This window comes from Triticum urartu, chromosome 5A (genome assembly GCF_056163025.1).
Source record: "Triticum urartu cultivar PI428250 chromosome 5A, HENAU_Tu73, whole genome shotgun sequence".
Taxonomy (NCBI): Eukaryota; Viridiplantae; Streptophyta; class Magnoliopsida; order Poales; family Poaceae; genus Triticum; species Triticum urartu.
The window spans coordinates 169,373,782-169,517,960 of record NC_141877.1 but is presented as its reverse complement, the minus strand read 5'-3'; the positions used below and the strand labels follow the sequence as shown (position 1 = coordinate 169,517,960).

Genomic DNA, 144,179 nt, shown 5'->3' with positions numbered 1-144,179 from the left:
TTTAAATAGAGGTAGAGGGAGGTAGGAGTGTCCAAATGAGGTGCGGTTTTCGGCCACGCGATCGTGATCGAACGCTCTAGATGATGGAGATTGTTTTGGTGGGTTTTGGGCCAAAATGGAGGGGTGTTGGGCTGCAACACACACGAGGCCTTTTCGGTCCCTCGGTTAACCGTTGGAGCATCAAACGAAGTTCAAATGATACGAAACTTGACAGTGGGTCTACCGGTAGTAAACCAAGGCCGCTTGGCAAGTCTCGGTCCAATCCGGAAATGTTTAATCCCCACACACGAAAAAAGGTAGAAATGACCACCGAAGGAGAACGGAGCGCCGGATTGCAAAACGGACAACGGGAAAATGCTCGAATGCATGAGATGAACACGTATGCAAATGCAATGCACATGATGACATGATATGAGATGCATGACAACGATAACAACACACGGAGACAAAAACCCGAACCCGAGAAAATAAAATAACTTAACGCCGGAAACGGCAAGAGTTGGATTACATATTGGGCAAATCATATCCGGGGTGTTACATTTATATAGACACCAGAGAGGGTTAGGGTTACACAAGGTCGGTTACAAAGGAGGAGATATCCATATACGTATTGCCTAGCTTGCCTTCCACACCAAGTAGCACTACAGGAATCAACTACTTTGCCATCCGCCGTGGCGGACGGCAAAGGCATGAACGGCGGACGGCAAAGGCCTTTGCCGTCAGCCGCGGACGGCAAAAGGCTCCGGCAAAGTAGGCTTCGGTAAACAGCTACTTTGCCGTCTGCTACTGATGGCAAAGTCTTTGCCGTCCGCCGCAGACGGCAAAGAGAGCTCGGCAGACGGCAAAGAAGGCGGACGGCAATAATTGCGCTGTCAATCCGTTAAGTGGCTAACGGCAGGCCTTTGCCGTCCGCCGCTGACGGCAAACTTTCTAGTGTCTTTGCCGTCCGCCGTGTGATGTCATCTACACGTCACTACATGGCATGTTCTTTGCCGTCTGCCACTGATGGCAAAGTCTTTGCTGTCTGCCACTGTAGGCAAACTGGCCAAATGGGTCAGCTCCCAGGAAGCACAGCTGGATGCCACGTGTCTTCTTTGCCGTCCGCGGCAGACGGCAAAGAGCTCGTTGCCGTCGGTGGCAGACGGCAAAGAGCCTGCATATTGGCTCTTTTATCTGTTTTTTATTAAATCCAACAATTTTCATCACAAATATAGATGACATATATAGATATATTTCAAAAGGCCATTCAAGAGCAAACATATAAGATATCCAACCATATATATTACATGCATCCAACACATAACTTCATCATAGTTCCATCATACATAACAAGTTCAACATAGAGGCATCCAACCATATATATTACAATAGTTTCATCCAACGATACATGCATAGTTCAACGATACAGAAAGAAACAGAGAAAGGGATAAGGAGCACTCCATCTATGCAAGCTTTCGTCAAGTGAATGAACTCTGCAAAATGAAAAATAAGAAAGTTAGAACAAGAAGAAGACTAGAACAAGAAGAGTAGAACAAGAAGAAGACTAGAACAAGAAGAGTATGTCATTTATGAGCTAACTTACGTGAAATGGATCATATATGAGCTAACTAAGTTGAAATGGGTCGTTTATGAGCTAGCTAAGGTGAAATGGATCATTTATGAGCTAACTTAGTTGAAATGGGTCGTTTATGAGCTAGCTAAGGTGAAATGGATCATTTTGAGGTAACTAAGGTGAAATGGATCGTTTTTAGCTAACTTAGGTGAAATGGATCATTTATGAGCTAACTTTGTTGAAATGGATCGTTTTTGAGCTAACTTAGGTGAAATGGATCATTTATGAGCTAATTTAGTTGAAATGGATCTTTTTGAGCTAACTTAGGTGAAATGGATAATTTAAGAGCTAATTTAGGTGAAATGGATCGTTTTTTAGGTAACCTAGGTGAAATGGATCGTTTATGAGCTAAATTAGTTGAAATGGGTCGTTTATGAGATAACCTAGGTAAGATTGGTCATTTTGGAGTTAACCTAGGTGAAATGGGTCATTTTAAAGCTAACGTAGGTAAAATGGATCATTTAGGAGCTAATCTAGGTAAAATGGGTCATTTTTGAGCTAACTTGGATGAACTGGATCATTTATAAGCTAACCTAGGTAAAATGGGTCATTTTAGAGCTAACTTAGGTAAAATGGATCGTCTATAAGCTAACTAAGCTAATTATACAATTTTTGACATAAGTAAGCTAAGTACAGATCGTTTTAGAGCTAACTTAGGTAAAATGGATGGTTTTGGAGGTCAGTAAGCTTATTAAGTCATTTTGGAGGTGAAGAAGCTAAGTCTAGGTCATTATGGTAAGCATTGGAGGAAATAAAGCTAAGTCTAGGTCTTTATGCATGTGTTAAGCAAAACACTAGATAAACTTACCAGGATGTAGGAGGTGTAGGAGCGGGGTGGCTCGTGTCGGTAGCTGGAGAAGGATCGTGCGATGCTTGTCTGGAGTTACGCTGCACCAAAGATCATTTCCAATGTCTTGTTAGCATGATGACACTCAAATGTTAAGACTAGCAAGTAATGTCCATTCAATAAAACTCACCGTGGTCCCAGGAGCAATCACTGGCATCGGCGGAGCGGTCTGACCTGTCTTCTCGCACACAGACTGCACATTTGGTTTTGACGACTCAGTCATACTAGTTAGTAATGAGACAAACACTACATGAATGTTTTGGCTAATCTGCAGAAGAAACTTACCACAAGGAGCTCGTACATGGCCCTTGCCTGCATGTCATTCCGTTCCCTCTCCTCCTCCATCATCTTTGTCGTCCTCTCCTCCAACTCCCGCTGCCTCTCCGCCGCCTCTGCCAGAAGTTTCTCCGTTCTATCTCTCTCACTCTGTATAGCAGCCTGCAACACCACTCACATGACCATTTGTAATCATTGATGGAAGCGCACAGAATGTAATGGAGAAAGATAACTGAGTACGTATCACTAACCTTGATGGCGAGTTGCACTGGCCGTTCACGAGGCCTTATCTCAGGAGCGGAGCTCGACTGGCGCGCCTTGATCTCCGGGAGAGTGCTAGGACAACGGATAAGTCCATCTCCAATGGCTATGGAGCCATGGGACCTCTCGCCACCAGATATCATCAACAGCTCTGGATCAATGGGACCCTGGCTCGGGTTAAAGTCCTCCCCTTTCCTCGCCTTCCCCTCATCTCTATATCTCACGAGCTTGTTGTGGGAGGAGATGTTGGTGAAGTTGTTTGCATCATCGAGGTCAGACTGAGAGAAAGCCTTGACTTTCTTGAAAGAGGCAGTGTGGGCCATGGCATACAGGTCGTACACCTCTGGCACCTTATCCACCTTATTGTAGCATGCCTGAAAGAGAGAAACAATGAAAATTAGTAATTAAAGGGCTCAAGCTAGCATGATGAATGAATTGCATGAATCATGAAGCAAACCACATACCCAGTTGCGCCCGAACTGATATAAGTTGGAGCTGCCTTGATGGTGTGGCACACCTTCCATTTGGGCACGTTTGTCCTTGGCCTCGTTGTGGAGGGCTAGCCATTGTGGAGAGCACCACTCATCGACCAACACCTCCCAACAATCCATCCGATCCGCACACCATCTCGGAGGCGCCTAAGTTAGAAAATAGAAACTTGAGCGCTACGGCTAAGAATTACTAAATGAAGGAACTTAAGTAGAGAAGGCCTTAAGAATTACCTTCATGTACTGCTCCTTACTCAGGAACTTATCGCGGCACGCCGGCTTGGTCTTCTTGATACCACGCAAGGCGTAGTAGTCTCGAACAGCCTGCACCCGAGCCTCGTGCCGTAAGTTCTGGAGTAGGCGCTTGCAGACGTTCTCGATAACATGTGCCGCGTCCTCCTCGTATCCCTCCTCACACCTGTAGAATGTCTGCAATCAAATGAGACAATATTGATTAGTACAATTAATAACTAGCTAGTTGAAGATTTTTAAATGTGTAAAGGAGAAATTACCCAAAACTTTCTGATCACCATGTCTGCCCTCGTGTCGCACACGACACCGTCGATAATCTCATCCGGCGGGGCCGGGGCAGCCACGTAGTGCTCCCAGCTCAATCCAAGCTCTGGAAGCCGACCCTCACCAGGCAACGTGACAAACCCCGGGAAGTTTTGCCGGCAAAGAACTCCAAGGACGGAGTTGGGCCGGCGGACACTATGATGGTGGTCCCAACCCCTGCAGCATGACAAGGCCAACGCATTAGTTATTTGAAAAAACGTGAATGCACAAGGTACAAAAATATTAAATGCACTTACGTACCTCTCCCCATCAGGGAAAATCAACCACCTCTGCTCGTGGGTCACCGGCACGGACGGGAGCGGTGTAGCACCACGCTGGTAGACGGTGCCCCCTCCTCCTCAAGATCAGTCGGCTCCCCACCATCATCAGCATGGCCACTCGGCTCCTCGGGCTGATCCGGCCAGGTACCCCATCCGGACGTGTGCTCCTCCGGGGTCACGTGGGCCGAACTCTCATGGGCCGAAGGCCAGTCGACCTGAGGTTCATGGGCCCAAGACCCGTGGACCGGAGGCTCGTGGACCGGAGTTCGTGTAGCCTCCTCCTCGAACGAGTCCACCCTAGCAGTCACGTGCTCGGGTGAAACAGCCGGGGGTGGCGGCGAGGAAGGCGCCGTAGCCCTACCTCCTCTCCCACGAACACGTGCCCCACCTCCTCTCTTCCTACCTCGAGCTCGTCCCCTGCTGGGCACCGCGGTCGACGAAGAAGGGCCCGGCGGTGTGGCCATACTGTCCAGCAACGCTCGGCGGAGAGGTGCGTCTGGAATGGAAGACCTCAGACCACGCTCCTGACCAGCACCCACCATCTTTCAACACCTGCCATGACAAACAGTAAACGAAATTAGTACAACATAGAAAAAGACCGACATGAATAATAATATGTGTATCACTTAAGTGTATCATCATGAAGTACAACATAAAAAAATGTAATACCTGACACTACTAATAATCTCGATCAGTATCATCAATAAATGCATAATCATCATCATCACTATAATCAATGACGGGCTCATAGGGTTCATTGGCATCAACATGTGCAAGGCCACCTTGACGTAATCGGTCAAGCATTGACAGGTCATCCGCAGCAGTAACCTCTTCTTGTTCCGGCTCTTCTTGTTCCTCCTCTGGGGTGATGTCGGATTCATTGTCGCTGTCTACTTCAATGTTTTGGGGTGAAGTATAGCGGTTCTTGAAACGCTTTTTGGAAAGACATGTCTCTTGGAAGAATTCTCCTTCATATGTGTCTGGGTTAATGTGAGGTTCATAATCCTCTTCCTTTGGGGGAGAAAGTCTAGCACGTGGCGGCACTTCATAAACGACATCCCAACCTTTCAGATTTGGATTAGTTTGGCAGGCCCACGGTAGATAGAATACTTGGGTCGCCTGTTGAGCCATAATATAGACATCAGGAACATCTAAATGAGTGCTTTGGTTGATTTCAACTAGCCCTACATGTTCATGAGTCCTTCTAGTCTCCTTCGGCTGAAACCAATAACATTTGAAGACTACGACATTCGGTGGATTTTCACCATAGAACAGAAGTTCATAAATTGCTTCAACTCTCCCATAATACTCGGTACCTCCTTCGCCGATAGCAGATACACAACAATTTGTTGACTTTCGGTCGGCCATAGATAGCTCTTTGCCATAGGTACGAAAGCGATACCCGTTGATGTCGTACTTGTCAAATGAACGGACCTTATAGTCAAAACCATTAGCGACTTGTCTCAATTCGGTGTCCATAGACTCTGAATTAGCCTACAAGTTTAATATGAAAGGATCGTTGCATTATGCAAAAATTAGCGAATGATATGAAATTGTCTAATAGAAATTACCGTTTGTTTGAACCAAGAGATGAAACCGGGATAGCCACCTCCTTGCTTTGCGAGAAGCTCATACTCTTCGACGAAATCCTTTTGGATCTCCGCTCCATACGAGAATATGGTGACGTATCGACTGTATGACATATCCAGGAATAAGAGTAGTTCAAAGGAAATAGAAGTTGCGAAACAATGTACCGAGAACTTACTCGATGTACGGCCGCACTTCTATCAGGTTGTTGAAGATATACAACGAAATGGTCCGCCATTCTTCGTTATCCAAAGATACTGGATGTGAAACACTAGCTGGTGCGAGATTCCCTTTGAATAGGCTGAGGTTTTATCCACCCTTTTTAGGCTCGTCAGCATTGTACCGAGGCTTCGGATTATGCAAATGACGATTTTTGGCTTCGTAGTGCGCTGTTACGAAGTTTGCCGCCTCCTCTGTGATGAATGCCTCAGCCATCGATGCTTCAATTCTACGTTTTTTTTACATTTTTCTCGAAGCGTCTTCTGCATCCTCTCAGTTGGGTAGCACCAACGATTTTGCACGGGCCCCCCCAATCTTGCCTCGGCCGGGAGATGCAAAATCAAATGCTGCATTGGATTAAAGAAGCCCGGTGGAAAGATCTTCTCTAACTTGTAGATCAACTCCGGTGCCAACTCTTCCATTTCTTCTAGCACGCCAGGCGATAGTTCTTTCGCACAAAGAACACGGAAGAAATAGCTGAGTTCTGCCAGTACTAGCCATTCATCCTCAGGGATGAAGCCACGCAACATCACCGGCATTACCCGCTCAATCCATATGTGCCAATCATGACTCTTGAGACCAAATATCTTCAGTTTATCAAGATTCGCTCCCCTCTTTAGATTCGCTGCATACCCATCGGGGAACATCAACTGCTGTTGCACCCACAAGAGAATTTCCCTCATAGCTGGCCTTCCAAGATTGAACCATGCCTTTGGCTTCGTCCAGTTCTGCTTTCCTTTCGGTTCTTTCATGTTTTGTAACGGCCTATCACATAGCGCCTCCAGATCGACTCTAGCCTTAGTATTATCCTTTGACTTCCCATCTATGCCGAACAATGTACCAAAAAGTGCCTCGGCGATATTCTTCTCAGTGTGCATCACGTCGATGTTGTGTGGGCAAAGGAGGTCTTTGAAGTAAGGCAGATCCCATAAGCATGTTTTGTGAGTCCACGCATGCTTAGTATTATACCCCTTGAAGTACCCTGGACGTTGTGGATCTGGCTCGAGAGCGTTTAACTGATCCAGGGTCTGTTGGCCTGTCAATGCAGGTGGTGCAGAGTTTTTGACAACTCTACCCCTGATGAAGTTCTTCTTGTCTTTCCTGAACTTATGGCGAGGATCCAGGAACTGTCTATGCATGTCGAAGCAAGAAAACTTGCGACCGGCCTGAAGCCAACGAAACTCAAGAGCTCCCTTGCATGTGGGGCACGGGAACCTTCCATGCACACACCAGCCAATGAATAGCGCATACGCCGGCAAGTCATGCGTCGAGTACATGTACCAGACACGCATTATGAAGTTCCGTTTGCTAAAGGCGTCGTATGTCTTGAACCCATTATCCCAGGCTTCTTGCAATTCGTCCTTAAGCGGCTGCATGTACACATTCATATTTTTGCCCGGATAGTTGGGTCCTAGAATTATCAACGTCAGGAAAATGTTCTTTCTTTGCATAATCTGTCCGGGGGGGAGATTGAGTGGAAAGACAAATACGGGCCAACAACTGTATTGGGCTACCGTCATACCAAACACACTGAACCCATCCGTGCCGATGCCGACTCGAGGATGCCTCGGATCTGCCGCTTTGTCAGCATGTAATTCATCAAACTTTTTCCACGCAACACCATCCGATGTGTGTACCATCATCAGATTCCCATCTGCATCTAGTTCGGTTCTTTTGCCTATTTTGTGCCATGTCATCTGTCTGGCCGTCTCTTTGACCATGAAAAGACGTTGAAGTCTTGGTACGATTGGCATATACCGAAGAACAGTAACGGGGATTTTGGTCTGTGTCTTCTCACCCATACCGTTGTCTACCACAATATACCTGGAAGACTTGCAAATGGGACAATAGTTCAAGTCCGCATAGTCAAGCCTAAATAAGGCACATCCTTTCTCACAGGCATGTATCTTCTCATAGGGCATCTTCAGTGCACGGAGGATTTTGTCCGACTGGTACAGGTTTGCAGGCATTACATGGCCTTTGGGTAGAAAGCATCCAAATACTGTCATAATTGCGTCATAGCATTCTCTGCCCAAGTTGAAGTGAGCCTTCAGAGCCATTACTTGTGAGATGGCATCCAACTGACAAAGCTCAGTGTGCTCGTGGAGAGGACGTTTCGAAGACTCCAACATTTCATTGAAGGCCTTTGCAGATTCCTCCATCTCCTCGTCCGAATCCCGAGCATCATCATAGCCTTGCACCATGTTTTCCATCCCGGTACCATGCTCGTCGGTGCGACGACGATCCACCTCAGCTCGGTCACGTTGGGCAGACTCACCATGAAATGTCCACACCGTATAATCGGGCGTAAAACCACTCTTCTGCAGGTGTTTGCCCATTTCAGCCTCTGTCTTCTTTTCCCAATTGCTGCACCGGAAACAGGGGCACCAGGTTTTCTTTTGGCCATTTGCAAATGCGGCTTGCACAAACCCCTTAGTTTTTGTGAACCATTCAGCGCTCCATTTGTTCTGACCAGTGTGACCGGTATACATCCAAGCACGGTCACTCATCTTGACTTTCAGAGCTACTGGACACACAACAATTATATATGTAATTCACCATGTATATATTCATCAGTTGATCTACTTTGTCAATTTTATTACGTCCATGCAACCTACACTCTAATAGGTAATGATAGGTCCTAATCCCACCCGTGTATGTGTAGATTGGGTTTATTTTCCCATGCTATGCTCCGGATCCGACGCAAAATTTCGGCAGCACCTCCCCGCTGTTCTCCTGATACACGTCTTTGCAATAAACAGAGAGGATGTGTACCCGGAGAACAACAGGGGAGGCACTGACGAAATATATGCGTCGGATCCAGAGCAAAGCATATGGGAAAACAAACCCAATCTACACATACTCGGGCTGTCCATGGATAGCGTTGGACAATTCGAAAGAATCAAGGTTATATATATGCAAATGCATGCATATTTATAACTGTGATGCTTTCAAACGGGAGACACATATTGGTTACGCATACTGATGATTCAAGACACATACATAGCTAGCTATCAAGTTTCATCGGAATAGATCAAATAATTAATGGGGGAGGAGGACTTGTCATTTGTGCTCACCCACGAACGAAGGGGCAGAGCTCGTCAAACGCATGGCGAGGTCGTCGAACACCAAACCTCGCAGCGATGAAACAACTGCACATTTAAAACTACACGATCAACACAATTATATATGATGTTTTTCATAACAAAATCGAAAAATATATGACCTAACTAATAATTCACAAATATATGACCCCGTCGGCCTCTGGAAGGCCAAAGAACACCTTTACGGGAGGTGTCGGTGGTCGGGGTGTCCTGTCGGTGTCGGGGTGCCGTGTCGGGGTCGGGGTGCTGTTTCGGGGTCGGGGGGTCGGGGTGTCGTGTCGATGTCGGGGTAGTGCCGTGTCGGTGTCGGGGTGTTGTTTCAGGGTCGGGGTGTGGTGTCGGGGTCAGGGTGTCGGGTCAGGCTCGGGGTCGGGGTGTCGGGTCAGGCTCGGGGGGTCGGGGTGTCGGGGTCGGGGTGTCGGGTCAGGCTTGGGGTGTCGGGGTCAGGGTCGGGGTGTCGGGGTCGGGGTCGGGGTCGGGGTCGGGGTCGGGGTCGGGGTGTCGGGGTCGGGGTCTCGGGGTCGGGGTCGGGGTCTCGGGGTCGGGGTGTCGTGTTGGGGTGCCGGGTCGGGGTCTGGGTACCGTGTCGGGTCGGGGTCGGGGTGTCGGGGTCGGGGTCGGGGTGTCGGGTCAGGCTTGGAGTGTCGGGGTCGGGGTCTTCTTCTTCTTCTTCTTCTTCTTCTTCTTCCTCCTTTCCTTTTTCCTCTTCTTCTTCTCCTCCTCTCCTCTTTTTTCTTCTTCTTCCTCCTTTCCTTTTTCCTCTTCTTCTTCTCCTCCTCTCCTCTTTTTTCTTCTTCTTCTTCCTCCTTTCCTTTTTCCTCTTCTTCTTCTCCTCCTCTCCTCTTTTTTCTTCTTCTTCTTCCTCTTCTTCTTTTTTCTTCTCCTCCTCCTCTTCTTCTTCTTCTTCTCCTGATCTCCTCTTTTTCTCTTTTTCTTCTTTCCTAAAACTAAACTAAACCTAAAACTAAAACTAAAAAAACAAAAAAAGAAAAAAACTAAATCTAAACCTAAAACTAAACTAAAACTAAACCTATAAATCTAAAACTAATCCTAAAACTAAAACTAAATCTAAACTAAACATAAACCTAAAACTAACAAAATAGAAAAAAGGAAAAAGAAAAAAAGGAAGAAGAAGGCCTCACCTGCAGGGTGGAGGAGGGGGGCGGTGCGGCCTGGGGCGACGGAGGAGCGGGGCGGGGCGGCCTGGGGCGGCGGCGGGGGGCGCTGGGGCGGGGGGGGGGGGGGGGGCGCCGGGGCGGCGGCGGGGGGCGCTGGGGCGGCGGTGGGGCGTGGTGCGACGGGGCGGTGGAGGTGGGAGAGAGAGAGGAGGGTGTGGGGCGCGGCCCCGTTAACGTTACGTGGGGCCTCCCTCTTTGCCGTCCGCCAACCTTTGCCGTCCGCCTCCTTGCTCTTTGCCGTCCGCTAGCGGACGGCAAAGAGGGGGGCCCGTCAGGTTTTTTTTTGCAGGTCGTTAGTGGGGCCCCTCCCTCTTTGCCGTCCGCTAGCCGATGGCAAAGAATCTTTGCCGTCCGCTAGCAGACGGCAAAGAACTGGCTGATGGCAAACTTTGTCTTTGCCATCAGCCAGTTCTTTGCCGTCTGCTTTTTGGAAGCTGATGGCAAAGAACTAGCAGATGGCAAACTAGCTGATTCCAGTAGTGTAGAGTCCCATCCGGACACGAGACGAAGTCTTCAATCTTGTATCTTCATAGTCTAACAGTCCGGCCAATGGAGATAGTCCGGCTGTCCGGAGACCCCCTAATCCAGGACTCCCTCAGGAACCAAGGCCATGGCAACAATCAGAATCAATTTGCTACACTCAACCAGTTCCTCGCAAACCAGCCAAAGACCTTCAATAACTGTGTCGAGGCAACAAACGCTGATGATTGGCTCGTGGATATCTGCAAGCATTTCGAGTGCAGCAATGTCAGGCCTGAGGACTTTGTCAAGTTTGCTTCATTCCAACTCAAAGACCAAGCTGTAGAGTGGTATCAGCAGTACAAAGATTCCAGAGGAGGTCGTGTGATTACCTGGGATGAATTCCGTCAAGACTTCAAAGCTCACCACATTGCTCAGAGTGTTGTTGAGAGCAAGCGTGAGGAGTTCCGCAATCTGAAGCAAGGCAGCTTGTCTGTTTACCAGTACAACATCATGTTCCAGAAGCTCGCTCGTTTCGCTAAGCAAGACGTCCCTGACGAGAAGAGCATAATTTATCAGTTTAGAGGTGGCCTCAGAGAAGATCTTCAACTAGCTCTCGTGCTTTTTGAGCTGCAGAAGTACGATGAATTTTACAACATGTCACTAAAACAAGAGACTACTCAGCTCAAGTGTGATGCTTCCAAGAAGCGAGTCAGGGATGCAACTCCTTCTTCCTCAACTCAAGTGGTAACTAAGCAGCAAAAGTATTGGTTGCCTCCTCCTCCGTTCTGTCAGCCAAGGTGGCAATGGATCTTCCCACCCACCCAACCCAGGCTTTCAGAACAAGACTTCGTCTCATGTTCCAAGATCAAGTGCTCCGTATCACCGTCCGCTCTCGGAGGTCACGTGCAACAAGTGTTAGCAGAAGGGTCACTATGCCAACAAATGCTTCAATCAAAGGCGTCTTCCTCCTCCTCCTCCTATGAGGTCTGCCAGTACCGTAGTGGTCAAGCATAATCCCAAGCACGCCAAGGTCAACTTGTTGAATGCATCTCAGGCAGAGGACTCGTCAGATGTGATTATGGGTAACCTTCCTGTTAACGATGTTCCTGCAAAAGTTCTTTTTGACACTGGTGCATCGCATTCTTTTATTTCAAGACCATTTGTTGCCAAGCATGAATTTGTGAACGAAAAGATTCCTTTCCCGTTGAAGATTGTGTCCCCGGGCAAGCAAATGACTTCTAACAATTGCGTCCCGGATGTTACTATCACGTTGGGTGACTATAAGTTTCTTTCTTCTCTAGTGGTCCTTGGTAACTCGGATATTGATCTTATTCTCAGAATGGATTGGCTTTCTAAGCACAAGGCTTAGCTTGATTATGCTGCCAGGTAGATTCAATTAACACATTCGTCTGAGGATGTTATCATCTTTGCTGCTCGGGATGATACCATTCGACCGTTTTCTCTCAACGAGAAGGGCGAGCTGGATGCCATCTCTCAGATCCCAGTCGTTTGCGAATATCAAGACGTCTTTCCAGAAGAGGTTCCAGGAATTCCTCCGCACCGACCAGTTGAATTTGTCATCGATCTTGAGCCTGGCACGGAACCTGTTTGCAAACATCCTTACAAGCTTGGACCTGAAGAGTTGAAGGAGCCGAAGAAGCAACTCGATATTCAAGAGCGTATGGGTCTCATCCGACCAAGTTCTTCTCCATGGGGTTGTGGTGTTCTTTTTGTCAAGAAGAAGGACGGAACGGACCGACTTCGTGTCGACTACCGTCCATTGAACAAGAAGACCATAAAGAACAAGTACCCACTTCCCAATATCAATGAGCTTTTTGAACAACTCAAAGGTGCTCAAGTATTCTCCAAGCTTGATCTCCGTATGGGCTATCATCAAATTCGCATTCGTGAAGATGATATCCCCAAGACAGCATTCAGAACAAGCTATGGTTCATATGAATACACTGTCATGTCTTTTGGCCTTGTCAATGCTCCTCCAACTTTCTCTCGCATGATGAACTTCATCTTCAACGCCTACACAAATGACTTCGTCTTGGTCTACCTCGATGACATTTTGGTCTTTTCCAAGAACAAGGAGGATCATGCCAAGCATTTGAGATTGGTGCTGGATAAACTCAGAGAACATCAGTTCTATGCGAAGTTTTCTAAGTGCGAGTTTTGGCTCGATGAGGTTCTCTACCTTGGGCATATCATCTCCACCAAGGGCATAGCTGTTAATCCTGAGAAGGTGTCTGCAATTGTGAATTGGGAACCACCTCAGAATGTGAAGCAACTCCGCCGCTTCCTTGGGCTCGCAAGCTATTGTCGAAGGTTCGTTGAGAACTTCTCAAAGATCGCGAAGCCTCTTTCCAACCTTCTCCAGAAGCATGTGAAGTATGTCTGGCCGACTGAATGTGACATCGCTTTCAACACCCTCAAAGAGAAGCTAGTCACAGCTCCATTTCTGACTCCTCCTGATGAATCCAAACCGTTCGAGGTCTTCTGTGATGCTTCCCTTCAAGGTCTTGGTGCAGTGTTGATGCAAGAGAAGAAAGTTGTGACCTATACCTCTTGCCAGTTGAAGCCCAACGAAAAGAACGACCCCACTCATGACCTCGAGTTGGCGGCAGTTGTCCATGCTCTTTTAACTTGGAGACATCTCTTGCTGGGAAGAAAAGTGGACATCTTCACTGATCACAAGAGTCTCAAGTACATCTTCACTCAGCCCAACCTCAACCTCAGGCAGACTCATTGGGTCGAGATGATTCAAGAGTATAATCCGAGTATCGAATATACTCCAGGCAAGGCCAATGTAATTGCTGACGCATTGAGCAGGAAGGCTTACCGCAACAGTTTGATTCTCAAGCCTTACCAAGCCGAGCTTTGTGAAGCTTTCCACAAACTCAATCTCCAAGTTGTTCCTCAAGGATTCCTTGCCAACCTCCAAGTCTCTCCTACTTTGGAAGATCAGATTCGTGAGGCTCAACTTCTTGATGCTATGGTGAAGAAGGTGAAGATTGGGATTGCCAAGAGCAAACCCAAGTACAAGTGCTATCGTCTTGATGACAAGGATACTCTCTTCTTCGAGGATCACATTGTGGTGCCTAAGGGTGACCTTCGTAAAGTCATTATGAACGAGGCTCACAATTCACTCCTCTCTATTCACCCTAGAAGTACAAAGATGTACCAGGACCTCAAGCAGTCGTATTGGTGGACTCGAATGAAGTGTGAGATTGCTCAGTTCGTGAATGAATGTGATGTCTGCAGAAGAGTGAAAGCAGAACACCAACGACCAGCTGGTCTCCTCCACCCTCTTGCCATCCCAGAATGGAAGTTTGACCATATTGAGATGGACTTCGTGACTGGATTTCCAAAGTCCAAGCGTGGCAATGATGCTATCTTCGTTGTCACCACAAGCTCACCAAAGTGGCTCATTTTCTTCCTATCAAAGAATCTATCACAGCAGCTCAGTTGGCAGAGCTATATACCTCCAGGATTGTATCTTTGCATGACATTCTGCAGTTGATATCTTCAGATCGTGGCAGCATCTTTACCTCTAAGTTCTGGGATTCTTTTCAAAAGGCTATGGGCACCAACATTCACTTCAGCACAACCTTTCATCCTCAAACTAGTGGCCAAGTCGAGCGAGTAAATCAGATTCTTGAAGATATGCTCAGGGCATGTGTCATCTCTTTCAGTATGAAGTGGGAAGATTGTCTTCCATATGCCGAGTTCTCCTACAACAACAACTCCCAAGCGAGTTCGGGCAAGGCCCCATTCGAGATTCTCTATGGTAGGAAGTGCCGTACTCCTCTTAACTGGTCAGAGACTGGTGAACGTCAACTTCTTGGAAATGACACACAGAGGCAGAAGAAATGTGCAAAGTCATTCATGATAATCTCAAAGCCGCGCAATCGTGCCAGAAGAGTTACTATGATAGCAAGCATCGTGACTTAGCTTTCGAGATCGGAGACCATGTCTACCTCCGCGTATCTCCAATGAAAGTTACTCGTCGCTTCGATATCAAAGGGAAGCTTACCCCTAGATATGTGGGTCCTTTCAAGATCATCAGCAAAAGAGGAGATCTCGCCTATCAACTTGAGCTTCCATCCAACTTTGCAAACGTGCATGACGTGTTTCACGTGTCTCAACTCCGCAAGTGTTTTAAGACTCCTGACCGCACCGTCGACTTCGAAGAGATTGATCTCCAAGAAGACCTGTCTTATCATGAGCACCCAATTGCTATTCTTGAAGAAACTGAGTGCAAGACTCGCAACAAGTCTATCAAATTCCTGAAAGTCAAGTGGTCACATCATTCCGACCGTGAAGCCACCTGGGAACGCGAGGATCTCCTCCGTTCTGAGTACCCAGAGTTTTTCCAGTCCTAGATCTCGGGACGAGATCCTTTCGTTGTGGTGGAGTGTTGTAACACCCCGCATGTAACCTGCCATATTTGTATTCCAACTCTTGCCATTTCTGGCACTAAGTTATGATTTTCCTCGTTGTCGGGTTTTTGTCTTCGTGTTGTTTTGTCTTTGTCATGCATCTCATATCATGTCATCATGTGCATCGCATTTGCATATGTGTTCGTCTCATGCATCCGAGCATTTTCCCCGTTGTCCGTTTTGCATTCCGGCGCTCCTATGCTCTCCGGTGTCCCTTTCTACCTCTTTTCGTGTGTGGGTATTAAACGTTTTTGGATTGGACCGAGACTTGTCATGCGGCCTTGCTATAGTACTGGTAGACCGCCTGTCTAGTTTCGTGCCATTTGGACTTCGTTTGATACTCCAACGGTTAACCGAGGAACCAAAAAGGCCTCGTGTGTGTTGCAGCCCAACACCCCTCCAAAGTGGCCCAAAACCCACCCAAACCCCCTCCATCATCTAGATCATTCGATCACGATCGCGTGGATGAAAACCGTGCTCAATTTGGAGCCTCCTAGCTCCTCCTACCTATAAAAAGGTCCCTCCACCGAAATTTCCGGATCCAATCCTACCCTAACCCGAGCCCCTTCATCCTCAGCGCGCCGGACACGTCCGGGCGTGCCGGACACACCGTCGCCGCAAATCAGCCGCTGCCATGTGGCGAGCGCCGCCGCCCCACGCCACCGGCCCGGCGAGCCCGCGGGAGGCCCTCCCCGGCCCGAAGCGCGCGCCGGCCGCATCTTCTCTGCGCGCCGCCTGAGCCGCCCCGCTCCGGCCGCCGCACCACCGCCGCCTCGACTCGCGCCTCCGCATCGGCGACCGCCGCTCCGGCCGCTCCACCGCGGCCACCTCGCCGCCCGACGTCGGCGACCGCCCCAGCAAGCTCCTCCACCTCGCCGCGCAAGCTCCGGCGACCTCTCTGCCTCTCCCTCGTCTCCGGCGCTGCTCCGGCGCAAGTTCGGCGATGACTCCGGCCGGCGAACCTCGATCTCCGTGCAGCTACAGGAACCCTAGATCTGAGATCCGGATCGGGTTGACTTTTGCCTCCGTTTCAATATATTTTTGCATATGTTCATTGCATCATATCTCTGCACCCGTGGCTCTGTTTCGGGCATGTAGCATATCAAAATGTTCGTCTCGACGAGTACTTCATTTCATCTCATTGCATCATGTTCATTTGAGCTCATCTTGATGCCCTAAATGCTGTTGCAAGAGTGATAGTTTCTGTTAGTTTCAGATTCATATCAGTAATTGGACTTTTGTCATTTTTGCCATGATTGATGTGTGCCTCCTATGATCTTGAGCTCTACATGAGTTTTAAAGTATGCCATGCCATCTTTACAAGGGTGTATGCCATGTATTTTTGTGATCTATGTGGTGACTAGCACAAGCATGCAAAGTATCTCTCGTAATGTTGCTGATTTCAGGGACTTAGAAATATAAGTCTTTGCCCTGTTAATATTTTTATGCCATGTATTCATGTTGCTACAGTGTGATCCATGCCTCTTTTGAGCATGATCAGTAAGGATGTTTTGTAGATATTGTGGTGCTCTATCCATCCGTGTCTTTGTTTGCAATTATGGAGCACCCTAGCTTGGCTCAATCGAGCTCTACTTTTGCTATAAAATGTTCCTGGCAGAATGTTTACGTGTTAAGCATTTTTGTCGAGCTTGTTGTAGGTGATCCATGCATGCTATGTTGATGTTCTTGCCATGTTTAGCTTCTATGCCATGTCTACTTGATGGGTGTATGCTTAGTTTATCATGCAATGCCTTGTGGTGAGTGCATTGAGCTCGTAAACATACCTACTTAATATCTGTTTTGCCATGTTCCAGTTTTCTATTAAGTCTGAATCTGTTAACGATAATTGCTATGTTCACATGGTTGTCATTGTATTTTCTGATCCCTTTTGGCTTGTGGTCAGTAAGGGACTTTTGTTGTATGCTTTGAGTAACTTCATACCATGCCTTGCTTTTCCATGATATGTTCCTGTAGCATGTTGTTTTTGTACTCTAAACATTGCTTCCCGATGTTAAATTCCTTACATGTTATTTTCACTAAGTCTGTAACCTGATATCTTTTGCTCTTTTGCCATGCTTGTTTGAACCTGCTATTGAGTGAATTAGTCGTAGCTCAGTGTTTATCTTTTGTCAAGCATCTTGAGTGGATCCCTGCCATGTATTTTGTTGCTATGTTAGAGTGTTGTAGCTTGTTGTTCTTGATGCATCTAGATGGCCTGGTGCTATTAATCGCAGATCGGTGCCATATTTGTTTTGCTTGCCATTTGCAAACCGTGCATCCGATTCCGGTGATCTTTATATCGACTTTGACCGAAATCATCTCATCTTTCCAGTGGCACTCTTGGTTTTACAAGTTGAGGTCAGGTTCAATCTTTCCTTTCCGAAACATGCATATGCATCGCATATCGCATCCCGCTTATCATACCATGTTTTGCATCATGTTGCTTGTGCATTGCACGTGGTTGATTGTGTCTCCCTTTGATTGTGTTCTTGCTTTGGGTAGAACCGGGAGACGAGTACGTGATCGAGGAGTCCATTGAGTATGTTTACGAGGATCAAGCTAACGTCAACTCGGAGAACTTTGCAGGCAAGATGACCATACCCTCGAAATCACTTCTATCTTTGCTTGCTAGATGCTCGCTCTATTGCTATGCCTATGCTACGATACCTACCATTTGCTTATCATGCCTCCCATATTGCCATGTCAAACCTCTAACCCACCTTGTCCTAGCAAACCGTTGTTTCGCTATGTTACCGCTTTTCTCAGCCCCTCTTATAGCGTTGTTAGTTGCAGGTGAAGATTGGAGTTTGTTCCTTGTTGGTACATGTTTTTTGTTGGGATATCACTATTATATCTTGTCTATTTTAATGCACCTATATACTTGGTAAAGGGTGGAAGGCTCGGCCTTATGCCTGGTGTTTTGTTCCACTCTTGCCGCCCTAGTTTCCATCATACCGGTGTTATGTTCCTTGATTTTGCGTTCCTTACACGGTTGGGTTATAATGGGAACCCCTTGACAGTTCGCCTTGAATAAAACTCCTCCAGCAAGGCCCAACCTTGGTTTTACCATTTGCCACCTAGCCTATTTTTCCCTTGGGTTCCGCAGACTCAAGGGTCATCTTTATTTGAACCCCCGGGTCAGTGCTCCTCTGAGTGTTGGTCTAAACAGAGCCACTTGCAGTGCCACCTTGGGGAAACCTGAGGGTTGGTTTTAGTTGTACGTAGTGTTCATCCGGTGTGCCCTGAGAACGAGATATGTGTAGCTCCTATCGGGATTTGTCGGCACGGCGGGTGGTCTTTCTGGACTTGTTTTACCATTGTCGAGATGTCTTGTATCCGGGATTCCAAGTCTGATCGGATTGTCTTGGGAGAAGGAATATCCTTCGTTGACCGTGAGAGCTTGTGATGGGCTAAGTTGGGACACCCCTACAGGGATTTGATCTTTCGAAAGCCGTGCCCACGGTTATGGGCAGATGGGAATTTGTTAATGTCCGGTTGTAGAAAACCTTAACCTTAACTTAATTAAAATGAATCAATAGAGTGTGTGGCCGTGATGGTCTCTTTTCGGCGGAGTCCGGGAAGAGAACACGGTCTCGAGTTATGCTTGATCGCAGGTTGTTCTAGGATCACTTCTTGATCATAGTTTATCGATCGTGCCTTTGCCTTCTCTTCTCGCTCTCTTTTGCATATGTTAGCCACCATATATGCTAGTCGCTTGCTGCAGCTCCACCTCATACCTTTTACCCTTCCTATAAGCTTAAATAGTCTTGATCGCGAGGGTGTGAGATTGCTGAGTCCCCGTGACTCACATATTACTTCCAAAACCAGATGCAAGGACCGATGATACCGCTCCAGGTGATTCGACTGAGCTCAAGTGGGGGTTCGATGAGGACTCAGGATGATACTACGTTTCCTTTCCAGACGATCAGTAGTGGTGCCCAGTTGGGGCGATCGGGAACTTTGTCGCATTTGGGGTTGTTCTTTATTTTGGTTCCGTAGTCGGACCTTGATTGTATCTGGATGAATGTAATGATATTTATGCTATTGTGTGACGTGGCGAGTGTAAGCCAACTATGTATCTCTTTTCCCTTATTCATTACATGGGTTGTTGTGAAGATCACCTCACTTGCGACATTGCTTACAATGCGGTTATGCCTCTAAGTCGTGCTTCGACACGTGGGAGATATAGCCGCATCGTGGGCGTTACAACATTGAGGATGAAGAAGAAGATGACACTTTGGGGAATTATGATTCATACTGATACACATGGCGAAGATGTTGACGCTGCTGCTGTGGATGATGATTAGATTGCTTTTGTCATATTTGCCTGTCAGAAGATGTTTTTTTATCTACTATGTGAAATTGTGTTTGCTATGACAACTGAAACCTGGTGAACGTGTTGTTTAGTATTTTGCTGTGAGAACATCACTTGTTATGTATGTTCATTTGTGTTTGATGATTGTATGACAACTAAAATATGATGACATTGTTGTTTAGTTGTACTCATATTTGGCTGTGAAGCTTGAATTTGATGACATAGTTTGCTGTTGGACTGCAATTCCCTCAACGTCTTCGAATGAGAACAAAGCTGACCCGACAGGGCCTCTGCTAATTTATTTATTTATTACCAAAAGGGCCTCTGCTATTTATTTATTGATGAGCAAAGGGGGATACCCCCGATTTCCGTTAATAGAAATCACTAGATGTTCACAACACTACGCCCAGCCTGCTACACAGTTTTAATTCATTACTAGTTTCAGAAAAGTGCTCATGTCATAGCCACTGAATACATCAAGAGTGTTACATACACTGCAAATAAAGAGACAATCATCCTATAGAGCACATCAATTTTGCCCATTATCTTCACAAGCTCTTTCATCTCCTCATTGCTGTCAAGGACGTTCAACAGCTGTTGCTTGGCCAGGATCAAAGGAACTGCATCTTTAACCTTCTGCTCTACATGTTCCTCTTCTATCGTTCCTTCAGTTACTTGTCCAACACCCCAACCTGCTGGTATTGGGATTCCTCGGCTACCAAAATAATTAGCGTAGTAGCATTCCCCCACATCAACAACTTCCCAGAAATACAAATCACATGAATCTTCCCTTTTCTGCACGAATCAAATTGGAAGATCATCAACCAAACTATTAAAAAATCAGCAACTAAAAGCAGCAGAACAACACTTAAACATATTATTACCCCATGATTCGGGCATTTGTAGAAGACTCGGCCAAGGTTGAGGATTGTGGTTGAGACGCGACGGATGACTCTGCGTGATTTGCAGCAGTGGCACCACACCAACGATAGCGGGTTGCGATTAGAAACCGGCTGTGGTGCATGTGCCGGCGGGGGTGTGATGAGACCCACGGGCGATGGTACGGGTGGCGACTTGGTGCATATCTGGTTGTTGCCTGCTGAAGAGTAGGTGGATGAGTAGCAAGCATACATGGTTGCTGCGGCCAGATATTCTGATGCTAGGCAAAGTAAGTAGAGAAGAGGAGAAGCGAACGTTGGATATGTCAGTTTCATTACTTGCAAAGTAGCATAGCACCATATATAGTCATAGTCTACGTTTGGATTCGAACCAGCTACAGGAGCATGTCTCTCTTTTTTCTAAAACTCAGCAATGTCTCTTTACTGGTACACTAGCTTGTTTTGTACACCTTCTCTAGTCTTTGGTTTTCTTTCTTCTTTTTGCGAGGAAGGAAGGAGGACAAAATTGAGAGTTCCTGGGACTCAAACCCAAGACCTCTCGGTTGGAAACCAAGGGTGCTAGTCACTTATGTGCCGAACGTTCCCTGGGAGGAGGACGGCAGATGAACACATTGTCCTTGCAGTTTTAGTTGCGACGCAAGATCGAACGGTCGCAATTTCGGGAATGTTATCAGGCGAACGAGCCCAGTTTTTATTTTCTTGCTATATATAAAAAAGTATGCTACTTGGTGTCAGCTTAGTCAACAAACGATTGTGCCAACCTTGACCGTTGAATTGACATTCAACGTCTGTCGTGTTTCTTCAGTCTCTTCTTCCTCCAGCCACCAAAGCCAAACCAGTGCCGGCGGGACCGCCTAACCCCGTATCCCACGGCTGGCTGTGCTGCCACGCATGCATTGTGGCCACATCGCACCCTAAAACTCTGTGCATCTTCCCCAGCTCCTGTTCGTTCCCATCCGAGGCCTCACCATCATCCTCTGCCTAGTTCGCTCGCCGCGGCGCCGCCCTCTGGTGTTGTCAACATGGTCAACAACCGAGAGGAATATGGAGATGACTGTACATGGTGAGGATGACAGTAGGGACCTAGCAGCGCGCGCAGTAATTTTGTTTTTTCAGGACGGAGAAGGGTATCAACTGGGTTGTTCGGGAGCTGTAGCTCATCTAGCCTAGGCTTTTTATTTCATATGTTTAGCACATGACCAGCCCAGTTTGGTTTTTTCCTTTCTGAAAATGGCTAGCCCAGCTATTTTTTTGCAGAGTAACCAACGTAGGCCTACTAGCTTTTCTATGCCCTGCTGGGCTAGAAATCTTTCAAGATGAGGAGGGATGCATTTTGCCTAGAAAATGGGCTATAAGTAATATTAAATGGGCTGTAAAATGAAAAAATACAGCAAACAGGCAATTAGTTCCAAAATACTTTTTTCTTTCGGATTTTGATATTTTAAATTTCATTGCATTTGTGCGGGTAAAATTTCATTGGATTTAAACTAAGGTATGTTTAGTTTTTAAATTAATTTGAATCTGGCTAGAAAATTTGGGTTGTATGTTGTTTGGGACAGATTTGGAGGCTGGCTTGTGGGTCTACTAGGATGACGTGTACGAAAGGCTTTGTCAACTTAGTCCACAAACGATTCTAGCAGTAGTGACCGTTGGATGTTAATCCGACGACCGTGCTGCTTCTTCAACATCTGATCTTCTTGCTCCAGCTGCCCAAACTAGCGCTGGTGGGACTGCCTGCTCCCACTTCCCGTGGCCAGCTGTGCTATCGCACAGGCCGCATCGCCCCACCCTACTCCATTGCTGGCCAGGTCATTCCTCTACTCACCCACACCTCCTGTTATTTTCCGGCGACGACAGCTGGACCAGTAAACCCTCGTACTCCCCACCGCGTGGGCAACCACTGCCGAGTCTTCCCCGGCTCCATGTCGTTCCCTTCCTAGGCCTCGCCGTCGTCCACCGCCCTGGTGCTCTCGGCGCGCCGTGGTCAACATGGTCAACGAACGACATCCATCGGACGTGGACTGTACGTGGAGATGCTGAAAGCTGGGTCCACGACCGCACACAAGGAAATGCCTCCTTATTACACGCAAAATAATGATTCCTCCACCTGACATCTGGGACCCATCGGAAGGGCCTCTGTATTTCGTGAAAAAATGTTCCTCCCACTGACAGGTCAGACCCACCAACTATATCTTCGCATGAAGGAAGTGCCTCCTTATTACGCGCAAAAAATGAATACTTCCCCTGCTAGCTGGGACCCAGCATAGTGGGAGGCTGACATGTCGGCCTACAAAGTTGACGGGGACGGAGGGCTTTGTTAACTTAGTCAATATGAACGATTCTAGCTCTAGTGACCGTACGATGTCCATCCAACGGCTGTAGTGCTTCTTCAACCTCTGGTCTTCTTGCTCCAGCCGCCCAAAGCAGCACCGGTCGTGCCGCCTGCTCCTGCCTCCCGTGGCCGGCTGTGCTGCCGCGGAGGCCTCACCGCTCCCTACTACTCCTACCGCTGGCCAGGCCCCGTGGCGTTGGCAGCCTCACCACCGCAGCCGAACCAGTGAACCCTCGTACTCCTCTCCGCGTGGGCATCCACTGCCGCGTCTTTCCCGGCTCCGCATCATCCCCTTCCTAGGCCTCGTTGTCATCCACCGCCTTGGTGCTCTCGGCGTGGCGTGGTCAATGTGGTCAACGAACGACTTCCATCGGAAGAGTACTGTACATGGAGAGGCTGCCAGCTGGGTCCACGGTCGTGCCTCCTTATTACACGGAAAATAATGATTCCTCCACCTGACAGCAGGGACCCACCGGACGGGCCATAGTATTTCACGACAAAACATTCCCCCCTAACTGCTGGGACCCACCAGCTACATCTTCGCATGCAAGGAAGTGCGTCCATATTACGGGCAAAAAAATGATTCACCCCCTGACTGCTGGGACCCACCAGCTGCATCTTCGCACGCAAGGAAGTGCCTGACAGTCGGGACCCACCTAGTCGAAGCGTACGTAGCGTTGTCATTTTGGTCGCGAACGTGTACATACATACGATCGGTCTATCTGCAGGCTGCAGTGATGAACTGTGGCCGTGTAAGGAAGGGCACATGTCATAGTAGAGGCATGTACGTACAGTGGCCATGGTGCAAGAAAGTAAATACGGCCACGTACGTACATACGGGCGGGGTCTCGAATGCCTACTCGCGCATATGTATGGCCAGGGCTCGTGTACATGGCTGGGTCAGAACGGAGAAACTACGTAGTCGTCGTGTTCATGGGGAGGCAATGGAATATGTGGTGTTCATCAGGAGCGAACCGGCTTGGACGGAACAACCGATGGAAACGAGGCCTGGTGTACTGCAGAACGGAGGAAACGGCCTTGTGTCCGACCGGCCACGGTCGAAACGGGATCCTGTTCATCGAGAGGGGTCTGGCGTACCGCAAAACGGAGGAAACAGACTTCTCTTGGACCTCCTACGGTCGAAACAGGGTCTTGTTGATCGGGAGGGGTGTGGTGTACCGCAAAACGAAGGAATGGACTTGTGTTGGAGCACCACGGTCGAAACGGGGGTCATGTTCATCGGGAGGGGTGTGGCGTACCGCAAAACGGGACTCCACTGGATACTGTTCATCTCCACCGTCGACCTCCTCCAGCCTCCACATGCTACTTTTCATCCACCGTCGACCTCCTCTAGCCTCCACCTGCGACTGTTCATCCACGGGTTCCTGTTCATCCAGCCTCCACCGCTCCTCCACCGGCTACTGTTCAACCAGCCCTCTCCACGGGGTCCTGTTCAACCACCCCTCCACAGGCTACTGTTCATCCAGCCCTCCACCGGCTATTGTTCAACCAGCCCTCCATGGGGTCCTGTTCATCCACCCCCAACCGGCTCGATCGAGGTCTTGTTCATCCAGCGCCAACGGCCTCTACTACCACGGGGTCCTGTTCATTCAACCCCCCAGTGGGAACTGTTCATCCAAACCTCCCCAACAACGCTCACTGTTCATCGAGAGGCAGCATCAATCGGCTTCAGTTAGCAGCAGTAGCGAAGGAATCACTGGGGTTCAGTTAACAACAAGGGACCGATCACTCAGGTTCAGTAACGTAGCTAGTGCAATCGCTCGGGTTCAGTTAGAGCCCAATGCCTAGCTCGGGTTCTGTTAGAGCGCAACGCCTCACACAGTGCATCGCTTGGCCCCTGAAAACCCACCGTAACAGGGAACTCCCCCGATATTTTCCTCGCCCTCACTTCTTCCATGGTTTTTTCCATCATGGACGGCCCAAAGAATGTCTTGCAGCTGCGTCTCTGGCTCGCCCAGGATGAAAAGCCCATTTTCTGTCATAATTTTTTGTCACAGAAGTAGGAGCCCACCACATCTATGATGATACCGGTTTTTGTCACAATTATCGTCATAGAAGTGTCATAAGCATGACAAAAAAATTGTTCGTCCCAAAATGTCATAGATGTGTCTTTTTTTGTAGTGTGTACCTCCTATCGAATTGGAAAGTAGCTCATCACAGAAAACCATTCCCGTGATGCCTACACCAATTAGTGAGGAAGTTAATCAAGATGATCATGAAACTTCAGATCAAGTTACTACCGAACCTCGTAGGTCAACCAGAGTACGTTCCGCACCAGAGTGGTACGGTAATCCTATTCTGGAAGTCATGTTACTAGACCATGATGAACCTACGAACTATGAGGAAGCGATGATGAGCCCAGATTCCGCGAAATGGCTTGAGGCCATGAAATCTGAGATGGGATCAATGCATGAGAACAAAGTATGGACTTTGGTTGACTTGCCCGATGATCGGCAAGCCATAGAGAATAAATTGATCTTCAAGAAGAAGACTGACGCTGATGGTAATGTTACTGTCTAGAAAGTTTGAGTTGTTGCAAAAGGTTTTCGACAAGTTCAAGGAGTTGACTACGATGAGACCTTCTCACCCGTAGCGATGCTTAAGTCTGTCCGAATCATGTTAGCAATTGCCACATTCTATGATTGTGAAATCTGGCAAATGGGCGTCAAAACTGCATTCCTTATATGATGCAACCAGAAGATTTTATCGATCCAAAAGGTGCTAAAAAGGTGTGCAAGCTCTAGCGATCCATTAATGGACTGGTGCAAGCATCTCGGAGTCGGAATATACGCTTTGATGGGGTGACCAAAGCATATGTTTTTATACAGACTTTTGGAAAAGCCCTTATTTACAAGAAAGTGAGTGGGAGCTCTATAACATTTCTAATATTAGATGTGGATGACATATTGTTGATTGGAAATGATATAGAATTTCTGGATAGCATAAAAGGATACTTGAATAATAGTTTTTCAATGAAACACCTCGGTGAAGCTGCTTATATATTAGGCATCAAGATCTATAGAGATAGATCAAGATGCTTAATTGGACTTTCAGAAAGCACGTACCTTGACAAGATTTTGAAGAAGTTCAAAATAGATCAGTTAAAGAAAGGGTTCTTGCCTGTATTGTAAGGTGTGAAGTTGAGTAAAGACTCAAAACCCAACCACGACAGAAGTAAAGAAAGAATGAAAGTCATTTCCTATGCCTCGGCCATAGGTATGCCATGTTGTGTACCATACCTATTGTGTACCTTGCCATGAGTTTGGCAAGGGGGTACAATAGTGATCCAGGAGTAGATCACTGGACAGTGGTCAAAATTATCCTTAGAGGACTAAGGAAATATTTTTCGGTAATGGAGGTGATAAAGAGTTCATCGTAAAGTGTTACGTCGATGAAAGCTTTGACACCGATCTAGATGACTTTGAGTCTCGATCTGGATACATATTGAAAGTGGGAGCAATTAGCTAAAGTAGCTCCATGCAGAGCATTGTAGACATAGAACTTTGAAAAATACATACGGATCTGAATGTGGCAGACCCGTTGACTAAACTTCTCTCACAAGAAAAACATGATCACACCTTAGTACTCTTTGGGTGTTAATCACATAGAAATATGAACTTGATTATTGACTCTAGTAAACCCTTTGGGTGTTGGTCACATGGCTATGTGACTATGGGTGTTAGTCACATAAAGATGTGAACTATTGGCGTTTAATCACATGGCGATGTGGACTAGATTATTGACTCTAGTGCAAGTGGGAGACTGAATGAAATATGCCCTAGAGGCAATAATAAAGTTGTTATTTTATATTTCCTTATATCATGATAAATATTTCTTATTCATGCTAGAATTGTATTAACCGGAAACTTGATACATGTGTTGATACATAGACAATACACAGTGTCCCTAGTAAAGCCTCTACTAGACTAGCTTGTTAATCAAAGATGGTTAAGTTTCCTAACCATAGACATGAGTTGTCATTTGATGAACGGGATCACATCATTAGGAGAATGATGTGATGGACAAGACCCATCCGTTAGCTTAGCATAATGATCATTAAGTTTTATTGCTATTGCTTTCTTCATGTCATATACATATTCCTTTGACTATGAGATTATGCAACTCCCGGATATCAGAGGAATATCTTGTGTGCTATCAAATGTCACAACTTAACTGGGTGATTATAAAGATGCTCCACAGGTATCTCCTCAGGTTTTTGTTGGGTTGGCATAGATCGAGATTAGGATTTGTCACTCTGAGTATCGGAGAGGTATCTCTGGGCCCTCTCGGTAATGCACATCATAATAAGCCATGCAAGCAATGTGACTAATGAGCTAGTTGCGGGATGATGCATTACAGAACGAATAAAGAGACTTGCCAGTAACGAGATTGAACTAGGTATGAAGATACCGACGATCGAATCTTGGGCAAGTAACATACCGATGACAAAGGGAATAACGTATGTTGTCATTACGGTTTGACCGATAAACATCTCTGTAGAATATGTAGGAAACAATATGAGCATCCAGGTTCCGCTGTTGGTTATTGACCAGAGAGGTATCTCGGTCATGTCTACATAGTTCTTGAACCCGTAGGGTCCGCACGCTTGACGTTCGATGACGATTTTGTATTATATGAGTTATATGATTTGGTGATCGGATGTTGTTTGGAGTCCCGGATGAGATCACGGACATGATGAGGAGTCTCGAAATGGTTGAGAGGTAAAGATTCATATATAGGATGATAGTATTCGGACATCGGAAGTGTTCTGGGGGTACCGGGTACGTATCGGGTCACCGAAAGGGGTTCCGGGCAACCCCCGACAAGCTATATGGGCCTAATGGGCCAAGAGGGGAAACACACCAGCCACTAAGGGGCTGGTGCCCCCCATATGGCCAAATTGGAGTAGAAAAGGGGAAGGAGGAAAGGAAAAAGGGAATAGGATTCCCTCTTCCCTTCCTACTCCGAATAGGAATAGGAAAGGGGGGAGGCCGAATTGCGAGGACCCCAAGTAGGATTCCTCCTACTTGGGGTGCCCCCTTGGCTTCCTATCCTCCCCTGCAACCTATATATATGAGGGGGGCACCGCTAGAACACACACCAACAATTGTTAGCCATGTGTGGCGCCCCCCTCCACAGTTTACTCCTCCGGTCATAGTGTCGTAGTGCTTAGGCGAAGCCCTACGCGGATCACTTCATATTGTCGTAGTGCTAGGTTGAACTTCCACTAACATTGCCCAAATGGGGCTTGTGATATACCGTTGGAAAGCTATAGACACCAGTATCATGACCCAAGTTAAATTTTTGGCAAAATGTAAGCGGTTTAAGAGCAGTTTTGAAAACCGTTTTTTATTCATACAAAAAACGTGAATCATATTTTCGATCACATTTCTATACCGTTTATCAGAATGAGGCAAATAATATGGCGTTGTAAAGCTGCCGCAAAACTGCTCCTTCCACATGTTGAAAGTTTTCTCTAATTCCCTATGGATAAAGAGTAATTTGGAAAATCATAGAATTTCACAAACTGAACAGCTGAGTTCGTATTTTTGATACCATTTCTAAATGGCTAGTCCAATTGAGGCAAATAATGTGGCCTTGGAAAGCTTATGAAAATGCGCTACTTTTTCCAATTAAAAGTTTTTTCTAGTTTTGAATGGTTTAAGAGTAATTTAGAAAATGGTCCAAGTCCTACCGAGTTCGTATTTTCAAGCTAATTATTTAATCGTGCGTCCGAATGCAACAAATGATATGGCGTTGGAAAGCTTGAGCAAATGCGAAACTTTTCTGTATATATTGTTTCTCCTAATTCCTTACGGTTTTAATTCAATTTTGAAAATGGCTAAAAATGTATTTTCCCCGTAATTTCTACAAACTTTATCAGAATGAGGCAAATAATATACCGCTGAAAAGCTACGGAAAATGCGAAACTCTTTCATGTTGATGGTTTTCTCTGATTTCTAGACGTTTTCATGTAATTTCAAAAATGCTGAGATCATTCGTTCTGCCTATCTCGCGAAACAAATTCTTCGAAAATGCACCGCGTGAAGAACCTGAACTTCTCAACGCGTTTACTTTGACTTCACTCTGTTTTTCACGTGATTGTTTTGCCCGTAGATCTCCATCCACTTGTCGGAACACTCACCAGAATTGAGCAAGTAATATACCGGTGGAAAGCTGATGTAAACATGCAACTTTCCCATGTTGATCGATTTTTCATACTCGCGACGATTTTAAAAGTTTTTCATCTCAAATTCATTCACTATAGTAGTCGAACTTCCTGTTGTTTTCACGTTGAACTTCTGTGATGTATTTTCGTTTGTAATTTTCTCATCCATTTCGTCAGTGTTACACAAGTGATATTCTTTTTGTATAAACCTCTCTCACAATATTTTTTTAACTTTCTCTGGCCAAGGACTTGAACTTACACAAATGATATTCCTGCCGTTTTGAAGTAAATTAGAAAATGACGAGATCATGATTTCTGCCTTCATCGCGAATGGAAATGCACTGCGTGAAGTAGTTGAACTTCTCGGGCATGTCTGTTTGAACTTCACTCTATTTTTGACGTGCTATTTTTTGCACGGCGTGAAGTAGTTGAACTTGTGGGGCATGTCTGTTTGAACTTCGCTCTATTTCGCTTTATTGTATTTTTCTTATATGAAATACACGCCATGTAGTACATGAACTTCCGCTTGTTATCACATTGAACTTCTCTCTGGTTTGAGAGAATTATTTTAAAACACAAAAAACAACATATTTTTACGTATTTTTGGACATCTAAATACACGGTGAAACTCTCTCACAAGAATATTTTGAACTTTTCCTCGCCAAGCACTTGAACTTCTAGCAATCATTTTTTTCGTTTATGAGTTGTTTTTAAAAGTGTAAAAAATGGCGTTATGTTTTTTATTTTTTGAACAGGTAAATCCTAGGTTTTAATAAACTCCAAACTTCTCTGTTATTTCAATTTGAACTTCACCTTTTTATATTTTGAGTAAAAAATTGTATTCGATTTTCATACGGAAAAAATCGAACATGGAAATACAAGGTGAACCCCTCTCGCAAGAATTTTTGAACTTCTCCAGACAGAGCACTTGAACTTCTTTCAACAAACCTTTTAAGCTTTTATTTTTCTACACTCTTATTCACCCTGAAATGCATTACTTGTAGTGCTTGAACTTCTCGTTGTTTTTACTATGAACTTTTTTCAACATGTAAGAATTTTTTGAATACATCAAAAACGTGTTTTAAATGGTATACATGAAAATTTTAAACCGTTCATCAAAAGGTGGCACATAATATATTCGGTGGAAAGCTTATGAATAGCAGCAAGTTTTTCATGTAGACATGTGTTACAAATTTGTTGCCGTTCGAGAGCAGTTTTTAAAATGGCAAAACAACATTGTTTTTGGCCTTTTAAAACAACAATGTAAATGAACGACAGTCATCTCATAAATATAATTTTTAAACTGTGCAGGGTAGAGCACGTGAACTTCTTGAAACAAACCTTTTTGGATTTTAGTTTTGTATTCTTTTATTCTCTTCTGAAACGCATTTCGTGTAGTAGTTGAACTTCTCGCAGTTTTCACCTTGAACTTCTGTCATGTATTTTTGTTCAACCTCTCTCACAATAATTTTTGAACTTTCTTGGGCCGAGCACTTGAACTTCTAGCAACAAAACTTTTAGCTTTTGCCTTTTCATTCTTTTTTTCATACAAATGCACACCACAAAGTACGTGAACTTTTGGGTGTTACCAATCTGAACTTCTATCGGTTACGTGAAAATATCTGAGTTTTTTTATAGACATTGAATCGCTTCACATTTTTTATTTGAACTTCATTGTGTATTTTTAGAAATGTGAAAAATTGGAGGTTTTTAGAAACATCTAACTTCATCGTTATTTGAAATTGAACTTATTGGTTTTATTCTTTATTAACTAGAAAAATATGGTTTTTAAATAAATATCAAACTGCTCCAATTTTTCAAATTGAACTTCTTGGTTTTATTCTCTATTGACGAGAGAACCTAAGTTTTTTTATATATATATTGAACTACTCCCTTTTTTCCAATTGAAATTCTTGGTTTTAATCTTTAGTATGGGGGAAACACGTTCGTCATTGTTTTTTGTTTTTGTTTTGAGCTTCTAAATCCTAGGTTTTTAATATACTTGGAACTTCTGTGCTATTTTAATTTTAACTTCACATTTTTATTTTTTGAGTAAAGAATTGTGTTCGGTCTTAAAATAAACATTGAATTTGACTTTTTTCTATTTTTGAACTTCATGGTTGATTCTTTAATAACGATGGATATTTTTAGTCTTTTAATGGTAAAATCCTAGATTGTTTCATAAACATAGAAAATTTATCTTTTTAAAACCTTTTCTTAGTTTTCCTTTATTCTTAATTTTAATTTCTCTATTATTGTAATTTGGACTTCTTGGTTTATTTTTTATAGTAATCGGAAATGCTAGTTTTGTAATAAAAATTTAATTGGCCCGTTATTTATATTTGAACTTCTAGAGCTTTTTATTTTTTCCTACAAATGGGGAAGACTTTGAGTTTTTTGTATACATCTAACTACCCGTTTAAAAAAAATTGAACTTCTTGAGTTTATTATTTTAGTAACAAGGAAAGTTTGAGAGAGAAATTATATGTGCACACACACACACACACACACTTAGTAATACACGAACCTTCATGGAAGTAATACATGAACTTCTCTGTACTTCGTTTTTCTCATGTTCACATGCACATTGGTTTTCCAAAAGAAAAGCTTAGGAGAATACAATTGGGGAAAAACTCTACAGAAATGTGTACTGAAACATCATAATAGAAAGTTGATTCTGAAATTTTTGCAACAAGTTAGAACTCTGTGTGCAGGTCTAAAGACCATCACACCAATGGTTCCTTTCCGGCCCAGCCATGCATCGGCCTAGTCAGCATCCCCACCAATGGGGATTTCACTGCAGAGTTTCAAATTGCAGAATGATAAAATCAACCAACCTAGAAGTTCCTTTGTATTGTTGTTGCATCTCCTATAGAACAAATAAAAAAGATACATAATCAAGGTTGGAAAAAGCGGTTTGTATGGTGGCAAGTTGAGAGGAGTGGAGGACAATTTTTTGCTAGGTGTAGCACAAGACATTTTGTATTATAACAAGTTAGAAGGACAATTTCATGATAAAAATAACATACATCATGTAATATGAAGAAGTAAATATAGTCTATTTAAGGGGATGTGGCAGCCCAGGAGAGGCAAACATCACGCAAGGCCTAATGACATAGCATTATAAATTACAAGTTCAGTAGTTCATACTTCAAAATAAGTTTTTTATTCCGAGAATCTTATTTGAAAGACTTCTCTCACAAGTCATAAAGGGAAAATTCCACACAGATATGCGCGCGAACAGTTCGACACATAGTGACATAAAGACATAAGATAAAAGTAAAGTACTTAAAGGGCACTCGTGCATCCGGGCCTCCACAATTGTCAATACTCATTCTGATCCTCTGATGCAAGGCTTGTTCATATCTTCTATTGATGCAAGGCTTCGGCTTGAGTTAGTTTAGGATCAATAGGACATGTCCAGTTGTCAATGGGACCTAACTTGTGTGCCTTAGCGCTTCCGATACAAGTAGCTTCGTCATCTCCAGCGCAAGAAATATTCACAGTTTGTTTGAGCTCTAGCTCATGGGCAGTCTTATGCCTCCTCTTATTAGATGACTCTTCAAGAGATTTCTTGCACCTGTCTTTAGCTTCCTGTGAGCTTTTCTTGCATTTGGCCACATCATTGCCAACATGAGCCACATGTTGCTTGTGACGATAAACACCCCCAGTGCTCACATGGTTACAGAAAATACACTTCACTTTTATCCTTCTTGGAAGCATCAGCTAGACTCCCGTACTCCCATCCCACACCATCCGACTTTCTCTTAAGGACATTCTCCTCTTGCAATGCCAATGTTGCCTTTGTCTCGGACATCCTAGAAATACTGAAATACACACCAAGCAAAAGTTTAGTAATTCGCTTCACTAATGTTAAAAAAAATGGACCAGATCTACAAAAGTCTAGACTACAAATAGGCGTAAATCCAGAAAATGATCAAAGCAACAATTCAGTATATCATGTCTGTACGTGTATGCGTAAGTCCACATCCTAGAAATACCGAAATAACACCAAGCAATAGTTCAGTAATTCGATTTGCCAATGCTAAAAAAATGGACTAGATCTACCAAAGTCCAGACTACAAGTAGGCGTAAATCCAGATAATAATCAAAGCAACAATTCAGTATATCATGTCTGTACATGTATGCGTAAGTCCACATCCTAGAAACATATAGCAGAAGATAAATCATTAAGTGCTTAGTTAGGTATAGAATTTGGTTCCTGTAGCAAATGGAAGAATCGGAGCAATATACATTATAATATCATAATTTATGCAGAGCAACATAAGATAGATAGCAAGCTGCATACCAAGAGATTCCAAGAATAAAATCAAAAATTTCTATTAAGGAAATAAAAAGAACATTCTTTTTTCTGCATTATAAACTTAAATGTGTTGCATTTGAAACTTATTTAGTATTGCAAGTTGCAATGCTCAATACAGATTTAGAAGCAATTTCCTTTTTATACCAACTGAATAACCCCTCTGGTTAAACGACAGCACACCCATATTCTAATTTGAACCACCATGTGAAAGAACTTCATGTCTCTACATTCAACATTACCAACAGCCACATCCACACGTGTATGATCCTTCTTTTAGACTAGTACTAGTACGAGTTAATGTCAGGTGTGTCACATCTTGGCATCATGCAACATAATATGATCCAACTTCTACACTAGTACTAGACTACTAGTACTGCCCAGTACCACCACTTGGCATTATGCCACATATATAACTTAGTAACTGAGAAAACCATAGAGCAAGCTTCAATAACATCAATAGTGTCCGGGATGTTTACCTTCAGACCAGTCGATGCTCCCCTGGTTCTTCAGGTGCAAATCTTCGTTGGGTATATTAATTTATGATGTTGCAGCTAGCTAGCTTCTGTGTAGTTTCTCTCGTCGGTTAATCACAAGAGGTAAGATTTGGCCAAGTGCTGACTGCTCTACTCTCAACCTAATGGATCCCATCATCATCTGTTGTCCATACTACAGATAAGCATCATAGTAGCAAGCAATACAGCAGAGTTGAACGACCTGATGTGGTGAAGCTGAATGGCTTGGACACAACGAGGTCGGAGCTGCAGTTGGAGAAGGCAGATGGGGAGGTACACGAGCTCCTTCCAGGAGGCTTTACAACATTCCACTAGGGCGGCGGCTTGGAGGTCAAGCACGGCCCCTGCGGCTGACCAAGAGTGGCTCTTCTTGTCGGATGTGATGGAGGTGGCAGGACACCGACGTGAGGTGGCAGTGCGATGCAGATTTGGTGGCAACATGTGAGCATAGGTCGCTAGGGAGGATTTGACCAGCCTCGTGGTGGTTCTATTATCCCTTGCACTGCAGTTCAATCACCCAGGCAATGGCAGCAACCAGCCATGGCTGCAGAGGAGAGATGCAGGACTTGAGGTGTTTCGCTGGACAAATCGACGCAGCGGCCTCCACTGACGGCAAGGGCAGGGCGACTGGGCGGCCGAGGGGCGGGAGCAGGGCACGCCACGACCCCAGCGCGGATTTGGAGAAGCACTCGTGAGCACTGTAGAAGGGGGCGACGCCGAGCAGTGGCCACTAGACACGGGGCGCAGGTGGCGGCGCGGGAAGCCTGGGAGGTAGGTGGTCGCGGCGCCGCATGGTGGCAACCGGACCCCGGCCTCCGGCGTCCGAGACGTGGGAGCCTGGCAGCATGCGCACCTAGTGGCGGGGAGGTGGTTGGGGCAGAGGGCGGTGGCCGTTCGGGAGGAGGTTCGCCAGCCGTGGCGGAGGAGGCACGCCGGCTGTGGTGGAGGAGGCACGCTGGCCGTGGGGGAGGAGGCGGCGGTGAGATCCAAGGAGGATGGCGGCGGCGCGATCCAGATAGGGTAGTGGCGACGTTTGTGGGAGGGGATCAGGAAAGGTCAGGGGTGGGGATCGGGGAGGTGGTGGACGAGCGGGCCTGCGCGTGGCCTTTTTTCTTTTTTTTCCTCCGTGGGTTCGGGAGTACGAGACCTAATTGGGCCTATGTAGGGTGATCGTGATCCAAATATCTATTCTAATTCTGGGATTAGAATAGTGTTGTCCTATATATATACACACACACACACACACACACAAGCACGGGATCAGAATATTATTCTGATCCATAATATTCTGATCACGGGATCAGAATATTATTCTGATCCATAATATTCTGATCACGGGATCAGAATAATATTCTGATCACAACCTGAACTGCCTGAGTAACGCGTCTGGACTTCCCTCTGTACGAATCCGACCTTCGGGCTATCTTTGCAGCCGTGGATTCCCCCGCGAATTATTCTGTTTAGTCATGTTCTATATGATGTTAGTGTAATCTTGGAACATTTTTAGCAACTAAATACTGGTTTTAAACAGGAATCTCGCTCGTTGGTGGATTTTGCTCTCGACTCGTGATGAAATTGCGTTGTTTTGCAATTTTACTGCCTGAGTTGTTCGAGATGAACTTCTCCTAGTGCTAGGTTGAACTTCCGCCAACATCACCCAAATGGGGCTTGCGATATACGGTTGGAAAGCTATGGACATCAGTATCATGACCCAAGTTAATTTTTTGGTAAAATGTAAGCGGTTTAAGAGCAGTTTTGAAAACCGTTTTTTCCTCACACAAAAAACGTGAATCGTATTTTTGATTGCATTTTAAAACTGTTTATTGGAATGAGGCAAATAATATGGCATTGGAAAGCTGCTGCAAAACCTCTCCTTCCACATGTTGAAAGTTTTCTCTAATTCCCTATGGATAAAGAGTAATTTGGAAAATCGTAGAATTTCGCAAATAGAACACCCGAGTTCGTATTTTTGATGTCATTTCTAAACGGCTAATCCAATTGAGGCAAATAATATGACGTTGGACAGCTTATGAAAATGCGCTACTTTTTCATGTTAAAAGTTTTTTCTAATTTTGAACGGTTTAAAAGTAATTTAGAAAATGATACAAGTTCCACCGACTTCGTATTTTCGAGCTAATTTTTTAACCATACGTCCGAATGCAGCAAATGATATGGCGTTGGAAATCTTGAACAAATGCGAATTTTTTTTGTATATATTGTTTCTCACAATTCCTTACGGTTTTAAGTCAATTTTGAAAATGGCTAAAAACGTATTTTCCCCATAATTTCTACAAACTTTATCGGAATGAGGTAAATAATATACCGCTGAAAAGCTATGGAAAATGTGAAACTTTTTCATGTTGATGGTTTTCTCTAATTCCTAGCCGTTTACATGTAATTTCAAAAACGGCGAGATCATTCGTTCTACCTTTATCGTGAAACAGATTCTTTGAAAATGCACCGCGTGAAGAACCTGAACTTCTCGGCGCGTGTACCTGAACTTCACTATGTTTTTCACGTGAGTTTTTTTGCTCGTAGCTCTACATCCACTGCTCGTAGCTCTCCATCCACTCACCGGAATTGAGTAAGTGATATACCGGTGGAAAGCTGCTGTAAGCACACAACTTTCCCGTGTTGATCGTTTTTTCATACTCTCGATGATTTTAAAAGTTTTTCATCTAAAATTCATTCAGCGTAGTAGTTGAACTTCGTTCTGTTTTCAAGTTGAACTTCTGTGGCGTTTTTTCGTTTGTAATTTTCTAATCCATTCGTCAGTGTTGCATAGATGATATTCCTTTTGTACAAAATTCTCTCACAATAATTTTTTTAATTTTCTTCGACCGAGGACTTGAACTTATAAAAATAGAATTTTAGTCTTTGCCTTTTTATTCCTTTTTAATACAAAATACACACCGTGTAGACGTGAACTTATGGCAGTTATCAATCTGAACTTCTCTCGGTTACGTGAAAATATCTGAGTTTTTTATAAATATTAATCTGATTTTTCTTAATCTTTTTTTCATGAATTCTGAAGTGCTCTATTTTTAAAAGTTGAACTTCTTGTTATTTTATTTTTGAACTTCTTGTTTCCAAATCTTTAATAACGAGGGAAATTTTAGTTTTCTATAATCATCGAACTTCTCCATCTTTTTAATATGGACTTCCTGGTTTTTTTCTTAAACTTTTTTATGAAATTTTGAAGCACTCTATTTTTAAAAGTTGAACTTCTTGTTATTTAATTTTTGAACTTCTTATTTCCATTCTTTAATAATGAGGAAAATCTGAGTTTTTTATAATCATTGAACTTCTCCATCTTTTTAAATTGGACTTCCTGGTTTTATTTTTTCTTAAACTTTTTTATGAAAATTTTGAAACGTTCTATTTTTAAAAAGTTTAACTTCTTGTTATTTTATTTTTTAACTTCTCATTTTCATTCTTTAATAACGAGGAAAATCTGAGTTTTCTATAATCATCGAACTTCTCCATCTATTTAATATGGACTTCCTCATTTTATTTCTTAATCTTTTTTATGAAATTTTGAAGCGCTCTATTATTAAAAGTTGAACTTCTCGTTATTTAATTTTTGAACTTCTTGTTTTCATTCTTTAATAACAAGGAAAATCTGAGTTTTCTATAATCATCGAACTTCTCCATCTTTTTAATATGGACTTCCTAGTTTTATTTCTTAATCTTTTGTTTTTCAATTTGAGTTCATGGTTGATTCTTCAATACTAAGGGATATTTGAGTATTTTAATAACGGTAAAAATCTTAGTTTCTAAATAAACATCGAACCACTGCGTTGTTTTCGTTTGAACTTCTAGTTTTTTGAGAAATGGGGGAAATCTATTTTTGAACTTTTTTGAGTTGTTCCTTTTTTTAATTTGAACTTCTTCGTTGTATACTTTAGTAACGAGAAAAATCTGAGTTTTTCATAATCTTTGGACTTCTCTTTTATTTTAATTTGAACTTCTTAGTCTTATTCTTAGAAAAAATATGTTTTTAAATAAGCATCAAATATTTTTCTAAAAGTAACTTTATACGTTTATTTTTCCAAGAAACGGAAAGAATTTGAGTTTTTCTATAAGCATCGAACTTCTCCTTTTTTAATTTGAAATTGTTCATTTTATTTTTTAGGAACAAGGAAAATCTGAGTTTTATCATAAATATGAAACTTCTCTATTTTTGTAGTTTGGACTTCTTGATTTATTTTCTTTAAGTAAAGACAATATCCTAGTTTTGTAATAAATATTGAATTTATTTTTGAACTTCTCTATTTTTAAAATTTGAACTTCTTGTTTTTTATTTTAGAAATGGTGAAATATCGGCTTCTAAGTGTCTTTTACTTTTGAACTGCTCTTCTTGATTGTCCTTAGTGATTGAAGAAATTTGAGGTTTTAGTAAATATTGAACCGCTCCGCTTCTAGGTTTTCTAAGGTGTTTTGTGAGTACAACTCCGAACTTCAGCTGTCGTTTTTTTGAACTTATGCGATATTTGTAAAAAAAACAGAGCCAATTTGTGCAATTTTTGAATCTTTTCTAAATGGTTGACCTTGAACTTCTCAACATTTTTCACTGTAGACACCTTTTTTGTATGTAATAACGTCTCTATACACACCTTGAACTTCTCGACATTTTTCACTATACACACCTTTTTTGTATGTAATAACTTCTCTATGTCAAATGTCTCCCTGAATGTATATGAGCTTACCTAAAAATATGTACATAAGCTTCTTTTTTAATATGAACTTCTTGATTTATTATTTAATGATATAGAAATTTAGTGAAAATATCTAGGTTTATTCAATTTTTTGGTTTATCATTTAGTAACGAGGAAAATCCTTGGGTATAGTGTTAGTATAGTGTTATAAACTGAATATATTTTTAAGTCTATCATAGTATCAGTACAGTGTTAGTAGTAGTCCCTGTAGACACGGTGACAACAATTATAATTAACTCATAAGTAAAGAACACTTGCATCTCCCATCCTGGTACATCTAACTCACTGAAACCCATAAGCAAATCACTCTACGTAACGCCTAACACTGGCACTTCTAGCTGACAGAGACATGACCTGCTTAGCTTGGTTAACAACCACTAGGCTATGCCAAAATCAGCGAGTGCGCAACTAGCTCCTGCCTCCGACTACTTCCCTAGAGCACTATGTGAGGCGATCGAATGCATCAAGCGCGTGCTGCAAACATATTACACATGGATCGAGTACAACTTTATTGACAGCGATGGCGACCATGGACGCTGGAAGAAAGATGATTGGCACGACCTGTAGGAGTCATCCTGCTAGTGTGGTACAATGTGGACTTCGACAACGCCATTCATATGGCCGGGAGGTACCAATGATCGGTCGAGACTTGGCAGAAGGGAAGGTCGCAGGCTGGAGGTGCGATGCTGGGAGCTTGCTTGCTGGAGTAGCAGGAGAAAGAGATATGTTGGAGGGCGTCCGTCCATGTTTATGCATCAGGGAAAGGGGCCATAGCTGCGGGTGAGAAAGCAATGTTCAGAAATGTGCTGCTCATTCACTAAAATCGATTGAACTATTCTAGTCTAATACTTCACAAATTTGAAATCTAAGCAGAGTTTTTGCTGGAACTTACCTCATGGAAAATCACTAGATCCGAGATCGCACGACTTCTTTCTTTATCATATCTGAACTTCAGATTAGTGCATTCCCATTTTTTGCTCTGGCACGCTGTACAAGCTTCAGATAGTACATTAGAGAGCAGTAGCACAATACACAACATTGGAAGAGAGTAGCAGCAAGCTTTTCATTCCATTAGGAAATTGATGAAAATAATGAAGAACACTTACTAGATAACTAAGAAACATGGTGAAAAAATTCAGCGGAAAAAGTACAACTCAAATATCAGTTTTTCACATTCTGCACGGTTAATTCTTTTTTAACAACATACGTATGAAATTAATTAACGAATCAAAACTTGAAAAGGGACTCTCTTTTATGCAGATGTAGACCCAATCATTCATGATTCTTCTTTAACATACTAAGATGACCAACAATACTAACTTGCAAACAATACTGTAGAAACAAACATCAGAGTTACCTGTTGCTTGAACGAGTAGAGCTGAGGCAACAAGTTCAGTTGTACAAATGGAACAAACAAAATTGTGTTTATAGCTCTTGCGATGCGCAAGAAAGTCTGACGACGACGATGGACAAGCTCGCCGGGAGCAATAGGCGATGCAAACAACACACTGAGATTCAGAGATAGCGACAAACTCACGTCTGTCATTAGCACATCAAGCACAGAGCAACACAACACATCAATTTCCCCTAAAGAAAATTAGAATATGAAGTCTCCAAAAGAAAGGGTGTGGCATGCCATCCAAATGGAGCATCAGAGTAGTGGTTAATTCTTCGTCTAGCAACGGCCTCTTTGTGGGAGGGAGCACCATGAAGGCATAGTGTGTCAAATCCGTCCGGCCGCTACAGTGACATTTGAACTTCTTGCAGCGGCACCAGCTTCCTGCAGGGGCATGGCGGAGGAGACCTGCATGGCACGGGTGAGGCGGGATCAGGAGTAGCTCCAGGATGGAAAGGGATGTAAAGGTGGAGAAGGTCAGGGGTGAAGGGTCACCGGGGCGACGCACTGGTGCGAGAAGGCATGGCGGCGCTCGGACGGTGCGTGGCTGCCGGAAGGAAGACGGTGTTCGGCAGCAGCGAGGCATCTGGTGACGATCACAACTTGGCGAGGGATCGTGGAGAGCCCCTCGTCGGTGGTTGATCCCGGTGGCGGCACGGCGGCGCGGGGGTCCGGGGAGGGCAGGCAGCGCCGGGGCGCCCGGGGAGGGCGCACGACGGCAGGGGCGGTGGGGGGAGACTCGTCACGGCGGGGGTTCCGGCGAGGACGCACACGGCGTGGGGTTCCTGGGAGGGCGCGCGCTGCGGCGGGTTCCAGGAAAGGCGTGCACGGCAGCGGGGCATCCAGGGAGGGCGCACGGTGGCAGGGGCGGTGGGGGGGCTCGTGGCGGCGGGGGTTCCGGTGAGGACGCGCACGGCGTGGGGTTCCGGGGAGGGAGAGCGCGACGGCGGGTTCCGGGGAGGGCGTGCGCAACAGCGGGATGAGGGGCTCGGGGGAAGAGGTTGAGGAGGTTTGGAGAAGCGGGTCAGGGAAGGGTGGTTCTTTTTTAATCCGGAGCTCGATTCAGGTTTTCAAATTCGGGAATAGCCCATCCGCTCTATATAGGGCGCGCCATGATCCAAATAACAATTATGATCTTGGGATCATAATAGTGCTATATATATGATGGACTCCTATAGGTTTTGTGTTACGGTAGGGTGAGATTTCAGACCTAGCTATTTGGGTGCATGCATTCATAGCTAGGATTCCCTTACCGCTGACACGAAGTGGGGTTCGTAGGGGGGTGGTTGACTAGCAATACTGTGCTTTTGTGCGACAGGTGCCACATCAAAGTTGTGCATTGGGTATTCAAACATCAAACCACCGTTTTCATACATATATTTGGTCCACACGCAAGTGTGTTCGTGTTCTGACCCTCTCCCGCGTTATTCTTTTTGCCAAATTTATAAACAGCACACGAGTTGGATGTAGAAACCGTCTGCGATTGGGTACACAACACACACGGTTCAGTCAGACTACCCATGTGCCACGCCCATGCCCTGCAGTCCCACACATCAGCATAGTAGATTGGGCTCCACGAGGCTTGCCTCTTGCTCTCAAAAATATCTATTGCCTCGTAATCTCGAAAATATCTACCGCATAGAAGGTTTTAATGTTTGATAGCACATGATTAGTATGTGCGGACCATGTGTGATGTCTGTTACTCCCGCTCTGCTTCAGTCCCTTGATCCAAATTTTCCGTAGCCCTGCATTGTTACTCCCGCCTAGTAAAATTTTTAGTTGACGTGGTCTTTCCTCAAACACCACCTTGCCCCCCTCCACACACACCACACACTCCCCAAACCTCCGCTCACACGGACACACACCACCCCGAAACCATTGGTAGGTCGCCGCCATCGCCGCCACCTCCATCCTGAACCTCTGCTTGTGTGTCAGGGAGCTCAAGGAGCCAATGGCCAAAAAGAGGTTTATCACGGCCTCTTCGCCCGACGCCGGCAAGGTGGTCCCCAGGTGTCCCCGTCGTCCTCCGCGGGCTCTTTATCGATCCGCCGTCGCCGGTCCCCCGATCCGCCCGTCACCGCGCCCCTACACCAGTTCGAGGACTTCCCCGCCCCCCCTCTAACCCGAAAACCGAAGAGGTCCTACCTCGGGGTCCGGCAGTGGCGGTGGGGGACATGGGTCGTCGAGATTACAGATCGGGAGACACACACCCGTCGGTGGCTCAGTAGCTTCCACACGGTCGAGCTCGCGGCCATGGAGTACGACCGCTGGCAGGTCCGCTACCACGGCGCGGTAGCTAGGCTCAATTTCCCCTTCGGCACACGTCCTGAAGGAAATATGCCCTAGAGGCAATAATAAAGTTGTTATTTATATTTCCTTGTATCATGATAAATGTTTATTATTCATGCTAGAATTGTATTAACCGGAAACTTAGTACATGTGTGAATACATAGACAAAATAGAGTGTCCCTAGTATGCCTCTACTTGACTAACTCGTTAATCAAAGATGGTTAAGTTTCCTTACCATAGACATGTGTTGTCTTTTTATGAACTGGATCACATCATTAGGGAATGATATGATGTAAAAGACCCATCCGTTAGCTTAGCATAATGATCGTTTAGTTTTATTACTATTGCTTTCTTCATGACTTATACATATTCCTCTGACTATGAGATTATGCAACTCTTGAATATCAGAGGAACACCTTGTGTGCTATCAAACGTCACAACGTAACTAGGTGATTATAAAGATGCTCTATAGGTGTCTCCGAAGGTGTTTGTTGAGTTGGCATAGATCAAGATTAGGATTTGTCACTCTGAGTATTGGAGAGGTATCTCTGGGCCCTCTCGGTAATGCACATCACTATAAGCCTTGCAAGCAATGTGACTAATGAGTTAGTTATGGGATGATGCATTATGGAACGAGTAAAGAGACTTTCCGGTAACGAGATTGAACTAGGTATGATGATACCGACAATCAAATCTCGGGTAAGTAACATACCGATGACAAAGGGAATGACGTATGTTGTTATGCAGTTTGACCGATAAAGATCTTCATAGAATATGTAGAAACCAATATGAGCATCCAGGTTCTGCTATTGGCTATTGACCGAAGATGTGCCTCGGTCATGTCTACATAGTTCTCGAACCCGTAGGGTACGCACGCTTAACGTTCGATGACAATTTGTATTATGAGTTACGTGTTTTGGTGACCGAAGTTTGTTCGGAGTCTCAGATGAGATCACGGACATGACGAGGAGTCTCAAAATGGTTGAGAGGTAAAGATTCATATATTAGAAATTAGTATTCGGGCATCGGAATGGTTCCGAGTGATTCGGGTATTTTTTCACAGTACCGAGGGGTTACCGGAACCCCACGGGGAAGGGTTGGGCCTACATGGGCCTAAGGGAGAGAGAGGGAAGCCCGTGGGGGGTTGCGCGCCCCCCTCCTAGGGAGTCCGAATAGGACAAGGAGGAGGGGGCGCGGCCCCCCTTCCCTTTCCCTCTCCCTCTCCTTCCTATTCCCTCCGGTGAAAGAAAGGAAGAAGGGGGGCCAAATCCTCCTAGCAGGACTCCCCCCATGGCGCGCGCCCCCTGGCCGACCTCCTCCTCCTCCCCTCCTTTATATACGGGGGCGGGGGGCACCCCAAAGGCACACCAATAGTTCTCTTAGCCGTGTGCAGTGCCCCCCTCCAAAGTTTACTCCTTCGGTCATAGCGTCGTAGTGCTTAGACGAAGCCCTGCGCGGATCACATTAGCATCACCATCACCACGCCGTCGTGCTGACGGAACTCTCCCTTGACCCTCTACTAGATCAAGAGTTCGAGGGACGTCATCGAGTTAAACGTGTGCTGAACACGGAGGTACCGTACGTTCGGTACTTGGATCGTGAAGGCGTTCGACTACATCAACCATGTTAACCTAACGCTTTCGCTTTCAGTCTACGAGGGTACGTGGACACACTCTCCCCCTCCCGTTCCTATGCATCTCCTAGATAGATCTTGCGTGATCGTAGGAATTTTTTTTGAAATTGCATGCTACGTTCTCCAACAGTGGTATCCGAGCCAGGTCTATGCGTAGATGATATGCACAGGTAGAAGACAAAGAGATGTGGGCGATAATAGTCATACTGATACGTCTCCATCGTATCTATAATTTTTGATTGTTCCATGCCAATATTATTCAACTTTCATATACTTTTGGCAACTTTTTCTACTATTTTTGGGACTAACATATTGATCCAGTGCCCAGTGCCAGTTCCTGTTTGTTGCATGTTTTTTGTTTCGCAGAATATCCATATCAAACAGAGTCCAAATGGAATAAAAACTGATAAAGATTTTTTTTTGGAATATATATGATTTTTGGGAAGAAGAATCCACGCGAGACGATGCTCGAGGGGCCCACAAGGTAGGGGGGCGCGCCCCAGGGTGTCAGGCGCGCCCCTGACCCTCGTGGCCACCCCGTAAAGCGGTTGGTGCCCTTCTTTCGCCGCAAGAAAGCTAATATCCGGATAGAGATCGTGTTAAAATTTCAGCCCAATCGGAGTTACGGATCTCCGGGAATATAAGAAACGGTGAAAGGGAAGAATCTGGGAACGCAGAACCAGAGAGAGACATAGAGACAGATCCAATCTCGGAGGGGCTCTCGCCCCTCCCATTCCATGGAGGCCAAGGACCAGAGGGAAAACCCTTCTCCCATCTAGGGAGGAGGTCAAGGAAGAAGAAGACGAAGGGTCCCCCTCCCCCCTTCTCTTTCGGTGGCGCCGGAACACTTCTGTGGCCATCATCATCATCATCACCACGATCTACTCCAACACCCCCGCCATCTTCACCAACATCTCCATCACCTTTCCCCCTCTACCTACAGTGGTCCACTCTCCCGCAACCCGCTGTACCCTCTACTTGAACATGGTGCTTTATGCTTCATATTATTATCCAATGATGTGTTGCCATCCTATGATGTATGAGTAGATTTTCGTCGTCCTATCGGTGGTTGATGAATTGCTATGATTGATTTAATTTGCTTGTGGTTATGTTGCTGTCCTTTGGTGCCCATTATATGATTGCGCACGTGGATCACACCCTAGGATTAGTTGTATGTTGATAGGACTATGTATTGGAGGGCAAGAGTGACAGAAGCTTCAACCTAGCATAGAAACACTACAACAAACACCCCCCTACAGCAACGCATTTGTACCAACAATATTACAGGATCTGTTGTTTCTCCCACCTCCCACCTCCCGCACTTTGTTCCGCGCTTAGAGCTAACCTCCTTTGTTCCTAAAAAAATCAAACCTCCCCGTACCCACACCTCCATCAATACCTCGTCCACCCAAACCACTCAGCCAAATTTCTATCCGCTATCTCCTCTCCCCGATTACCCTCTCTCTCACCTAACTTCCATGGCGAGCCGCCGCCACCAGATCTGGCGATGTCCCGCACCTTCGCTCATAGGCCAGTCTCTCCCTCGGTGCTCTCCTGCTATATTCCTGCATGGCAATGTCTTCCATGCCACTGCTCGCGTCCCTGCAGTAACCCTAGTTGACACGGATCACCAGCGTAGCTCGCTCACCTCTGTTTTGGAGGCCACTACCTCGCGTTGCTGCTGCCGGCTCAGGCATGGATCTGAAACAAGCTGTGATGTAGTTTGCTTCTCCCTTCTCTCAGTGGTAGCCGGCAGTGGAGACGGGCCGAGGTCAGAGGAGCATGGGGTGGAGCTCTGGTGATGCTCCAGAACTGCCAATTGGATCCCGCGCACGTGGGTGGTTCTTCCGGCTCGCAAAGCCTTCGACGGTGATGGTGCTCTTTTTGCCTTTTTATTTTGGTGCCCCGCATCGTCTTGCTCTGGTGGCCCTGCGTGCGTTTACCTGCAGATGCGTGTGTGCTTGGCTCATGTGTCTGTGTCTATGTGGTCTGTGCGTGCTGATGGAAAGTACAGCTCTTGGGGACACTGATTGTTTGCTACTGTCGCTGATTGCTATTGCCACCGCTGCTGATTTTGCTGCTCCTTAGTACCTACTCCGCTGACGCTGACGCTGATTGTTTGCCACCGCTGCTGGTTGCTATTGCTGCTGCCACTGAAAGCTATTGCCGATGCTGCTGATTTTGCTGCTCCTTATAGTACCAATACAGTAGATAGAAGATAATATGCATTCCGAAATAATAAATTTAGAAGATAAAATACATTCCCAAATAAAAATGAAGAAGATATGTATGTTTTACAATGCGTACAATAATAATCATGGAACCTTCTAGCTCCTTACTGGTTCCATGGTCCCTTTTACTTACAGTTGTTTGTATTATTTGTTCCACCTGTATCTCATCATATGTTTATTTCCCTTGCATATTTTGTGCCTGCAAGATGTCAGCTAACAATCTTTTAGTCTCTAAACACTTGCAGTAATCATGATGTTGGTATGCAACTGTCCTACAAGTCAGGTTTCAAACTGTTGATAATAGATGCGCAAATATATAGGATTGTGTTGAAATCTTTAACTTGCCTTCGATGATCGCATAAGGGATTAACTTGCTTTAATGGTGTGTAGCTTCAGGGGCAGATGGAAATATAGAGCTTACGACATCATCGCAGAAGGTGGGGCAACCCATTTGCTTACTTGATAAACCATCCCCTGGTTCAGGCCACTAAGGTCTCCATTTCCTTCATCTTCTCCTCATGATGTCGCATTCTTATTTATTCCATGTCCTTAATTTTTAAACTAACTGGTCGAACGAGTCTTTGTTAGTTAAGTGTGCCAGTATATGTCTATTTTTCCGGTCTTAACTTTTGTCCATGCCCATATTTTGTAGGTTCATATAGGTATTGATATTCAGTTATTCGATGACATGGTAAATGATACATGATTATGGAGCTGAGTTGTGACAAAGATCAGATTCTCTTGGTTATATGATATGCCACATTGTCAGCAAAGGCAAGTGGGTAGCGTTTCTTCAAACTGGGTATGTACTAATATAAAATTGTTCATCCATTACTTAGGTTTTCTTTGATTCAGATTGTTCAGCCATTACATAGGTCACCCCTGATGCATTTTCTTATATATTTATTTAGCTTTAGTGCTAGGTTGGTCTTGAAGAATTACATAGCACCACATTAAATTATTTTTATTTCCCTGTAAACAGCTTGGATTGTACCTTTTCTAGAAGCAAAACTCCACTACTTTTTCTTAGAGAAGCCAAATCAAGTAATGCGTTTCTTTTTCATGTTGTTTCTTCTAGTGGTTTTAAGAATCTTATTCTTGAATTGAGAACTTCTAATGTGGCATTGTAGTTCTTAGGTAACTACGAGTTTTGTGAGATGTAGATTAGTTACTGATTTTTGAGCTGCTGCCATTGAGTTTTTTCTCCTAATACATAATACCAAGCATGAGCAGTATGTGAGTACTGGTGACACAAAACTATTTAATGTTGAAACCTTTGGAAAACAAAAATATCAGATTTGGAATTCATATCGTTGTTTATATAATATAATCTTTAAACAAAAACATGTTGCTGGTTGTTCACAGTGAACAGGCGCATCTGATTGGTCAAAGATAATCCATGTTTTAACATGTACTCCTACTAAGTTATTTGTTAGACATAATAAGATTATGCCCCCCTCCCCAACAATCTTTTCTTGCATAGTTAGGTGGAGATAGTAGCTTGCTAATGGTGGCTTTCACGTCCAGTGCAAATACTAGTGGACGTGGACCTATTGAGGAAAGCACGTACATCTTTGTGTTTAGTGAGCAGGTGAACTTTCTATAGTTCCTTATGTTAAACATGAAATTGCTGCTATTGCACCCACACATGATAGTCCTATTATCTTTTTGAATTCTCCCGACTACACTATATCGGAGAAGTTTGCACTTATTAAGGATTATATTGATGGGTTGCCTTTTACCGTTGCACATGATGATTTTGATGAATATAATATGCATGTGCTTGCTGCTCCTACTTGCAATTATTATGAGAGAGGAACTATATCTCCACCTCTCTATGTTTCCAATATGATAAAATTGCAAGAAACTGTTTATACTATGCATTGGCCTTTACTTTGTGTGCATGAATTGTTCTTTTATGACATGCCGATGCATAGGAAGAGAGTTAGACTTCGTAATTGCTTGATATATGTTACTTTGTGCTCACTACTAAATTACAAATCATTGTTAATTAAAATTGGCTTTGATATACCTTGGGATCCGGGTGGATTCATTACTTGAGCACTATATGCCTAGCTTAATGGCTTTAAAGAAAGCGCTGCCAGGGAGATAACCCGGAAGTTTTAGAGAGTCATTTATTTCTGTTGTGTGCTTTTATAAAGTTTAGAAATAAAAATAATGTGCCAAGGTTTGCCTTTAGGATGTTTACATTTGCTTGATGGTTTGTACGGTGCAGGACAGAAACTTTGGCTGTAGTGCGCGATTTTACATTTTTAGCTGGAACGTAGAATGGTTCTGATTCTTTTTGCACTGTCTTCCTATACAAATTGTTTATTTTTACTAATTTTGGTAGAATTTTTAAAGTATCAGAAGTATGGTTAATGTTTAGATTATTACAGACTGTTCTGTTTTAGACAGATTCTGTTTTTGATGCATAGTTTGCTTGTTTTGATGAAACTATCAATTTATATCAGTGGATTAAGCCATGTGTAGGATCGAAAGTATGTCTAGAGGGGGGGTGATTAGACTACTTCACCAAATAAAAACTTAACCTTTTCCCAATTTTAGTTCTTGGCAGATTTTAGCTATTGTAGGACAAGTCAAGCAATCATCACACAATTCAAGCAAGCATGCAAAGAGTATATTGGCAGCCGATAGTAAAGCATGAAACTTGCAAGAATGTAAAGGGAAGGTTTTGGAGAATTCAAACGCAATTGGAGACACGGATGTTTTTCCCGTGGTTCGGATAGGTGGTGCTATCCTACATCCACGTTGATGGAGACTTCAACCCACGAAGGGTAACGGTCGCGCGAGTCCACGGAGGGCTCCACCCACAAAGGGTCCACGAAGTAGCAACCTTGTCTATCCCACCATGGCCATCGCCCACGAAGGACTTGCCTCACTAGCGGTAGATCTTCACGAAGTAGGCGATCTCCTTGCCCTTACAAACTCCTTGGTTCAACTCCACAATCTTGTCGGAGGCTCCCAAGTGACACCTAGCCAATCTAGGAGACACCACTCTCCAAGAAGTAACAAATGGTGTGTTGATGATGAACTCCTTGCTCTTGTGCTTCAAATGATAGTCTCCCCAACACTCAACTCTCTCTCATAGGATTTGAATTTTGTGGAAAGAAGATTTGAGTGGAAAGCAACTTGGGGAAGGCTAGAGATCAAGATTCATATGGTAGGAATGGAATATCTTGGTCTCAACACATGAGTAGGTGGTTCTCTCTCAGAACATATGAGTTGGAATTGTGTATGTGTTCTGATGGCTCTCTCCACGAATGAAGAGGAGGTGGAGGGGTATATATAGCCTCCACACAAAATCCAACCATTACACACAGTTTTCCAATCTTGGTGGGACCGAATCAACAAACTCGGTTGGACCGAAAAGGTAAACCTAGTGACCGTTAGAGATTTTTGGTGGGACTGACATGCAACTCGGTAGGACCGATATGGTTAGGGTTTGGGAATAACGTAATCTCGGTGAGACCGATTACACAAACTCGGTCAGACCGAGTTTGGTAATAAGCTAACCAGAGAGTTGGTCAGGTAAACTCGGTGGGACCAATTTGCTCTTTCGGTGAGACCGAAAAGTTACAAAAAGGAAACAGAGAGTTTACACTGCAATCTCGGTGGGACCGATTCGCTCTTTCGGTGAGACCGAAAAGTTACGAAAGGGAAACAGAGAGTTTGCAATCCCATCTCGGTGAGACCGAGATCCCTATCGGTAGAACCGAATTGCTAGGGTTTGGCAGTGGCTTATGACAAGTGAAACTCGGTGGCGCCGGATAGAAAGAATCAGTAGGACCGAGTTTGGCTTAGGGTTTAGGTCATATGTGGATATGGGAAAGTAGTTGAGGGTTTTGGAGCATATCACTCAGCACATGAAGCAAGAGGCTCATTAAGCAACACCTCATCCCTCCTTGATAGTATTGGCTTTTCCTAAAGACTCAATGTGATCTTGGATCACTAAAATATAAAATGAAGAGTCTTGAGCTTTTGATCTTGAGCCAATCCTTTTTCCTTAGCATTTTGAGGGTTCCACTTTCACATCCATGCCATGCCAATCATTGAGCTTTCCTGAAATAGTCATCTTGGAATAGCATTAGCTCAAATGAGCTATATGTTGTTATGAATTACCAAAACCACCTAGGGATAGTTGCACTTTCAATCTCCCCCTTTTTGGTAATTGATGACAACATATAGATCAAAGCTTCGACAAATGATAATAAGCATGAAATATATCGTCGCTTTGAGAAGTATGTGACAAGTAAGAGCTCCCCCTAAATTTGTGCATATTTAAAATTTGCTTTGGACTGCAAATGCACAAAGAGTTAGAGTCATGGGTTACTCTTCCATGTCACATACATCTTGGTGGAGCGCTTAAAATGATAAGAATGAAATACATGCACTCATCACCAAGAATAGTGAATGATCACATAAGATAGATAAGATGATAATATTAAGCAAACATTAAGTGTAGCTTATGATCAAACACATGATCATCAATGTCTCACGAGCAATGACAAAGTATCTCACACAAAAGCAAACAAAGTTCGAAAAACCACCAAATAAAACAAGAGAGAATAAAAGCAACACTAAAAGCAACACTCTCTCTTGAAGCCTATGATCTATACATTTTCTCCCCCTTTGGCAACAAGTTACCAAAAAGTTCCTACAAAAGGCATAGTGCTAAGTCGACACTCAGGCTTGATCTTCAGGTGGTGGTGGAGTCCGGAGCACTCCAAGGACGAAGCCTTCTGTAGACGTGGTTGGAGTCGAGGCTGAAGTGGACACTGGAGCTGGTGGAACTGAGGCTGTAGCTGGTGCAGACATGGTGGCTCTGGGGTCAGCAACTGGCACTACAGACGACCTCGGACCTCGTGGCACTCTGGCAAAGGCATCAGTTGTAGTATTGCCTCTCCTCTCCTGCATGTCATCCTGGAGCTGCTCCACTGCAGTCTGAATCTCTGTCACTTTGACATCCAAGTCATAGAACTTTTGTTCCATGATCCTCTCTAAGCTTGCCTCGTTCTGAGTTAGGGTGGCTAGTCCTTGCTCAATCCGCAGGGTGGATGCAATCAAGTAACCAAGCTGCTCTTGTTTGGTTTTTAGGAAATATTCAGATGCCTCCTCTTGAGTAGGCATCTTGACAGCTTTCTCCTTCCTCGCCTTCTCCTTCTTGGCTTGTGCTTGGGCAGATGATAGCTCATTCTCAGTCATGACCACTTGATTATCTTCAAAGTCTGGACGGATGGGCAGGTGTTCCTTGTCCAATAAGTATATGCCCGCGCCCATCTTAGAGTTGATGAGCTCCTGAATCTGTGGGGCATATCCATAGCTCCTCTTCTGGTTTGCTGCTGTCCTCTTGATTGTTTCAATCATAAGGCTCATGACTTTGAATTTCCGTGGCACGTCAAAGATATGAAGCAAGTTGATCGCGTGGCCCCTGATCATCTTGTGATCTCCAGACTTGGGCAATAGGGTGTGCCTAAGAATCCAGTTGATGGTTGGCAGCCCTGACAGAAGATAGTGTACTGAGCCAAACTTGAATGTATCAAGTGCTTCATTTGGAATCTCCTTGTACATGTTTGACATTGAGTTGTGGTCCATCTTCTTCTTGGCATAAATGTCCAAGTCATCGTCATGCTCTTCTGGGGCATTAATCAGCTGAGCCCATTCAGCAACTGTAGACTGGTACCTCGTACCCTCTGACATCCATACAATCCTGCCATCTGGATAGAAATGGGCTGTGGAGTAGAACTGCATGATGAGTTCCTCGTTCCACTTTGTGAGCTTCTGCCCAACAAAGTCCTCTACTCCACATGCCTTGAAGCTGTCCTGCACTCCAGGGTAGTACTCTTCATTGTCCTTGATGTATTGCCAATCAACCCATCTCATATCACAGACAAATGGCTTCTTGTCTAGTAGCACTGTCTCATAAAAGTCTTGCTGCTCCTTGGTGTGAAACCTGTAGTCAACTGCAGTCCTTCTCCTTGAAGCATACGGGTCTGCTTCTCTCCACTTCCGGAGCCCTGAATCTCTCCTGAGTTTCATATCCTCAGCCAAAGGATGAGCATCGTTGTGGTCTGGGATCTTGGGCTTGAGCTTTCTAAGAACATTCTCTTCTTCTTCTTCTGCAGCTTTAGGCACTGGGGCCTTGTTCTTCTCAGTAGCTGGGATGCTTCTTGTGTTCCTCTTTGGCTTTGGCTTTGGAGCTGGCTTGGCCTTGGAAGCAGCTGCCCCTGTTCTTATGGCATCACCCATCAGCTTGGGTGCCTTAGGTGCTGGTGCAGCTACCTCTTCTTCTTCCTCCTCATCTTCCATGATGGAAGCCTTGCCAAGCACTCTGGCTACAGTTTTCTTCACCCTTTCTTTCCTCTTCTTGCCTTCAGCAGCAACTGGCTCAATGGGAGTGGGCTTCTCAGTTGAAGCTCTGGCCTTTGACATAGGCTGCCTGCCTGCTGGCCTTTTGATCTTCATCCCTGGTTTTATGCCCTGTGCTGGCTCAACTCTCTTGGAAGTTGCTTCCTCTTCTGCCACATAATCCTCATCTTCTGAGTCTGAGGTTCTCTTCTTTCTCTGTCTTGTGGCAGCTTTAGGCAGATTGCTAGGGGTGCTCCTGCTGCCATCATCTGAGGAACTTGAGGGACTAGTGCCCTCACTCATCTGCACTTGCTGCTCTGACAAGTTCTGGCTATCACTTTGGTCTGACATGATGCAAACTCTGACTGCTGACCCTGTGAATAGGGTATAGATGAGATAGAGTGGATAAGCATCACAAAATGCAGAGATTTTTGCAAAAGAATAATTCAAAAACTTAGTTTTAGTTTCCCACTGAAAGCATCTCGGATCTACCGATTTCTAAACTCGGTGATACCGAAGAAGTTTTGGCACCTAAACTAGTGAACTCGGTCAGACCGAGTCACAGTTCGGTGGCACCAAGACTGCTAGGGTTTCACAGAGTTCCAAAATCGGTCACACCGATAAGTAATTCTCGGTCAGACCGAGTCTCACTTGTGCAATGGCATAAGCCAAATCGGTGGGACCGAGTTTTTCAACTCGGTGGGTCCGAGATGGTTTCGGCGGAAACCTAACCCTAAAATTTTCGAATTAAACCTAATCTACGAGTTCATTGACTGGATAGAAGTTTAACAAACGTGGCAAGAATCATGATGATCACAATGTGCTAAGAATCGGATTGGGGAATAGCACAAAGATCGAGTCCATACCCTAGTTCGGTGGAGACTCGCTACGGCGGCAACGGCGGGGTTGAATTTCCGTTGACGGCGACGGAGACCAGCGACTGGAGGCGGCTGGTGGCGAGGAGATGATCCGGAGACCAAGTTGGCAGAGCAGGCTATCGCGCGGGCGAAGGGGTTCGGAGAAATTTCCAATTTTTTTGCCCGTGACTATATATAGCCCGACCCTGTCGGTGTGACCGAGTGGAACAACTCGGTGGCACCGAGATGCAAAACTGTATACAGTTGTTGCAACTCGGTGTGACCGAATGGTTCAAATCGGTTGCACCGAGATCGAAAACCTAGATCAACTTAATGATGTTGGTAGGACCGAAAGTAGGGTATCGGTCAGACCGAGAATCATAAAGAGGTTTTGGAAGTTTAAGTCTATGACGAATCGGGGACTCCGAGCGCTCCTCACACAGAGTGGTTCGAATCTGACTTGATCAAATTTTGTGATGTAGCATGAATAGAGTTTGAGACGAGAAAAGCATAGATAGCTAGAGGAGGTTCTTAGGCATTCTTGTCCATCCACTTGGCAAAAGGAAATAAAACCAAACAATCAAAACAACAAGTGGATGTCCTCGAATGAGTAAAATATGCAACCAGCATGCTCACACAATAAGATGGCAAATGAAATATGTGACAAGGCATGCACAACCAATTCTAGCATCTATCAAGCAATTTGCGATGACAAGGTCATCTATATATGAGTATATTGACTTAGGAGTCAAGTGAGAACACTTGATTATAGGTCATACTCATCGTTTAAGCTCAAGTGGGGTTACCACTTTTACATAAAGCATTGTTGTGTTCACATCTTTAGAGTTGCTTTAGCTCAAGTCTTAGAGTAAAGCTCCCCCTAGATGTGATATCCCCCCTTAAATGGATGAACTAACCTCGGGTTTTGTCAATGATGACTTCATGTAGATGTTGAAGATGTGGATGCTCAATGTTGATGTAGATCACTTGGAGCTATCCATTTGAGTGAATTGCACTTTCAATACCTACATGGGTTAGTCCCACAAGGAACAAACAAGGATATCCATAGACATAGAGTGATGCACACACAAGATGATGTCCATGAAAACTTTTAGGTTACCTTGTCCCTTGTCTTACCAACAAGAGGGTTTGTGACTTGATTGCACTTGTTCTTGCCAAAATGATAAGAGTGAAGTATGTTGGCGGAGTCACCCTCAAGAACTCTCTAGTTCTTCTTCTTTTGGATCCACACCATCTTGATGGGAATCCTTGGAGTTGTAGTCGTACTTGATGAAGTGGAACTTGAAGTAGTCTTGGGAATCCACTTGACTAAGGTCTTAGGAGCTTCTTCAAATGCATCAATTTCCTCTTGAAGCTTGTCCTTGCCTTTTTGCTTGTAGTCTTGTGGTGGAAGATCATCTTGAGCTTGTGTCCCCTTGAAAGAAGTATCAATTTCCTCTTGGAGCGTCTTTTGCATTTAGATTTTTGTTTTTCTTTCATGCACCATGCTGGTATGAGATAGTCCTTGGCTGATTTATAGAATGCTCTTTGCACTTCACTTATATCTTTTGAGTATGGCTTTATAGAATGCTTCATGTGCTTCACTTATACCATTTGAAGCTTGGATTGCCTGTTTCTCTTTACATAGACAACCGCTATTTGTCGAATGCTCTTTTGCTTCACTTATATTTGTTAGAGCATGGGCATATATTTTGTAGAAAGAATTAAACTCTCTTGCTTCACTTATATCTATTTAGAGAGACGACAGGAATTGGTCATTCACATGGTTAGTCATAAAATCCTACATAAAACTTGTAGATCCCTGAATATGACATGTTTGATTCCTTGCAATAGTTTTGCGATATAAAGATGGTGATATTAGAGTTATGCTAGTGGGTGGTTGTGAATTCTAGAAATACTTGTGTTGAGGTTTGTGATTCCCGTAGCATGCACGTATGGTGAACCTTTATGTAACGAAGTCGGAGCATGAGGTATTTATTGATTGTCTTCCTTATGAGTGGCGGTCGGGGACGAGCGATGGTCTTTTCCTACCAATCTATCCCCCTAGGAGCATGCGCGTAGTACTTTGTTTCGATGAGATTTTTGCAATAAGTATGTGAGTTCTTTATGACTAATGTTGAGTCCATGGATTATATGCACTCTCACCCTTCCATCATTGCTAGCCTCTCTAGTACCGCGCAATTTTCGCCGGTACCATAAAACCACCATATACCTTGCTCAAAACAGCCACCATACCTACCTATTATGGCATTTCCATAGCCATTCCGAGATATATTGCCATGCAACTTCCATCATCATCATATACATGACTTGAGCATCATTTTCATATTGCTTTGCATGATCGTAAGATAGCTAGCATGATGTTTTCATGGCTTGCCCGTTTTTTGATGTCATTGCTATGCTAGATCATTGCACATCCCGGTACACCGCCGGAGGCATTCATATAGAGTCATATCTTTGTTCTAGTATCGAGTTGTAATATCGAGTTGTAAGTAAATAAAAGTGTGATGATCATCATTATTAGAGCATTGCCCCGGTGAGGAAAGGATGATGGAGACTATGATTCCCCCATAAGTCGGGATGAGACTCCGGAATTTACAAAAAAATAGGTCAAAGAAGCCCAAATAAAAAAAAGAGGCCAAAGAAGCCCACCAAAAAATAAAATAAAATAAATAAATAAATAAAACAAAAAAATGAGAGAAAAAGAGAGAAGGAGCAGTGCTACTATCCTTTTACCACACTTGTGCTTCAAATTAGCACCACGTTCTTCATATAGAGAGTCTCTTGAGTTATCACTTTCATATACTAGTGGGAATTTTCATTATAGAACTTGGCTTGTATATTCCGATGATGGGCTTCCTCAAATGCCCGAGGTCTTCATGAGCAAGCAAGTTGGATGCACACCCACTTAGTTTCAGTTTGAGATTTGATACACTTATAGCTCTAGTGCATCCGTTGCATGGCAATCCCTACTCACTCACATTGATATCTATTGATGGGCATCTCCATAGCCTGTTGATACGCCTAGTTGATGTGAGACTATCTTCTCCTTTTTGTCTTCTCCACAACCACCATCCTATTCCACCTATAGTGCTATGTCCATGGCTCACGCTCATGTATTGCGTGAAAGTTGAAAAGGTTTCAGAACGTCAAAAGTATGAAACAATTGCTTGGCTTGTCATCGGGGTTGTGCATGATGTGAATATTTTGTGTGGTGAAGATGGAGCATAGCCAGACTATATGATATTGGAGGGATAACTTTCTTTGGCCATGTTATTTTGAAAAGACATGATTGCTTTATTAGTAGGCTTGAAGTATTATTGTTTTTATGTCAAATGATAGACTATTGCTTTGAATCACTCATGTCTTAATATTCATGCCATGATTAGATATGTGATCAAGATTATGCTAGGTAGCATTCCACATCAAAAATTATCTTTTTTATCATTTACCTACTCGAGGACGAGCAGGAATTAAGCTTGGGGATGCTGATACGTCTCCGTCGTATCTATAATTTTTGATTGTTCCATGCCAATATTATTCAACTTTCATATACTTTTGGCAACTTTTTATACTATTTTTGGGACTAACATATTGATCCAGTGCCCAGTGCCAGTTCCTGTTTGTTGCATGTTTTTTGTTTCGCAGAATATCCATATCAAACGGAGTCCAAACGGAATAAAAACTGACAGAGATTTTTTTGGAATATATATGATTTTTGGGAAGAGGAATCCACGCGAGACGATGCTCGAGGGGCCCAAGAGGTAGGGGGGCGCGCCCCAGGGTGTCAGGCGCGCCCCTGATCCTCGTGGCCACCCTGTAAGGCGGTTGGTGCCCTTCTTTCGCCGGAAGAAATCTAATATCCGGATAGAGATCGTGTTAAAATTTCAGCCCAATCGGAGTTATGGATCTTTGGGAATATAAGAAACGGTGAAAGGGAAGAATCTGGGAACGCAGAACCAGAGAGAGACAGAGAGACAGATCCAATCTCGGAGGGGCTCTCACCCCTCCCATGCCATGGAGGCCAAGGACCAGAGGGGAAACCCTTCTCCCATCTTGGGAGGAGGTCAAGGAAGAATAAGACGAAGGGGCCCCCTCTCCCCTTCTCTTCCGGTGGCGCCGGAACGCTGCCGTGGCCATCATCATCATCACCACGATCTACTCCAACACCTCCGCCATCTTCACCAACATCTCCATCACCTTTCCCCCTCTACCTATAGCGGTCCACTCTCCCGCAACCCGCTGTACCCTCTACTTGAACATGGTGCTTTATGCTTCATATTATTATCCAATGATGTGTTGCCATCCTATGATGTCTGAGTAGATTTTCATCGTCCTATCGGTGGTTGATGAATTGCTATGATTGATTTAATTTGCTTGTGGCTATGTTGCTGTCCTTTGGTGCCCATCATATGATTGCGCGCGTGGATCACACCCTAGGGTTAGTTGTATGTTGATAGGACTATGTATTGGAGGGCAAGAGTGACAGAAGCTTCAACCTAGCATAGAAATTGATGCATACGTGATTGAAGGGGGACAAATATATCTTAATGCTATGGTTGGGTTTTACCTTAATGAACATTAGTAGTTGCGGATGCTTGCTAATAGTTCCAATCATAAGTGCATAGAATTCCAAGTCAGGGATGACATGCTAGCAGTGGCCTCTCCCACATAATACCTGCTATCGGTCTAGTAAAGTAGTCAATTGCTTAGGGGCAATTTCGCAACTCCTACCACCACTTTTCCACACTCGCTATATTTACTTTATTGTTTCTTTATCTAAACAGCCCCTACCTTTTATTTACGTGATCTTTATATTCTTGCAAACCAATCCAACAACACCTACAAAGTACTTCTAGTTTCATACTTGTTCTAGGTAAAGCGAACGTTAAGCGTGCGTAGAGTTGTATCGGTGGTCGATAGAACTTGAGGGAATATTTGTTCTACCTTTAGCTCCTCGTTGGGTTCGACACTCTTACTTATCGAAAACTGTTGCGATCCCCTATACTTGTGGGTTATCACATACTGCTTACCACCAACGTCTTACTTTGATTCGGCGGTATTGTTGGATGAAGCGGCCCGAACCAACATTACATGACCATGTTCATGAGACCGGTTCTACCGACGTGCTTTGCACACAGGTGGCTGGTGATACATCTACGCCGTATCTACTTTTTCAAACACTTTTGCCCTTGTTTTGGACTCTAACTTGCATGATTTGAATGGAACTAACCCAGACTAACGCTGTTTTCAGCAGAATTGCCATGGTGTTATTTATGTGCGGAAACAAAACTTCTCGGAATGACCTGAAACTCCACGGAGATTATTTTTGAAAATAATAAAAAACACTGGCAAAGAATCAAGGCCAGGGGGCCCACACCCTAGCCACGAGGGTGGGGGCGCACCCCTGCCTCGTGCGCCCCCTGGAGCTCCACCGACCTCAACTCCAACTCCATATATTCGTGTTCGGGGAGAAAAAAATAAAGGAGAAGGATTCATCGCGTTTTACGATACAGAGCCGCCGCCAAGCCCTAAACTCTCTCGGGAGGGCTGATCTGGAGTCCGTTCGGGGCTCCGGAGAGGGGAATCCATCACCGTCGTCATCATCAACCATCCTCCATGACCAATTTCATGATGCTCACCGCTGCGCGTGAGTAATTCCATCATAGGCTTACTGGACGGTGATGGGTTGAATGAGATTTATCATGTAATCGAGTTAGTTTTGTTAGGGTTTGATCCCTAGTATCCACTATGTTCTGAGATTGATGTTGCTATGACTTTGCTATGCTTAATGCTTGTCATTAGGGCCCGAGTGCCATGATTTCATATTTGAACCTATTATGTTTTCATGAATATATGTGAGTTCTTCATCTATCTTGCAAGTCTATAGTCACCTATTATGTGTTATGATCCGTTAACCCCGAAGTGACAACAATCGGGATACTTACCGGTGATGACCGTAGTTTGATGAGTTCATGTATTCACTAAGTGTTAATGCTTTGGTCCGGTACTCTATTAAAAGGAGGCCTTAATATCCCTTAATTTCCAATAGGACCCCGCTGCCACGGGAGGGTAGGACAAAATATGTCATGCAAGTTCTTTTCCATAAGCACGTATGAGTATATTCGGAATACATGCCTACATTACATTGATGAACTAGAGCTAGTTCTGTGTCACCCTATGTTATGATTGTTACATGATCGATCGCATCCGGCATAATTCTCCATCACCGATCCAATGCCTACGAGCTTTTCATATATTGTTCTTTGCTTATTTACTTTTCTGCTGCTATTGTTACAATCACTACAAAACCCCAAAATATTACTTTTGCTATAGTTACCACTACTATCATATTACTTTGCTACTAAATACTTTGCTGCAGATATTAAGTTTCCAGGTGTGGTTGAATTGACAACTCAGCTGCTAATACTTGAGAATATTCTTTGGCTCCCCTTGTGTCGAATCAATAAATTTGGGTTGAATACTCTATCCTCGAAAATTGTTGCGATCCCCTATATTTGTGGGTTATCAAGACTATTTTCTGGCGCTGTTGCCGGGGAGCATAGCTCTATTCTTTGAGTCACTTGGGATTTATATATGTTTATCACTATGAAGAACTTGAAAGATCCAAGAACCAAGATTTATCCCTCAATATGAGGGGAGGTAAGGAACTGCCATCTAGCTCTGCACTTGATTCACCTTCTTTTTTGAGTAAGCTTGCGACACCTAAACCTGCTTCTGCTATTAATTCTGCTATTTCGCATGTTACTGATGATGCCACTTTTGCTTTGCATGATACTTATGATGAAACTACTTCTATGCTTGATACTACTGTGCCACTTGGTGAATTTCTTGATGAACAACTTTCTAGGGCTAGAGAGAATGAAATTATTGAAACTGATAATATTGATGAAAGTGATGATGAAGATTCTCCCCCTAGATATGAATTGCCTGTTGTGCCTGAGGGTTATGTTATGGATGAAGAAACTGCTAGAGACTTTATTGTCTGCAATGATAGAAGTGATCTTAAGAAACTATTAGCTAAGCTGAAAGAAAAATCTCTGAATGCTAGAATGAAATATGATCCTGCTTTTGCTACTTCACCCATCTTTGTTACTGATAAGGATTATGATTTCTCTGTTGATTCTGAGTTAATTACTTTGGTTGAATCTGATCCGTTCTATGGCTATGAATCTGAAACTGTTGTGGCACATCTTACTAAATTAAATGATATAGCTACCCTGTTTACTAATGATGAGAAAATTCGCTACTATTATATCCTTAAATTATTTCCGTTCTCATTAAAGGGTGATGCTAAGATATGGTTTAATTCTCTTGATCCTGGTTGTGTGCGTAGTCCCCAGGATATGACTTATTACTTCTCTGCTAAATATTTCCCCACTCATAAGAAACAAGCTACTTTAAGGGAAATATATAATTTTGTGCAAATTGAAGAAGAGAGTCTCCCACAAGCTCGGGGGAGGCTTCTCCAATTACTTAATGCTTTGCCTGATCATCCTCTCAAGAAAAATGAAATACTTGATATCTTTTATAATGGACTAACCGATGCTTCCAGAGATTACCTGGATGGTTGTGCTGGTTGTGTTTTCAGGGAAAGAACTGTTGAGCAAGCTGAATTACTATTGAATAATATGTTGAATAATGAAAATAATTGGACACTTCCTGAACTAACTCCTAAGCCAACTCCGAAGAAAAGGGGTATTCTATTTCTCAGTCCTGAAGATATGCAAGAGGCAAAGAAATCTATGAAAGAAAAAGGTATTGAAGCTGAAGATGTTAAGAATTTACCACCTATTGAAGAAATACATGGTCTTAATTTACCGCCTGTTGAAGAAACACACGGTCTTGATAACCCGACACAGGTAGTAAAGGTAAATTCTCTCTATAGATATGATAAAGCTGAAATTCCTCCTGCTAAGTTTGCTAGCCAATGTTTGGATGAATTTGATAACTTTATGGTTAAGCAAGAAGATTTTAATGCTTATTTTGGTAGACAACTAAAACACGATGATTATATGATTGAACACTTGAGTGATTATATGGCTAGTGTTAAGGGTGAACTTAAACTTATTAGTAAACATGCTTCTATGGTTACCACTCAAGTAGAACAAGTACTTAAAGCTCAGAATCACTACAAGAATACCCCTTATAAAGCAACGCACATTCTACAACATTTTAGCTATACGTTGTAAAATTCATAATAGATACGCATATTAAAGGTTGCAGATATGCGTTGCAGATTTACATCTCTTGACCCTATCGTGGGACATATACCAAAAAAACAGGGAAGGAGAGAGATGCGCCAGAAACAGATCCCCTGATGCCCCTCCTCTCTCCCAAGTCACCGCCACCAACCGCCTCATGACCCTCCTCTCCTCCTCGCCGCCGGCCCTCCCCTGCCCTCCTCCCACCTCGCAGCTCCGGAGGCTACCAGATCCGCCGCATCACCCACCCACCCACTTATTCCTCTCACATCCCATCTCTCTCTTTTGATGCGACTCCTCATTGCGCCACCTGCGGCGGCTGATTCAGGCGACGTCCGGCCGGCGAATCCCGCCATCACGAAGCACAGCCTGACGTCCAATCACACCGTGGCGCCCTTCCAAGCGGCTAGATCCGACGGTAGCGGCCACCAAAGCCGACCCGCTACCTTTCCTCAATGGCTAGGGCTTCGGGCGTCGGCTCAGGCGCCGATGGCCATGTCGTCCTCTCTTCCGGTGAGTGAATCCCCTCCCCTGGCTTTGGCCTCTCTCTCTTCCTCTTTCTCTAACCTCTGTTCTTCTCTTCTCCTATAGACGTCTAGGTATACACCCCTGATTCTATTGCTGCTAATCCCTGTCAAAAAAGTTGGCCCTTGTGCAATTCACCGACGAACACTGATAGGCCTGTAGACTGACTTCTGATCTCCATTGATTTACATTTATGCACGGATTGCTACTCTATTAAATTAGTAATTATTAGATATCAATGGAGCATCAAATTTTTAAAAATTCTTATGCGCTGCGAAGTGCTAACTCATCCATCCTTGATAGATGAGTCGTTAATCCTTTCTATTTTTAATATGTAGAGAAGCACTACTCACTTAATATATGCGGACTCCATGTTAAATAGTCTATTACAAGAGTTACAATATTTAAGGAGGGATCCAGTCTTAATAGATCTCTGTATTGCAGTTGTGATGAGTTACTAATCAAAGTTTTTGTTGCAATTTCACACTTTTTGGGAGTCTGATGGTCAGGTTATTTAGGTAGAGATAGTAGCTTGCTAATGGTGGCTTTCACGTCCAGTGCAAATACTAGTGGACGTGGACCTATTGAGGAAAGCACGTACATCTTTGTGTTTAGTGAGCAGGTGAACTTTCTATAGTTCCTTATGTTAAACATGAAATTGCTGCTATTGCACCCACACATGATAGTCCTATTATCTTTTTGAATTCTCCCGACTACACTATATCAGAGAAGTTTGCACTTATTAAGGATTATATTGATGGGTTGCCTTTTACCGTTGCACATGATGATTTTGATGAATATAATATGCATGTGCTTGCTGCTCCTACTTGCAATTATTATGAGAGAGGAACTATATCTCCACCTCTCTATGTTTCCAATATGATAAAATTGCAAGAAACTGTTTATACTATGCATTGGCCTTTACTTTGTGTGCATGAATTGTTCTTTTATGACATGCCGATGCATAGGAAGAGAGTTAGACTTCGTAATTGCTTGATATATGTTACTTTGTGCTCACTACTAAATTACAAATCATTGTTAATTAAAATTGGCTTTGATATACCTTGGGATCCGGGTGGATTCATTACTTGAGCACTATATGCCTAGCTTAATGGCTTTAAAGAAAGCGCTGCCAGGGAGATAACCCGGAAGTTTTAGAGAGTCATTTATTTCTGTTGTGTGCTTTTATAAAGTTTAGAAATAAAAATAATGTGCCAAGGTTTGCCTTTAGGATGTTTACATTTGCTTGATGGTTTGTACGGTGCAGGACAGAAACTTTGGCTGTAGTGCGCGATTTTACATTTTTAGCTGGAACGTAGAATGGTTCTGATTCTTTTTGCACTGTCTTCCTATACAAATTGTTTATTTTTCCTAATTTTGGTAGAATTTTTAAAGTATCAGAAGTATGGTTAATGTTTAGATTATTACAGACTGTTCTGTTTTAGACAGATTCTGTTTTTGATGCATAGTTTGCTTGTTTTGATGAAACTATCAATTTATATCAGTGGATTAAGCCATGTGTAGGATCGAAAGTATGTCTAGAGGGGGGGTGATTAGACTACTTCACCAAATAAAAACTTAACCTTTTCCCAATTTTAGTTCTTGGCAGATTTTAGCTATTGTAGGACAAGTCAAGCAATCATCACACAATTCAAGCAAGCATGCAAAGAGTATATTGGCAGCCGATAGTAAAGCATGAAACTTGCAAGAATGTAAAGGGAAGGGTTTGGAGAATTCAAACGCAATTGGAGACACGGATGTTTTTCCCGTGGTTCGGATAGGTGGTGCTATCCTACATCCACGTTGATGGAGACTTCAACCTACGAAGGGTAACGGTCGCACGAGTCCACGGAGGGCTCCACCCACAAAGGGTCCATGAAGTAGCAACCTTGTCTATCCCACCATGGCCATCGCCCACGAAGGACTTGCCTCACTAGCGGTAGATCTTCACGAAGTAGGCGATCTCCTTGCCCTTACAAACTCCTTGGTTCAACTCCACAATCTTGTCGGAGGCTCCCAAGTGACACCTAGCCAATCTAGGAGACACCACTCTCCAAGAAGTAACAAATGGTGTGTTGATGATGAACTCCTTGCTCTTGTGCTTCAAATGATAGTCTCCCCAACACTCAACTCTCTCTCATAGGATTTGAATTTTGTGGAAAGAAGATTTGAGTGGAAAGCAACTTGGGGAAGGCTAGAGATCAAGATTCATATGGTAGGAATGGAATATCTTGGTCTCAACACATGAGTAGGTGGTTCTCTCTCAGAACATATGAGTTGGAATTGTGTATGTGTTCTGATGGCTCTCTCCATGAATGAAGAGGAGGTGGAGGGGTATATATAGCCTCCACACAAAATCCAACCATTACACACAGTTTTCCAATCTCGGTGGGACCGAATCAACAAACTCGGTTGGACCGAAAAGGTAAACCTAGTGACCGTTAGAGATTTTCGGTGGGACTGACATGCAACTCGGTAGGACCGATATGGTTAGGGTTTGGGCATAACGTAATCTCGGTGAGACCGATTACACAAACTCGGTGAGACCGAGTTTGGTAATAAGCTAACCAGAGAGTTGGTCAGGTAAACTCGGTGGGACCAATTTGCTCTTTCGGTGAGACCGAAAAGTTACAAAAAGGAAACAGAGAGTTTACACTGCAATCTCGGTGGGACCGATTCGCTCTTTCGGTGAGACCGAAAAGTTACGAAAGGGAAACAGAGAGTTTGCAATCCCATCTCGGTGAGACCGAGATCCCTATCGGTAGAACCGAATTGCTAGGGTTTGGCAGTGGCTTATGACAAGTGAAACTCGGTGGCGCCGGATAGAAAGAATCAGTAGGACCGAGTTTGGCTTAGGGTTTAGGTCATATGTGGATATGGGAAAGTAGTTGAGGGTTTTGGAGCATATCACTAAGCACATGAAGCAAGAGGCTCATTAAGCAACACCTCATCCCTCCTTGATAGTATTGGCTTTTCCTAAAGACTCAATGTGATCTTGGATCACTAAAATATAAAATGAAGAGTCTTGAGCTTTTGATCTTGAGCCAATCCTTTTTCCTTAGCATTTTGAGGGTTCCACTTTCACATCCATGCCATGCCAATCATTGAGCTTTCCTGAAATAGTCATCTTGGAATAGCATTAGCTCAAATGAGCTATATGTTGTTATAAATTACCAAAACCACCTAGGGATAGTTGCACTTTCAATCTCCCCCTTTTTGGTAATTGATGACAACATATAGATCAAAGCTTCGACAAATGATAATAAGCATGAAATATATCGTCGCTTTGAGAAGTATGTGACAAGTAAGAGCTCCCCCTAAATTTGTGCATATTTAAAATTTGCTTTGGACTGCAAATGCACAAAGAGTTAGAGTCATGGGTTACTCTTCCATGTCACATACATCTTGGTGGAGCGCTTAAAATGATAAGAATGAAATACATGCACTCATCACCAAGAATAGTGAATGATCACATAAGATAGATAAGATGATAATATTAAGCAAACATTAAGTGTAGCTTATGATCAAACACATGATCATCAATGTCTCACGAGCAATGACAAAGTATCTCACACAAAAGCAAACAAAGTTCGAAAAACCACCAAATAAAACAAGAGAGAATAAAAGCAACACTAAAAGCAACACTCTCTCTTGAAGCCTATGATCTATACATTTTCTCCCCCTTTGGCAACAAGTTACCAAAAAGTTCCTACAAAATGCATAGTGCTAAGTCGACACTCAGGCTTGATCTTCAGGTGGTGGTGGAGTCCGGAGCACTCCAAGGATGAAGCCTTCTGTAGACGTCGTTGGAGTCGAGGCTGAAGTGGACGCTGGAGCTGGTGGAACTGAGGCTGTAGCTGGTGCAGACATGGTGGCTCTGGGGTCAGCAACTGGCACTACAGACGACCTCGGACCTCGTGGCACTCTGGCAAAGGCATCAGTTGTAGTCTTGCCTCTCCTCTCCTGCATGTCATCCTGGAGCTGCTCCACTGCAGTCTGAATCTCTGTCACTTTGACATCCAAGTCATAGAACTTTTGTTCCATGATCCTCTCTAAGCTTGCCTCGTTCTGAGTTAGGGTGGCTAGTCCTTGCTCAATCCGCAGGGTGGATGCAATCAAGTAACCAAGCTGCTCTTGTTTGGTTTTTAGGAAATATTCAGATGCCTCCTCTTGAGTAGGCATCTTGGCAGCTTTCTCCTTCCTCGCCTTCTCCTTCTTGGCTTGTGCTTGGGCAGATGATAGCTCATTCTCAGTCATGACCACTTGATTATCTTCAAAGTCTGGACGGATGGGCAGGTGTTCCTTGTCCAATAAGTATATGCCCGCGCCCATCTTAGAGTTGATGAGCTCCTGAATCTGTGGGGCATATCCATAGCTCCTCTTCTGGTTTGCTGCTGTCCTCTTGATTGTTTCAATCATAAGGCTCATGACTTTGAATTTCCGTGGCACGTCAAAGATATGAAGCAAGTTGATCGCGTGGCCCCTGATCATCTTGTGATCTCCAGACTTGGGCAATAGGGTGTGCCTAAGAATCCAGTTGATGGTTGGCAGCCCTGACAGAAGATAGTGTACTGAGCCAAACTTGAATGTATCAAGTGCTTCATTTGGAATCTCCTTGTACATGTTTGACATTGAGTTGTGGTCCATCTTCTTCTTGGCATAAATGTCCAAGTCATCGTCATGCTCTTCTGGGGCATTAATCAGCTGAGCCCATTCAGCAACTGTAGACTGGTACCTCGTACCCTCTGACATCCATACAATCCTGCCATCTGGATAGAAATGGGCTGTGGAGTAGAACTGCATGATGAGTTCCTCGTTCCACTTTGTGAGCTTCTGCCCAACAAAGTCCTCTACTCCACATGCCTTGAAGCTGTCCTGCACTCCAGGTTAGTACTCTTCATTGTCCTTGATGTATTGCCAATCAACCCATCTCATATCATAGACAATTGGCTTCTTGTCTAGTAGCACTGTCTCATAAAAGTCTTGCTGCTCCTTGGTGTGAAACCTGTAGTCAACTGCAGTCCTTCTCCTTGAAGCATACGGGTCTGCTTCTCTCCACTTCCGGAGCCCTGAATCTCTCCTGAGTTTGATATCCTCAGCCACAGGATGAGCATCGTTGTGGTCTGGGATCTTGGGCTTGAGCTTTCTAAGAACATTCTCTTCTTCTTCTTCTGCAGCTTTAGGCACTGGGGCCTTGTTCTTCTCAGTAGCTGGGATGCTTCTTGTGTTCCTCTTTGGCTTTGGCTTTGGAGCTGGCTTGGCCTTGGAAGCAGCTGCCCCTGTTCTTATGGCATCACCCATCAGCTTGGGTGCCTTAGGTGCTGGTGCAGCTACCTCTTCTTCTTCCTCCTAATCTTCCATGATGGAAGCCTTGCCAAGCACTCTGGCTACAGTTTTCTTCACCCTTTCTTTCCTCTTCTTGCCTTCAGCAGCAACTGGCTCAATGGGAGTGGGCTTCTCAGTTGAAGCTCTGGCCTTTGACATAGGCTGCCTGCCTGCTGGCCTTTTGATCTTCATCCCTGGTTTTATGCCCTGTGCTGGCTCAACTCTCTTGGAAGTTGCTTCCTCTTCTGCCACATAATCCTCATCTTCTGAGTCTGAGGTTCTCTTCTTTCTCTGTCTTGTGGCAGCTTTAGGCAGATTGCTAGGGGTGCTCCTGCTGCCATCATCTGAGGAACTTGAGGGACTAGTGCCCTCACTCATCTGCACTTGCTGCTCTGACAAGTTCTGGCTATCACTTTGGTCTGACATGATGCAAACTCTGACTGCTGACCCTGTGAATAGGTTATAGATGAGATAGAGTGGATAAGCATCACAAAATGCAGAGATTTTTGCAAAAGAATAATTCAAAAACTTAGTTTTAGTTTCCCACTGAAAGCATCTCGGATCTACCGATTTCTAAACTCGGTGATACCGAAGAAGTTTTGGCACCTAAACTAGTGAACTCGGTCTGACCGAGTCACAGTTCGGTGGCACCAAGACTGCTAGGGTTTCACAGAGTTCCAAAATCGGTCACACCGATAAGTAATTCTCGGTCAGACCGAGTCTCACTTGTGCAATGGCATAAGCCAAATTGGTGGGACCGAGTTTTTCAACTCGGTGGGTCCGAGATGGTTTCGGCGGAAACCTAACCCTAAAATTTTCGAATTAAACCTAATCTATGAGTTCATTGACTGGATAGAAGTTTAACAAACGTGGCAAGAATCATGATGATCACAATGTGCTAAGAATCGGATTGGGGAATAGCACAAAGATCGAGTCCATACCCTAGTTCGGCGGAGACTCGCTACGGCGGCAACGGCGGGGTTGAATTTCCGTTGACGGCGACGGAGACCAGCGACTGGAGGCGGCTGGTGGCGAGGAGATGATCCGGAGACCAAGTTGGCAGAGCAGGCTATCGCGCGGGCGAAGGGGTTCGGAGAAATTTCCAATTTTTTTGCCCGTGACTATATATAGCCCGACCCTGTCGGTGTGACCGAGTGGAACAACTCGGTGGCACCGAGATGCAAAACTGTATACAGTTGTTGCAACTCGGTGTGACCGAATGGTTCAAATCGGTTGCACCGAGATCGAAAACCTAGATCAACTTAATGATGTCGGTAGGAACGAAAGTAGGGTATCGGTCAGACCGAGAATCATAAAGAGGTTTTGGAAGTTTAAGTCTATGACGAATCGGGGACTCCGAGCGCTCCTCACACAGAGTGGTTCGAATCTGACTTGATCAAATTTTGTGATGTAGCATGAATAGAGTTTGAGACGAGAAAAGCATAGATAGCTAGAGGAGGTTCTTAGGCATTCTTGTCCATCCACTTGGCAAAAGGAAATAAAACCAAACAATCAAAACAACAAGTGGATGTCCTCGAATGAGTAAAATATGCAACCAGCATGCTCACACAATAAGATGGCAAATGAAATATGTGACAAGGCATGCACAACCAATTCTAGCATCTATCAAGCAATTTGCGATGACAAGGTCATCTATATATGAGTATATTGACTTAGGAGTCAAGTGAGAACACTTGATTATAGGTCATACTCATCGTTTAAGCTCAAGTGGGGTTACCACTTTTACATAAAGCATTGTTGTGTTCACATCTTTAGAGTTGCTTTAGCTCAAGTCTTAGAGTAAAGCTCCCCCTAGATGTGATATCCCCCCTTAAAGGGATGAACTAACCTCGGGTTTTGTCAATGATGACTTCATGTAGATGTTGAAGATGTGGATGCTCAATGTTGATGTAGATCACTTGGAGCTATCCATTTGAGTGAATTGCACTTTCAATACCTACATGGGTTAGTCCCACAAGGAACAAACAAGGATATCCATAGACATAGAGTGATGCACACACAAGATGATGTCCATGAAAACTTTTAGGTTACCTTGTCCCTTGTCTTACCAACAAGAGGGTTTGTGACTTGATTGCACTTGTTCTTGCCAAAATGATAAGAGTGAAGTATGTTGGCGGAGTCACCCTCAAGAACTCTCTAGTTCTTCTTCTTTTGGATCCACACCATCTTGATGGGAATCCTTGGAGTTGTAGTCGTACTTGATGAAGTGGAACTTGAAGTAGTCTTGGGAATTCACTTGACTAAGGTCTTAGGAGCTTCTTCAAATGCATCAATTTCCTCTTGAAGCTTGTCCTTGCCTTTTTGCTTGTAGTCTTGTGGTGGAAGATCATCTTGAGCTTGTGTCCCCTTGAAAGAAGTATCAATTTCCTCTTGGAGCGTCTTTTGCATTTAGATTTTTGTTTTTCTTTCATGCACCATGCTGGTATGAGATAGTCCTTGGCTGATTTATAGAATGCTCTTTGCACTTCACTTATATCTTTTGAGTATGGCTTTATAGAATGCTTCATGTGCTTCACTTATACCATTTGAAGCTTGGATTGCCTGTTTCTCTTTACATAGACAACCGCTATTTGTCGAATGCTCTTTTGCTTCACTTATATTTGTTAGAGCATGGGCATATATTTTGTAGAAAGAATTAAACTCTCTTGCTTCACTTATATCTATTTAGAGAGACGACAGGAATTGGTCATTCACATGGTTAGTCATAAAATCCTACATAAAACTTGTAGATCCCTGAATATGACATGTTTGATTCCTTGCAATAGTTTTGCGATATAAAGATGGTGATATTAGAGTTATGCTAGTGGGTGGTTGTGAATTCTAGAAATACTTGTGTTGAGGTTTGTGATTCCCGTAGCATGCACGTATGGTGAACCTTTATGTAACGAAGTCGGAGCATGAGGTATTTATTGATTGTCTTCCTTATGAGTGGCGGTCGGGGACGAGCGATGGTCTTTTCCTACCAATCTATCCCCCTAGGAGCATGCGCGTAGTACTTTGTTTCGATGAGATTTTTGCAATAAGTATGTGAGTTCTTTATGACTAATGTTGAGTCCATGGATTATATGCACTCTCACCCTTCCATCATTGCTAGCCTCTCTAGTACCGCGCAATTTTCGCCGGTACCATAAAACCACCATATACCTTGCTCAAAACAGCCACCATACCTACCTATTATGGCATTTCCATAGCCATTCCGAGATATATTGCCATGCAACTTCCATCATCATCATATACATGACTTGAGCATCATTTTCATATTGCTTTGCATGATCGTAAGATAGCTAGCATGATGTTTTCATGGCTTGCCCGTTTTTTGATGTCATTGCTATGCTAGATCATTGCACATCCCGGTACACCGCCGGAGGCATTCATATAGAGTCATATCTTTGTTCTAGTATCGAGTTGTAATATCGAGTTGTAAGTAAATAAAAGTGTGATGATCATCATTATTAGAGCATTGCCCCGGTGAGGAAAGGATGATGGAGACTATGATTCCCCCATAAGTCGGGATGAGACTCCGGACTTTACAAAAAAATAGGTCAAAGAAGCCCAAATAAAAAAAAGAGGCCAAAGAAGCCCACCAAAAAATAAAATAAAATAAATAAATAAATAAAACAAAAAAATGAGAGAAAAAGAGAGAAGGAGCAGTGCTACTATCCTTTTACCACACTTGTGCTTCAAATTAGCACCACGTTCTTCATATAGAGAGTCTCTTGAGTTATCACTTTCATATACTAGTGGGAATTTTCATTATAGAACTTGGCTTGTATATTCCGATGATGGGCTTCCTCAAATGCCCGAGGTCTTCATGAGCAAGCAAGTTGGATGCACACCCACTTAGTTTCAGTTTGAGATTTGATACACTTATAGCTCTAGTGCATCCGTTGCATGGCAATCCCTACTCACTCACATTGATATCTATTGATGGGCATCTCCATAGCCTGTTGATACGCCTAGTTGATGTGAGACTATCTTCTCCTTTTTGTCTTCTCCACAACCACCATCCTATTCCACCTATAGTGCTATGTCCATGGCTCACGCTCATGTATTGCGTGAAAGTTGAAAAGGTTTCAGAACGTCAAAAGTATGAAACAATTGCTTGGCTTGTCATCGGGGTTGTGCATGATGTGAATATTTTGTGTGGTGAAGATGGAGCATAGCCAGACTATATGATATTGGAGGGATTTCTTTGGCCATGTTATTTTGAAAAGAAATGATTGCTTTATTAGTAGGCTTGAAGTATTATTGTTTTTATGTCAAATGATAGACTATTGCTTTGAATCACTCATGTCTTAATATTCATGCCATGATTAGATATGTGATCAAGATTATGCTAGGTAGCATTCCACATCAAAAATTATCTTTTTTATCATTTACCTACTCGAGGAAGAGCAGGAATTAAGCTTGGGGATGCTGATACGTCTCCGTCGTATCTATAATTTTTGATTGTTCCATGCCAATATTATTCAACTTTCATATACTTTTGGCAACTTTTTATACTATTTTTGGGACTAACATATTGATCCAGTGCCCAGTGCCAGTTCCTGTTTGTTGCATGTTTTTTGTTTTGTAGAATATCCATATCAAACGGAGTCCAAACGGAATAAAAACTGACAGAGATTTTTTTGGAATATATATGATTTTTGGGAAGAGGAATCCACGCGAGACGATGCTCGAGGGGCCCAAGAGGTAGGGGGGCGCGCCCCAGGGTGTCAGGCGCGCCCCTGATCCTCGTGGCCACCCTGTAAGGCGGTTGGTGCCCTTCTTTCGCCGGAAGAAATCTAATATCCGGATAGAGATCGTGTTAAAATTTCAGCCCAATCGGAGTTATGGATCTTTGGGAATATAAGAAACGGTGAAAGGGAAGAATCTGGGAACGCAGAACCAGAGAGAGACAGAGAGACAGATCCAATCTCGGAGGGGCTCTCACCCCTCCCATGCCATGGAGGCCAAGGACCAGAGGGGAAACCCTTCTCCCATCTTGGGAGGAGGTCAAGGAAGAATAAGACGAAGGGGCCCCCTCTCCCCTTCTCTTCCGGTGGCGCCGGAACGCTGCCGTGGCCATCATCATCATCACCACGATCTACTCCAACACCTCCGCCATCTTCACCAACATCTCCATCACCTTTCCCCCTCTACCTATAGCGGTCCACTCTCCCGCAACCCGCTGTACCCTCTACTTGAACATGGTGCTTTATGCTTCATATTATTATCCAATGATGTGTTGCCATCCTATGATGTCTGAGTAGATTTTCATCGTCCTATCGGTGGTTGATGAATTGCTATGATTGATTTAATTTGCTTGTGGCTATGTTGCTGTCCTTTGGTGCCCATCATATGATTGCGCGCATGGATCACACCCTAGGGTTAGTTGTATGTTGATAGGACTATGTATTGGAGGGCAAGAGTGACAGAAGCTTCAACCTAGCATAGAAATTGATGCATACGTGATTGAAGGGGGACAAATATATCTTAATGCTATGGTTGGGTTTTACCTTAATGAACATTAGTAGTTGCGGATGCTTGCTAATAGTTCCAATCATAAGTGCATAGAATTCCAAGTCAGGGATGACATGCTAGCAGTGGCCTCTCCCACATAATACCTGCTATCGGTCTAGTAAAGTAGTCAATTGCTTAGGGGCAATTTCGCAACTCCTACCACCACTTTTCCACACTCGCTATATTTACTTTATTGTTTCTTTATCTAAACAGCCCCTACCTTTTATTTACGTGATCTTTATATTCTTGCAAACCAATCCAACAACACCTACAAAGTACTTCTAGTTTCATACTTGTTCTAGGTAAAGCGAACGTTAAGCGTGCGTAGAGTTGTATCGGTGGTCGATAGAACTTGAGGGAATATTTGTTCTACCTTTAGCTCCTCGTTGGGTTCGACACTCTTACTTATCGAAAACTGTTGCGATCCCCTATACTTGTGGGTTATCACATACTGCTTACCACCAACGTCTTACTTTGATTCGGCGGTATTGTTGGATGAAGCGGCCCGAACCAACATTACATGACCATGTTCATGAGACCGGTTCTACCGACGTGCTTTGCACACAGGTGGCTGGTGATACATCTCCGCCGTATCTACTTTTTCAAACACTTTTGCCCTTGTTTTGGACTCTAACTTGCATGATTTGAATGGAACTAACCCAGACTAACGCTGTTTTCAGCAGAATTGCCATGGTGTTATTTATGTGCGGAAACAAAACTTCTCGGAATGACCTGAAACTCCACGGAGATTATTTTTGAAAATAATAAAAAACACTGGCAAAGAATCAAGGCCAGGGGGCCCACACCCTAGCCACGAGGGTGGGGGCGCACCCCTGCCTCGTGCGCCCCCTGGAGCTCCACCGACCTCAACTCCAACTCCATATATTCGTGTTCGGGGAGAAAAAAATAAAGGAGAAGGATTCATCGCGTTTTACGATACAAAGCCGCCGCCAAGCCCTAAACTCTCTCGGGAGGGCTGATCTGGAGTCCGTTCGGGGCTCCAGAGAGGGGAATCCATCACCGTCGTCATCATCAACCATCCTCCATGACCAATTTCATGATGCTCACGCCGCGCGTGAGTAATTCCATCATAGGCTTGCTGGACGGTGATGGGTTGAATGAGATTTATCATGTAATCGAGTTAGTTTTGTTAGGGTTTGATCCCTAGTATCCACTATGTTCTGAGATTGATGTTGCTATGACTTTGCTATGCTTAATGCTTGTCATTAGGGCCCGAGTGCCATGATTTCATATTTGAACCTATTATATTTTCATGAATATATGTGAGTTCTTCATCTATCTTGCAAGTCTATAGTCACCTATTATGTGTTATGATCCGTTAACCCCGAAGTGACAACAACCGGGATACTTACCGGTGATGACCGTAGTTTGATGAGTTCATGTATTCACTAAGTGTTAATGCTTTGGTCCGGTACTCTATTAAAAGGAGGCCTTAATATCCCTTAATTTCCAATAGGACCCCGCTGCCACGGGAGGGTAGGACAAAATATGTCATGCAAGTTCTTTTCCATAAGCACGTATGAGTATATTCGGAATACATGCCTACATTACATTGATGAACTGGAGCTAGTTCTGTGTCACCCTATGTTATGATTGTTACATGATCGATCGCATCCGGCATAATTCTCCATCACCGATCCAATGCCTACGAGCTTTTCATATATTGTTCTTTGCTTATTTACTTTTCTGCTGCTATTGTTACAATCACTACAAAACCCCAAAATATTACTTTTGCTATAGTTACCACTACTATCATATTACTTTGCTACTAAATACTTTGCTGCAGATATTAAGTTTCCAGGTGTGGTTGAATTGACAACTCAGCTGCTAATACTTGAGAATATTCTTTGGCTCCCCTTGTGTCGAATCAATAAATTTGGGTTGAATACTCTATCCTCGAAAATTGTTGCGATCCCCTATATTTGTGGGTTATCAAGACTATTTTCTGGCGCTGTTGCCGGGGAGCATAGCTCTATTCTTTGAGTCACTTGGGATTTATATATGTTTATCACTATGAAGAACTTGAAAGATCCAAGAACCAAGATTTATCCCTCAATATGAGGGGAGGTAAGGAACTGCCATCTAGCTCTGCACTTGATTCACCTTCTGTTTTGAGTAAGCTTGCGACACCTAAACCTGCTTCTGCTATTAATTCTGCTATTTCGCATGTTACTGATGATGCCACTTCTACTTTGCATGATACTTATGATGAAACTACTTCTATGCTTGATACTACTGTGCCACTTGGTGAATTTCTTGATGAACAACTTGCTAGGGCTAGAGAGAATGAAATTATTGAAACTGATAATATTGATGAAAGTGATGATGAAGATTCTCCCCCTAGATATGAATTGCCTGTTGTGCCTGAGGGTTATGTTATGGATGAAGAAACTGCTAGAGACTTTATTGTCTGCAATGATAGAAGTGATCTTAAGAAACTATTAGCTAAGCTGAAAGAAAAATCTCTGAATGCTAGAATGAAATATGATCCTGCTTTTGCTACTTCACCCATCTTTGTTACTGATAAGGATTATGATTTCTCTGTTGATCCTGAGTTAATTACTTTGGTTGAATCTGATCCGTTCTATGGCTATGAATCTGAAACTGTTGTGGCACATCTTACTAAATTAAATGATATAGCTACCCTGTTTACTAATGATGAGAAAATTCGCTACTATTATATCCTTAAATTATTTCCATTCTCATTAAAGGGTGATGCTAAGATATGGTTTAATTCTCTTGATCCTGGTTGTGTGCGTAGTCCCCAGGATATGACTTATTACTTCTCTGCTAAATATTTCCCCACTCATAAGAAACAAGCTACTTTAAGGGAAATATATAATTTTGTGCAAATTGAAGAAGAGAGTCTCCCACAAGCTCAGGGGAGGCTTCTCCAATTACTTAATGCTTTGCCTGATCATCCTCTCAAGAAAAATGAAATACTTGATATCTTTTATAATGGACTAACCGATGCTTCCAGAGATTACCTGGATGGTTGTGCTGGTTGTGTTTTCAGGGAAAGGACTGTTGAGCAAGCTGAATTACTATTGAATAATATGTTGAATAATGAAAATAATTGGACACTTCCTGAACTAACTCCTAAGCCAACTCCGAAGAAAAGGGGTATTCTATTTCTCAGTCCTGAAGATATGCAAGAGGCAAAGAAATCTATGAAAGAAAAAGGTATTGAAGCTGAAGATGTTAAGAATTTACCACCTATTGAAGAAATACATGGTCTTAATTTACCGCCTGTTGAAGAAACACACGGTCTTGATAACCCGACACAGGTAGTAAAGGTAAATTCTCTCTATAGATATGATAAAGCTGAAATTCCTCCTGCTAAGTTTGCTAGCCAATGTTTGGATGAATTTGATAACTTTATGGTTAAGCAAGAAGATTTTAATGCTTATTTTGGTAGACAACTAAAACATGATGATTATATGATTGAACACTTGAGTGATTATATGACTAGTGTTAAGGGTGAACTTAAACTTATTAGTAAACATGCTTCTATGGTTACCACTCAAGTAGAACAAGTACTTAAAGCTCAGAATCACTACAAGAATACCCCTTATAAAGCAACGCACATTCTACAACATTTTAGCTATACGTTGTAAAATTCATAATAGATACGCATATTAAAGGTTGCAGATATGCGTTGCAGATTTACATCTCTTGACCCTATCGTGGGACATATACCAAAAAAACAGGGAAGGAGAGAGATGCGCCAGAAACAGATCCCCTGATGCCCCTCCTCTCTCCCAAGTCACCGCCACCAACCGCCTCATGACCCTCCTCTCCTCCTCGCCGCCGGCCCTCCCCTGCCCTCCTCCCACCTCGCAGCTCCGGAGGCTACCGGATCCGCCGCATCACCCACCCACCCACTTATTCCTCTCACATCCCATCTCTCTCTTTTGATGCGACTCCTCATTGCGCCACCTGCGGCGGTTGATTCAGGCGACGTCCGGCCGGCGAATCCCGCCATCGCGAAGCACAGCCTGACGTCCAATCACACCGTGGCGCCCTTCCAAGCGGCTAGATCCGACGGTAGCGGCCACCAAAGCCGACCCGCTACCTTTCCTCAATGGCTAGGGCTTCGGGCGTCGGCTCAGGCGCCGATGGCCATGTCGTCCTCTCTTCCGGTGAGTGAATCCCCTCCCCTGGCTTTGGCCTCTCTCTCTTCCTCTTTCTCTAACCTCTGTTCTTCTCTTCTCCTATAGACGTCTAGGTATACACCCCTGATTCTATTGCCGCTAATCCCTGTCAAAAAAGTTGGCCCTTGTGCAATTCACCGACGAACACTGATAGGCCTGTAGACTGACTTCTGATCTCCATTGATTTACATTTATGCACGGATTGCTACTCTATTAAATTAGTAATTATTAGATATCAATGGAGCATCAAATTTTTAAAAATTCTTATGCGCTGCAAAGTGCTAACTCATCCATCCTTGATAGATGAGTCGTTAATCCTTTCTATTTTTAATATGTAGAGAAGCACTACTCACTTCATATATGCGGACTCCATGTTAAATAGTCTATTACAAGAGTTACAATATTTAAGGAGGGATCCAGTCTTAATAGATCTCTGTATTGCAGTTGTGATGAGTTACTAATCAAAGTTTTTGTTGCAATTTCACACTTTTTGGGAGTCTGATGGTCAGGTTATTTAGGTGGAGATAGTAGCTTGCTAATGGTGGCTTTCACGTCCAGTGCAAATACTAGTGGACGTGGACCTATTGAGGAAAGCACGTACATCTTTGTGTTTAGTGAGCAGGTGAATTAATTATCCACATTGTTTCTTCTATGATTTTGCTTTGATGCTGTTGATATGATTCAGAACACTGATAAATAAGACAGTACACATTTTCTTTGTCATTTGGTTATGTGATTGTCCTCTCATACACTGGAGGAGGGTAGTGGAGGCGAAACAGGGCCACGACCCCCCCTTCCAAAATTACAAAAAGAATTTTATACCAAGTTTATTCACTACTTTAGCACAGCCCAGGAGATAATGACCAGTAGCAGTCTAGGAACAACTTCCATCCCCGATTCTCCACGGCTCCGATAGACTGCTACTACAGGGCTAGATCACTACCAGGCCACAACTATTGTGAACCATCATCCGCTAACATGATTTGAGCGACCGACCATTGCGAACTCATCCATTCGTCTGATGACCTCCTTGGCTCCTCCTCTTTATCGACTTGTCTATCCCCTTCTTACCGGTCGGAGGCTTGGAGCTGCATGCCGCTGACGCCGGCAACCCACCACGCCGGACGGTGGACGCACCAGCACTTGTGCACACTGGACCTTAACCCTCTTGCTGGGTTACGGTGCCTTTTTGATTGAAACCAAACGCCTTGGACACTGCTGGTTGGTGCTTCGTGCTTGCCTGGCTAATTGCTTGGTTAGTTTACTACAGAAAGTGTATGTCCTATTTTTTGATTGGAACGGAGAGAGTAACTGAGAAGCGAGGTGTGATGATAATTTATTCATATAGATGTCCACTGCATCGGTTAAATGATGGAAAATTTGATGCATTATAAGTTCCTGATTTAGATATATAGCAACAATGGAAACGACATATTATTTAGTCATATAATTATGGGATCCCTTCAAATTATCGCTTACACATGTTCTATGATGAGTAGCTTTTTCATGCATATTGTGTGTTTTTAGATGGATTTGGCCCCCTGTTTTGTTTTGGTCACGCTCCGCCACTGCTCTCATAGCATGCAGTTATTATATATGCACTTGGTTCAAGTCAATGCAAATGATTCATCTATACCAAGTACTTATCTACTAATCTAAAAAAGATACTTATCTACTACCGTTGTACATCATAGTGTAAAAAAACTGAATCCTAATACCCCACTTAGATGCAACCTACACCTGAGCTTTATGCATGTTCATGTGCAAACATTCATATACTAAAGCTTGCAGCAAGCACACACACATATACACCGGCAACAGCTCACTGTTAATCATCATATTAGTCATTCGTTAAATAGAGGCTCACTATTTCTTTGTGCGCAGGTTTCCGAAGAAATAAATACTCAATGACATTCGGTGGTTTTGAATGTGCCAGGCTCTACATTCATAGTACATCATTGAGTTTTACCTTCAACTAAGACTATTTCTGTTGAGGTGATTATTTATTTATTCCTTTATTGCTTAGATTAGGTCTAACCATTTTCAGCCTTCTTTTCTGCTCCTATTCAACTATTTATGTACTCCTATCTCGCCAATTGTGTACCTATTGTTGTGTGTAATTTAATGTGAGGCACCGCACTCATCCATTCCGGCACTGCCGAGATGGAGGCAACATCACGGACGGCTGGAGCTGCGAGTAGATTTGTCCAAGATACAGCAGTGTCCGTAGTCATAGTTCTGGTAACTATCCGCGATCTCCATATGTTAACTGTTTGCGAAGACGGAAATGCAAGTAATGTTCTTCTTAGATACTCTTGCCTTTTTGATTTGTACATTGCTAAAGTGACCACCGAGCTCATACCACTTTGATTCATAAATTGTTGAATTACCCTCATGAACTCTTGCTGTCATGGTTTGTAAATTGCTGAATTTCCCATTATGCCGCTTGCACTGTTCCATACAAGCAGTGTCTATTATGCTTTTAATCCGTCAACTAAGTAGGTACTATGTTATTAGTGGCTTGCTTTTAGGCCACAACCAAATCTGTTTATTTTTCTCCGAGTCTGTTTATGTTTGTTTTGTGACCTGAAGTAGTATATTGAGTTGTAAGGGAATACTTTCAGGTCGCAACTTTTCTTTGTAATAGTTGTAATCTAGGTGGCAACCAATGTTTCGAAAGTAATGGCCCATTGTAAGAAGTAATGTTTCCTATTTGCTGGGCAACCTATCACTATTTGCATTGTGTTTTAATAGTTCATTTTGTTATTTTGTTTGTAGATTCAAAAGATATACGGATGATTACATGGGTGCGTGGCAAGTATACTGCAATGATGATGATGATGATGATGTTCCTGGTTCATGATGAAGACGATGATGGCTATTCTCAGTTTTAGTTTAGTTGTAGGGATGCTTTTCCTGTTGGATGATGTTCCTCGGTTAAGTTTTAGTTTAAGTTGTAGGGATGTTGATGGATGATTTTAGTTTAAGTTTTGCTGTCAAGACAATATTCAGGTTATGCACCACATCTAGATATTATTCCTCCTGTAATATCAACTATTGTAATCCCACAGTTTTTTTCAATATATGATTTCTTCCTGTCGTGCGTATATTTTTTATTCCGACTTGATATACATACTTATCACCATTATGTGGAGCATTAATTTAATTACTGGAAATATATAAAATATTATTCACATTTTATATGTAAAACACCTGCAGCATTGCAAATTCTTTGTGGCCAAGTAATGGGATTTGAAATCCTCTAGATGAGATTTGAATTCCTGGACATTTACCACCAACATATATGAGTGTTGTAAAAGTCAGTTTTATGTGTTGTACCCTTGCAACGGTTCCTTTTACCAACGGAAGTATAACCGTTGCATTATGCGCTAGCAACACTGGATAAGGCTACGCATCCAAAACCGTTGGTAAAGATGCTAGCAACGCATATATGGACATACGGAAAAATGCGTTGCTATATGAGGGGTCCTGTTGTAGTGAATGATTTGCTCAATGAATTGAATAGTAAGAATAATGACTTTGCTATTAGAGTTGCAACTAGAGGAGGTAAAGTGACTCAGGAACCTTTGTATCCTGAGGGCCACCCTAAGAGAATTGAGCAAGACTCTCGGGGAAATAACGTTAATGCACCTAGTCCTTCTAAGAGGAATAAAAAGAGAAATGATAGGTCTTTACATGCTTCTAGTGAACCTGTTGTAGACACACCTGAGAATCCTAATGATATTTCTATTTCTGATGCTGAAACACAATCTGGTAATGAACATGAACCTAGTGATAATGTTAATGATGATGTTCATGTTGATGCTCAACCTAGTAATAATAATGACGTAGAGATTGAACCTGCTGTTTATCTTGATAACCCACAATCAAAGAATCAACGTTATGATAAGAGAGACTTTGTTGCTAGGAAGCACGGTAAAGAAAGAGAACCATGGGTTCAGAAACCCATGCCTTTTCCTCCTAAACCATCCAAGAAAAAGGATGATGAGGATTTTGAGCGCTTTGCTGAAATGATTAGACCTATCTTTTTGCGTATGCGTTTGACCGATATGCTTAAAATGAATCCTTATGCAAAATATATGAAGGATATTTTCAGAAATAAGAGAAAGATACAGGAAGCTGAAATTTCCACCATGCTTGCTAATTATACTTTTAAGGGTGGAATACCAAAGAAACTTGGAGATCCAGAAGTACCAACTATACCATGCTCCATTAAAAGAAATTATGTTAAAACTGCTTCATGTGATCTAAGAGCCGGTGTTAGTGTTATGCCTCTCTCTTTATATCGTAGACTTGATTTGAATAAGTTGACACCTACTAAAATATCTTTGCAAATGGCCGATGAATCAACTGCTATACCCGTCGGTATTTGTGAGGATGTGCCTATTGTGGATGCAAACGTTACTATTTTAACAGACTTTGTTATTCTTGATATTCCCGAGGACAATAGTATGTCTATTATTCTTGGAAGACCCTTTTTGAATACTGCAGAGGCTGTTATTGATTGCACCAAAGGCAATGTCACTTTTCATGTTAATGGTAATGAGCATACAGTACACTCTCCGAGGAAACAATCTCAAGCCCACAGTTTCAATTCTATTGGAAAAATTTCAACAATTACTATTGGAGGTTTTGAATTCCCTCTTCCTACTGTCAAGAAGAAATATGATATTCTTATTGTTGGGGATGTGCATATCCCCGTTGAGGTAACCTAGTGTTATTCGAAAATTCTCCGCTTTCATGTTATTCGAAATGAGTTTGTTAACAAGACCTGATCAACCTTCTTAGTGGATTCCTTTTGATGAGCATGAGATGGATGAAGTTAGAAAACACAACTCTCTGTACCCTCCTTTTACTTTCTGTTATTTATATTAAATAAAGAAAAAATAGTATTTACTGTCTGTTTTCTGAATTATCCGTGTAATAAAAAAATACCCCAAAAATAAAAGTTCTCCAAATGCCCTGAAAATTAAATATGATTTTTTCTAGAATATTTGAGAATATATGGCACTGAAAACACACCAGGGGGAGCAGCCATGTGCCCACGAGGGTGGAGGGCGCGCCCACCCCCTAGGCGTGCCCCCTTCCTCGTGGACCCCACGTGGGTCCCCTCCACTTATTCCAGCTACCACACACTCCTTCTTCCTCCCAAAAAATCACCAACCAGCTCAAGCACGAGTTCTAGCTCATCTTGCTGCCATTTTCGATCTCCTAGCTCAAAGCTCCATTCACCAAACTGCTTTGGGGGATTGTTCTTTGGTATGTGACTCCTCCAATGGTCCAAATAGTTTTTGTTCTAGTGCTTTATTCATTGCAATTTTTTGCCGCTTAGGTGACCATGTTCTTGAGCTTGCATGTCAAATTTATATGGTCGAAAGTAGTTTTAATGCATGATATATCCTCTAGGCACTTGTAGGAGTAGTTGCTATCAATTTTGTTGAGTTTGGTTCACTTTTATTTTGAAGTTGCTAAAAATTTCAGAAATTTTCAGAAAAAGATGAAGAGATTTTTAAGGGGCTCATCGAGCCGAAGCTCAAAGGATAAGCAAAGTGAGGAGGATAAGAGGCCCAAATATAATCTCCCTCGCACCGCGGAAGTTCGGCCGTATGTATGAATGGCCTTGTGATGATTTCTCGAGGGCAGCCGGGATTTATCATGATCTTTATGAGTTGGCTGAGAATGCAGGCCTCACCGATTTCCTCCACGACCAACGTGAACAGTATCTCTTACTCACTAATATTTTTGTGCAAAATTTTCATTTCCATGCTAGGAGGTTGTAACGCCCTCGATGCGGCTATATCTCCCACGTGTCGAAGCACGAATTAGAGGCATAACCGCATTGAAAGCAATGTCGCAAGTGAGGTAATCTTCACACAACCCATGTAATACATAAGGGAAAAGATACATAGTTGGCTTACAATCTCCACTTCACACAATTACATGAATAAAGCATTACATCAACCAAATACAATCAAGGTCCGACTACAGAACCAAAATAAAAGAAGAACCCCAAATGCGACAAGGTCCCCGATCGACCCCAACTGGGCTCCACTACTGATCAACTAGAACGAAACAACACAAAGGACAAGATCTTCATCGAGCTCCTCCTGAGCTTGGTTGCGTCATCTGCACGGACTCATCGGCACCTGCAAGCTGGTTTTGGAAGTATCTGTGAGTCACGGGGACTCAGCAATCTCACACCCTCGCGATCAAGACTATTTAAGCTTATGGGTAAGGTAAAGGTATGAGGTGGAGCTGCAGCAAGCGACTAGCATATATGGTGGCTAACATACACAGATGAGAGCGAGAAGAGAAGGCAAAGCACGATCGAGAAACTATGATCAAGAAGTGATCCTAGAACAACCTACGTCAAGCATAACTCCAACACCGTATTCACTTCCCGGACCCCGCCGAGAAGAGACCATCACGGTAACACACGCGGTTGATGTATTTTAATTAAGGTCAGCTTCAGGTTTTCTACAATCGGACATTAACAAATTCCCATCTGCCCATAACCGCGGGCACGGCTTTCGAAAGTTCAAATCCCTGCAGGGGTGTCCCAACTTAGCCCATAACAAGCTCTCACGGTCAACGAATGATATTCCTTCTAGCGGGAAGACCCGATCAGACTCGGAATCCCGGTTACAAGACATTTCGATAGGGTAAAACAAATCCAGCAACACCGCCCGAATGTGCTGACAAATCCCGATAGGAGCTGCACATATCTCGTTCTCAGGGCACACTCAGATGAGACATCCTACGAGTAAAACCAAACCTCAAGTTGCCCTGAGGTGGCCCCGCAGTCTACTCGGTCGGACCAACACTCAGAGAAGCAATGGCCCGGGGGGGGGGGCTAGAATAAAGATGACCCTTGAGTCTGCAGAACCCAAGGGAAGGTGGTAGGTTGTTAGTGCAAATGGTAAAACCAAGGTTGGGCATTGCTGGAGGAGTTTTATTCAAGGCGAACTGTCAATGGGTTCCCATTATCACCCAACCGCGTAAGGAACGCAAAATCCGGGAACATAACACCGATATGATGGAAACTAGGGTGGCAAGAGTGGAACAAAACACCAGGCATAAGGCCGAGCCTTCCACCCTTTACCAAGTATATAGATGCATTAATTAAATAAGATATATTATGATATCCCAACAAGTAAACATGTTCCAACACGGAACAAACTTCATCTTCACCTGCAACTAACAACGCTATAAGAGGGGCTGAGCAAAGCGGTAACATAGCCAAACAACGGTTTGCTAGGACAAGGTGGGTTAGAGGCTTGGTTCAACAATATGGGGGGCATCATAAGCAAGTGGTAGGTATCGCAACATAGGCATAGCAAAAGAGCGAGCAACTAGCAAGCAAAGATAGAAGTGATTTCGAGGGTATGATCATCTTGCCTGAGATCCTGCAAGGAAGAAGAACGAGTCCATGAAGAAGACAAATGGACGTAGACGAACGGGTCCTCACAAACGCGTCGTTACCGGAACCAACCCGAAGAAGCAACACCGAAAAGAAGCACACAACATAGTAAACAACCACCACAAAATCATGGCATGATGCACAACAAGTATGATACATGTCCGGTTTAATGAGGCATGGCATGGCAAAGTGCACAAGCAATCCTACAAATTAAATGGAGCTCAATATGCAACGAGTTGCATATTGATGAAACACCACATTCAAGTTATTTACATCGATCTCGTTTATGTACCCAACAAGATTAAATGTTCTTAGCATGACAAAAGGGTGAAGCAAAGTAAAACTACCTATCTAGTCAAGTTTAAATGAGGCCGGAAGCAACAAACAACAATTCCGGTAAAACCCCATGAGCATATTATAGATTTGGTACTGTTCTGCCCTAAGCCATATTTTAGAGTTTTTAAACATGCAAAGAAAGTGAACCATGTTAAACTAGGCATTTTGCTACCCCATTTACATATATAATTTATTTAATTCGGAGCTACGGTTAATTAGTTATGAAATAAACCATTTAGCATGACATTTAGGCAAATTAATGCAAACAACAAATTTAAACATTTTAACATGGATGAAAGTTTCATATTATTAAACTAGATGAAAATCTAAGCAAGTTTCATATTAAGTTATTTTAAAACTGATGCACGGTTATTTAGGTGTGAGCGTTTTAAAATGATGGCATATTCTATAATTATGCATGTGAAGGAAAAAATTAGTAAATTCACAGAACTAAAAAAAACATCTATGGGCCAAATCTGGTGCAAGTTGGGCCAACTGAGTAGAAGAGAAGAAAAAAAACGAGGTGCTGCTGGGGGCGCCTCACCATGGGCCAAGGGAGCTGGGCCTTGCTGGAGCCGGACAGGGACGAGGCCAACCAGGCCGGGTCAATGGGCGCAGGGACTTGACGCTGCGTGCGTTAAGGCGAGCTGGCGAAGCGGGGGACGACGGCCAGCGAACAGGAGGGCGCCAGTGGTGGGGACGGGGCTCTACCGGCGGGATCCGGCCGTGAACGGGCAAGGGCAGCGGAGGCCGGCCGGATCTGGAGGGTGGCCGTGGTGGGACTTGGCGAGGAGACGACCCGCGCGGAGCTTCTGCGAGGCTTCCATGGTGGCGCTGCTTCAAGAAAAGAGAGATCAGGGAAGGAGAGAAACGAGGTAGGAGGGAAGGAAGGATAGGGGAGGTGCGATGGGGCTCATCTTGCTAGCTGGTTCGATCGGTGGCGAGGACGTGGTGACGGGCTGGAGCAGGGCGGTGCTGGAGTTGCTCGAGGGGAGGAGTGCATGGCCTCGGGCGCTTGGTTGCCGATGCAGAGGAGCCGCAGAAGCAGGGAGGCCGGCGTGAGGGACTTGGCGGCGGGGACGGCCTGAAGCTGCTGCTGGTGGCCGGCGTGAGGGAGACGAGGTGAGGAGGAGGCGCTCAGCTGGAGGGTTCGAGCGACGAGAGGAGTGGGCAGTGGTGCGGTGGTTGGTTGGGTGGCGAAAATGATGAGGATTTTGGATCGGGGACGAAGCCACTGATTGGATGGGAATGGATCCCGAGGTGGATGGTGAGAAAAGTGGCGGCGGCGGGTGAGGGGATGGATGGGACAACTCCACTAGATTTTAGGGTTTGTCCAAAATAGTCTAGGAGTGGACTATATATATATATGGAAAGAGGGGAGTTTAGGGTAGATTTGGACCCTCCGATCAAAATCGGGTGGTTCAATAAAAACTAGGTTATGAAGCCCAATAAACAAAACGGAGACATTTTGTAGATGTTTGGGGATGATCCAGACATGACGGTGACGAGTGCTCGGGTCGGGTCCGGGACAATTTTCGGACGCGCGCGAGAGGTGGGCCGCGGGCTGACGAGAGAGGATAGGTTGGGGGCTAGCGGTGAGTGGGCTGTGTAGACGGTCTCAAGCTGAGAGAAGAGAAGAGAGAGAGGCCCAGACTGTTTCCGGAGACCGAAAACGTCTGACATTAGACCGGCTATACTGCCGCTATAGTTAATCGTTGAGGCGTCAAACGAACTCCGAATGCGATGAAATTTGACAGGCGGTCTATCTACACTATAATAAGACCGCATGCCAACTTTCAACCCAATCCGAGAACATTTTCCAGCCACTTATAAAATAATATTTCGGACGTGCCGCGGGCGCGTGCAAGCGTGTCTGGGCTCAGAACGGGCAACGGAGGGAACTAGGGGAACCCGGACGGATGCAGGTTTTGAAAACATGATGATGCAATGCAGATGATGACATGATGAAATGCAACACGCAAGCAAATGACAAGGCAACAACAGCGAATTACTGGAAGACACCTGGCACATCGGTCTCGGGGCGCTACAACACTCCACCACTACGAGAGGATCTCGTCCCGAGATCTAGAATGGCGCCGGAGGGGAAAACGGAAGAGAACGAGAAGAGGTAAAACTAAGTTTCTTCTTTTACCAATGAGTGAAACCAAAGAACCTTGCGAGGTTGAACAATTTCGAGCAAAGAATACAACTGAGATGAACGAAGTTGAAAACACTCCGTTAGAAGAGAGGAACAAAGAACATTGCGCAAAACCTTGAGGTTGAAAGGCAAGATATATATTGAAACCACTCCGGTTAAAACAAGATAGAGAAGGATTAAGAATGATATAATTTGGACAGCACTCCGACTGCAAATGGAAGGAATTAACAAGAACTTGACAAGATGATAGGATGCTTGATGAGATCAACAACATACTGCCTCCGAAACTATTGAATGAATGGAACAAGGGGTAAGAAAGATCTCGGACAGCACTCCGGTTTAAAAGAGATGAAAAAACTTGATAAAATGAAAGAGCTTGAGCAAAGGGACACAACACTCCGGTTGAAAGGATAAGCACGAGTCAAACATGATCTTGACAAGACCAGAAGATGGGTTGAAGAGAGCAACATCACAATGGCTCTGGAACAAAAGTAAGAATGGAATGGAGTGAACGAAGGGAAGCATGATCTCGAGGGAGCACGCTTACAACAACAGCTAGAACGAAGTTGTTGGAAAACCAACAACGAAAAGAATAAGCTTGATATGGTCTTATGGAAAACATCCCAAAATTATGAGGTGACAACCTGCCACTCACGGAAGAGATTTGATTGATAAAAACAAGGAGACGAGAAACTATTTCACCGGAAGGATAGAAGAAGAACTTGGATCATTTAGAAGCACCATAGGTAGCAACAATCCTTAGGGAAAGTTTTAGGTGAAATATAACCCAAGATAATTCCAACAAAGAGGTTGATGGATTTAAAATATCTCATTCTTAACAACATTCGAATCATAAAACATGAACTCAGATTATCAAGAATGACACAATACCATCTCCAATGATACGGAAGAAAGAATTGCACTCCGGATTACAATATGAAGAAAGCTTGAGCTTCTTAGAAAAGAATCTCGATGAAAAAGTTGGAGAAGGAATTAAATCCTTGATGAACCGTCATGTAGAACCTCCATGAAGAACTTCGGTAAACGAAAGGATGACAAAAGAAAGAGAAGTTGAGAATATAAGGTGAAGCCTTGCAATGATTTAGATGGAGCTTCGCGACGATATAATGCAGAGAAAAAAAACTTGGAACTCTGGAAAAGAGAAGATGAAACAACTGAAATCAAGAATTTGATGAACCTCCGGAATAAGGAATTAATCACTTGGATGAAACAAAAATAAGAATTACATTATGCTTATCCTTCACCAATTAAATTGATGACAATCAATGGATTTGGCATACTACTTATTCTCGTAGAAAGGATTAAAAGAGATATATCAAAACTTGAGAACGTCTTCAACGAACCACCGGTAGGATTGGAACAACAAATGAATTGATATGATAAACAAGGAAGAAAGATCTTGAAAGAACCACCGTAAGAATTGAAAATGATCGAAGTAGGGGTGAATCACCGGTAAGAATTAGCAAATGAACGAAGGTGCTTGAGAGAATTTAGATAGAAGAGAACGAAGGGATCACGAACTGATTAGAGATTACTTGAACGAAGCACCGGTAAGATAGGAGAATGATAACTGACAGCTGAGAATGAATAAACCTGAATTGATGGACTCCGGATAACAAACTGAGAAGACTCTTGAATTGCTTCGGATAGGTGAAAAGAATTTTTCACGATCAAAACAATTACGAGAGGATGGCAACAAACTAGAATCACGAATCTTGAAGAGAATGGAGCAAGATTAAAGAGAAACTCTTCTTCGGTCTTCAAAATCCGAGAATGACGACGAGAAACACCGCCATGATTTATTGAGGTACTCCGGAATTAAAATTAGAAAGGTTGAGCCAATGATGAAAAGAAAATTGAGAGATCTTGGAGAAACACATCTGACTAATGAAAATCATTCTTACATCAAACTTTAGAAGATTTGAGAATAACTCCGGGAGAATAAGAAGAGTCAGGTAAGATACTGGGAAAAGACCTGTGGGTTAGGGCCCACTGAAAAGATACACCGTTGAAATGATTAAAGGAGAGATTGCACCGGTTGAATTAAAAGGCTTGAATGAGATAACATCCTCAAAATAGCTTGAATGGATTAAGAGTGGAAACACGAATCTTCTGAGATATCTTTAGCACTCCGGAAAAAAAGAATAGCAAGCGGGGAAAATTAAGAGGTGCACCAGCATAAATAGGCATTGGGCAAAAAGAAAAGGAGTATGCTCAATACCAAAGATTGAATTACATCTACTGGAGAAGAAAAAGAATGATGAAAGATGAGATAGTAGAACATCTTCATGGAAAACACCGGGTAAGAACATTGACGGAAAAAAGAATGGAGAGACTTCACAATAATAAAAGGATACTTGAATAAGAAATCTGAGTCCTCGAATAAGAAGGGTGGGTGGGTGGGAAAAACAAAGACAACTTGGAACGGATGAAACAAACACTGTTGAGAAGACTTGAGTTGATCTTGCGAATGTTGAAGTGATCGGATCCACTTGAAGAGAAGCACACCGGTTAAAAGGATTGACAAAAACAATCTTGATGATCAAGAAGGATTGGTATTCACATCGGAGTATGAGAACACTGCTTAGGAACAGGTATGGAATCAACATTTGACTTCGAAGCAACTCGAATACCACAACTCAAAACAAAATAAAGAATTGGCTTGTAGAATAAGCCGGAACAAATATATGATAGAGATTTCGTCCGAAGTTTTTGTGGTGGGGCCTACACGGGCTCGATCGTACAGCACCATCATGTACAAGGCAGTGCACATGACATACGAAGCGTCCCCGAGTCGACATAGCCAAGGACTCTTTAAGACACAACGAGACCACTGTAAAACCGACCGTGAATAGGCGGACCACTAGACGTCGAACCCCAATTTCATATCATACATCTGTCGGAAAGATATCCTAAGAGCTACTGGATTTCCCACTTATAAACTCCCGAAACTTTCCGGTTATGCAATCAGGTGTTGGGGATACAGGGGAAGCATAATATCTCACCAAAAACTAGCAAATCCTACATCCAGCTGTATCCATCCTTCAACACATAACCAAGAAACCTTCGGAAATCGTCTACCTCAACCTTCGAAAAGCATCCGTTATACGAGTTATGGCAATACTCCCGAACTCCCGCCCAGTACTGGGTGGCGTCGAGGTTATCTCACCAAACTGCATAAAAGAGATTTTCGATGTCGGCGTACTAAACTCAGGTATTCCAGAACTTCAACGATAAAATGTGACGACAACACCTCGGAGATCAACTCCCCGGGATACTGCCACAACCCCTAAAGACAGGAGGCACCAAGAACAATGTTCTCGTCACAAAACCATAGGAATGATTCCAAGATACCCACGTGATCCTAAAAATTTTTTAGTGAAAATTTGAGAAGAGAAGAGTCAAAACTCTACGTCAGGATGCCTTACCAGAGCGATGAAGGGACTGGGGAGTAAAAGAATTCCTAAACTCTCCGATATATAATTCCTAAATGACTCAAAACATTTTTCTAGACTCAACAACGACAGCTAATTCGATCAAGCAGTGGGGGCTCCTAAGGTCGGGGAAGGCTCTGATACCAACTTGTAACGCCCTCGATGCGGCTATATCTCCCACGTGTCGAAGCACGAATTAGAGGCATAACCGCATTGAAAGCAATGTCGCAAGTGAGGTAATCTTCACACAACCCATGTAATACATAAGGGAAAAGATACATAGTTGGCTTACAATCTCCACTTCACACAATTACATGAATAAAGCATTACATCAACCAAATACAATCAAGGTCCAACTATGGAACCAAAATAAAAGAAGAACCCCAAATGCGACAAGGTCCCCGATCGACCCCAACTGGGCTCCACTACTGATCAACTAGAACGAAACAACACAAAGGACAAGATCTTCATCGAGCTCCTCCTGAGCTTGGTTGCGTCATCTGCACGGACTCATCGGCACCTGCAAGCTGGTTTTGGAAGTATCTGTGAGTCACGGGGACTCAGCAATCTCACACCCTCGCGATCAAGACTATTTAAGCTTATGGGTAAGGTAAAGGTATGAGGTGGAGCTGCAGCAAGCGACTAGCATATGTGGTGGCTAACATACGCAGATGAGAGCGAGAAGAGAAGGCAAAGCACGATCGAGAAACTATGATCAAGAAGTGATCCTAGAACAACCTACGTCAAGCATAACTCCAACACCGTATTCACTTCCCGGACCCCGCCGAGAAGAGACCATCATGGTAACACACGCGGTTGATGTATTTTAATTAAGGTCAGCTTCAGGTTTTCTACAACCGGACATTAACAAATTCCCATCTACCCATAACCCCGGGCACGGCTTTCAAAAGTTCAAATCCCTGCAGGGGTGTCCCAACTTAGCCCATAACAAGCTCTCACGGTCAATGAAGGATATTCCTTCTAGTGGGAAGACCCGATCAGACTCGGAATCCCGGTTACAAGACATTTTGACAGGGTAAAACAAATCCAGCAACACCGCCCGAATGTGCCGACAAATCCTGATAGGAGCTGCACATATCTCGTTCTCAAGGCACACTCAGATGAGACATCCTACGAGTAAAACCAAACCTCAAGTTGCCCTGAGGTGGCCCCGCAGTCTACTCGGTCGGACCAACACTCAGAGGAGCACTGGCCCAGGGGGGGTTAGAATAAAGATGACCCTTGAGTCTGCAGAACCCAAAGGAAGGTGGTAGGTTGTTAGTGCAAATGGTAAAACCAAGGTTGGGCATTGCTGGAGGAGTTTTATTCAAGGCGAACTGTCAAGGGGTTCCCATTATCACCCAACCGCGTAAGGAACGCAAAATCCGGGAACATAACACCGATATGACGGAAACTAGGGTGGCAAGAGTGGAACAAAACACCAGGCATAAGGCCGAGCCTTCCACCCTTTTCCAAGTATATAGATGCATTAATTAAATAAATATATTGTGATATCCCACAAGTAAACATGTTCCAACAAGGAACAAACTTCATCTTCACCTGCAACTAACAATGCTATAAGAGGGGCTGAGCAAAGCGGTAACATAGCCAAACAACGGTTTGCTAGGACAAGGTGGGTTAGAGGCTTGGTTCAACAATATGGGGGGCATGATAAGCAAGTGGTAGGTATCGCAGCATAGGCATAGCAAAAGAGCGAGCAACTAGCAAGCAAAGATAGAAGTGATTTCGAGGGTATGATCATCTTGCCTGAGATCCCGCAAGGAAGAAGAACGAGTCCATGAAGAAGACAAACGGACGTAGAAGAACGGGTCCTCACAAACGCGTCGTTACCGGAACCAACCCAAAGAAGCAACACCGGAAAGAAGCACACAACATAGTAAACAACCACCACAAAATCATGGCATGATGCACAACAAGTATGATGCATGTCCGGTTTAATGAGGCATGGCATGGCAAAGTGCACAAGAAATCCTACAAATTAAATGGAGCTCAATATGCAACGAGTTGCATATTGACGAAACACCACATTCAAGTTATTTAGATCAATCTCGTTTATGTACCCAACAAGATTAAATGTTGTTAGCATGACAAAAGGGTGAAGCAAAGTAAAACTACCTATCTAGTCAAGTTTAAATGAGGCCGGAAGCAACGAACAACAATTCTGGTAAAACCCCATGAGCATATTATAGATTTGGTACTGTTCTGCCCTAAGCCATATTTTAGAGTTGTTAAACATGCAAAGAAAGTGAACCATGTTAAACTAGGCATTTTGCTACCCCATTTACATATATAATTTATTTAATTCGGAGCTATGGTTAATTAGTTATGAAATAAACCATTTAGCATGACATTTATGCAAATTAATGCAAACAACAAATTTAAACATTTTAACATGGATGAAAGTTTCATATTATTAAACTAGATGAAAATCTAAGCAAGTTTCATATTAAGTTAGTTTAAAACCGACACGGTTATTTAGGTGTGAGCGTTTTAAAATGATGGCATATTCTATAATTATGCATGTGAAGGAAAAAATTAGTAAATTCACAGAACTAAAAAAACATCTATGGGCCAAATCTGGTGCAAGTTGGGCCAACTGAGTAGAAGAGAAGAAAAAAAACGAGGCGCTGCTGGGGGCGCCTCACCATGGGCCAAGGGAGCTGGGCCTTGCTGGAGCCGGACAGGGACGAGGCCAACCAGGCCGGGTCAATGGGCGCAGGGACTTGATGCTGCATGCGTTCTAGGAAGGCGAGCTGGCGAAGCGGGGGACGACGGCCAGCGAACAGGAGGGCGCCAGCGGTGGGGACAGGGCTCTGCCGGCGGGATCCGGCCATGAACGGGCAAGGGCAGCGGAGGCCGGCCGGATCTGGAGGGTGGCCGTGGTGGGACTTGGCGAGGAGACGACCCGTGCGGAGCTTCTGCGAGGCTTCCATGGTGGCGCTGCTTCAAGAAAAGAGAGATCAGGGAAGGAGAGAAACGAGGCAGGAGGGAAGGAAGGATAGGGGAGGTGCGATGGGGCTCATCTTGCTAGCTGGTTCGATTGGTGGCGAGGACGTGGTGACGGGCTGGAGCAGGGCGGTGCTGGAGTTACTCGAGGGGGGGAGTGCATGGCCTTGGGTGCTTGGTTGCCGATGCAGAGGAGCCGCAGAAGCAGGGAGGCCGGCGTGAGGGACTTGGCGGCGGGGACGGCCTGAAGCTGCTGCTGGTGGCTGGCGTGAGGGAGATGAGGTGAGGAGGAGGCGCTCAGCTGGAGGGTTCGAGCGACGGGTGGAGCGGGCGGTGGTGCGGTGGTTGGTTGGGTGGCGAAAATGATGAGGATTTTGGATCGGGGACGAAGCCACTGATTGGATGGGAATGGATCCCGAGGTGGATGGTGAGAAAAGTGGCGGCGGTGGGTGAGGGGATGGATGGGACAACTCCCCTAGATTTTAGGGTTTGTCCAAAATAGTCTAGGAGTGGACTATATATATATGGAAAGAGGGGAGTTTAGGGTAGATTTGGACCCTCCGATCAAAATCGGGCGGTTCAAGAAAAACTAGGTTAGGAAGCCCAATAAACAAAACGGAGACATTTTGTAGATGTTTGGGGATGATCCGGACACGACGGTGACGAGTCGGGTCGGGTCCGGGACAATTTTCGGACGCGCGCGAGAGGTGGGCCGCGGGCTGACGAGAGAGGATAGGTTGGGGGCTAGCGGTGAGTGGACTGTGTAGACGGTCTCGAGCTGAGAGAAGAGAAGAGAGAGAGGCCCAGCGACTGTTTCCAGAGACCGAAAACGTCTGACGTTAGATCGGCTATACTGCCGCTATAGTTAATCATTGGGGCGTCAAACGAACTCCGAATGCGATGAAATTTGATAGGCAGTCTATCTACACAATAATAAGACCGCATGCCAACTTTCAACCCAATCCGAGAACATTTTCCGGCCACTTATAAAATAATATTTCGGACGTGCCGCGGGCGCGTGCAAGCGTGTCTGGGCTCAGAACGGGCAACGGAGGGAACTAGGGGAACCCGGACGGATGCAGGTTTTGAAAACATGATGATGCAATGCACATGATGACATGATGAAATGCAACACGCAAGCAAATGACAAGGCAACAACAGCGAATAACTGGAAGACACCTGGCACATCGGTCTCGGGGCGCTACAGAGGTCACCACCTTCAGTGGATTTCTATTTATATGAAGAGTATAAGGAGATGTCCCTTTTTGTTTTATGCCAGGTCTATAAGATACCCTTTACAGGCAGCATAGAAGAACCACATTGTAGTGATGTGGAAGGGTTTATTGATATGATTGTTGTAGGGGAAACTAGGAAGGTTTCCGATGCAAGAATCACTAGCATACATTTTCCTGTTCTACGTTACTTTGCAATATTTGCTAGTAGATGCTTGATTGGTCGTGAAAACTGTGGCAACCTTAGTGCCCCTGATATTGTTATTTTGTGCCATGCCTTGTTCCGTGATGACACATTTAGTATAGGCGCTATTGTTGCAAAGCGGTTAAAGCTGAACCGTACTAAGGGCCCCGTCCTTGGAGGCATCTTCGCCTCGCGCCTCGCTGCACATTTTAACATACCTATTAGACATTATGAGAAAGAAGAAAAGTTGATGCCTCCTTTTTTTCTAGACTATAAGAGTATGGTAGCACATGATTTTATCGTTAAGAATAAGGAAAAGATGTTTAAATACAAGCCGATTTTTGATAAAAATCACCCTGAGACTATCACTTTGCCCGCTCCTTCCTTGTTTGACTTATCTGCGGGCAAGTACCTTGTTCCGCCGGAGGCCATTCACGCCTACCGAAACCCCACACCAGCTACAGAGCCAGAGCCGGAACCACAATTTGATCCTTCATGACAGTCTGTTTACCAGTGGGATCCGGAGGAGATTGCCAAACAGTAGCAACCCGAGGCTCCTTCTCAGTACGACCCCAACTATTACTTTGGATATCTGCCAGGCCAGCCGTGGGCACAGACCAACTTAGGCCAAAAGCCTAAGCTTGGGGGAGTATGTTCTTCTCACCGACATTACATTCATGTTCACACACTCATGCTAGTTGTCGGTGCTCACAATTTTTCATTGTAATATCCATGCTAGTTTATTTCCCTTTTTATGCTTTCATCTTGTGTGTTTGATAAACCTTAAGGAAAAACAAAAAAAATATTTGTAGCTTTTAGCCAGTTTACCTTCCATGCCTTTAGTAGTAGTAACTAAATAGAAAACCCAAAAAGATTTCTTATTCTCTTTTGCTTGTTGGGAGCTTTCCATGTAAATAGTTTTGTTTCTTTTCTTTGGGGTCGAGAGGAGAAGACCATAATGAAAATGTTGAGTGGCTAGTTTATGCATTGTTGATCTAACAAAGAGCCCATATTACCTTGTCTTCTCTCTTGAATTGAATGCTTGCAGATTCCAGCTTAGTCCAATGCACGTGCACTATTATTATTATCCACACTATTCGGTCGTGCCAGTGAAAAGCAATAATGATGATTATATGATGAACTTATTGAGATGAGAAAAGGTGGTATGAACTCGACCTCTCTTGTTTTTGTAAATATGATTAGTTCATCGTTCCTAATTCAGCCTATTATGAATAAACATGTTTGCAATGACAGTTCGAGATTGTAGTTGCTTATGCCATGCTTAATTAGCTAGGAGTTTATAATGGTTTACCTTGCGTGCCAACATGCTATTAAAATGGTTGTGATCTGGTATGATAGGGTGGTATCCTCTTTTGAACGATTCGAGTGGCTTGGCTTGGCACATGTTCACGCATGTAGTTGAAACAAAATCAACATAGCCTCTACGATAAGTATGTTCATGGTGAATTATATCCTACTCATACTTGCATTCGGTGTTGATTAATTTTAATGCATGTTCATGACTGTTGTCGCTCTCTAGCTGGTTGCTTCCCAGTCTTTTTCTAGCCTTCACTTGTACTAAGCGGGAATACTGCTTGTGCATCCAATTCCATAAACCCCAAAGTTGTTCCATATGAGTCCACCATACCTACCTATATACGGTATCTACCTGCTGTTCCAAGTAAATTTGTATGTGCCAAACTCTAAAGCTTCAAATAAACATTCTATTTTGTATGCTCGAATAGCTCATGTATCAACTAGGGTTGTCTGTATCTTCCATGCTAGGCGGGTTATTCTCAAGAGGAGTGGACTCCGCTCCTCACTCACGAGAAAATGGCTGGTCACCGGGATGCCCAGTCCCATGCTTTATGCAAATCAAATCAAAATAACTGCAAACAGAACTCCCCCAGGTCTCTTGTTAGTTGGAGGCACTCGTTGTTTCGAGCAAGCCATGGATTGATGATTGTTGGTGGAGGGGGAGTATAAACCTAACCATTCTGTTTCGGAACCGCCTATAATGTGTGTAGCATGGAAGATATTGAGATCTCTCGGTTGTTATGTTTAGAATGAAAGTATACCGCTCAAAATATTATTCATATCTATTTCAAAACCGAGCTCTCGCACCTCTACAAATCCCTGCTTCCCTCTGCGAAGGGCCTATCTATTTACTTTTATGTTGAGAGTCATCATCGTCTTATTAAAAAGCACCAGTTGGAGAGCACCTCTGTCATCTGCATCCATTACTGTTAGTTTACATTGAGTATGACTTGACTGGATCTCTTTTACCATGAATTACAATGTCTACTCAGTCCTTGATCTTTAAAGGTGGTCTACATTTATGTTTTGCGGTCTCAGAAAGGGCTAGCGAGGTACCATCTTGTTATATCATATCATGATTGTTTTGAGAAAGTGTTGTCATCCGAGATTTATTATTATTGCTCTCAAGTTGATTATGCCATTGATATGAGTACACATGAGACCTAAATGTTATTGTGAATATGGTTAGTTCATAATCTTTGCTGGAAACTTGAATGCTGTCTTTACATATTTACAACAACAAGAGCAAACAGAGTTTGTAAAAGTTTTTCTTTATCACTTTCAGTTTATCAACTGAATTGCTTGAGGACAAGCAAAGGTTTAAGCTTGGGGGAGTTGATACGTCTCTGTCGTATCTACTTTTTCAAACACTTTTGCCCTTGTTTTGGACTCTAACTTGCATGATTTGAATGGAACTAACCCGGACTGACGCTGTTTTTAGCAGAATTGCCATGGTATTATTTTTGTGCAGAAATAAAAGTTCTCGGAATGACCTGAAAATCAACAGAGATTATTTTTGGAATATATAAAAAATACTCGAAGAAAGATCCACGTCATGGGGCCCACACCCTGTCCACGAGGGTGGGGGCGCGCCCCCTGCCTCGTGGGCCCCCTGACGCTCCACCGACCTCAACTCCAACTCCATATATTTGTGTTCGGGGAGAAAAAAATCAGAGAGAAGGATTCATCGCGTTTTACGATACGGAGCCGCCGCCAAGCCCTAAACTCTCCTGAGAGGGCTGATCTGGAGTTCGTTCGGGGCTCCGGAGAGGGCAATCCGTCGCCATTGTCATCATCAACCTTTCTCCATCACCAATTTCATGATGCTCACCGCCGTGCATGAGTAATTCCATCGCAGGCTTGCTGGACGGTGATGGGTTGGATGAGATTTATCGTGTAATCGAGTTAGTTTTGTTAGGGTTTGATCCCTAGTATCCACTATGTTCTAAGATTGATGTTGATATGACTTTGCTATGCTTAATGCTTGTCACTAGGGCCTGAGTGCCATGATTTCAGATGTCAACCTATTATGTTTTCATGAATATATGTGAGTTCTTGATCCTATCTTGCAAGTCTATAGTCACCTATTATGTGTTATGATCCGTTAACCCTGAAGCGACAATAATCGGGATACTTGGCGGTGATGACCGTAGTTTGAGGAGTTCATGTATTCACTAGGTGTTAATGCTTTGGTCCGGTACTCTATTAAAAGGAGGCGTTAATATCCCTTAGTTTCCAATAGGACCCCGTTGCCACGGGAGGGTAGGACAAAAGATGTCAAGCAAGTTCTTTTCCATAAGCTCATATGACTATATTCGGAATACATGCCTACCTTACATTGATGAGCTGGACCTAGTTCTGTGTCACCCTATGTTATGACTGTTACATGATCGGTCGCATCCGGCATAATTCTCCATCACCGATCCAATGCCTACGAGCTTTTCATATATTGTTCTTTGCTAATTTACATTTCTGCTGCTATTGTCACAATCACTACAAAACCCAAAAATATTACTTTTGTTATCGTTACCACTACTATCATATTACTTTGCTACTAAATACTTTGCTGGAGATATTAAGTTTCCAGGTGTGGTTGAATTGACAACTCAGCTACTAATACATGAGAATATTCTTTGGTTCCCCTTGTGGCGAATCAATAAATTTGGGTTGAATACTCTACCCTCGAAAATTGTTCTGATCCCCTATACTTGTGGGTTATCAGCTGGCGGGTGTTTGTTTCTCCAACTTTAGTTGAATCGAGTTTGACTACGGCCGGTCCTTGTGAAGGTTAAAACAGCACACTTGAAAAAAAATCGTTGTGGTTTTGATGCGTAGGTAAGAATGGTTCTTGCTAGAGGCCCGTAGTAGCCATGTAAAACTTGCAACAACAAAGTAGAGGACGTCTAACTTGTTTTTGCAAGGCATGTTGTGATGTGATATGGTCAAAACATGATGAGATATAAATTGTTGTATGAGATGGTCATGTTTTGTAAGAGTTATTGTCAACTGGCAGGAGCCTTATGGTTGCCACTTTATTGTATGAAATGCAATCGCCATGTAATTGCTTTACTTTATCACTAATCGGTAGCGATAGTCGTAGAAGCAATAGTTGGCGAGATGACAACGACGCTACGATGGAGATCAAGGTGTCAAGCCAGTGATAATGGAGATCATGACAATGCTTTGAAGATGGAGATCAAAAGGCACAAGATGATGATGGCCATATCATGTCACATATTTTGATTGCATGTGATGTTTATCTTTTATGCATCTTATTTTGCTTAGTACGGCGGTAGTATAAGATGATCCCTCACTAAATTTCAAGGTACAAGTGTTCTCCCTAAGTATGCACCATTGCTACAGTTCGTCGTGCCGAGGCACCACGTGATGATCGGGTGTGTTAAGCTCTACGTTCACATACAATGGGTGCAAGCCAGTTTTGCACATGCATAGTACTTGGGTTAAACTTGACGAGCCTAGCATATGCAGATATGGCCTCGGAAGACTGAGATCGAAAGATCGAACGTGAATCATATAGTAGATATGATCAACATAGAGATGTTCACCATTGAAAACTACTCCATCTCACGTGATGATCGGTCATGGTTTAGTTGATATGGATCACGTGATCATTTAGATGAATAAAGGGATGTCTATCTAAGTGGGAGTTCTTAAGTAATATGATTAATTGAACTTTAATTTATCATGAACTTAGTCATGATATTTTTTGCAAATCTATGTTGTTGTAGATCAATGGCCCGTGCTACAGTTCCCTTGAATTTTAATGCGTTCCTAGAGAAAGCTAAGTTGAAAGATGATGGTAGCAACTACACGGACTGGGTCCATAACTTGAGTATTATCCTCATTGCTGCACAGAAGAATTACGTCCTGGAAGCACCGCTAGGTGCAAGACCCGCTGCAGGAGCAACTCCGGACTTTATGAACGTCTGGAACAGCAAAGCTGATGACTACTCGATAGTTCAGTGTGCCATGCTTTACGGCTTAGAATCGGGACTTCGGAGACGTTTTGAACATCATGGAGCATATGAGATGTTCCAGGAGTTGAAGTTAATATTTCAAACAAATACCCGAGTTGAGAGATATGAAGTCTCCAACAAGTTCTACAACTGCAAAATGGAGGAGAATAGTTCTATCAGTGAACACATACTCAGAATGTCTGGGTACCATAACCACTTGACTCAGCTGGGAGTTAATCTTCCTGATGATAGTGTCATTGATAGCGTTCTTCAATCAATGCCACCAAGCTAAGGCTTCATGATGAACTATAATATGCATGGGATGGAAAAGACAATTCCTGAGCTCTTCGCGACGCTAAAGGCTGCGGAGGTAGAAATCAAGAAGGAGAATCAAGTGTTGATGGTTAACAAGACCAATAGTTTCAAAAAAGGGCAAAGGAAATAAGGGGAACTTCCAGAAGAATAGCAAGCAAGTTGCTTCTCAAGGGAAGAAGCCCAAGTCTGGATCTAAGCCTGAAACTGAGTGCTTCTACTGCAAAGGGACTTTTCACTGGAAGCGGAACTACCCCAAGTATTTGGCGAATAAGAAGGATGGCAAAGTGAAAGGTATATTTGATATACATGTTATTGATGTGTACCTTACTAATGCTCGTAGTAGTGCCTGGGTATTTGATAATGGTTCTGTTGCTTATATTTGCAACTCGAAACAGGGGCTATGGATGAAGATTGGCTAAGGACGAGGTGACGATGCGCGTCGGAAATGGTTCCAAGGTTGATGTGATCGCCATCAGCATGCTACCTCTACATCTACCGTCGGGATTAGTTTTAGACCTGAATAATTGTTATTTGCTGCCAGCGTTGAGCATGAACATTATATCTGGATCTTGTTTGATGCGAGACGGATATTCATTTAAATCAGAGAATAATGGTTGTTCTATTCATATGAGTAATATCTTTTATGGTCATGCACCCTTGATGAGTGGTCTATTTTTATTGAATCTCGATTGTAGTGATACACATATTCATAATATTGAAGCCAAAAGATGCAAAGTTAATAATGATAGTGCAACTTATTTGTGGCACTGCCGTTTAGGTCATATTGGTGTAAAGCGCATGAAGAAACTCCATGCTGATGGACTTTTGGAATCACTTGATTATGAATCACTTTATGCTTGCGAACCATGCCTCATGGGCAAGATGACAAAGCACTACTAGGAAAAGGGCTATAGATAATATGGACACTAATGGCGCACCACACATGTGGTGCGCCACTACTATATACTAATGGCGCATCATGTGTTGGTGCGCCATTAGTGTCCAAATACTAATGGCGCACCACATCCATGATGCGCCACTAGTAAAAAAAATTTATTTTTTTTCAAAAATACTAATGGCGCATCAGGGGATAGTGCGCCATTACTAGTTTTAACTAGTAATGGCGCACCAGTAAAAGATGCGCCATTGCTATCTATACATATGGTGCACCCCTACCAGTGCGCCATTGCTATCACCCCTTATCCCCTCCCTCTCGTCACGTTCTCTCCCCTCACCTTCCTCCTGACACACCCACCCACCTCCCTCGACTTCAATTTAGATCGGGAAGCCTCGGCCGCCCACCTCTTCCTCTCCCTCCTGACCACGGCGAGCCCCCTTCCCCCTCCCTCACACCAGATCCAGGGCATGGAGCTGTGGTGAGCTCCTTCCCCAACCCTCCTCACCAGATCCAGAGGAGAGCTGGTGACCACGTCCTGCGGCGACGGTGTTGCTCCGGGGTGTGGAGGCCGCCGAGCTGCAGGAGGAGGAGCTCCCCGCCACCCCAAGGCCCCAGATCCAGCCGCCACGGCCATAGCCGTGGTCGGGCTGCGGCAACCAGTAGAGGAACGCCACCTTCTCCACCACAAAGCACGCCTCCTTACACCTCTCGCCGCTGTGTCCAACCTAAATCCGGCAGCAGCACAGGATCCCCTCCAAATTTGAGGAGCATCTGACGCACGCGTGAGTGCCTTGTCTTCTTCCTCCTCCTCTGCTGCTTCTTCTTCTTCTTCCCCTGATCTGATGTGTTCGTGCGTGCGTGTGGTTGTGTGCAGGCAATGCAGTTGAAGGAAGGGGGCGGGCCATGGAGAAGCTGCTCCGACACTGACCATGTAGATTGGTCTCACACGGCCAGGCCCGCCAGAGGAGCCTCTCCAGCGATGGGGATCCGACAAGGAAGGATTCCTTCCACCTGCAACTATACATCCAGGCCACATGAACTACAAGTAAAACTGCATGGTCGAACCTAATAATTTGATTAAAACTGTAGTAGTAGCAGCAGCATAAAGAAATCCCTTTGCTATCTTCAGTTTATATTGTATGAGGTGTACTAATGAACAAGTTTTGTTCACCCACTCATTCTTGCTTCAGCTTCACCACTTTTTTTGGTGGTGCATAATCACAACCACCACCAGCAGACATTTGTTGGACCTACCCTCAAACTAGTTCCACAAATATGCCTCACTGTACCAACCTTGTACAGCAGTGCCAAATTAGTTCAGTCATGCCAATTTCTGTATCATACTGAAGATACTGATTTCTATATGATTTAGCCAATCGAAATTCACATTAGATTGTGCCTGTCTTGCTGAAGCTGTCAGTCTGAAAAATAGTTTACTGAAGTGCAGTTGATCGGCTTCAATTAGGACTTAGGACATGATAATAACTTCAGCCAATCTGCTTCATCAGTTACGAATGGTTTCATTAGATAATAATGAGTAAGTGAAGAAGTTGAATGGAAATAGTCGATATTTGCATTGTGGCTGTTGGATTAATCATCCTATGTAGTATGTATAGATGCTTAGAAGGTGATCCGAAGTTTAGTTGGTTGTCGAAGAAGAATAAATTCATAAATCAAATGTGCAAAATTAGTCCAGTCATCTCAGTTTCAGGTTCATAGAGAAGATACAGATTTCTATATATGATTTAGCCAATTGAAATTCACACTGCACTGTGCCTGTCTCACTGAAGTTGTTAGTTACTTGGTCTGAAAAACTGTGTACTGAAATTGTTGGTCTGAAAACACTTTACTGAAACTACAGCGAATCTACTTCAGTTAGGACTTAGGATTTGACAATAAGTAAGCATGTAAACTGACGGCTTTAATTTGATGCTAACGTGCTTTCATTCAGATGATTTGGTTCTTCAGTTTAATATAATATGCCACTAATGGAAAACTTTGGAACTTATAAAAATCTAAATAAATTCAGTCTGCCTCATAGAGAAGATAATTTCTACTGAATTTTTTAGCCTACTTTAATATTTTTTAGTATCTTTTTTCTGCACCTTTTTCTTTCAGTTCTTAGTGCTGCTGCCCCATGAAGACATTTTTTTAATTTGACTGTACATTCAAATGAATCCTTTGTTAAGTATACACTCCAAAATTCAATTAATAGTAGCCTAACTGAATTTTTTGTTTCTGAATTTATAAACTCACTTTATATTCAGTTTATAAATTAACAGTAGCTTCAAAATTAAGTATCATTCACATGGATCAACTGTTATTTTATTTTGTGGAGGATAAAGTTCAGATCATGAATAATGGCATTACAAGTGAACTTGGCACAATTACACATGTCCTGAACCTCATAGAATCTGACACTAGCAAGTCTTCATTGGCATGCAAGTACTACTTTTACATTTTCATGACAGGAACAATTAATTTGACATGTATCATTGGTACTGCTAAAACATTTCGTTCATGTTTCAACAAATTTGGTGAAGACCACTTCATATGTATTTTGCATATATGAATTATCTCCGGTTGCTTTCTAAGATGTTAGTTCTTTCAGTTCTAGCCCTCCTATCTTTAATTCCTGGCTGCTGGACTACCTGCAGGATAACGAGTTCATCTGCGGCAGCTATCGCTGTGAGCAATCCGTCCACGACGCGCTCCGCAGCGTCTTCGCCGGGCATAACGAGATCCTCAACGTCTGGAAGTAAGTCACCGGCCATCTGTTTCCTGATGAATTTTCTTTCTAGCTCAATGTGATCATATCTGACTAGTACGTTCAGATTTACTCTTGTTTTCTTTTCAAATAGTACTAGTAGTCTATATTCCAGCTATGCGACTACTTGTAGCCACTTGAACCGATGAGAATTCTTCAAGCCTACCTATAGCCACTTGAACAAATGTCTATCTCAGATCTGCTCATCTAAAAAATCCAAGTGGAGTAGTATACTGGTAGTATAGTATAATAATATTATCAAAAGGTAAATGCCCTGATTATTTAGCTCTGTCAGATAAATACTCATCGAAAGTGGGCTCCTATCAAAATTCATTTCCATTATAATCTTACTCATACAATATTCACACCATGTAATTCTGGGAATATATGCTTATATCTAGTTCTGTATAGAAAATGACAGTATTGACATGTTATAAATAGTTTGTTTGTGTTTCTTTTTATTTTTTTACATTTTACAGGGATAAGGTGAAGAAAAAGAAGAAAAGATAACTAGAAGATTAGTTTTTGGATTTTCTTTTATTTCCTTGCAATTTTCCTTTTATTGGAAACTTGTAAAGACATTGTAATATTCTTACTATAATAAAAATTATGATTCTATTTCATTTTTTGTTTTTAAATTATTTTTCCTTATAGGTTGTTTTCTGTAAATTTAGATTTTTTTTTTCCAAATACATTACTAGTGGCGCATTTAAGCCCTTATTAGTGGCGCACCTTCCTTTATTACTAGTGGCGCACCTATAAGGTTATTAGTGGCGCACCTGGAGGGAATACCAGTGGAGCACCGAATGGTATACTAATGGTGCACCTATGGTGCGCCATTAGTATATAATACTAGTGGCGTGGTACTAGTGGCGCACCAGTAGTGCGCCATTAGTAGGCAAAACTGGTGCGCCACTAGTAGGCCTTTTCCTAGTAGTGAAGACTCCGTTCTCCGAAACAATGGAGCGAGCCACTGACTTATTGGAAATAATACATATTGATGTATGTGGTCCGATGGATGTTGAGGTGAAGGAAATATGCCCTAGAGGCAATAATAAAGTTATTATTTATTTCCTTATTTCATGATAAATGTTTATTCTTCATGCCAGAATTGTATTGACCGAAAACATAATACATGTGTGAATACATAGACAAACAGAGTGTCACTAGTATGCCTCTACTTGACTAGCTCGTTGATCAAAGATGGTTAAGTTTCCTAACTATAGACATGAGTTTTCATTTGATTAACCGGATCACTTCATTAGGACAATGATGTGATTGACTTGACCCATTCCGTTAGCTTAGCACTTGATCATTTAGTTTGTTGCTATTGCTTTCTTCATGACTTATACATGTTCCTATGACTATGAGATTATGCAACTCCCGTTTACCGGAGGAACACTTTGTGTGCTACCAAACGTCACAACGTAACTGGGTGATTATAAATGTGCTCTACAGGTGTCTCCGAAGGTACTTGTTGGGTTGGCATATTTTGAGATTAGGATTTGTCACTCCGATTGTCGGAGAGGTATCTCTGGGCCCACTCGGTAATGCACATCACTGAAAGCCTTGCAAGCATTGCAACTAATGAGTTAGTTACGGGATGATGTATTACGGAACGAGTAAAGAGACTTGCCGGTAACGAGATTCAACTAGGTATTGAGATATCGACGATCGAATCTCGAGCAAGTAACATACCGATGACAAAGGGAACAACGTATGTTGTTATGCGGTCTGACTGATAAAGATCTTCATAGAATATGTAGGAGCCAATATGGGCATCCAGGTCCCGCTATTGGTTATTGACCAGAGAGGTGTCTCGGTCATATCTACATAGTTCTCGAACCCGTATGGTCCGCACGCTTAATGTTCGTTGACGATATAGTACTATGACTTATGTATGTTGGTGACCGAATGTTGTTCGGAGTTCCGGATAAGATCACGGACATGACGAGGAACTCCGGAATGGTCTGGAGATAAATATTGATATATGGGATAATAGTGTTTGGACTCCGGAAGGGGTTCCGGACTTTTCCCGAAATGTTTGGGTACGAGAACACTTTATTTGGGCCAAAGGGGAAAGCCCACAAGGTTTTTGGAAAGCGCAAAAGGAAGTTTTGCAGAGTCGAGGGGCCAGATGCCAGGGTCCCTGGCGTCTGGGTCCAGACGCCGGGAACCCTGGCGTCTGGCCCTGGAGTCCGAGAAGGACTCTTGCCATTTGGGTGAAACCGACTTTGTGGAGGCTTTTACTTCAAGTTTCGACCCCAAGGCTCAACATATAAATAGAGGGGTAGGGCTAGCACCCAAGACACATCAAGAAACACCAAGCCGTGTGCCGGCAACCCCGTCCCCTCTAGTTTATCTTCCGTCATAGTTTTCGTAGTGCTTAGGCGAAGCCCTGCGGAGATTGTTCTTCACCAACACCATCACCATGCCGTCGTGCTGCCGGAACTCATCTACTACTTCGCCCCTCTTACTGGATCGAGAAGGCGAGGACATCACCGAACCGAACGTGTGTAGAACTTGGAGGTGCCGTGCTTTTGGTACTTGGATTGGTCGGATCGTGAAGCGTACGACTACATCAACCGCGTTGATATAACGCTTCCGCGAACGGTCTACGAGGGTACTTAGACAACACTCTCCCCTCTCGTTGCTATGCATCATCATGATCTTGCGTGTGCGGAGGAATTTTTTTGAAATTACTACGTTCCCCAAGAGTGGCATCCGAGCCAGGTCTTATGCGTAGATGTCATATGCACGAGTAGAACACAAGTGAGTTGTGGGCGATACAAGTCATACTGCTTACCAGCTTGTCATACTTTGGTTCGGCGGCATTGTTGGATGAAGCGGCCCGGACCTACATTACGCGTACGCTTACGCGAGACTGGTTTTACCGCCGTGCTATGCACACAGGTGACTAGCGGGTGTCAGTTTCTCCAACTTTAGTTGAACCGAGTGTGGCTACGCCCGACCCTTGAGAAGGTTAAAACAACACTAACTTGACAAACTATCGTTGTGGTTTTGATGGTAGGTAAGAACGGTTCTTTCTCAGCCCGTAGCAGCCATGTAAAACTTGCAACAACAAAGTAGAGGACATCTAACTTGTTTTTGCAGGGCATGTTGTGATGTGATATGGTCAAGGCATGAAGCTAAATTTTATTGTATGAGATGATCATGTTTTGTAACCGAGTTATCGGCAACTGGCAGGAGCCATATTGTTGTCGCTTTATTGTATGCAATGCAAACGCCCTGTAATGCTTTACTTTATAACTAAGCGGTAGCGATAGTCGTACAAGTATAAGTTGGCGAGACGATAAGATGCTACGATGGAGATCAAGGTGTCATGGCGGTGACGATGGTGATCATGACGGTGCTTCGTAGATGGAGATCACAAGCACAAGAAGATAATGGCCATATCATATCACTTATATTGATTGCATGTGATGTTTATCTTTTATGCATCTTATCTTGTTTTGATTGACGGTAGCATTATAAGATGATCTCTCACTAAATTATCAAGATATAAGTGTTCTCCCTGAGTATGCACCGTTGCGAAAGTTCTTCGTGCTGAGACACCACGTGATGATCAGGTGTGATAGGCTCTACGTTCAAATACAACGGGTGCAAAATAGTTGCACACGCGGAATACTCAGGTTAAACTTGACGAGCCTAGCATATAACAGATATGGCCTCGGAACACTGAGACCGAAAGGTCGAGCATGAATCATATAGTAGATATGATCAACATAGCGATGTTCACCATTGAAACTACTCCATCTCACGTGATGATCGGACATGGTTTAGTTGATTTGGATCACGTGATCACTTAGATGATTAGAGGGATGTCTATCCAAGTGGGAGTTCTTAAGTAATATGATTAATCGAACTTTAATTTATCATGAACTTAGTCCTGGTAGTATTAGAATATCTATGTTGTAGATCAATAGCTCGCGATGTTGCTCCCCGTTTATTATGTTCCTAGAGAAAAACTATGTTGCAAAATGTTAGTAGCAATGATGCGGATTGGATCCGTGATCTGGGGATTATCCTCATTGCTGCACAGAAGAATTATGTCCTTGATGCACCGCTAGGTGACATACCTATTGCAGGCGTAGATGCAGACGTTATGAACATTTGGCTAGCTCAATATAATGACTACTTGATAGTTTAGTGCACCATGCTTAACGGCTTAGAATCGGGACTTCAAAGACGTTTTTGAACGTCATGGGCCATATGAGATGTTCCAGGAGTTGAAGTTAATATTTCAAGAAAATACCCGAGTTGAGAGATATGAAGTCTCCAACAAGTTCTATAGCTAAAAAATGGAGGAGAATAGCTCAAGCGGTGAGCATGTGCTGAGATTGTCTGGGTACTACAATCGCTTGAATCAAGTGATGGTGATTGACAGAATTCTCTAGTCACTATTACCAAGTTACTAGAACTTCGTGATGAACTATAATATGCGAGGGATAACAGAAACGATTCCCAAGCTCTTCGTCATGCTAAAATCGACGAAGGTAGAAATCAAGAAAAGCATCAAGTGTTGATGGTTGACAAGACCACTAGTTTCAAGAAAAGGGCAAAGGGAAGAAGGGGAACTTCAAGAAGAATGGCAAGCAAGTTGCTTCTCAAGTGTCAGGACCGGTTTTCCAATAAAACATTTATTGAAAAGCCTACCCTTGTATTGACCAGTACAGAAGAATCCTTCTTACTGGTAGACAAGTCCTTGATATAGAAATCCAGAAGTACTAAATATTATACAAGGTTGAGCTGAGGCTGATCAACAATTTATTACAACCACGCCGATATTATACATAAAGGTGGATGTAACACCCTCGATGCGACTATAGCTCCCACGTGTCGAGGCACGACTTAGAGATATAATCGCATTGAAGGCATATGTCGCAAGTTAGGCAATCTTCACAAACATCCCATGTAATATAATAATAAAAGGGGAGATAACATAGTTGGCTTACACTCGCCACGTCAATCAGGTACATAAATAACATTACATCATCCAAACACTCATGGCCCGACTACGGCGCCAAAATAAAGAGAACCCAACATGCGACAACGGTCCCGTTCACCCCCGACTGGGCACTACTACTGATCGTCGGGAAAGGAAACATAGTATCGTTGAGAGTCTTCGTCGAACTCCCACTTGAGCTCATACACGTCTCCTGGAGCGGAATCATCAGGCCCTGCATCTGGTGTAATAGCAATCTCGCACCCTCACGATCAAGACTATTCAAGCTTATAGGTAAGGCAAGGTAAAATATGAGTGGAGCGGCAGGAAGCTACTAGCAAGTATGGTGGCTAACTTATTCGCAACAGAGAGCGAGAAGAGGAGGCAAAGCACGAGCGAGAAGCTAGAGAACAACCTGCGCAAACATTACTCCAACACCGTGTCCACTTCCCGGACTCCGCCGAGAAGAGGCCATCACGGTAACACACTCAGTTGATTCATTTTAATTAAATTAAGGTTCAAGTTATCTACAACCGGACATTAACAAATTCCCATCTGCCCATAACCGCGGGCACGGCTTTCAAAAGTTCAATCCCTGTAGGGGAGTCCCAACTTAGCCCATGACAAGCTCTCACGGTCAACGAAGGAATAGACCTCCTCCCAAGATGTTCCGATCAGACTCGGTATCTCGGTAATTCAAGACACTTTGACAGGTTAAAACAAGACCAGCAACACCGCCCGAATGTGCCGACAAATCCCGATAGGAGCTGCACATATCTCTTTCTCAGGGCACACTCAGATGAACACTACGTACAACTAAAACCAACCCTCGAGTTGCCCCGAGGTGGCGCTGCAAGTGGCTCTGTTTGGACCAACACTCAAAGGAGCACTGGCCCGGGGGGGTTTAAATAAGATGACCCTCGGGCTCCGGAAACCCAAGGGAAAAGGAGGCTAGGTGGCAAATGGTAAAACCAAGGTTGGGCATTGCTGGAAAAGCTTTAATCAAGGCGAACTATCAAGGGGTTCCCATTATAACCCAACCGCGTAAGGAACGCAAAATCCGGGAACATAACACCGATATGACGGAAACTAGGGCGGCAAGAGTGGAACAAAACACTAGGCGAGAGGCCGAGCCTTCCACCCTTTACCAAGTATATAGATGCATTAAGATAACATGGCAATATAATGATATCCCAACAAGTAAATAGTGTTCCAACAAGGAACGGCCTCCAATCTTCACCTGCAACTAGCAACGCTATAAGAGGGGCTGAGCAAAGCGGTAACATAGCCAATCAACAGTTTGCTAGGACAATGGTGGGTTAGTGGTTTGACATGACAATTTGGGAGGCTTGCAAGCAAGTGGTATGCATCGTAGCAATGGCATAGCAAAAGAGCGAGCAAACTAGCATAGCAAAGATAGTAGTGATTTCGAGGGTAGGATCATCTTGCCTGCACAGTGGTCAGAGTTGACTGGATCCTCGAAAGCAAACTCAACGGGCTCCTCGTTAGCGAACTCGTCTCCCGGCTCTACCCAAACAAGACAAACAAGCAACAAGGATACAATCAACCACGTGCAAACTCAAACAACACGATGCAAAGATGATATGCTATGCGGGATGCGATGCGGGATGCAAAAAGCAAGATATGACAGGAAATGCATGAACCTGGCCTCAACTTAGAATTCCAAGCGTGCCACTGGAAAGATGAGATGAAATCTCTTGAAAACGATATAAAGAACGCCGGAATCGGAGTTACGGTTTGGAAATGGCAAGCGATTCAAATATGACACCGGTTTGCGATTTACAGCAAGTAGGCATCTAAATGCAATGAGATGAACATGCTACAGCACCCAAACATGACAACAAAATACATGGCAGGGATGCACACAAGATGCTTAACAAAAGTCTAGCACTGAGCTACGGCCAATTCATCAATTAACAGGTTCAAACAAGCATGGCAAAAATGCAAATGACAAACAGATCTCAGACTTAGTGAAATTAACACTTGTCTGGAATTTCAGATCAGGTAGCACTCTTCGGAGCAACAAAACTACATACTACAGGACCTGAACATGGCAAAGTAAAGCATGGCATGGAGCTACTCAAAGAGCTTAACAAAAGTCCCTTAGTGACCTTGGGCCAAAAGGGATCAGAAAATACAATTGCAAGCATGTGAACATGGCAAAAACATAATTAGTTTTCTGACTTAGTGAAAACTGGCACATGCTGAAAGATAACTCAAGTAGGCATGTTTACGAGCTCGATGCACTCACTACGGAACAAGTCATGACAAGCTAAGCATACATCTATTAAGAACACACAAAATGCTACAGGACCTGAACATGACAAAGAAAGACATGGCATGGTGCTACTCAACAAGATTAACAAAAGTCCCTTAGTGACCTTGAGTCAAAAGGGATCACAAAATATACTAACAAGCACACGAACATAGCAAAAACATAATCAGTTTTCAAACTTAGTGAAAAACTGGGTCATGCTGAAACATAACTCACGAAGGCATGTTTACGAGCTCGATGCACTCACCACGGTGCAAGTCATGGAAAGACAAGCATACATCCCTTAACAAGGCACAAAATGCAAGCTAGAAATGGCAAGAACAATGGCATAGCATGCACAGATCAACTACAATAACATCGGCAAAATCGCAAACAAGTTGACGATCTGCCCAGATTCGCAACGAAGCAAAAGTAGAGCTCGATTGACTCAAGCTAGGGTTCTCCATAATTGCAAACAAAGACATGGATGGATAGAGCACTACAATATTAACAAAACTCACTTACTGATCATCCTCAAAAGAGGCACGGATCACTAGGAAACAACATGAACATATGGCATCATGAGATAAACAATCCCAGGACTTAGTGAAATCACTAAGTCCCTGAAAACAGAATTAGCAACTGCACCACTTTGCAAGCTTGCACAAGTCACCACACACATACTAAAAATACATGGGTTGCACCTCTGGAAAGATGACAAAACCCTTAACAAAACATATGAAGAACTCACGGGCATATCATGCACACATTAAACATGGCAAAAATGACAAAAGTGCTAAACGGAGTAACAGATCTGACAATTAACTCAAGTAGCCCTCTTCTAACAGCACTTCGGGCATCAAGATGAGCTCAAATGAAAATGATGCAATGGAATGAAATGATGTACTCTCTGAGATGAACATTTTGATAAGCTATATGCCCAAATCGGAGCTACGGATGCAAAGTTACGGGGCCCCGAACAGAGGCACTTGGATCTGCAATTTCGGGAGTTAGCAAAAAAACACCTCCTAGGGTTACTGTAGCTGCCTCGGATCTGGATCGGGGCGCGCCTCCCGAGGATCGCCGGATCCTCACCGGAGCTCGCCGGCGGGCTGGTCGGCGATGACGGCGGCTGGGCGGCGCGGCAGGGTAGCGGGGCGGCGCGGTGGCGGCGGAGCGGCGCGGTGGCGGCGCGGGGCGCGGCGGCTTGCTCCGGCCGCCGGCAATGGCGCTCACGGCGGCGCGGCGAGGCAAAGGCAGCCGGCGGCGGCTCGGGAGCTCCTCTCGCTGGAGCCTGGCGCGGAGGGGCGGAGGGGAACGGGCCCCGCGGGCCAGAAGCGGGCCCCGCGGGCCGGCGGCGGCGGGAGGCGACGAAGTGGGCGCGGCGCCACGTGGCTTCGCGAGATTGGCCCGGGCAGATCGGGCGGACACGTCCGGCCGTCCGGATTTTTGTCCGGCGGCTGGAGGAGGAGGGGGACTAGGGTTTGATCCGGAATTTTCGAGGAGGACCTATATATAGGCATAGAGGGAGCTAGGAGAGTCCAAATGAGGTGCGGTTTTCGACCACGTGATCCTGATCGAACGCTCTAGGACATGGAGCAGAGTTTGGTGGGTTTTGGGCCAAATTGGAGGGGTGTTGGGCTGCAACACACACGAGGCCTTTTCGGTCCCTCGGTTAACCGTTGGAGTATCAAACGAAGTCCAAATGGTACGAAACTTGACAGGCGGTCTACCAGTAGTAAACCAAGGCCGCTTGGCAAGTCTCGGTCCAATCCGGAAATGTTTAATCCCCACACACGAAAGAAAGCTAGAAATGACCACCGGAGGAGAACGAAGCGCCGGAATGCAAAACGGACAACGGGGAAAATGCTCGAATGCATGAGATGAACACGTATGCAAATGCAATGCACATGATGACATGATATGAGATGCATGACAACGACAACAACACACGGAGGCAAAACCCGAACCCGAGAAAATAAAATAACTTAACGCCGGAAACGGCAAGAGTTGGAGTACAAATAGGGAAAGTTACATCCGGGTTGTTACAACACACCACCACTATGAAAGGATCTCGTCCCGAGATCTAGGACTGAAAGAACGCCGGGTACTCAGAACGGAGGTGATCCTCGCGTTCCCAGGTAGCTTCACGGTCAGAATGGTGTGACCACTTGACTTTGAGAAATTTGATTGACTTGTTGCGAGTCTTGCGTTCAGTCTCTTCAAGAATAGCAACTGGGTGCTCACGATAAGAGAGATCTTCTTGGAGCTCAGTGTCCTCGAAGTTGACGATGCTGTCAGGAGTCTTGAAGCACTTTCGAAGCTGAGAGACATGGAACACGTCATGAACATTTGCAAAGTTTGAAGGAAGCTCGAGTTGATAGGCGAGGTCGCCTCTCTTGCTGACAATCTTGAAAGGTCCCACGTATCTAGGGGCAAGCTTCCCTTTGATACCGAAGCGACGAGTACCTTTCATAGGAGAGACACGGAGGTAAACATGATCTCCGATCTCGAAAGCCAAATCACGGTGCTTACTATCATAGTAGCTCTTCTGGCGGGATTGGGCTGCTTTGAGGTTATCACGAATGACTTTGCACATTTCTTCTGCTTCTGTGATTAAGTCATTACCCAAAAGCTGACGTTCGCCGGTTTCAGACCAGTTGAGAGGGGTACGGCACTTCCTGCCATTCAGAATTTCAAATGGGGCCTTGCCCGAACTTGCTTGAAAACTGTTGTTGTAGGAGAATTCAGCATAAGGAAGACAATCCTCCCACTTCATGCCGAAGGAGATCACACAAGACCTGAGCATATCTTCAAGAATCTGGTTGACACGCTCGACTTGACCGCTTGTTTGAGGATGGAAAGCTGTGTTGAAGCGGATGTTAGTGCCCATGGCCTTCTGGAAAGAATCCCAAAACTTCGAGGTAAAGATGCTGCCACGGTCTGAAGAGATCACTTGAGGAATACCGTGCAGAGAGACAATGCGAGAGGTATAGAGTTCCGCCAATTGAGCTGCAGTGATCGACTCTTTGATAGGCAGAAAGTGAGCCACATTGGTGAGTTTGTCGATGACAACAAATATAGCATCATTGCCACGCTTGGACTTTGGAAACCCAGTCACGAAGTCCATTTCAATGTGGTCAAACTTCCATTCTGGAATGGCAAGAGGTTGGAGGAGACCTGCTGGCCTTTGGTGTTCTGCCTTCACTCTTCTGCAGACATCACATTCATTCACGAATTGAGCGATCTCGCGCTTCATTCGAGTCCACCAATAAGCTTGCTTAAGGTCCTGATACATCTTTGTGCTCCCAGGGTGGATGGAGAGGAGAGAATTCTGGGCCTCGTTCATGATCACTTTACGGAGGTCACCTTTGGGTACAACAATACGATCCTCGAAGAAGAGAGTGTCCTTGTCATCAAGGCGGTAGCACTTGTACTTGGACTGGCTCTTGGCAATCCCAATCTTCACCTTTTTCACCATAGCATCAAGAAGCTGGGCTTGGCGAATCTAGTCTTCTAAGGTAGGAGAGACTTGAAGGTTGGCGAGGAAACCTTGAGAAACAACTTGCAGATTAAGCTTGCGGAAAGCTTCACAAAGCTCGGGTTGATAAGGCTTGAGAATAAGACTGTTGCAGTAAGCCTTCCTGCTCAAAGCGTCAGCAATCACATTGGCCTTACCTGGAGTATACTCGATACTCGGATTATACTCTTGAATCATTTCGACCCACCGAGTTTGCCTGAGGTTGAGATTAGGCTGAGTGAAGATGTACTTGAGACTCTTGTGATCAGTGAAAATGTCCACTTTTCTTCCCAATATAAGATGTCTCCAAGTCAAAAGAGCATGCACAACTGCCGCCAACTCGAGATCATGAGTGGGGTAGTTCTTCTCATTAGGCTTCAACTGGCGAGATGTATAAGGAACAACTTTCTTCTCTTGTAGCAATACTGCGCCAAGACCTTGGAGAGAGGCATCACAAAAGACCTCGTACGGCTTGGATTCATCAGGTGGAGTCAGAACTGGAGCAGTGATCAACTTCTCTTTCAAAGTGTTGAAAGCAATATCGCACTCCGAAGACCAAACGTACTTGACGTGCTTCTGAAGAATATTAGAGAGAGGCTTCGCGATCTTAGAAAAGTTTTCAACGAATCTTCGGCAATAGCTTGCGAGACCGAGGAAGTTACGGAGTTGCTTCATGTTCTGAGGAGGTTCCCAATTCACAATTGCAGACACCTTCTCAGGATTCACGACAATGCCCTTGGCAGAGATGATATGACCAAGATAAAGAACCTCATCGAGCCAAAATTCACACTTGGAGAACTTGGCGTAGAACTGATGTTCTCTGAGCTTATCAAGAACCAAACGCAAATGCTTGGCATGATCTTCCTTGTTCTTCGAGAAAACCAGAATGTCATCGAGGTAGACCAAAACGAAGTCATTGGTGTAGGCGTTGAAGATGAAGTTCATCATGCGAGAGAACGTCGGAGGAGCGTTGGCAACGCCAAAAGACATGACAGTGTATTCATATGAACCAAAGCTTGTTCTGAATGCTGTCTTGGGAATATCTTCTTCATGAATGCGAATCTGGTGATAACCCATACGGAGATCAAGCTTGGAGAATACTTGGGCACCTTTGAGTTGTTCGAACAGCTCATTAATGTTGGGAAGTGGGTATTTGTTCTTGATGGTCTTCTTGTTCACTGGACGGTAATCAACACAAAGCCGGTCCGTTCCATCCTTCTTCTTCACAAAAAGAACACCACAACCCCACGGAGAAGAACTAGGCCGGATGAGACCCATTTTCTCTTGCATATCGAGTTGCTTCTTCAGCTCCTTCAACTCTTCAGGTCCGAGCTTGTAAGGACACTTGCACACAGGTTCCGAGCCGGGCTCAAGATCAGTAACGAATTCAACTGGCCGGTGCGAAGGCATTCCTGGAAGCTCTTCTGGAAAGACATCTTGATATTTGCAAACGACTGGAATTTGAGAGATAGCATCCAATTCACCCTTCTCATTGAGAGAAAACAGACAGATAGTATCATCACGAGCGGCAAAGACAATTACATCCTCAGACGAATGAGTCAATTGAATCTGCCTGGCTTCATAATCAAGATGTGCCTTGTGCTTAGAAAGCCAATCCATTCCGAGAATAAGATCAATATCCGAGTTACATAGAACCACCGGAGAAGAGAGAAACTTGTAATCGCCCAACGTGATAGAGACATCCGGGACGCAATTGTTAGAAGTCATTTGCTTTCCCGGAGACACAATCTTCAATGGAACAGGAATCCTTTCGGTCACAAAATCATGCTTGGCCACAAATGGAGTTGAAATAAAAGAAAGCGATGCACCAGTGTCAAAAAGAACTTATGCAGGAACATCGTTAACAGGAAGGTTACCCATGATCACATCTGGTGAGTCCTCTGCCTGAGCTGCATTCAGCAAATTGACCTTGGCGTGCTTGGGGTTATGCTTGACCACAGCTGTACTTGTCGATCTGACAGGAGGAGGAGGAGGAAGATGCCTCCGGTTGAGACACTTGTTGGCATAGTGACCCTTCTGTTGGCACTTGTTGCACGTGACCTCTGAAAGCGGACGGTGATACGGAGCACTCGATCTTGGAGCTTGAGACGAAGTCTTGTTCTGAAAGCCAGTGTTGGGTGGGTGGGAAGAACCACTGCCACCTTTGCTCTTCTGCTGATACGGCTGACGGAATGGAGGAGGAGGAAGCCAAAACTTCTGCTACTTGGCCACTTGAGTAGAGGAAGGAGTAACATCTCTGACTCGCTTCTTGGAAGCATCACACCTCAACTGAGCAGCCTCTTGCTTCAGTGCCATGTTGTAGAACTCATCGTATCTCAAGGGCTCAAAGAGAACAAGAGCTAGCTGAATTTCTTCTCTGAGACCACCCCTGAACTGGTACTTCTCATCAGGGACGTCCTGCTTGGCAAAGCCGGCGAGCTTCTGAAACAACTTGTTGTAGTCATAGACAGACAAAGAGCCTTGCTTCAGATTGCGGGATTCCTCACGCTTGCTTTCAACCACGCTCTGCGGAATATGATGAGCTCGGAAATCTCGACGGAAATCATCCCAAGTGATAACACGTCCACCTCTGGAGTCCTTGTACTGCTGGAACCATTCTGCAGCTTGATCTTTGAGTTGGAAGGAAGCGAACTTAACAAAGTCCTCAGGCCTGACGTTACTGCACTCGAAATGCTTGCACAGATCCACAAGCCAATCGTCAGCATCGGTTGCCTCAACACAATTGCTGAAAGTCTTTGGCCCGTTAGCAAGGAACTGGTTGAGTGTAGCAAAGTGACTCTGATTGCTGCCTTGATTCCCTTGACTGCCTTGATTGCGCTCTTGAAGAATTTGCATGATCAGCTGTGTGTTTGCATTGGTTGCGGCCATCACAGCTTGCCATGCCTCTGGAGGAGGTGGAGGTGGTGGCGGATCAGGATTCGGAGTCGTGCTCGTTGGAGGAGCCATCCTGAAGAGGTTGACCACCATTAGCACATTGACAGATAAATATTGAAGCTGAATCCAACGGAATGAAAATTGCAACATATAGTCTTCACATCCGAACAAAATGAATGAATGCATTCCTCTTGAAATGGTCACATATCCATAAATTGAGAAGCCACGTAGAATTAAGGTAGAGAAATAAATCAACAAGGTACGGATCAAGAACGAATAATAGGTAAGAAATCCCAATCTCAAACCAATATCCGTGGAAGAAAAACTAGAGCTACTAGAATTCCCACCTATGAAACTCCCGAACCTTTCCGGTTATGCAATCAGGTGTTGGGGATACAGGGGAAGCATAATATCTCACCCAAACTAGCAAATCCTACATCCAGCTGTATCCATCCTTCAACACATGACCAAGAAACCTTCGGAAACCATCTACCTCAACCTTCGAAAAACATCCATTATACAAGTTATGGCGATACTCCCGAACTCCCGCCCCAGTACTGGGTGGCGTCGAGGTTATCTCACCAACGAACTGCATAAAAGAGATTTTCGATGTCGGCGTACTAAACTCAGGTATTCCAGAACTGCAACGATAAAATTATGATGAAAACACCTCAGAGCTCAACTCCCCGGGACACTTCCACTAAACCCCTGACAGGAGGCACCAAGACAATGTTCTCATCATAAAACTATCAGAACGATTCCAAGATACCCGCGTGATCCTAAATTTTTTTTGTGAAATTTGAGAAGAGAAGAGTCAAAACTCTACGTCAGGATGCCTTACCAGAGCGATGAGGAGACTGGGAAGTAAAAAGAATTCCTAAACTCTCCGATATATAATTCCTAAATGACTCAAAACATTTTTCTAGACACAACTCGGCCGCTAAAAACGATCAAGCAATGGGGCTCCTAAGGTCGGGGAAGGCTCTGATTACCAACTTGTAACACCCTCGATGCGACTATAGGTCCCACGTGTCGAGGCATGACTTAGAGATATAATCGCATTGAAGGCATATGTCGCAAGTTAGGCAATCTTCACAAACATCCCATGTAATATAATAATAAAAGGGGAGATAACATAGTTGGCTTACACTCGCCACGTCAATCAGGTACATAAATAACATTACATCATCCAAACACTCATGGCCCGACTACGGCGCCAAAATAAAGAGAACCCAACATGCGACAACGGTCCCGTTCACCCCCGACTGGGCACTACTACTGATCGTTGGGAAAGGAAACATAGTATCGTTGAGAGTCTTCGTCGAACTCCCACTTGAGCTCATACGCGTCTCCTGGAGCGGAATCATCAGGCCCTGCATCTGGTGTAATAGTAATCTGTGAGCCACAGGGACTCAGCAATCTCGCACCCTCGCGATCAAGACTATTCAAGCTTATAGGTAAGGCAAGGTAAAATATGAGTGGAGCGGCAGCAAGCTACTAGCAAGTATGGTGGCTAACTTATTCGCAACAGAGAGCGAGAAGAGGAGGCAAAGCACGAGCGAGAAGCTAGAGAACAACCTGCGCAAACATTACTCCAACACCGTGTCCACTTCCCGGACTCCGCCGAGAAGAGGCCATCACGGTAACACACTAAGTTGATTCATTTTAATTAAATTAAGGTTCAAGTTATCTACAACCGGACATTAACAAATTCCCATCTGCCCATAACCGCGGGCACGGCTTTCGAAAGTTCAATCCCTGCAGGGGAGTCCCAACTTAGCCCATGACAAGCTCTCACGGTCAACAAAGGAATAGACCTCCTCCCAAGATGTTCCGATCAGACTCGGTATCTCGGTAATTCAAGACACTTCGACAGGTTAAAACAAGACCAGAAACACCGCCCGAATGTGCCAACAAATCCTGATATGAGCTGCACATATCTCTTTCTCAGGGTACACTCAGATGAACACTACGTACAACTAAAACCAACCCTCAAGTTGCCCCGAGGTGGCGCTGCAAGTGGCTCTATTTGGACCAACACTCAGAGGAGCACTGGCCCGGGGGGTTTAAAATAAGATGACCCTCGGGCTCCGGAAACCCAAGGGAAAAAGAGGCTAGGTGGCAAATGGTAAGACCAAAGTTGGGCATTGCTGGAAAAGCTTTAATCAAGGCGAAATATCAAGGGGTTCTCATTATAACCCAACCGCGTAAGGAAAGCAAAATCCGGGAACATAACACTGATATGACGGAAACTAGGGCGGCAAGAGTGGAACAAAACACTAGGCGAGAGGCCGAGCCTTCCACCCTTTACCAAGTATATAGATGCATTAAGATAACAAGGCAATATAATGATATCCCAACAAGTAAATAAAAGATGTTCCAACAAGGAACGGCCTCCAATCTTCACCTGCAACTAGCAACGCTATAAGAGGGGCTGAGCAAAGCGGTAACATAGCCAATCAACGGTTTGCTAGGACAATGGTGGGTTAGAGGTTTGACATGACAATTTGGGAGGCTTGCAAGCAAGTGGTAGGCATCGTAGCAATGGCATAGCAAAAGAGCGAGCAAACTAGCATAGCAAAGATAGTAGTGATTTCGAGGGTAGGATCATCTTGCTTGCACAGTGGTCAGAGTTGACTTGATCCTCGAAAGCAAACTCAATGGGCTCCTCGTTAGCAAACTCGTCTCCCAGCTCTACCCAAACAAGACAAACAAGCAACAAGGATACAATCAACCACGTGCAAACTCAAACAACACGATGCAAAGATGATATGCTATGCGGGATGCAAAAAAGCAAGATATGACAGGAAATGCATGAACCTGGCCTCAACTTGGAATTCCAAGTGTGCCACTGGAAAGATGAGATTAAATCGCTTGAAAATGATATAAAGAACGCCGGAATCGGAGTTACGGTTTGGAAATGGCAAGCGATTCAAATATGACACCGGTCTGCGATTTACAGCAAGTAGGCATCTAAATGCAATGAGATGAACATGCTACAGCACCCAAACATGACAACAAAATACATGGCAGGGATTCACCCAAGATGCTTAACAAAATTCTAGCACTGAGCTACGGCCAATTCATCCATTAACAGATTCAAACAAGCATGGCAAAAATGCAAATGACAAACAGATCTCACACTTAGTGAAATTAACACTTGTCTGGAATTTCAGATCATATAGCCCTCTTCGGAGCAACAAAACAACATGCTACAGGACCTGAACATGACAAAGAAAGACATGGCATGGAGCTACTCAATAAGATTAACAAAAGTACCTTAGTGACCTTGAGTCAAAAGGGATCACAAAATATACTAACAAGCACACGAACATAGCAAAAACCTAATCAGTTTTCAGACTTAGTGAAAAACTGGGTCATGCTGAAACATAACTCACGAAGGCATGTTTACGAGCTCGATGAACTCACCACGGTGCAAGTCATGGCAAGACAAGCATACATCCCTTAATAAGGAACAAAATTCAAGCTATACATGGCAAGAACAATGGCATAGCATGCACGGATCAACTACAATAACATCGGCAAAATCGCAAACAAGTTGACGATCTGCCAAGATTCGCAACAAAGCAAACGTAGAGCTCGATTGACTCAAGCTAGGGTGCTCCATAATTGCAAACAAAGACATGGATGGATAGAGCACTACAATATTAACAAAACTCCCTTACTGATAATCCTCAAAAGAGGCACGGACCACTAGGAAACAACATGAACATATGGCATCATGAGATAAACAATCCCAGGACTTAGTGAAATCACTAAGTCCCTGAAAACAGAATTAGCAAGTGCACCACTTTGCAAGCTTGCACAAGTCACCACACACATCCTAAAAATACATGGGTTGCACCTCTGGAAATATGACAAAACCCTTAACAAAACATATGAAGAACTCACGGGCATATCATGCACACATTAAACATGGCAAAAATGACAAAAGTGCTAAACGGAGTAACAGATCTGACAATTAACTCAAGTAGCCCTCTTCTAACGGCACTTCGGGCATCAAGATGAGCTCAAATGAAAATGATGCAATGGAATGAAATTATGTACTCTCTGAGATGAACATTTTGATATGCTATATGCCCAAATCGGAGCTACGAATGCAAAGTTACGGGGCCCCGAACAGAGGCACTTGGATCTGCAATTTCGGGAGTTAGCAAAAAAACACCTCTTAGGGTTACTGTAGCTGCCTCGGATCTGGATCGGGGCGCGCCTCCCGAGGATCGCCGGATCCTCACCGGAGCTCGCCGGCGGGCTGGTCGGCGACGACGGCGGCTGGGCGGCGCGGCAGGGCAGCGGGGCGACGCGGTGTCGGCGGAGCGGCGTGGTGGCGGCGCGGGGCGGCGGAGCGGCGCGGTGGCGGCGCGGGGCGCGGCGGCTTGCTCCGGCGGCCGGCAATGGCGCTCACGGCGGCGCGGCGAGGCAAACGCGGCCGGCGGTGGCTCGGGAGCTCCTCTCCCTGGAGTCTGGCACGGAGGGGAGGAGCGGAACGGGCCCCGCGGGCCAGAAGCGGGCCCCGCGGGCCGGCGGCGGTGGGAGGCGATGAAGTGGGCGCGGCGCCACGTGGCTTCACGTGATTGGCCCGGGCGGATCGGGCGGACACGTCCGGCCGTCCGGATTTTTGTCCGGAGGCTGGAGGAGGAGGGGGGCTAGGGTTTGATCCGGAATTTTCGAGGAGGACCTATATATAGGCATAGAGGGAGCTAGGAGAGTCCAAATGAGGTGCGGTTTTCGGCCACGCGATCGTGATCGAACGCTCTAGGACATGGAGCAGAGTTTGGTGGGTTTTGGGCCAAATTGGAGGGGTGTTGGGCTGCAACACACACGAGGCCTTTTCGGTCCCTCGGTTAACCGTTGGAGTATCAAACGAAGTCCAAATGGTACGAAACTTGACAGGAGGTCTACCGGTAGTAAACCAAGGCCGCTTGGCAAGTCTCGGTCCAATCCGGAAATGTTTAATCCCCACACACGAAAGAAAGCTAGAAATGACCACCGGAGGAGAACGAAGCGTCGGAATGCAAAACGGACAACGGGGAAAATGCTCGAATGCATGAGACGAACACGTATGCAAATGCAATGCACATGATGACATGATATGAGATGCATGACAACGACAACAACACACGGAGGCAAAACCCGAACCCGAGAAAATAAAATAACTTAACGCCGGAAACAGCAAGAGTTGGAGTACAAATAGGGAAAGTTACATCCGGGGTGTTAAAGTGGATATGACACAAAGGGTGTGGTGGCATACTACTGACTCGTAATAAAGGTGGTGGTGGATATGTCACAACGAAGTGGGTGACATGACTCCAACATCTTATAGCTCATCAAGCGTCGGAGTGAGGCTCGATGATTTTATTGGGTAGCGGAAGTGTATATAATACAAGTGATCAACTCCAGGATCGCACGCGACTGACTGGGACTCCTCTAGGCACCGGACTCGCTATCGTACTCTTCATCCATAAGATCGCCTTCGTCAACATCTGGCCAAATCAACAAGCCAGATGAGTACTTTGAATGTACTCGCAAGACAGTTTGGACATAAGATATAACAAATGCAAACATGATGCACATGAGCAGATTAGTAATGCACACTGAGATAATAGATTTGTACTGCACGATAAATGAAAGGAAGTCAGGCGGTAGTCCTCCCGAAATCCCAATAAAATAACTGAAGACCGATCGGGTATCTGAAGCGACGCCTCAAAAGGTAAAAAATAAAATTTACATGCTGCGGTCGGGCGTCAGGGCAACACCTCATAAAGGGATTATATTGAAATGTAAATGATAGTGCGTGCCTCAGTCGGACGTCTAAGCGACATCTCGAAAAGGGCTTATAATGAAAGTAAATAATCAGGATGCTATAGTCAAACGTCTGAGCGACATCACGTAAAGTGCTTATATCAAAAGTAAATAACAAGAATACCACAGTCGGACGTCTGAGCGACATCACATAAAGGGCTTATGTCAAAAGTAAATAACAAGAATTCCATAGTCGGACGTCTGAGTGACATCACATAAAGGGCTTATGTCAAAAGTAAATAACAAGAATTCCACAGTCGGACGTCTGAGTGACATCACATAAAGGGCTTATATCAAAAGTAAATAACAAGAATGCCACAGTCGGACGTCTGAGCGACATCACATAAAGGGCTTATATCAAAAGTAAATAACAAGAATGCCACAGTCAGACGTCTGAGCGACATCACATAAAGGGCTTATATTTCATCATTCGAATTTAAGTAGCTCATGAATTTAAATCATCCCAAGGAAATACTTAGTACATAATAATAAACTGGTTAGTCCATCCACCGGAATAACATTCAGTCGGGTTTACCATTTTCGGTTTCATGCTCATTCTCCGAAGACTGTCACTGAGACTGATACTGAGACAGACACGGAGACTGACACTCATATGTTGATCAAAGTCCTTGACCATGGACACGGTTACTCGAATGGTTATGACTCTGCAGAGTTTGCACTATTAATCCACAACCAACGGATTTCAGTAGTCACAAAGGACTAGTTCCGTTTACGGTATTTTAGAAGAAACACATCTAACTAGTAGACACCCATTCCACATTCCGCTGCCAGGAATCACCCTAGGCAACGTTCAAGAAAAACTTTAAGACGGGGAGGCCACAACCTCGAATAGCATAGGATCAAATTTATATCGCGCGCTCTAAGGGGTGCCCCCCTCTCGGTCCCAACCGGAAACACCCATGCCCCCTGACCGGATGACAGGCTTTAATCTAGGGCCATGGAACCCTCATCACGGCCCCTCTATTTGGTGTGTACAAGGAGAGAGGTTTGCAACTTACTAAACCGCATTCTTTGCAGAAATCATGTGGTAGCACAGAAGGGGACGACGGGAACAAGACTTGATCCACGTTAACACTGGAGTTACACAATTGACATAAGACTGGCATGCTTCAACAATACCAGCTTACAACCTATCGTGCCACCACATGATCAGGTTATCTCACCATCATATGAACACATCAAACTTTGAAGCTCACCTCTAGCTTGCCTTGCATGCAATATAACATTCGCTAATGCTTATATAAACATGCCATGAGAAAACTACTCAAGCAAACATGCAAAACACTCATCATATCAAAGGTTCAAACATGCTTGCCTGGTTCGGAGTAGTCGGAGTCTAGCTCGGCGAAGTTTGCGGTTCCGTCACCTCCTTCGGTATCTACGGTATATAAAAAAATCGGATACTGACGTGAATACCGTGCGTGCATAAAAATTGCTCCAAATATTTTTCGAATAAATATGATAAAAAACTAGACGGAAAAATAAAGATGAAAGAAAAAGAATCAACTCAAAATCATCTTTTGTTTAAAAGTTATAAAGGTTTTAGTCCAGGGACTAATCTGTGATGAAACAGAAACTTTCCAGGGGTTAGTTTATAAAAACAGAAAACGCTTCGGTTGGAATACGCCTTCTAGAGGAGAAAACGCACCTGGGCCGAAGGCGCCAATAGAAAACGGTTTGAAATGGAGAGGAGAGGCTGGCAAGGCGGTCCCACCCGTCAGGTTTAAAAATCAAAACAGAGCACACCGGCGCCCGAGGACCATGGTGGTCGCCAGCGTCGATCCACGGCGAGGTAGGGGAAGGGGATGGTACCTACGGACTCATGGTGCTCTCCCGCGCCTGTGGGTGGAGGAGTTGGTCGTCGGCGAGCACCACGTCGACGGCGGCCTCCACTCCGGCGGGCGGTGGTTCGGGTGGTGATGGATCTCACCGAGGAGGGCTGCAAACGTCAAATTGGGGCTCGGGTTAGAAGAGTGGGTACACTAAGAGGCTACTGGCAAGGTTTGGGAGGCGGGGGTGTCCTCACCAGAGAGAACCTTGCCGGAGCCTGAGGCGGATCGGGGCGGCCAGAGTCGGGGAAGAAGGCCTCCTCGAGGTCCTCCTAGTGGCTGGGCGCAGTACTGGCGAGGTGGAGGGGTGGTGCTGGGTCGAGAATGAGCTCGGCCTCCTTTTATAGCCGGTCCGAGGCGGTTGCCGAGGACGAGATATCTCCGCCGAGTGATTGCGGCGAGGCAGTGGTCGGACAGGCGGATTAGGTGACTGGGCAGCTGTGGATTGGTCCACTGGCACCGTCCAACGCCTAGCCTTGGTTGGATTTGATCTGCTCCCGTGGTTTCGACGGAACGACCTCACGGGCTCGTCGGCGGCAGAGAGCGCGCTCTGCGCCTCTTAGGCCACGGCGACGGCTCTGCAGCACGCACAGGGGGAAAGGACGACCACGCGGAGGCTCCTGGTGGTGTGGGCGGTGCTGGACGGCGCCGTTCTGCAGGGCTGGCCCCTGTTGGCCTCCACGGGCGGTTCTACCACCGCGGAAGACGCCGGCGTTGGCGAGACACGTCGCCACCGACGCTTGCCTCCGTCCAAACGACCGTGCGGCGCACTTGATAAGAAGGAGGAGCAGGGAGCAAGGCGCCAACGCGTGCACTGGCGAGATTGACGCCACGGTTCTGAAGAAACGACACTGTCGTCTAAACTGATACACTGAATTTTCTGAACTTGAACAGAAACAGTGCACACCAACTGTTCGACGAAATGATTTGGGCACGTGGAAAATTTTTCTTGAGCTGGGAATTGGTGAGGTGATCTCTTGATGCATCTAGAGGCTGCCTGATTTATCTCAGATTTTGAGGAAAAGAAAAAGAATGAATTTCACCAAAAATGGCAAATCTGGTCCAAACCTGCAGCAGGCAAATTTTGAAAAATTTGAGCTGTGGACCAGCAGATCTTGATGGATCTAGGTTGAGGGTACTAAGGACTAGCCAGAGAAGTTTATTTGGGATCAAGATTCAAAGGAAATTTGGTAGTTCCTTTGTAAACCACCATAGTCTAAATAAATGACAGAAAATGATATTGAGGTTAAAATAAATAGAAATAAAATTTAAAAGAGGTTGAAACTTGCTGGAATTGGATGCTTGGCTTGATCCAAAGTAGGGAGGTGGGTTTTGGAAGAAAATATTTTACATAGGTCATGGCAAGAGGATACTTTTTGAATGGGGAAGAATAAATCCAAAATTTAGGAATTCTTTTTAATAAAAAGAAATTGTAAAAACCTTCCAACATTATTTGTGTTGAGCCAACACAAGATGAAAAACCCTCAAGACCAAAGATCAAGATTTGGATGAACCCTAAAAAAATACTTGTCATAAAAGAATTTTTTTTGAAAAGGAGAGTCTTTTAGAAAAAAATTTAAATAACCTCCTTCAAATCAAATAAATAATTTGATAAAACCAAATCAAAATTTTTGGAGTGTTACATCAAGTGAAGAAGCCCAAGTCTGGACCTAAGCCTGAGACTAAGTGCTTCTACTGCAAAGGGACTAGTCACTAGAAGCGGAACTGCCCCAAGTATTTGGCGGATAAGAAGGATGGCAAAGTGAACAAAGGTATATTTGATATACATGTTATTGATGTGTACTTTACTAGTGTTTATAGCAAGCCCTCAGTATTTGATACTAGTTCAGTTGCTAAGAGTAGTAACTCGAAACGGAATTTGCAGAATGAACAGAGACTAGTTAAGGGTGAAGTGACGATATGTGTTGGAAGTGGTTCCAAGATTGATATGATCATCATCGTACACTCCCTATACTTTTGGGATTAGTGTTGAACCTAAATAAGTGTTATTTGGTGTTTGCGTTGAGCATGAATATGATTTGATCATGTTTATTGCAATACGGTTATTCATTTAAGTTAGAGAACATTGTTGTTCTGTTTACATGAATAAAACCTTCTATGGTCATACACACCAATGAAAATGGTTTGTTGGATCTCGATCGTAATGATACACATATTCATAATTTTGAAGCGAAAAGATGCAAAGTTAATAATGATAGTGCACCTTATTTTTGGCACTGTCGTTTAGGTCATATTGGTGTAAAGCGCATGAAGAAACTCCATGCTGATGGAATTTTGGAATCTGAAAGTGCAACTATCCCTAGGTGGTTTTGGTAATTCATAACAACATATAGCTCATTGAGCTAATGCTATTCCAAGATGATTATTTCAGGAAAGCTCAATGATTGGCATGGCATGGATGTGAAAGTGGAACCCTCAAAATGCTAAGGAAAAAGGATTGGCTCAAGCTCAAAAGCTCAAGACTCTTCATTTTATATTTAGTGATCCAAGATTACATTGAGTCTTTAGGAAAAGCCAATACTATCAAGGAGGGATGAGGTGTTGCTTAATGAGCCTCTTGCTTCATGTGCTTAGTGATATGCTCCAAAAACCCTCAACTACTTTCCCATATCCACATATGACCTAAACCCTAAGCCAAACTCGGTCCTACCGATTCTTCCTATCCGGCGCCACCGAGTTTCACTTGTCATTAGCCACTGCCAAACCCTAGCAATTCGGTTCTACCGATAGGGATCTCGGTCTCACCGAGATGGGATTGCAAACTCTCTGTTTCCCTTTCGTAACTTTTCGGTCTCACCGAAAGAGCGAATCGGTCCCACCGAGATTGCAATGTAAATTCAGTGTTTCCCCTTTGTAACTTTTCGGTCTCACCGAAAGAGCAAATCGATCCCACCGAGTTTGCCTGACCAACTCTCTGGTTAGCTAATTATAAAATTCGGTCTCACCGAGATTACGTTATGCCCAAACCCTAACCATATTGGTCCTACCGAGTTGCATGTCAGTCCCACCGAAAATCTCTAACGGTCACTAGGTTTACATTTTCGGTCAGACCGAGTTTGTTGATTCGGTCCCACCGAATTTGGAAAACTGTGTAACGGTTGGATTTTGTGTGGAGGCTATATATACCCCTCCACCTCCTCCTCATTCGATGAGAGAGCCATCAGAACACATACACCATTCCAACTCATATGTTCTGAGAGAGAACCACCTACTCATGTGTTGAGATCAAGACATTCCATTCCTACCATATGAATCTTGATCTCTAGCCTTCCCAAGTTGCTTTCCACTCAAATCTTCTTTCCACCAAATCCAAATCCTATGAGAGAGAGTTGAGTGTTGGGGAGACTATCATTTGAAGCACAAGAGCAAGGAGTTCATTACCTACACACCATTTGTTACTTCTTGGAGAGTGGTGTCTCCTAGATTGGCTAGGTGTCACTTGGGAGCCTCCGACAAGATTGTGGAGTTGAACCAAGGAGTTTGTAAGGGCAAGGAGATCGCCTACTTTGTGAAGATCTACCGCTAGTGAGGCAAGTCCTTCGTGGGCGATGGCCATGGTGGGATAGACAAGGTTGCTTCTTCGTGGACCCTTTGTGGGTGGTTGCTTCTTCGTGGACCCTTCGTGGGTGGAGCCCTGTGTGGACTCGCGCAACCGTTACCCTTTGTGGGTGGAGCCCCGTGTGGACTCTCGCAACCATTACCCTTTGTGGGTTGAAGTCTCCATCAACGAGGATGTAGGATAGCACCACCTATCCGAACCACGGGAAAAACATCTGTGTCTCCAATTGCATTTGAATCCTCCAAACCCTTCCCTTTACATTCTTGCAAGTTGCATGCTTTACTTTCCGCTGCCAATATACTCTTTGCATGCTTGCTTGAATTGTGTGATGATTGCTTGACTTGTCCTAAAATAGCTAAAATCTGCCAAGAACTAAAATTGGGAAAAGGTTAAGTTTTTATTTGGTCAAGTAGTCTAATCACCCCCCTCTAGACATACTTTCGATCCTACAAGTGGTATCAGAGCTTTGGTCTCCATTTGCTTTGATCTCCATAGCTTTTGGTGGTCATAGCCTTGGTTTCACAACCTAGGAGAGTATGGCGTCTAGCGAGGGAAATTATCACCGTAGAGGTCCCTACTTTGATGGTACTAATTTTGCTAGTTGGAAGCATAAAATGAAAATGGATATTCTTGGACATAACCCCGCCGTTTGGGCTATTGTATGTGTTGGTTTGCAAGGTGACTTCTTTGATGGGAGAGAACCAAACCGTGAGGCTACCGCGGATGAGTTGAAGATGTTGCAATACAATGCTCAAGCTTGTGATATTCTCTTTAACGGATTGTGCCCCGAAGAATTCAACAAAATCAGCCATCTTGAGAATGCGAAGGAAATTTGGGACACTTTGATTGATATGCACGAAGGTACCGACTCCGTCAAGGAATCCAAGTTGGATGTGCTTCAAAGCCAACTTGACAAGTTCAAGATGAAGGATGGTGAAGGTGTCGCTGAAATGTACTCTAGGATTGCTCTCATCACAAATGAGATTGCCGGCTTAGGAAGTGAAGAGATGACCAACAGATTCATCATCAAGAAGATTCTAAGAGCCTTGGATGGAAAATATGATACCGTGTGCACATTGATCCAAATGATGCCCATTACAAAGATCTCAAGCCAACGGAGGTGATTGGAAGAATTGTTGCTCATGAGATGTCACTTAAGGATAAAGAGGAACTTCACAACAAATCAAGTGGTGCCTATAAAGCCTCATGTGAAGCCCCTACATCATCAAGTGAGAAACAAGACTTCAATGAAGAATTGAGCTTAATGGTGAAGAACTTCAACAAGTTCTACAAGAGTAGAAGCAAAGATAGAAGCTTCAAGTCAAGGTCCTACAATGACAAAAGATCTTCTAGTCGAGAGCGAAACTGCTACAGTTGTGGAAGACCCGGACACTATTCCAATGAGTGTACGGCTCCCTACAAGAGAAGAGAAGATTCTCCAAAAAGAAGAAGCAAAGAATCACCACCAAGAGAGAGGAGGAGTAGAGATGATCGTTATGAACGAAGATACTCACGGAGAAGCAAGGATTCGGAAAGGAAGGAAAAATCATCAAGGAGCTACATAAGACGAAGACATCAAGCTCATGTTGGTGAATGGGTATCCGGCTCTGACTCCGACAGCCGCTCCGAGAGAAGTTATCACTCCGACTCCAAAGATACTCAAGATGAAGGTGTTGCCGGTCTAGCACTTGTGTCAACCAACTCCTACGACATATTTGACTCACCAAATGAAGGAATTGGAAGATGCTTCATGGCCAAAGGTCCTAAGGTAACACATCCCGAGTATGTTGATTTCAATAGTGATGAAGATGACTTGTTAGGTGATGATTTGCTTGTTGACAACTCTAGTGATGAATACTATGATGAAAGACCAATTAATCATGCTAATCAAGATAAAACGAATGACAATGATAAGGAGAAGATTGAGGCTCTAACTAAAGAATTAAACATTCTTAAGTTAGCTCATGAAACTATCTTCGAAGATCATCGAGAACTTTTAAGAGCTCATGAGAAATTATGCTTTGAAAAGCTCAATCTTGAGCAAGAGCATGAGTTCTTAAAAGCAATCAATGATGATCTCCGCAAGAAAAGTTCTTCTCACATTGCCAAGCGTTTACTCTTATCCACTTACATGCCTCAAGTCAAGTCTAGTAACAAGAACAAGAAAGATTCTTCCTCTAGCAGTAACAATGATCATGCTAAATCCAATATTGTTGCTTCTAGTAGTTCTCTTGATTCCACTAATGATTCTCTTAGCCAAGTTACACTTGAGCAAGAAAATAGTTTATTGAAGGGAATTATAGAGAAAGGAGTGTACAAAAGCCTTGCCAGGAGTAAGCAATTCGAGGAAATTGTGCGCAAGCAAGGAATGCACCGGAAGAATCAAGGTGTTGGTTTTGAACGAAAGTTCAATGCCAATGGAGTTGAGTGGGAAGAAGATCAATACCCCAAGACAAAGTTTGTTCCTCAACAAGAGAAGTATACTTCTTTCAAGGGGACACAAGCTCAAGATGATCTTCCACCACAAGACTACAAGCAAAAAGGCAAGGACAAGCTTCAAGAGGAAATTGATGCATTTGAAGAAGCTCCTAAGACCTTGGTCAAGTGGATTCCCAAGACTACTTCAAGTTCCACTTCATCAAGTACGACTACAACTCCAAGGATTCCCATCAAGATGGTGTGGATCCAAAAGAAGAAGAACTAGAGAGTTCTTGAGGGTGACTCCGCCAACATAATTCACTCTTATTATTTTGGCTAGAACAAGTGCAATCAACTTCCACATCTTGCACTAGTTCAAGGAGTCACAAACCCTCTTGTTGGTAAGACAAGGGACAAGGTAACCTAAAAGTTTTCATGGACATCATCTTGTGTGTGCATCACTCTATGTCTATGGATATCCTTGTTTGTTCCTTGTGGGACTAACCCATGTAGGTATTGAAAGTGCAATTCACTCAAATGGATAGCTCCAAGTGATCTACATCAACATTGAGCGTCCACATCTTCAACATCTACATGAAGTCATCATCGACAAAACCCAAGGTTAGTTCATCCCTGTTAGGGGGGATATCACATCTAGGGGGAGCTTTACTCTAAGACTTGAGCTAAAGCAACTCTAAAGATGTGAACACACCAATGCTTAATGTAAAAGTGGTAACCCCACTTGAGCTTAAACGATGAGTATGACCTATGATCAAGTGTTCTCACTTGACTCCTAAGTCAATATACTCATATATAGATGACCTTGTCATCGCAAATTGCTTGATAGATTCTAGAATTGGTTGTGCATGCCTTGCCACATATTTCATTTGCCATCTTATTGTGTGAGCATGCTGGTTGCATATTTTACTCATTCAAGGACATCCACTTGTTGTTTTGATTGTTTGGTTTTATTTTCTTTTGCCAAGTGGATGGACAAGAATGCCTAAGTACCTCCTCTAGCTATCTATGCTTTTCTCGTCTCAAACTCGTTTCATGCTGCATCACAAAATTTGATCAAGTCAGATTCGAACCACTCTGTGTGAGGAGCGCTCGGAGTCCCCGATTTGTCATAGACTTAAACTTCCAAAACCTCTTTATGATTCTCGGTCTGACCGATACCCCACTTTCGGTCCTACCGAGATCATTAAGTTGATCTAGGTTTTCGATCTCGGTGCAACCGATTTGAACATTTCGGTCCCACCGAGTTTCAGTAACTTCCTGCAGTTATGAATCTCGGTGCCACCGAGTTGTTTCACTCGGTCACACCGACAGGGTCGGGCTATATATAGTCACAGGCAAAACTTGGAAATTTCTCTGAACCCCTTCACCCGCGCGATAGCCTGCTCTGCCAACGTGGTCTCCGGATCGTCTTCTCGCCACCAGCCGCCTCCAGTCGCTGGTCTCCGTCGCCGTCAACGGGAATTCTGCCCCACCGTTGCCGCCGTAGCGAGTCTCCGCCGAACTAGGGTATGGACTCGATCACAGTGCTATTCCCCGTCCGATTCCTAGCACATTGTGTTCTTCATGATTCTTGCCACGATTGAAACACTCCTATCCAGTCAATACGCCCGTAGATTAGTTTTGGTTCGAAAATTTTAGGGTTAGGTTTCCGCCGAAACCATCTTGGACCCACCGAGTTGAAAAACTCGGTCCCACCGATTTGGCTTATGCCATTGCACAAGTGAGACTCGGTCTGACCGAGAATTACTTATCGGTGTGACCGATTTTGGAACTCTGTGAAACCCTAGCAGTCTCGGTGCCACCGAACTGTGACTCGGTCCTACCGAGTTCACTAGTTTAGGTTCCAAAACTGCTTCAGTATCACCGAGTTTGAAAATCGGTAGATCCGAGATGATTTCAGTGGGAAACTAAAACTAAGTTTTTGGATCATTCCTTTTGCAAAAATCTCTGCATTTTGTGATGCTCATCTTTTCTACCTCATCTATAAACTGTTCACAGGGTCAGCAGTCAGTTTTGCATCATGTCAGATCAAAGTGACAGCCAGAACTTGTCAGAGCAGCAAGTGCAAATGAGTGAGGGCACTAGTCCCTCAAGTTCCTCAGATGATGGCAGCAGAAGCACTCCTAGCAATCTGCCTAAAGCTGCCACAAGACAGAGAAAGAAGAGAACCTCAGATTCAGAAGATGAGGATTATGTGGCAGAAGAGGAAGCAACCTCCAAGAGAGTTGAGCCAGCTCAGGGGACAAAGCCAGGGCTGAAGATCAAAAGGCCAGCAGGCAGGCAGCCAATGTCAAAGGCCAGAATGTCAACTGAGAAGCCCATAGAGCCAGTTGCAGCTGAGGGAAAGAAAAGAAAGGAAAGGGTGAAGAAGACTGTGGCTAGAGTGCTTGGCAAAGCTTCCATCATGGAAGAGGAAGAGGAAGAAGAAGAGGTAGCTGCACCAGCACCCAAGGCACCCAAGCTGATGGGTGATGCCATAAAATCAGGGGGAGCTGCTTCCAAGGCCAAGCCAGCTCCAAAGCCAAAGCCAAAGAGGAACACAAGAAGCATCCCAGCCACTGAGAAAAACAAGGCCCCAGTGCCAGAAGCTGCAGAAGAAGACGAAGAAAGTGTTCTTAGAAAGTTCAAGCCCAAGATCCCAGACCACAACGATGCTCATCCTGTGGCTGAGGATATGAAGCTCACGAGAGATTCAGGGCTGAGGAAGTGGAGAGAAGCAGACCCGTATGCTTCAAGGAGAAGGACAGCAGTTGACTACAGGTTTCACACCAAGGAGCAGCAGGATTTTTATGAGACAGTGCTGCTAGATAAGAAGCCCATTGTCTGTGATATGCGATGGGTTGATTGGCAATACATTAAGGACAACGAAGAGTACTACCCAGGAGTTTAGGACAGCTTCAAGGCGTGTGGAGTAGAGGACTTTGTTGGGCAGAAGCTCACAAAGTGGAACGAGGAACTCATCATGCAGTTCTACTCCACAGCTCACTTTTATTCAGATGGGAGGATCACATGGATGTCTGAGGGTACAAGGTACCAATCCACAGTTGCTGAGTGGGCACAGATCATTAATGCCCCAGAGGAGCATGATGATGATTTGGACATATATGCCAAGAAGAAGATGGACCATAACTCTATGTCCAATATGTACAAGGAGATCCCAAATGAAGCACTTGATACTTTCAAGTTTGGCTCAGTGCATTATCTTCTGTCAGGTCTGCCTACGATCAATTGGATACTAAGGCACACCCTACTGCCCAAGTCTGGAGATCACAAGATGATCAGAGGCCATGCTATCAACTTGCTACATGTATTTGATGTACCTTAGAAGTTCAAGGTGATGAGCCTCATAGTGGAAACTATCAAAAGGACTGCAGCAGATCAGAAGAGGAGTTGCGGATATGCCCCTCAGATCCAGGAGCTCATTAACTCCAAGATGGGCACGGGCATATATTTATTGGACAAGGAACACCTGCCCATCCGTCCAGATTTTGAGGACAATCAAGTTGTCATGACTGAGAACGAGCCATCATCTGCCCAAGCATACACAAAGAAGGAGAAGGCAAGGAAGGAGAAAGCTGCCAAGATGCCAACTCAAGAGGAGGCATCTGAGTATTTCTTGAAGACCAAACAAGAGCAGCTTGGTTACCTGATTGCATCCACCCTGCGGATTGAGCAAGGACTAGCCACCCTAACTCAAAACCAGGCAAGCTTAGAGAGGATCATGGAACAGAAGTTCTATGACTTGGATGTTAAAGTGACAGAGATTCAGTCTGCAGTGGAGCAGCTCCAAGATGATATGCAGGAGAGGAGAGGCAGGACTACCACTCATGCCTTTGCCAGAGTGCCACGAGGTCCGAGGTCGTCTGCCGTGCCAGTTGCTGACACAAGAGCCACCACCTCAGCACCAGCTACAGCCTCAGTTCCACCAGCTCCAGCATCTACTTCAGCTCCAACTCCAGCGTCTACTTCAGCGTCTACAGAAGCCTTCGTCCTTGGAGTGATCCGGACTCCACCACCACCAGAAGATCAAGCCTGAGCGTCGATCTAGTACTATGCATTTTCTAGGAACTTTTTGGTAACTTGTTGCCAAAGGGGGAGAAATATGTATAGATCATAGGCTTCGAGCGAGAGAGTGTTGCTTTTCTCTCTTGCTTTATTTGGTGGTTTTTCAAACTTGTTTGCTTTTGAGTGCTTGAGATACTACGTCATTATTTGTGAGACATTGATGATCATGTGTTTGATCATAAGCTACACTTAATGCTTGCTTAATGCTATTATCTTATCTATCTTATGTGATCTTTCACTATTCTTGGTGATGAGTGCATGTATTTCATTCTTATCATTTTAAGCGCTCCACCAAGATGTATGTGACATGGAAGAGTAACCCATGACTCTAACTCCTTGTGCATTTGCAGTCCAAAGCAAATTTTAAATATGCACAAATTTAGGGGGAGCTCTTACTTATCACATACTTCTCAAAGCAACGATATATTTCATGCTTATTATCATTTGTCGAAGCTTTGATCTATATGTTGTCATCAATTACCAAAAAGGGGGAGATTGAAAGTGCAACTATCCCTAGGTGGTTTTGGTAATTCATAACAACATATAGCTCATTGAGCTAATGCTATTCCAAGATGATTATTGCAGGAAAGCTCAATGATTGGCATGGCATGGATGTGAAAGTGGAACCCTCAAAATTCTAAGGAAAAAGGATTGGCTCAAGCTCAAAAGCTCAAGACTCTTCATTTTATATTTTAGTGATCCAAAATCACATTGAGTCTTTAGGAAAAGCCAATACTATCAAGGAGGGATGAGGTGTTGCTTAATGAGCCTCTTGCTTCATGTGCTTAGTGATATGCTCCAAAAACCCTCAACTACTTTCCCATATCCACATATGACCTAAACCCTAAGCCGAACTCGGTCCTACCGATTCTTCCTATCCGGCGCCACCGAGTTTCACTTGTAATTAGCCACTGCCAAACCCTAGCAATTCGGTTCTACCGATAGGGATCTCGGTCTCACCGAGATGGGATTGCAAACTCTCTGTTTCCCTTTCGTAACTTTTCGTTCTCACCGAAAGAGCGAATCGGTCCCACCGAGATTGCAATGTAAATTCAGTGTTTCCCCTTTGTAACTTTTCGGTCTCACCGAAAGAGCAAATCGGTCCCACCGAGTTTGCCTGACCAACTCTCTGGTTAGCTAATTATCAAATTCGGTCTCACCGAGTTTGTGTAATCGGTCTCACCGAGATTACGTTATGCCCAAACCCTAACCATATTGGTCCTACCGAGTTGCATGTCAGTCCCACCGAAAATCTCTAACGGTCACTAGGTTTACATTTTCGGTCAGACCGAGTTTGTTGATTCGGTCCCACCGAGTTTGGAAAACTGTGTAACGGTTGGATTTTGTGTGGAGACTATATATACCCCTCCACCTCCTCCTCATTCGATGAGAGAGCCATCAGAACACATACACCATTCCAACTCATATGTTCTGAGAGAGAACCACCTACTCATGTGTTGAGACGAAGAAATTCCATTCCTACCATATGAATCTTGATCTCTAGCCTCTCCAAGTTGCTTTCCACTCAAATCTTCTTTCCACAAAATCCAAATCCTATGACAGAGAGTTGAGTGTTGGGGAGACTATCATTTGAAGCACAAGAGCAAGGAGTTCATTACCTACACACCATTTGTTACTTCTTGGAGAGTGGTGTCTCCTAGATTGGCTAGGTGTCACTTGGGAGCCTCCGACAAGATTGTGGAGTTGAACCAAGGAGTTTGTAAGGGCAAGGAGATCGCCTACTTCGTGAAGATCTACCGCTAGTGAGGCAAGTCCTGTGTGGGCGATGGCCATCGTGGGATAGACAAGGTTGCTTCTTTATGGACCCTTTGTGGGTGGTTGCTTCTTCGTGGACCCTTCGTGGGTGGAGCCCTGTGTGGACTCGCGCAACCGTTACCCTTTGTGGATGGAGCCCTGTGTGGACTCTCGCAACCGTTACCCTTTGTGGGTTGAAGTCTCCATCAACGTGGATGTAGGATAGCACCACCTATCCGAACCACGGGAAAAACATCCGTGTCTCCAATTGCGTTTGAATCCTCCAAACTCTTCCCTTTACATTCTTGCAAGTTGCATGCTTTACTTTCCGCTGCCAATATACTCTTTGCATGCTTGCTTGAATTGTGTGATGATTGCTTGACTTGTCCTAAAATAGCTAAAATCTGCCAACAACTAAAATTGGGAAAAGGTTAAGTTTTTATTTGGTCAAGTAGTCTAATCACCCCCCCTCTAGACATACTTTCGATCCTACAGAATCACTTGATGCCTGCGAACCATGCCCTATGGACAAGATGACTAAAACTCCGTTCTCCGGAACAATGGAGCAAGCAACAGATTTGTTGGAAATCATACATACTGATGTATGTGGTCCGATGAATATTGAGGCTCGCGGCGGGTATCATTATTTTCTGACCTTCACAGATGATTTGAGCAGATATGGGTATATCTACTTGATGAAACACAAGTCTGAAACATTTGAAAAGTTCAAAGAATTTCAGAGTGAAGTGGAGAATCATCGTAACAAAAATAAAAGTTTCTACGATATGATCGCAGAGGTAAAATATTTGAGTTACGAGTTTGGCCTTCAGTTAAGACAATGTGAAATAGTTTCACTACTCACGCCACCTGGAACACCACAGTGTAATGGTGTGTCCGAACGTCGTAACCATATTTTATTAGATATGGTGCGGTCTATGATGTCTCTTGCCGATTTACCACTATCGTTTTGGGGTTATGCATTAGAGACAGCTACATTCACGTTAAATAGGGCACCATCTAAATCCGTTGAGACGACACCGTATGAACTATGGTTTGGCAAGAAACCTAAGTTGTCGTTTCTTAAAGTTTGAGGTCGCAATGCTTATGTGAAAAAGTTTCAACCTGATAAGCCCAGACCCAAATTGGAGAAGCGCGTCTTCATAGGATACCCAAAAGAAAATGTTGTGTACACCTTCTATCATAGATCCGAAGGCAAGATATTCATTGCTGAGAATGGATCCTTTCTAGAGAAGGAGTTTCTCTCGAAAGAAGTGAGTGGGAGGAAAGTAGAACTTGATGAGGTAACTGTACCTGCTCCCTTATTGGAAAGTAGTTCATCACAGAAATCTGTTCCTGTGACTACTACACCAATTAGTGAGGAAGCTAATGATGATGATCATGTAACTTCAGATCAAGTTACTACCGAACCATGTAGGTAAACCAGAGTGAGATCCGCACCAGAGTGGTACGGTAATCCTATTTTGGAGGTCATGTTACTTGACCATGACGAACCTACGAACTATGAGGAAGAGATGATGAGCCCAGATTCCACGAAATGGCTTGAGGCCATGAAATCTGAGATGAGATCCATGTATGAGAACAAAGTATGGACTTTGATTGACTTGCCCAATGATCCGTGAGCCATTGAGATTAAATGGATCTTCAAGAGGAAGACAGACGCTGATAGTAGTGTTACTATCTACAAAGCTAGAATTGTCGCAAAAAGTTTTGTAAAAAGGTTTTCGACAAGTTCAAGGTGTTGAATACGATGAGAGTTTCTCACTCGTATCTATGCTTAAGTCTATCCGAACCATGTTAGCAATTGCCGTATTTTATGAAATCTGGCAAATGGATAAACAAAACTGCATTCCTTAATGGATTTATTTAAGAAGAGTTGTATATGATGCAACCAAAAGGTTTTGTCAATCCTAAAGGTGCTAGCAAAACATGCAAGCTCAAGCGATCCATCTATGTACTGCTGCAAGCATCTCAGAGTTGGAATATACGCTTTGATAAGTTGATCAAAGCATATAGTTTTATAAAGACTTGCGGTGAAGCCTGTATTTACAAGAAAGTGAGTGGGAGCACTACATCATTTCTGATAAGTATATGTGAATGACATATTTTTGATCAGAGATAATGTAGAATTATTCTGCAAAGCATAAAGGAATGTTTGAAATGAGTTTTTCAAAGAAAGACCTCAGTGAAGCTGCTTAAATATTGAGCATCAAGATCTATAGAGATAGATCAATACGGTTGATAAGTTTTTCAATGAGTAGTTCAAAATGGAGCAGTAAAAGAAAGAGTTCTTGCCTGTGTTACAAGGTGTGAAACTGAGTAAGACTCGAAGCCCGACCATGGCAGAAGATAGAAAGAGAATGAAACTCATTCCCTATGCCTTGGCCATAGGTTCTATAAAATATGCCATGCTATGTACCATATCTATTTGTATACCCTACACTGTTTTTGGTAAGGGAGTACAATAGTGATCTAAGAGTAGATCACTAGACAACGGTCAAAATTATCCTTAGTGAAATAAGGATATGTTTCTCGATTATGGAAGTGACAAAAAGGTTCATCGTAAAAGGTTACGTCGATGCAAGTTTTGACACTGATCCAGTTGACTCTAAGTCTCAATCTGGATACATATTGAAAGTGGGAGCAATTAGCTAGAGTATCTCCGTGCAGAGCATTGTTGACATAGAAATTTAAAAAATACATACGATCTGAATGTTGCAGACCCATTGACTAAACTTCTCTCACAAACAAAACATGATCACACCTTAGTACTCTTTGGGTGTTAATCACATAGCGATGTGAACTAGATTATTGACTCTAGTAAACCCTTTGGGTGTTGGTCACATGACGATGTGAACTATGGGTGTTAATCACATGGTGATGTGAACTATTGATGTTAAATCACATGGTGATGTGATCTAGATTATTGACTCTAGTGCAAGTGGGAGACTGAAGGAAATATGCGCTAGAGGAAATAGTAAAGTTATTATTTATTTCCTTATTTCATGATAAATGTTTATTATTCATAATAGAATTGTATTAACCGGAAACATAATACATGTGTGAATACATAGACAAACAGAGTGTCACTAGTATGCCTCTACTTGACTAGCTCGTTGATCAAAGATGGTTAAGTTTCCTAACCATAGACATGAGTTGTCATTTGATTAACGGGATCACATCATTAGGAGAATGATGTGATTGACTAGACCCATTCCGTTAGCTTAGCACTTGATCGTTTAGTTTGTTGCTATTGCTTTATTCATGACTTATACATGTTCCTATGACTATGAGATTATGCAACTCCCGTTTATCGGAGGAACACTTTGTGTGCTACCAAACGTCACAACGTAACTGGGTGATTATAAAGGTGCTCTACAGGTGTCTCCGAAGGTACTTGTTTGGTTGGCGTATTTCGAGATTAGGATTTGCCACTCTGATTGTCGAAGAGGTATCTCTAGGCCCACTCGATAATGCACATCACTATAAGCCTTGCAAGCATTGCAACTAATGAGTTAGTTGCAGGATGATGTATTACGGAACGAGTAAAGAGACTTGCCAGTAACGAGATTCAACTAGGTATTGAGATACCAGAGATCGAATCTCGGGCAAGTAACATACCGATGACAAAGGGAACAACGTATGTTGTTATGCGGTCTGACTGATAAAGATCTTCGTAGAATATATAGGAGCCAATATGGGCATCCAGGTCCCGCTATTGGTTATTGACCAGAGAGGTGTCTCGGTCATGTCTACATAGTTCTCGAACCCGTAGGGTCCGCATGCTTAACGTTCGTTGATGATATGGTACTATGAGTTATGTATGTTGGTGACCGAATGTTGTTCGGAGTTCTGGATAAGATCACGGACATGACGAGGAACTCTGGAATGGTCCCGAGATAAAGATTGATATATGGGATAATAGTGTTTGGATTATGGAAGGGTTCCGGAATTCACCGAAAGGGGTTCCGGATGTTTCCCGAAATGTTTGGGTACGAGAAAACTTTATTTGGGCCAAAGGGGAAAGCCCACAAGGTTTTTGGAAAGCGCAAAAGGAAGTTTTATGGAGTCCAGGGGCCAGACGCCAGGGTCCATGGCATCTGGGGCCAGACGCCGGGAACCCTGGCGTCTGGCCCTGGAGTCCGAGAAGGACTCTTGCCTTTCGGGTGAAACCGACTTTGTGGAGGCTTTTACTCCAAGTTTCGACCCCAAGGCTCAACATATAAATAGAGGGGTAGGGCTAGCACCCAAGACACATCAAGAAACACCAAGCCGTGTGCCGGAAACCCCGTCCCCTCTAGTTTATCCTCCTTCATAGTTTTTGTAGTGCTTGGATGAAGCCCTGCAGAGATTGTTCTTCACCAACACCGCCACCATGCCGTCGTGCTGCCGGAACTCATCTACTACTTCGCCCCTCTTGCTGGATCGAGAAGGCGAGGACGTCACCAAGCCGAACGTGTGCAAAACCTGGAGGTGCCGTGCTTTCAGTACTTGGATCAGTCGGATCGTGAAGATGTACGACTACATCAACCGTGTTGATATAACGCTTCCGCAAATGGTCTACGAGGATACGTAGACAACACTCTCCCATCTTGTTGCTATGCATCACCATGATCCTGCGTGTGCGTAGGATTTTTTTTTGAAATTACTACGTTCCCCAACATGAGGCTCGCGGCGGGTATCGTTATTTTCTGACCTTTACAGATGATTTGAGCAGATATGGGTATATCTACTTAATGAAACATAAGCCTGAAACATTTGAAAAGTTCAAAGAATTTCAGAGTAAAGTGGAAAATCATCGTAACAAGAAAATAAAGTTTCTACGATCTGATCAGGGAGGTGAGTATTTGAGTTACGAGTTTGGTCTTCATTTGAAACAATGTGGAATAGTTTCGCAACTCACACCACCTAGAACACCACAGCGTAATGGTGTGTCCGAACGTCGTAACCGTATTTTATTAGATATGGTACGATCTATGATGTCTCTTACTAATTTACCGCTATCGTTTTGGGTTATGCTTTAGAGACGGATGCATTCACGTTAAATAGGGCACCATCTAAATCCGTTGGGACGACACCATATGAACTGTGGTTTAGCAAGAAACCTAAGCTGTCGTTTCTTAAAGTTGGGGCTGCGATGCTTATCTGAAAAAGCTTCAACCTGATAAGCTCGAGCCCAAATCGGAGAAATGTGTTTTCATAGGATACCCAAAAGAAATGGTAGGTTACACCTTCTATCACAGATCCGAAGGCAAGATATTCATTGCTAAGAATGGATCCTTTCTAGAGAAGAAGTTTCTCTCGAAAGAAGTGAGTGGGAGGAAAGTAAAACTTGATGAGGTAGTTGTACCTTCTCCCAAATTGGAAAGTAGTTCATCACATAAATCAGTTCCAGCGATGCGTACACCAATTAGTGAGGAAGTTAGTGATGATGATCATGAAACTTCAGATCAAGTTACTATTGAATCTCATAGGTCAACCAGAGTACGGTCTACACGTGAGTAGTATGGTAATCCTATTCTAGAGGTCATGTTACTTGACCATGACGAACCTACGAACTATGAGGAAACGATGATGAGCCCAGATTCTGCGAAATGGCTTGAGGCCATGAAATCTCAGATGGGATCCATGTATGAGAACGAAGTGTGGACTTTGGTTGACTTGCTCGATAATCGGCAAGCCATAGAGAATAAATGGATCGTCAAGAAGAAGTCTGACGTTGACGGTAATGTTACTGTCTACAAAGCTCGACTTGTTGCGAAAGGTTTTCGACAAGTTCAAGGAGTTGACTATGATGAGACCTTCTCACCCGTAGCGATGCTTAAGTCTGTCTGAATCATGTTAGCAATTGCCGCATTTTATGATTATGAAATTTGGCAAATGGATGTCAAAACTGCATTCCTTAATGGATTTCTTAAAGAAGAGTTGTATATGATGCAACCAGAAGGTTTTGTCGATCCTAAAGGTGCTAACAAGGTGTGCAAGCTCCAGCGATCCATTTATGGACTGGTGCAAGCCTCTTGGAGTTGGAATATATGCTTTGATAGTGTGATCAAAGCGTACGGGTTTATACAGACTTTTGGAGAAGCATGTATTTACAAGAAAGTGAGTGGGAGCTCTGTAGCATTTCTAATATTATATGTGGATGACATATTGTTGATTGGAAATAATACAAAATTTCTGGATAGCATAAAAGGATACTTGAATAACAATTTTTCAATGAAAGACCTCGGTGAAGCTGCTTATATATTGGGCATCAAGATCTATAGAGATAGATCAAGATGCTTAATTGGACTTTCACAAAGAGCATACCTTAATAAAGTTTTGAAGAAGTTCAAAATGGATCAGTCAAAGAAAGGGTTCTTGCCTTTGTTACAAGGTGTGAAGTTGAGTCAGACTCAATGCCCGACCACTACAGCAGATAGAGAGAAAATGAAAGTCATTCCCTATGCGTCAGCCATATGTTCTATCATGTATGCAATGCTGTGTACCACACCTGATGTGTGCCTTGCTATAATTTTAGCAGGGAGGTACCAAAGTAATCCAGGAGTGGATCACTGGACAGCGGTCAAGAACAACCTGAAATACCTGAAAAGGACTAAGGATATGTTTCTCGTTTATGGAGGTGACAAAGAGATTGTCGTAAATGGTTACATCGATGCAAGCTTTGACACTGATCCGGATGACTCTAAGTCACAAATCGGATATGTATTTATATTGAATGGTCTAGCTGTAAGTTGGTGCAGTTCCAAGCAGAGCGTCATGGCAGGAT

At 44.0% G+C, this 144,179-nt stretch overlaps 1 pseudogene; it reads right to left on the bottom strand.

Moving 5' to 3' along the window:
* Window positions 1–32,411: 32,411 nt before the first annotated feature.
* Window positions 32,412–93,518, bottom strand: LOC147970700 (uncharacterized; annotated as a pseudogene).
* Between the last annotated feature and the right edge of the window lie 50,661 nt (window positions 93,519–144,179).